Source organism: Oncorhynchus tshawytscha, linkage group LG31 (assembly GCF_018296145.1).
Source record: "Oncorhynchus tshawytscha isolate Ot180627B linkage group LG31, Otsh_v2.0, whole genome shotgun sequence".
Classification (NCBI taxonomy): Eukaryota; Metazoa; Chordata; class Actinopteri; order Salmoniformes; family Salmonidae; genus Oncorhynchus; species Oncorhynchus tshawytscha.
In genome coordinates, this window is record NC_056459.1 from 14,187,740 (window position 1) to 14,300,962 (window position 113,223).

The 113,223-nt window shown below is 42.2% G+C and overlaps 3 protein-coding genes across 5 annotated transcripts; 1 reads left to right on the plus strand and 2 right to left on the minus strand.

The window, feature by feature from the left end:
- Nucleotides 1–4,330: 4,330 nt before the first annotated feature.
- On the plus strand, nucleotides 4,331–31,921 carry LOC121841453 (collagen alpha-1(IX) chain-like). The gene is made up of 37 exons (XM_042309827.1): nucleotides 4,331–4,385; nucleotides 5,174–5,248; nucleotides 8,807–8,936; nucleotides 11,089–11,335; nucleotides 11,608–11,757; nucleotides 11,990–12,070; nucleotides 15,267–15,284; nucleotides 15,490–15,582; nucleotides 15,777–15,812; nucleotides 17,249–17,320; nucleotides 17,558–17,602; nucleotides 17,710–17,745; nucleotides 17,904–17,927; nucleotides 18,072–18,125; nucleotides 18,795–18,866; nucleotides 19,256–19,297; nucleotides 22,059–22,115; nucleotides 23,990–24,043; nucleotides 24,197–24,250; nucleotides 26,566–26,619; nucleotides 26,718–26,771; nucleotides 26,938–26,991; nucleotides 27,081–27,134; nucleotides 27,333–27,386; nucleotides 27,512–27,565; nucleotides 27,968–28,012; nucleotides 28,226–28,279; nucleotides 28,400–28,453; nucleotides 28,701–28,826; nucleotides 28,950–28,985; nucleotides 29,091–29,135; nucleotides 29,237–29,269; nucleotides 29,396–29,542; nucleotides 29,684–29,738; nucleotides 29,846–30,040; nucleotides 30,646–30,732; nucleotides 30,937–31,921. The coding sequence occupies exons 1-37, from the start codon at nucleotides 4,331–4,333 to the stop codon at nucleotides 31,143–31,145; spliced, it is 2,805 nt and encodes a 934-aa protein (XP_042165761.1). The 3' UTR covers nucleotides 31,146–31,921.
- A 920-nt stretch (nucleotides 31,922–32,841) lies between these two features.
- Nucleotides 32,842–87,799, minus strand: LOC112229324 (collagen alpha-1(XXII) chain). 3 transcript variants are annotated; one of them, XM_042309944.1, is made up of 63 exons: nucleotides 86,783–87,799; nucleotides 84,326–84,472; nucleotides 83,496–84,062; nucleotides 74,606–74,686; nucleotides 70,197–70,308; nucleotides 67,271–67,394; nucleotides 66,642–66,917; nucleotides 66,080–66,160; nucleotides 65,667–65,786; nucleotides 64,915–64,959; nucleotides 64,729–64,791; nucleotides 63,874–63,912; nucleotides 61,728–61,781; nucleotides 61,449–61,502; nucleotides 61,299–61,352; nucleotides 60,206–60,259; nucleotides 60,041–60,085; nucleotides 58,479–58,532; nucleotides 58,299–58,352; nucleotides 57,614–57,649; nucleotides 57,464–57,493; nucleotides 57,100–57,153; nucleotides 56,881–56,934; nucleotides 54,031–54,084; nucleotides 53,396–53,449; nucleotides 53,209–53,262; nucleotides 53,025–53,078; nucleotides 52,665–52,718; nucleotides 50,784–50,828; nucleotides 50,616–50,678; nucleotides 50,433–50,486; nucleotides 50,023–50,064; nucleotides 49,704–49,736; nucleotides 49,173–49,226; nucleotides 48,772–48,825; nucleotides 47,928–47,981; nucleotides 47,790–47,843; nucleotides 47,590–47,643; nucleotides 44,207–44,311; nucleotides 43,346–43,390; nucleotides 42,758–42,835; nucleotides 42,639–42,674; nucleotides 42,418–42,516; nucleotides 42,165–42,200; nucleotides 41,945–42,058; nucleotides 41,369–41,422; nucleotides 41,089–41,196; nucleotides 40,900–40,953; nucleotides 40,640–40,693; nucleotides 40,369–40,422; nucleotides 40,163–40,216; nucleotides 39,862–39,906; nucleotides 39,255–39,308; nucleotides 39,105–39,158; nucleotides 38,834–38,887; nucleotides 38,370–38,441; nucleotides 37,568–37,603; nucleotides 37,298–37,342; nucleotides 37,027–37,206; nucleotides 36,836–36,902; nucleotides 36,528–36,710; nucleotides 36,187–36,264; nucleotides 32,842–35,966 (listed from the first exon to the last, which is right to left on the minus strand). In XM_042309944.1, exons 2-63 carry the CDS (start codon nucleotides 84,417–84,419, stop codon nucleotides 35,773–35,775), a joined length of 4,875 nt encoding a protein of 1,624 aa, XP_042165878.1. In that variant the 5' UTR covers nucleotides 84,420–84,472; nucleotides 86,783–87,799; the 3' UTR covers nucleotides 32,842–35,772. The 3 variants fall into 3 exon arrangements, with proteins under 3 accessions (XP_042165878.1, XP_042165879.1, XP_042165880.1); XM_042309945.1 differs by lacking the exon at nucleotides 60,041–60,085 and having other exon boundaries at nucleotides 86,783–87,792; XM_042309946.1 differs by lacking the exons at nucleotides 63,874–63,912; nucleotides 64,729–64,791; nucleotides 64,915–64,959 and having other exon boundaries at nucleotides 86,783–87,791.
- Nucleotides 87,800–90,132: 2,333 nt separating this feature from the next.
- LOC112229266 lies at nucleotides 90,133–94,620 on the minus strand. The gene is made up of 3 exons (XM_024395099.1): nucleotides 94,507–94,620; nucleotides 92,184–92,440; nucleotides 90,133–92,012 (listed from the first exon to the last, which is right to left on the minus strand). Exons 1-3 carry the CDS (start codon nucleotides 94,567–94,569, stop codon nucleotides 91,277–91,279), a joined length of 1,056 nt encoding a protein of 351 aa, XP_024250867.1. The 5' UTR covers nucleotides 94,570–94,620; the 3' UTR covers nucleotides 90,133–91,276.
- Nucleotides 94,621–113,223: the final 18,603 nt, after the last annotated feature.

Here is a 113,223-nt window from a genome sequence, read left to right on the forward strand (position 1 = left end):
ATAGTCCAGTGGTTTGTGTTGGTTGGTGTACTGTACTGTGGTCCAGGGTTCCTGATAGATTAATGGGCATGGGGAGACGCAGGGCTGCCAGCTTGTAGTGATTTGGGCAGTGTCCTCCATGGTGAAGGACATATGTTAGTGGCCAACTCCCTCTTCCCTCCCTCCTCTGTAGGGACCTTGCTGAGTAAGCCATTATTAATTTATTAATTTCTCTGATAGCATCCGCCTCTCTCCACCCTGTCTTCCCTATCTCCTTAAAGTTGGAATCTGTAGCGGTGAAACTGCCACGTTCGTTTGCGATATTACAACAACGAAGACGTTACTTCAAACAGCAAACACTTTTTTTCCATCGGACACCATTGCACTCTTGATAGAACAGCAGAGTATGTACTGCGGTTGTGTTTTTCTTGATAGAACAGAAGAGTATGTACTGTGGTTGTTTTATTATTGACAGAACAGCAGAGTATGTACTGCGGTTGTGTTTTTCTTGATAGAACAGCAGAGTATGTACTGTGGTTGTTTTATTATTGATAGAACAGCAGAGTATGTACTGCGGTTGCTTTATTCTTGATAGAACAGCATAGTATGTACTGCAGTTGTTTTATTCTTGATAGAACAGCAGAGTATGTACTGCGGTTGTGTTTTTCTCGATAGAACGGCAGAGTATGTACTGCGGTTGCTTTATTCTTGATAGAACAGCATAGTATGTACTGTGGTTGTTTTATTATTGATAGAACAGCAGAGTATGTACTGCGGTTGCTTTATTCTTGATAGAACAGCATAGTATGTACTGCGGTTGTTTTATTCTTGATAGAACAGCAGAGTATGTACTGCGGTTGTTTTATTCTTGATGCTGGAGATCCTCACTGCTGTTTAATAAACAAAACAACAGCAATAGCAAATGTTCCAGGGGGCAGCCAGTGGCGCTGTGTCTCCTAATGCGGATCAAAGCTTTAACAGGTCATCTCTCTTCCGGAAAAAAGACCTCCATATACACCCTCGGCCATCACTCCATACCACCCTGCCTGTCAGCCTTCTGGTAGGGCTGAGGAAGGGGCTGAGGAAGGTTGAGTAAAACAAGGCCAGTGGTGCGGTCTTATTTCTTAGTCTGTGGAGCGGTCTGAGAACACACAACACACCGTTTTGGTTTTATGTAGTACACATTCATGTGTAAGCCACATGAGGCTGGTGGCACCTTATTTGGGGAAGACGAACTCGTGGTAACGGCTGGAGAGGAATAAGTGGAATGGTATCAAACACATCAAACACATCGTGTCCATTTGTTTGGTGACATTCCATTCTCTCCGTTCCAGCCATTATTATGTGGCGTAGGCCTATGCATGACAACAATGGCAGTCCCGAGCAAGTCATTTTCATTGTTGCTGCTTTCTACGACACAATGTCTGTCTTTACTGTGTGTAGTTTTTACTTCACTATTTCTTTAAGCTTACTTAGTATGGACAGACATTCGTACTCTGGAGTTGAGCTAATGTACACTCATGTCTGGCATCAGTAAAACAACACTCGACTGCTTATGAACATCATCCTGACACAGTTTCCTCCATTACCTGCAAAAGGAGAAATGTATGGGTTCCTGTATTTCCGCGATAACGTGTGCTTGTGTTAACTGATCGTACTGATCAGTATGACACGTATGTCACTCCTTTCAGAAAATATTGATGTGTCTACATGAGTTGTGATGTCTTTTAATGTGTCGCTACTCTAAAGCTTTATCAAATCAGGCCAGAGATGGTAGACATGATGACTAAAGAAATCAGATCACTGACCCAGCTGTCCTTTCTCTCGCTCTCCCTCTCTCTCGCCCTCTCCCTCTCTCGCTCTCTCTCTCTCTCCCTCTCTCCTCTCTCTCTCTCTCTCTCTCTCCCTCTCTCTCTCTCTCTCTCTCTCTCTCTCTCCCTCTCTCTCTCTCTCTCTCCTCTCTCTCTCTCTCTCTCTCTCTCTCTCTCTCTCTCTCTCTCTCTCTCTCTCTCTCTCTCTCTCTCTCTCTCTCTCTCTCTCTCTCACCCTCTCAGGAAGCGACCATGGAACCCAGCGATGTTGCTGTACTCCTCTACCTGCATGGCCCTCCTCTCTCTGCTACTCTCTCCTGCCCTCGGCCGTAAGTTACCCAAATGCCTTCAGGCTCATGATAGACACATAACAGTGTACTACTGGTATATGGTATTTGTTTGCATGACTACTTTTGATTTTGGTATCAAAACACACACGTTGTTTCAGGAATACTATCCCAAGTCATTCCATTTAATACAAATGCCATTCTAAGATTAAGACAAAAACAGCAGATGTAGTGTAGCCTACTGTACTAGTCTGTAAGATTAATTCAGATAATCTCTAGTTTCTTAATTCTTACAGATACCGTATCTTAATTTGATCCTGTTTTTGTCCTGCACAGCAGGAAATGCAAACTTGTAGTGTATTTGAGGTTTAAAAAGGATTCTAACGTTTGTATTTTCCACTTAAAAATGTCAGACTTGATTTGTCCTGACGAAAAATGTTTCAACCCCTACAAAAAAAGTATATTAATTATAATCCACATAATAATTCACATTATTTTCCTAATGTAGAAAACTGGCTCAAATGAAGATCCTACATCTGTTTAAGCCTCTCTCGCAAGCTGTCAGAGAGATGCAATAACACATCTATCCACATTATGGGATGTTTTTCACCATCAACATAAATACAATACAGACTTGGGGCATACTTACAGCAGTAAAAAAAACAAAATGTTTATTCTTATCACATGTAAAGTGAATACCATCTTATAGCATGGTTTACTGTTGCAGTACAAGCACATGATGTGTGGTCTAATACGTAGCTAGATGACTTTCCTGTTGGAAATGGTCTGCTTATATCCACTAGTCATCCTCATAGCACTCAGTCACACGTGACGGCGGTGTCGTAAAAGCTGAGCTGAGGTCCATCTCCATCTACTGCTCGTTTAGCGTAATGAATAGGCTGCTAAAACACATGGGCTTCATCCCAAATGGCACCCTATTCCCACTATAGTGCACTAATTTTGATCAGGGCCCGTAAGGATCTGGTAAAAAAATAAAAAAATAATTGTGCACTATATAGGGTGCCATTTGGGACGCAGCCCATGGTATTGGGGAGGGAGTGGTTAACTACTTACAGCTCCCACTGCACAGCGAGAGAAGTGTTTATGGCTAGTAAACACACAGGATAAATACCATCTCACCAAAGTATCTCCTCTACTCAGCAGTTATGGTGGAACCGATAGGGTCTTCCAGATGTGTTGCCTCCACACTCTGCACCTCCGAATGAGCTGAATCAGGTTATTGACTCTGGGAGTAGAGGCTAGAAGCCCTCCGGCTCCCAGCGTTGTTTCATTACTTCCAGATCTTTGTTTCCTAGTTTCCCCTGCACTGCGTTTTCATCCTCATATCAAACAGGGGGAGGAAAGGAGGAGATGTGTTCTCTGAATACTTTAGAAGTTTCACCTTGAGATGATACTACTACAGTAGAGCAAGGCTCTTTAATGAAACATTATCAAATGTTTTCGCTCTCATTGTTTCAAGATTCACTTAAAGCTTTAGCTGAGAAGGACATTTTAAAAAATCACCTCAGGTTTTAGTTACATTACAGTAGCTCTCTTTTTCAATTAATCCCATCCAATGACAGTTAGTCCCAGCCAGATATGTAGGTTATAGTACATTCACAAATACTAAAGACACAAGACTAATATTATAGGTTACTCAATCACCCGAGAAAGACATTGAGAAGGAAAGCAGAAATTATAGCACAACAGTGTGATTGATTATTGATGGCCTTTTAAGTTAGTTCTTCAGAGAGATTTCCATCTCAATAAATCACAGGTACAGATGTAGCATCTAAATTTGAGCCCATTTGCTGCAGCAGGAAAATAATCCTGCAGAAAAAGAAAATGTGAATTATGTTTTTGTAGGGGGACTACATTTTTCATAAGGGACAATCAAGTCTGATATTTCAGTGGAATTTCAAGTGGAAATTACAAACTTCAGAAGCCTTTTTGAACCTCAAATACAATACATGTTTTCAACAGGGTGAACAAATTTAGATGCTACATCTGTAGATTAATAAACTGAGAATACCTGTCAGTTTCTCAACAACAGAGGCAGCTGGTGGCACCTTAATTGGGGAGGACCGGCTCATAATAATAGCTGGTATGGAATGATATATACATGAAATGGTATCGAACACATCAAACACATGGTTTCCATGTGTTTGATGTCATTCCATTTACTCCATTCCAGCCATTACTATGAGCCATCCTCCCCTCATCAGCATCCTGTTATCGACAAGCATGAGCGATATGGCCTTACCCCGATCCACATTCACGCTACAACAGCTACACACATACGTCAACAGTATCTTCAATCTGGGCTCAGGGGTAGACTTAACATAGTAAATGTAAATCTTGTATGTCATATGTTCAATATGTTACGAATTTGCAAAGCATACAGTATAATAGCATATAATATGTTATGAATTCCAATTTATTGTGACTGACATTAGCTAGGGGTTAGATTGCAAAGTAGTCCATGATGAGATTTCAACACGCAACCTTTGAGTTGCTAGACGTTCAGATTATACACCCACCCATCCACCCTTACCAACCACCCTACCTTCGTTTTTGCCTTGAGTAACCTTCTGTCTTATGTCATTTGTACTAATTTGAGTGTCCCTTATTTACATTTGTAATTTGTTATGTCTAGTCTATGAGACCGGGCTATTATCTTTTGCATCTGATACTTTACTACATAGCTGTGTGTGTGCTTGTGGTATCAAATATAGGATGCCACAGCTTTAAGAATAACCAACATTTAAAAAATGAATCCAGAGTATAAGGTGAATTACATTCTTACCATGTTTTCTCACCGTTGCCTGATCTCCCTGTGGCTTTCCCATGGAGTTGGCACTGTGAATTCTGATTCAGTGTTTGGTTGGTGGCTGAGTTGGTAGAGCATGGTGCATGCAATGCCAGAGTTGTGTGTTTGATTCCCACGGGGGACCAGTACAGGAAAAAGTACAAAAATGCATCCCCTCCCTGCTGTAAGTCGCTCCGGATAAGAGTGTCTGCTAAATGACTCAAATGTAAATGCTGTGAACGGAAACATCCTAACCAAGCTTCTGTGTCTGTGTGTTTTCCATCAAGAGTTAGATCTCAACAGGTTAGATGGGGACACAGCTGTCTGCCCTCCCATGAGAAATGGACAAGATGACCTTCCAGGTAATGTATAGATACTATGACTCTGTGAATATGCGTACTAACTTAGTCCTCTTCATCCCTGGTGGGACATACTGTAAAACAGCAACAATTTGCTTCCGGTATGTCTTTGGCCACATCTTGCTTGCGCCCTGTCCCATGAGATGTGGATATAGTTTATGGTGTAATCAAAAGGAGACCTGCATGGGAAGACATATTACATCAAACAGTACAACACATCTCACGAGGTCTGAGCTAGTAGTTTTGAGATGTCTTTCTGTAACCAAGTCTTACCTCACATCAACAGACCAGGTCAGAAGGAGCTCTGTCTGGAGCAATAGTTTAACACTATAGTCCCTGTGGTTTTTCTCTTTGCTAGACAGCATAGGCTTACATTTTAAATGCCCAGGACCACCAAACCACCAGCCTTGGTTTACAGAAATCCCTGAGGAAGCAAAATACAGAACATCACAACTAAGCTAGCTGCTGTGATTGCTTAGTGAACTAGGCTGGGCTGTCTAAATGCTTAATGGCTTGAGCCACGTTTAGATTTCAAATGAGCCACATAAAATATTCCGCTGAAGCCTGATAGATTTTAGTAGGAACAATTCTAGCTCAGCAAGATGTTAATTGTGTACCAGCGCCCTGGTAGGAACAGATGCATTAGCTACCTTCAAATCACATGGTGTAAAATGTGTTGCGAGCCCAGGCAGGGAAGGTACAGTCCTACGTATAAGAGAACAACTAATTAGAATCATATGTTAGTCATATCACCGCACCCTGTTTTGCATACAGATTATGAAACCAGATTAAACCGTTAAACATAGTAAAGTGGGGAAACGCTGACATTCCAAAATGTCCACTTCGTGAATATGCACCGGTCTATAAAAAAAGTGGTCAGATGAAGCAGACGCTAAACTACAGGACTTTTTTACGAGCACAGACTGGAATATGTTCTGGGATTCTTCCGATGGCATTGAGGAGAACACCACATCAGTCACTGGCTTTATCAATAAGTGCATCGAGGACATCGTCCCCACAGTGACTGTGCGTACATACCCCAACCAGAAGCCATGGATTACAGGCAACATTCTCACTGAGCTCAAGTCTAGAGCTACCGCTTTCAAGGAGCAGGACTCTAACTCGGAAGCTTATAAGAAATCCTGCTATGCCCTCCGACGAACCATCAAACAGGCAAAGCATCAATACAGGACTAAGATCGAATCCGTTACAGGACTACACCGCCTCCGTTAATAGTCGGATGTTGCAGGGCTTGAAAACTATTACAGACTACAAAGGGAAGCACAGCCAAGAGCTGCCCAGTGACACGGGCCTACCAGACGAGCTGAACAACTTCTATGCTCGCTTCGAGGCAAGTAACACTGAAACATGCATGAGACATCAGCTGTTCTGGACGACTGTGTGATCACGCACTCCGCAGCCGATGTGAGTAAGACCTTTAAACAGGTCAACATTCACAAGGCCTCAGGGCCAGACGGATTACCAGGACGTGTACTCTGAGCATGCGCTGACCAACTGGCAAGTGTCTTCACTGACATTTTCAACCTCTCCCTGTCTGAGTCTGTAATACCAACATGTTTCAAGCAGACCACCATAGTCCCTTAGCCCAAGAACACTAAGGTAACCTGCCTAAATGACTACAGAACCGTAGCACTCATATCTGTAGCCATGAAGTGCTTTGAAAAGCTGGTCATGGCTCACATCAACATCATTATCCCAGAAACCCTAGACCCACTCCAATTTGCATACCATACCAACAGATCCACAGATGATGCAATCTCTATTGCACTCCACACTGCCCGTTCACACCTGGACAAAAGGAACACCTATGTGAGAATGCTATTCAATGACTACAGCTCAGCGTTCAACACCATAGTGCCCTCAAAGCTCATCACTAAGCTAAGGACTCTGAGACTAAACACAATCCCTCTGCAACTGGATCCTGGACTTCCTGATGGGCGGTGCCCAGGTAGTAAGGGTAGGTAACAACACATCTGCCACGCTGATCCTCAACACGGGGATCCCTCAGTGGTGCGTGCTCAGTCCCCTCCTGTACTCCCTGTTCACTCATGACTGCAGAGCCAGGCACAACTCCAACACCATCATTACATTTGCCGATGACACAACAGTGTTAGGTCAGAAACCTGACTGTGTGGTGCAAGGACAACAACCTCTCCCTCAACGTGATCAAGACAAAGGAGATGATTGTGGACTCCAGGAAAAGGAGGACCGAGCACACCCCCATTCTCATGGACGGGGCTGTAGTGGAGCAGCTCAACTTGCTCCACTACAGCCCCGTTCAAGTTCCTTGGCGTCCACATCACCAACAAACTATCATGGTCCAAGCACACCAAGACAGTTGTGAAGAGGGCACAAAAAAAAACTATTCCCCCTCAGGAGACTGAAAAGATTTGGCATGGGTCCTCAGATCCTCAAAAGATTTTACATCTGCACCATCGAGAACATCCTGACAGGTTGCATCACTGCCTGGTATGGCAACTGCTCGGCCTCCAACCGCAAGACACTACCCCCCAGGTCTACACCTGTTGTATTCGGTTCATGTGACAAATACGATTTGATGTGACTTTACAAAACTGATCCAGAAATATGCCCTTCCACTTTCATAACACTGTGTGTCAAATACAAAAAAGACCAGTACCTGTCAATCAGATGTGCATAGTTTTTATTTTCCTACTGCTGGAATACAGTATATAACATACAGTATAATTCACCAGAACCATTCAAGGGATACGTACAATTAAGTGATAATGCCCGAGAAGCCGGTGTTTGGAGGATATATTGGCATGCCCTAGACGAAGTCGTGCCAATATATCCTCCAAACACCTGCTTCGAGGGTATTATCACGTTTTTACAACGGGTTACCAACATATTCAAATAATGATTTACATCTTTTAATTAAAAAAGTATTTTTTATGAATTTATTCATACTATTTCATCCTTCCACTAGATATAGTCCCGACACAAATTCAGCTGGTTGTTCGTTCTATTGGTTCGGTTGCCAGAGACACAACCCAGTCGTTCAGTTTTTTTGTTCTGTATCTATGGGCGTGACCCAGTCGTTCGTTCTAAATATTCCATTGCCATACTGGCTGGCGACGTTCTTATCCCTTGCTTGCTAGCTAGCAAAGTAGCTGCATTTGCTTTTGTTTAAGCTATTTTCCTAGTGACGTTAATTTGGATACATCCATCACAATGAGCTAATGATGCATGATTTCACCTGGCATAGAAAATGTACTTTCTCGTCATCCACTGTTATAAACTAAATGTTAGTCTAAAAGAAATGCGAGATAATGTCTAGATGTTTTTTTATAGTTTATAAATTGAATGGCTGGGCTAATGAGACAGTGGATTGCACAGTCAGATGGAACAGAGTAAATAGGCATTTTAACATCATACATTGTAACTTGTGGAATAGACATCGGCTGGAATGCGCTTTTAATCAATCAGCATTCAGAGTTAGACCCACCAGTTGAATAATACTGTAACATGTAGTTCAGAACGAACAGGAGATATCTGAAAATCCGTTTACCTCTCTTTTAGGGTTTGATCTGATCACCCAGTTCCAGCTGGATGTTATTCCTCTGAAGGGGGTGAGGAAGGTGGAGGGCTCCACTCCTCTCCAGGTGGCATATCGCCTTGATAGGGAGGCCAACTTCCAGATCCCTACCAGGTAAGGAAAGATAGAAAAAGAAACATGATATTGGAGCTTGTCCAGGCTTGCTGCAGGTGTTGTATTATTATGGCTCAATACGGAGGACAGCTTTCAAATACCTACCAGGTGAAGAAAGAATGAAGAAACCAGAAACAGAAACACACACATAATCGCTACACTCACACACACACGCACACATAATAAATACTTTCCCCTGGGTCGATGCAGGTGTTGTATTATTGCAGGTCTCAGACAGGTGTTATCACTCTGTCAAATAGAGAACAGCATGTCTGAACTGATTTGGCATCTCTTAGCAACGAGGGGGGAAAGCAGTGGACCCCACCCGCCCAGATCTCGTGTAACCATTAAATATCTCGTACCAGAAACATAGAGACATATTTCATCATGCAGCATTATAAGTTGTAGTTGTATTCACTTGTTTCTGTCTGTGCTCATGAAGGATTCTGAAAATCAAGAGACAGGTGGTGACAGCCCGAGCAGCTTCCTGTGTGAAGAGAGACTGTGTGTGTTGTGTGTGTGTGTGTGTGTGTGTGTGTGTGTGTGTGTGTGTGTGTGTGTGTGTGTGTGTGTGTGTGTGTGTGTGTGTGTGTGTGTGTGTGTGTGTGTGTGTGTGTGTGTGTCTGTGTGTGTGTCTTGCCTAGATCAGCTAGATCGTTTACGTGTGGGGATCCTCTAGCCTGGTATTCTACCCTGTAAAAAAAAATATTTGAAAACCAGTGCACAATCTTCCATTTTCAACTTAGACTGTTTTCATATTGCTTAGTAGGCTAGAGGTTGTTGTTACGTGGTTACCTTCTTACATAACTAAACCTGTCTTCTGGTGTTTCACTGCTGGTCTGGCCAATGACCTGTATTGGTCCTGTTTTCACATAAACTGTTATGTAACATACTGACATCTTCCAGTCTGCCTCCTGCCACTCAGGACACTAATCACAAAAACATTTATCTCTCGGGGTCCAGTGGCCAGTCTGTCTGGGCTTTGAAGTCTGTCGTCAGAAAGGTTCATTTCCGATACCTGTGTCCTTATCACTGCAGGGGATAGAGGCCTGCAACACAACACGCATCAAACTCTGGCCTAGGCTGTGAGATACTTTCTCCCAAGGTGCATTCAACACACACAAACACACACATAGGCACACTGCAGGAACGTTAGAGAGAGAGGTCTTCATTTGTTTTATTGGGTTACAGGAAACTCCTTTTTTATTGCCTTGATCCATTTACAAGCCCGGCTGCAGCTCTGCAGCTCCCGTCCATAAAGGCACCACCTATGGAGCCCTTGGCCTGGCTAGTTAAAACCCCAGGGCTCGTATTCATAAAGTGACAAGTAGGAGTGCTGCTCTAGGATCAGTTTAACCTTTTAGATGATAATGAATGGACTGAAGGGGCCTTAATCTGAGATCAGCACCTGAGACTCTTTATGAATACCAGCCTAGAGGTTTAGGACTGGGGAGACTGGAGAGCAGTCTCCCCAGAGAGAGATGGAGATGGGACGACTACTTAATTGATCTGTTGATCAGAGCCACCGGGGCGCCGCTTCTGTTTATAACAAAAGGGTTTGATGGAAAAAATAAAGGGCCTCGTTGTTCCTTTGGAGTATTTGTAACCGTTGCGTTATGCATGCATCATGCATTAGAGACAGGGAGAGATGGAGGGATAGAGAGAGAAAGAGAATGGAAGTGCTTTGAACATAAAAGTGTTAGGGTTTGATTGATGTCTCCATTCATGATGTTATCGTGGGCGTGAGGACCGGGAAGGGAACTGAGCCGCTGTGCGTGATGCTTTTTAAACGTGGCCTGCAGCAGCTCTACCTCTGCTTTGTGATCATGGAGTGTCTTTGACATTAGCCGCCATCAGAGATCTGAAATCCTCGAACCACCCAATGTGTGCTGTGTGTATGTGGTGGAAAGCTGCTTTTTTTACCCACTGCGAAGTGTCGCCCCCAGAGCCCTCTTCTCTATGACTCTAACTGAACTACATTCTTTATGATTTTGTAAAGAGAAGTTTGAACCATTTCTTCTGTCCATCCATCCCTCTCCCACTGAGGATGACCTCCCACAGGGGCTTCACTGGACTCATGCATGTATGAACCCTTTTCTCTCCTCCCTCTCCCACCCATCTGTATCTTCATCTTCTGTTCTTCTTCACCCAGGCTCAATTTCCCCCGGGGTTTCCCTGACGAGTACTCCGTCATGGTCACGTTCCGTATGATCAAGAACACGGTGAACAAGGTGTGGAACGTGTGGCAGGTGGTGGATGAAGACGGCCGGAAGCAGGCAGGGCTCAGGCTGAATGGAGACCAGCAGGCCTTGGAGTACTTCCTGATGGGCCAGGATGGCAACCTGCAGACCGTCACCTTCCCAGGGCTCTCTGTGTTGTTCAACACCAAGTGGCACAAGGTGATGGAATGAGTAATGGCACTCCTGGTTAGTGTTGCAAAATACAGTAACTATCCCAAAACTCCCCGGCTTTCCAGAAATCTCGGATGGAAGATCCCAGAATCAAGAGGGAATAAGCTGGAAATCCTGGAAAGCCTAGGAATTTTGATAAAGTTACTGGAAATGTGCAACTCTACTCCTGGTACAATGTAATTAGTGATAACTGATCACTCATTAACATTACGGTGGCCCCTGAGGATCAACAACAGTAACCCTATAGCATATCCTTACAGGTGATGATTGGGGTGGAGAGAGACCAGGTCACCCTGTATGTGGACTGTCAGGCCGTGGACAAGAAGCCCATCAAGGGGAAAGGCCCCGTCAATACAGAGGGAGATACGCTTATTGGGAGGCTGGATACTGACGCTGATGCTTCTGTTGTGGTGAGCGGGGCAAGGATAGCCTGGCCCCAGATCTGGTTGTGCTGTATTGCCAACTCTTATGGTCGTTGTTTGGCATGACAATAAGAGTTGGAGTTGGTAAGACAGCACATACGATCTGGGATCAGGCTAAGGCTGAGAAGGTGTTGGTTCCCCAGTGGTGCATTGTTATACAGTAAGCGTTATCATATGAGTCATGTCATATGATCAATATCATGCCACTGTGTCTTTCTAGTTTGAACTTCAGTGGATGTTGATCCATTGCGACCCGAAGAGAGCCAATAGAGAGAACTGCCAGGAGTTGCCTATCACAGAGGTAACAACAACAAACTTGTCTCCACCTGGTCTTTACTTGCTTTGGGTTTGGATTCATATCGACCAGTAACATAGATTCCACTAACTGGCGTCTGTGAATCTGCACTTGCCAAAATGTGAGGAGATAGGACGTCCTGTTATACTAATGCAGGAGTGCCATGATTACAATACATACAGTACAAGTCAAAGTTTAGACACACCTACTCATTCCAGGGTTTTTCTTAATTTTTTACTATTTTCTACATTGTAGAATAATAGTGAAGACAAAGAAAATAGTAAAGACATCAAAACTATGAAATAACACATATGGAATCATGTAGTAACCAAAAAAGTGAGATTCTTCAAAATAGCCACCCATTGCCTTGATGACAGCTTTGCACACTCTTGGCATTCTCTCAACCAGCTTCATGAGGTAGTCACCTGGAATGCATTTCAATTAACAGGTGGGCCTTGTTAAAAGTTAATTTGTGGAATTGTTTTCCTTCTGAATGCGTTTGAGCCAATCAAATCAAATCCAATTGTATCCGTCACATGTGCCGAATACAACAGGTGTAGACCTTACAGTGAAATGCTTACTTACGAGCCCCTAACCAACAATGCAGTTGTTGTCAAAAAATACAAAGAATAATAAGAGATAAAAGTAACAAGTAATTAAAGAGCAGCAGTAAAATAGCAATAGCGAGACTATATACAGGGGGGTAACGATGCAGAGTCAATTTGCGGGGGCACCGGTTAGTTGAGGTAATAGTACATGTAGGTAGAGTTACTAAAAGTGACTATGCATAGATGACAACATAGAGTAGCAATGGTGTAAAGGGGGGGGGGTGGGAGGGCACTACAAATAGTCTGGGTAGCCATTTGGCTAGATGTTCAGGAGTCTTATGGCTTGGGGGTAGAAGCTGCCACCGCTTGCCGTGCGGTCACTGTGGGGACGACGTCGTCGATGCACTTAGTGAAGCCAATGACCGATGTGGTGTTCTCCTCAATACCATCGGAGGAATCCCGGAACATATTCCAGTCTGTGCTAGCAAAACAGTCATGTAGCTTAGCATCTGCTTCCTTTGACCATTTTTTGTTGATCTAGTCACTGGTGCTTCCTGCTTTAATTTTTGCTTGTAAGCAGGAATCATGAGGTTAGAATTATGGTCAGATTTGCCAAATGGAGGGCGAGGGAGAGCTTTGTTTGCATCGCTGTATGTGAAGTATAGGTGGTTCAGAGTTATTTTTCCTATGGTTGCACATTTAACATGCTAATATAAATTTGGTGAAACGGATTTAAGATTTCCTGCATTAAAGTACCCGGGCTACTAGGAGTGCAGCCTCTAGGTGAGTGTTTTCTTGATGGCTCATGGCGGAATGCAGCTCATTCAATGCTGTCTTAGTGCCAGCCTCTGACTGTGGTGGTATGTAAACAGCTACAAAGAATACAGATGAAAACTCTCTCGGTAGGTAGTGTGGTCTACAGCTTGTCATGAGGTACTCTACTTCAGTCGAGCAATATCTCTAGACTTCCTTAGATATTGTGCACCGGCTGTTGTTTACAAAAATGCATGTACCGCCACCACTTGTCTTACCTGACGCCTCTGTTCTATCCTGCCCGTACATCGTATTTTCGGTCATAATGTAACATTTTGTACAAAATCATTTAAAAAAATAAGTTACATTCGCCGGGGGCACATAAAACGTCTTCCTTATTCTCCGGCGGCATCTTGTGACAAGGTAGGGTTGGTTTACAGAAAATAGCCCTATTTCGTAAAAGACCAAGTCCACATTATGGCAAGAAAGCTCAAATAAGCAAAGAGAAATGGCAGTCCATCATTACTTTAAGACAGGAAGGTCAGTCAATCCAGAAAATGTCTAGAATTTTGTACGTTTCTTCAAGTGCAGTCACAAATACCATCAAGGGCTATGACGAAACTGGCTGTCTTCAGACCACCACAGGAAAGGAAGACCCAGAGTTACCTCTGCTGCATCTTGCAAGTTCATTAGAGTCACTAGCCTCAGAGTTCAAGTAACATACACATCTCAACATCAACTGCGTCAATCAGGTCTTCATGGTCTAATTGCTGCAAAGAAACCACTACTAAAGGACACCAATAAGAAGAAGAGACTTGCTTGGGCCAGGTAACATGAGCAATGGACATTAGACCGGTGGAAATCTGTCCAAATTTCAGATTTCTGGTTCCAACCGCCATGTCTTTGTGAGACGCAGAGTAGGTGAACGGAGGATCTCCGTATGTGTGGTTCCCACCGTGAAGCATGGAGGAGGAGGTGTGATGGTGTGGGGGGCTTTGCTGGTGACACTGTCTGTGATTTCTTTAGAATTCAAGCATTCTGCAGTGATACACCATCCCATCTGGTTTGCACTTTGTGGGACTATAATTTGTTTTTTTAACAGGACAATGACCCAAAATACACATCCAGGCTGTGTAAGGGCTATTTGACTAAGAAGGAGAGTGATGTTGTTTCATCAGATGACCTGACCTCCACAAACAGCCGACCTCAACCCAATTGAGATGGTTTGTGATGAGTTGGACCGCAGAGTGAAGGAAAAGCAGCCAACAAGTGATCAGCATGTGCTGGAACTCCTTCAAGACTGTTGGAAAAGTATTCCAGGTAAAGCTGGTTGAGAGAATGCCAAGAGTGTGCAAAGCTGTCATCAAGGCAAAGGGTGGCTAAGAGAGAATCTAAAATATATTTTCATATGTTTAACACTTTTTTGGTTACTACATGATTCCAAATGTTTTATTTCATCGTTTTTTATTTCTTTACAATTTTTCTACAATGTAGAAAATAGTAAAAATGAAGAAAAACTCTTGAATGAGTAGGTGTTTCCAAACTTTTAACTGGTACTGTATGTCAAATAAGCACTTACCTCCATACAGAGAGAATACTGCTGGCTCTCACTCTCAATTTAGCCCCATTTTGTCAGCATATTAAAGTCTGACTCCTCAGGTCAGAATTGTATATTAGAATACATGCTGTTATGAGTGGGCAGAGTCCTATTGTCCTCGTAGACTGCAGAAAAAAGTCCTGTCTTTCTTTATGATTCAAATATCAATTTGGCAATGGTCTATTCCCTCTAGCTTTGAGGGTTTCTTTTGGACAGGTGCTTTAGCTTCTTCTGACACTCTGGGTGAAGGTGGTGTGACTACTTCACTAACTCTACATGTTTCTTATTTCTCTTGCTTCTTCAGATGTATGCCAATGCTGAGGTATTTATCTTTCTTCCTTTTTTTCTTGGTGTTTTTTGGGGCAAATAATCTACTTCAATGCTCTGTTGCCTGATAGCCTTGATGCTTTGTTACTTTAGTGGCACAATCAAACTCTGGCTGGAGTAAGAAGCTTCTCCACTCCCCTCAGAGTGGCCTTCACTCCTTCTCATGTACTCATCGACTGTGATGTCTCTTCTCCCTCCAGCCTGACCCCAAGCCTATTCCTGGCCCTCCCGGTCCCACCGGCCCTGAGGGGCCCCGGGGGCCACATGGAGAGGACGGCAGGGATGGTAGAGATGTAAGTCTATCCACCCCATCCAAACTACATGTAGAAGGAAGAATTAACCATAGCTTTATGTAAGTAACCATGCTGGATATTGCCTCAAACTGCGTGAATTGGTAAGATATCTTAGACAGGCAGTACGCACTTTTCTTATTTCTCTATTCTCAATGACTAGAATGGATAACAACGGTCTTCCTTTTTTCTTGCAGGGCCTTCCAGGTTCACCTGGCAGTGCTGGCACTTCTGTAAGTACGAGATGTCATATTATTAAATGTGTTTAATTCTCTAAGTATTTATTTGACTCTTTGTTGCCATCCTGTAGCTCAACCTCATTACTTACAATCAATTTAGCTGCAAAAATAGATCAGTGTTCTCTCCTCCACCTCGCCTGCCTCTTATATCTCTCTCTCTCTGTCCTGATGAGAATTGCACATCTTTCATTGATTAAACACTGACGGGCACTGCCACAGTGTATCTTAGCAACAGCGGTGAGCGATGCAGACAGATGATAAAGCTGTTTGTCAGATTTTTTTGTGTACAGAGCCATACTTAGCTGTGGTTGTGTCTGCTCTATATGGCTGTGGTTATGTCTGTAACTAGGCTGTCTGTTGTATCTGTAACTCAGCTGTCTATTGTGTCTGTTACTAGGCTGTCAGTTAAATCTGTTACTCAACTGTCTGTTGTGTCTGTTACTAGGCTGTGTGCTGTATCTGTTACTAAGCTGTCTGTTGTGTCTGTTACTAGGCTGCGTGTTGTATCTGTTACTAGGCTGTGTGTTGTATCTGTTACTAGGCTGTCAGTTAAATCTGTTGCTCAGCTGTCTGTTGTGTCTGTTACTAGGCTGTGTGCTGTATCTGTTACTAAGCTGTCTGTTGTGTCTGTTACTAGGCTGTCTGTTGACAAAATAGCCCGTTTACTCTGGGAATGTTATTTTTCCAAAAATTAAAATACTGCCCCCTAGTTACAAGAAGTTACTAAGCTGTCTGTTGTTTTCTGTTACTAGGCTGTCTGTCGTGTCTGTAACTCAGTTGGCTGTTGTGTCTGTTACTAGGCTGTGTGTTGTATCTGTTACTAGGCTGTGTGTTGTATTTGTTACTAGGCTGTTTGTTGTATCTGTTACTAGGCTGTGTGTTGTATTTGTTACTAGGCTGTTTGTTGTATCTGTTACTAGGCTGTGTGTTGTATCTGTTACTAGGCTGACAATTGTATCTGTAACTCAGCTGTCTGTTGTATCTGTTACTAGGCTGTTTGTTGTATCTGTTACTAGGCTGTTTGTTGTATCTGTTACTAGGCTGTCAGTTGTATCTGTAACTCAGCTGTCTGTTGTATCTGTTACTAGGCTGTGTGTTGTATCTGTTACTAGGCTGTCAGTTGTATCTGTAACTCAGCTGTCTGTTGTGTCTGTTACTAGGCTGTTTGTTTGTTGTATCTGTTCCTAGGCTGTTTGTTGTATTTGTTACTAGGCTGTTTGTTGTATCTGTTACTAGGCTGTGTGTTGTATCTGTTACTAGGCTGTGTGTTGTATTTGTTACTCGGCTGTCTGTTGTGTCTGTAACACAGCTGTCGTTGTGTCTGTAACTCATATGCCGGTTGTGTGTCTGTAACTCGGCTGTCTTTAGTGTCTGTAACTCAGCTGTCGGTTGTGTCTGTAACTCAGCTGCCGGTTGTGTCTGTTTCTCAGGGGGCCAAAGGGGAACAGGGGGAGATCGGTCTTCCTGGACACAGAGGCATGCCTGGCCTACCAGGAGCTCCTGTAAGCATCACTATCTCCTACTGTACCACACCCAACACACACCTCTTGTTACACACTCAACCTATATTTTGTCTTGTTGAGCAAGACAGGGTTGTTCTCTATCACCTTATTCATTGAACAGTTAACAGCAGCTATCCACCACTCAACTGATATTATTAGAATTCAAGCTGTTGGCGAGAGAATGTTTTAGTTTGTAGATTGTGTGTGAATCAAGGATTTCTTCTCTTTTTAATGAAGGGAATACCTGGTTCAATGGGCCCAAGAGGACCTGTGGGTGAGAGAGTGAGTTTTTTTTCTTACCAGAACCTACTAAAGAAACTGTCTTCCTAATAACTGTAACAGCAGGGACAATGTTAACTAATATCTGACTGCTCTGTGTCTAATAACAGGGACTTCAAGGTTTTCCTGGGCCAGCAGGCTCTCCCGTAAGTATCCACTATCTTTGTCATCTTTAGATCGTCAGATATTAATGGAAACATTTTGCTGACATGTATAGCCATGAAGCCATGGAACATGTCAGACCACTTCATTTCTATAGCTAAATAATATGATTTGTCTGATAGCGTTTTCTCTCATTTCCCAGGGACCTAAGACAGCTGGGCCTCCCGTATGTACTACAAACTCGTCAACATCTTTAGAGAAACTTCACCCCATGTTCTAAATGGCATTAAGACAGCATACAGTAGTTTAATCCAGCCCTACTTAGGGGCTATAGAATAATTGTATAACTTGTGTATGTCGCTCCCTACAGGGCCCGCCTGGGAAAGCAGGAACTCCAGGAGACGAGGGGAACATTGGGCCTGAGGTCAGTGTTCAAATAAGGATCACATCCTACATAACTACAGTATATGACTGGTTAACAAGAACACATCCAGCAATAAAAACATACGGGATATGTTTCAAGTTTTCTTAGTCATATGTACAGGATTTGACAATACAACAATACAATATGTACAGGATTTGATAATACAACAATACAATATGTACAGGATTTGACAATACAATATGTACAGGATTTGACAATACAACAATACAATATGTACAGGATTTGACAATACAACAATACAATATGTACAGGATTTGACAATACAACAATACAATATGTACAGGATTTGACAATACAACAATACAATATGTACAGGATTTGACAATACAACAATACAATATGTACAGGATTTGACAATACAACAATACAATATGTACAGGATTTGACAATACAACAATACAATATGTACAGGATTTTTGACAATAAGAAATAATAAAATATAAGAATATGAACATAAAGTAAATGGCTCGGTAGAATAGAATAAACATTTTAGCATAATGTGCTGCCTTCTGTACTGATTCATTAGTCCTTTATATATCCTGTGGACAATTTTGTTACTAATATATATGAGACTTTTCAGAAGTCTGAAATGTCTAGAAGGACATTTCAGGTGTTTGAGCTCTAAATGCAATGATCTATTGTTATCAGGGTGCCCCTGGGCCTAGAGGGGGTCTGGGTCTCCCTGGTCCCCCTGGTCTACCAGGACCACCTGGACCTGTGGTACGTACTGATGCTAACCTCTTACTTATGGATCTAACCTGAAATAAGTGAATTCAACATCTGTATCATCATGTGAATTGAGTCTGACCTATGTTTCTATCTGTTGAGGTTTCAGATGTAGCTTTGTCTCTTTGGTCTTTCCCATTAACCTAAGTCTTTTTATTAATCCATATTGTCATAAGAAATCTCTCCAAATATTATACTGACGTCTTAACCCTGATGTAGAGTGATAATCAGTATCACTCCTGCATTACTTGACACTGATTGCACAGCCTCGAACACTGGAGATCTTTGCTGTACTGTCTGTGGACATCTACACTCTGTTTGAGACGTCACTCCATAGAGATATGTGCTGTTTTACCTCTGTCACTCACTCTGCTGTGTTTTAGGGACCACCTGGGGCTGGCAAAGCTGAGGGGAGTGGGGAAGATGTGAGTCTCTTTTTACCATCTTTCACATGGTTAAAACATCTTGCACAGGGTTACTGTAAATCATCTTTCACATGGTTAAAACATCTTGCACAGGGTTACTGTAAATCATCTTTCACATGGTTAAAACATCTTGCACAGGGTTACTGTAAATCATCTTTCACATGGTTAAAACATCTTGCACAGGGTTACTGTAAATCATCTTTCACATGGTTAAAACATCTTGCACAGGGTTACTGTAAATCATCTTTCACATGGTTAAACCAACTTGCACAGGGTTACTGTAAATCATCTTTCACATGGTTAAACCAACTTGCACAGGGTTACTGTAAATCATCTTTCACATGGTTAAAACAACTTGCACAGGGTTACTGTAAATCATCTTTCACATGGTTAAACCAACTTGCACAGGGTTACTGTAAATCATCTTTCACATGGTTAAACCAACTTGCACAGGGTTACTGTAAATCATCTTTCACATGGTTAAACCAACTTGCACAGGGTTACTGTAAATCATCTTTCACATGGTTAAACCAACTTGCACAGGGTTACTGTAAATCGTCTTTCAGAGGGTTAAACTATCTTTCACTGAGATTCCTAAAGATTGGAAAGCGGCCCTCTTCAAAGGGGGAGACACTCTTGACCCAAACTGTTATAGACCTATATCCATCCTGCCCTGCCTTTCTAAAGTCTTTGAAAGCCAAGTGAACAAACAGATCACCGACCATTTTGAATCCCACCGTACCTTATCCACTATGCAGTCCGGTTTCCGAGCTGGTCATGGGTGCACCTCAGCCATGCTCAAGGTCCTAAACAATATCATAACCGCCATCGATAAAAAACAGTACTGTTCAGCCGTCTTCATCGACCTGGCCAAGGCTTTTGACTCTGTCAATCACTGTATTCTTATCGGCAGACTCAACAGCCTTGGTTTCTCTAATGACTGTCTCAGCCTGGTTCACCAACTACTTCGCAGATAGAGTTCAGTGTGTCAAATCGGAGGGCCTGTTGTCCGGACCTCTGACTGTCTCTATGGGAGTGCCACAAGGTTCAATTCACGGGCCGGCTCTTTTCTCTGTACATATCAATGATGTCGCTCTTTCTGTGTGTGATGCTTTGATCCACCTCTACGCAGACGACACCATTCTGTATACATTTGGCCCTTCTTTGGACACTGTGTTAACAAACCTCTAAACGAGCTTGAATGCCATACAACACTCTTTCCGTGGCCTCCAACTGCTCTTAAATGCGGGGTAGTAAAACCAAATGCATGCACTTCAACCGATCTCTGCCCGCACCTGCCCGCCTGACTAGCATCACTACTCTGGACGGTTCTGACTTAGAATATGTGGACAACTACAAATACCTAGGTGTCTGGCTAGACTGTAAACTCTCCTTCCAGACTCTTATTAAGCATCTCCAATCCAAAATTAAATCTAGATTCGGCTTCCTATTTCGCAAAACAAAGCCTCCTTCACTCATGCTGTCAAACATACCCTCGTAAAACTGACTATCCTACCGATCCTTGACTTCGGCGATGTCATTTACAAAATAGCCTCCAACACTCTACTCAGCAAATAGGATGCAGTCTTTCACAGTGCCATCCGCTTTGTCACCAAAGCCCCATATACCACCCACCACTGCGACCTGTATGCTCTCGTTGGCTGGTCCTCGCTACATATTCATCGCCAAACCCACTCGCTCCAGGTCATCTATAAGTCTTTGCTAGGTCTCCTTCCAGTTCTCTGCTGCCAATGACTGGAACGAATTGCAAAAATCACTGAAGTTGGAGACTTATATCTCCCTCACTAACTTTAAGCATCAGCTGTCAGAGCAGCTTACCGATCGCTGCAGCTGTACACAGCCCATCTGTAAATAGCCCATCCATCCAACTAACTACCTACCTCATCCCCATATTTGTTTTTGTTTTTCTGCTCTTTTGCACACCAGTATTTCTACTTGCACATCCTCATCTGCACGTCTATCACTCCAGTGTTAATTGCTAAATTGTAATAACTTCGCCACTATGGCCTATTTATTGCCTTTCCTCCTTACTTCATTTGCACACACTGTATACAGATTTTTCTATTGTGTCATTGACTGTACGTTTGTTTATCCCATGTGTAACTCTGTGCTGTTGTTTTTGTCACACTGCTTTGCTTTATCTTGGCCAGGTCGCAGTTGTAAATTAGAACTTGTTCTCAACTGGCCTACCTGGTTAAATAAAGGTGAAATAAAAGATACATTAAAAAATAAACCATTTTTCATAGGGTTAAACCATCTTTCACAGGGGTAAACCATCTTTCACAGGGTTAAACCATCTTTCACAGGGGAAACCATCTTTCACAGGGTCTGCTAGGTCAGGGGTCTCCAACCCTGTTCCTGGAGAGCTACCCTTCTGTAAGTTTATGCCCCAACCCCCATTTATAACTAACTTGGCTCAGTTTAATCAACCAGCTAATTATTATAATCAGGTGTGCTAGAGTAGAGTTGGAGTGGAAACCTACAAGACGGTAGCTCTCCGGGGACAGGGTTGGAGAGCCCTGGACTAAGTGCTTCAGAGCCTAATGTTGCTGCAATAACTACACTTCAGCTTAATTCACACGTCTTTTATAAACTGTTGTTGTTGCTGTCATTTAATTCTGACAAACCTGCATGTGGAAAATTGGTAGCTTAGGTGTTCTTCGGTTAGTAGCTATTGAATAGGAGGTGAGCCCCTTGCAGGTGTAGTGATAATGTAATGTCTGTGTCTGTCTGTTTGCAGTGCCCTGCTGCCTGTCCAGCTGGACCACAGGGAAGCCCGGGGCTACCAGGGATAAAGGTGAGGAATCTTAATGACAGACACTGAGTGAGTACATACAGTGGCTTGTGAAAGTATTCACCCCCTTGGCATTTTTCCTATTTTGTTGCCTTACAACCTGGAATATAAATAGATTTTTTGGGGGGTTGTAATCATTTGATTTACACAACAGGCCTAACACTTTAAAGATGCAAAATATTTTTAATTGTGAAACAAACAAGAAATAAGACCAAAAAAAGCTGAAAACTTGAGTATGCATAACTATTCCCCCCCCCAGTCATTTGTAGAGCCACCTTTTGGAGCAATTACAGCTGCAAGTCTCTTGGGGTATGTGTCCTTAAGCTTGCACATCTAGCCACTGGGGTTTTTGCCTATTCTTCAAGGCAAAACTGCTCCAGCTCCTTCAAGTTGGATGGGTTCCGCTGGTGTACAGCAATCTTTAAGTCATACCACCGATTCTCAATTGGATTGAGGTCTGGGCTTTGACTAGGCCATTTCAATACATTTAAATACTTCCCCTTAAACCACTCGAGAGTTTCTTTAGCAGTATGCTTAGGGTCATTGTCCTGCTGGAAGGTGAACATCCGTCCCAGTCTCAAATCTCTGGAAGACTGAAACAGGTTTCCCTCAAGAATGTCCCTGTATTTAGCACCATCCATCATTCCTTCAATTCTGACCAGTTTCCCAGTCCCTGCCAATGAAAACATCCCCACACCATGATGCTGCCACCCCCATGCTTCACTGTGGGGATGGTATTCTCGGGGTGATGAGAGGTGTTGGGTTTGCGCCAGACATAGCGTTTTCCTTGACGGCCAAAAAGCTCAATTTTAGTCTCATCTGACCAGAGTACCTTCTTTCATATGTTTGGGGAGTCTCCCACATGCCTTTTGGCGAAAACCGAATGTGATTGCTTATTTTTTTCTATAAGCAATGGGGTTTTTCTGGCCATTCTTCTGTAAAGCCCATATCTGTGGTGTGGACGACTTCAAGTGGTCCTATGGACAGATACTCCAATCTCTGCTGTCGAGCTTTGCAGCTCCTTCAGGGCTATCTTTGGTCTCTTTGTTGCCTCTTTGATTAATGCCCTCCTTGCTTGGTCTGGTGGCCCTCTCTTGGCAGGTTTGTTGTGGTGCCATATTCTTTCCATTTTTTTATCATGAATGACGTTCCGTGGGATGTTCAACGTTTCTGATATTTTTCATAACCCAACCCTGATCTGTACTTCTCCACAACTTTGTCTCTGACCTGTTGGTCTTCATGGTGACGCTTACTTGGCACTGCCCCTTGCTTAGTGGTGTTGCAGACTCTGGGGCCTTTCAGAACAGGTGTATATATACTGAGATCATGTGACACTTAGATTGCACACAGGTGGACTTTATTTAACTAATTATGTGACTTCTGGAGGTAATTGGTTGCACCATATCTTATTTAGGGGCTTCATAGCAAAGGGGGTGAATACATATGCATGCACCACTTTTCAGTTGTTCTTTGTTTTGTTTATTTGAAATAAGTTTTTTTTTTCATCTCACTTCACCAATTTGGACTATTTTGTGTTTGTCCATTACATGAAATCCAAATAAAAATCAGTTTAAATTACAGGTTGTAATGCAACAAAATAGGAAAAACGCCAAGGGAGATGAATACTTTTGCAAGGCACTGTACCTGGCTTTGAGCAACAGAGCCCTTATCATCATTTACACCATTGTGGTCACTGGTTTTCTCTCAGATACCAGTATCTAATAATTGAATCGATTGATGTACTGTAGGGCTTTTCCAGATGCTCAAAGCGCTTTACATTTTAGGAGGAAACTCAGCGTGTGAACTACCAATGGTAAGAGCGTCTGATAGTAGTTTGTTGACATTCAGTCTAAACTGGGTTGCTATGTCTTCTCTAGGGGCACAAGGGATTACCAGGTGATGATGGAGCTGCAGGGGAAGCTGGACAAAAGGTTTGACAAGCAATCAATTCTCATGTTTAGTGAAGAAGTTTGATGTTTGACAATGTGCTTAAGTACAGTACATTGGGTGGTTAGGATGATTATGCAAGCGTACAAATCGCTACATGTGAGTATTTGTGCTTTTCCTATGTTGCTAATCCACAGGGTGAGCCAGGACCATCTGGGGTGCAGGGCCTAACAGGCAAGATGGGAGATGATGTAAGAACCGTACTTGCTCTGGAAGATACAGTTGAAGTCGGAAGTTTACATACACTAAGTTTGGAGTCATTAAAACTAGTTTTTCAACCACTCCACAAATTTCTTGTCAACAAACTATAGTTTTGGCAAGTCGGTTAGGACATCTACTTTGTGCATGAAACAAGTAATTTTTCCAACAATTGTTTACAGGCAGATTATTTAACTTATAATTCATTGTATCACAATTCCAGTGGGTCAGAAGTTTACATAAACTATGTTGACTGTGCCTTTAAACACCTCGGAAAATTCCAGAAAATTATGTCATGGCTTTAGAAGCTTCTGATAGGCTAATTGACATCATTTGAGTCATTTGGGGGTGTTCTTGTGGATGTATTTCAAGGCCTATCTTCAAACTCAGTGCCTCTTTGCTTGACATCATGAGAAAATCAAAATAAATCAACCAAGACCTCAGAAAAAAAATTGTACACCTCCACAAGTCTGGTTAATCCTTGGAAGCAATTTCCAAATGCCTGAAGGTACCACGTTCATCTGAATAAACAATAGTATGCAAGTATAAACACCATGGGACCATGCAGCCGTCATACCGCTCAGGAAGGAGACGTGTTCTGTCTCCTAGAGATTAACGTACTTTGGTGCGAAAAGTGCAAATCAATCCCAGAACAACAGCAAAAGACCTTGTGAAGATGCTGGAGGAAACAGGTACAAAATGATCTATATCCACATAACCTGAAAGGCAGCTCAGCAAGGAAGAAGCCACTGCCCCCAAAACCTCCATAAAAAAAGCCAGACTACGATTTGCAACTGCACATGGGGACAAATATTGTACATTTTGGAGAAATGTCCTCTGGTCTGATGAAACAAAAATAGAACTGTTTGGCCATAATGACAATCGTTATGTTTGGAGGAAAAAGGGGGATGCTTGCAAGGCAAAGAACACCATCCCAACCGTGAAGCACGGGGGTGGCAGCATCATGTTATTGGTGTGCTTTGCTGCAGGAGGGTCTGGTGCACTTCACCAAATAGATGGCATCATGAGGTAGAAACATTATGGGGATATATTGAAGCAACATCTCAAGACATCAGTCAGGAAGTTAAAGCTTGGTCGCAAATGGGTCTTCTAAATGGACAATGACCCCAAGCATACTTCCAAAGTTGTGGCAAAATGGCTTAAGGACAACAAAATCAAGGTATTGGAGTGGCCATCACAAAGCCCTGACCTCAATCCAATAGAAAATTTGTGGGCAGAACTGAAAAAGTGTGTATGAGCAAGGAGGCCTACAAACCTGATTCAGTTACACCAGCTCTGTCAGGAGGAATGGGCCAAAATTCACCCAACTTACTGTGGGAAGCTTGTGGAAGGCTACCCGAAACATTTGACCCAAGATAAACCGTTTAAAGGCAATGCTACCAAATACTAATTGAGTGTATGTAAACTTCTGACCCACTGGGAATGTGATGAAATAAATAAATGCTGAAATAAATCATTCTCTACTATTATTCTAACATTTCACATTCTTAAAATAAAGTGGTGATCCTAACCAAGTTTTTTACTAGGATTTTGTCACACCCTGACCTTAGAGATCCTTATTTATTCTCTATGTTTGGTTAGGTCAGGGTGTGACTCGGGTGGGAGAATCTATTTCTATTTCTGTTGTTTTGCCTCGTGTGGTTCCCAATCAGAGGCAGCTGTCTATCGTTGTCTCTGATTGGGGATCATATATAAGTTTTGATTTTCCGTTTGGGTTTTGTGGGGAGTTATCTTCTGTTTAGCTGTTTAGTTGCCTGACAGAACTGTGCGCTTTCGTTTTTTCTACTTTGTTATTTTGTTGCGGTGTTCAGTTTATTAAAAATCATGAACGCCTACCACGCTGCACCTTGGTGTCCTCCTTCAAACCACGAGAGCCGTTACAGATTTAATGTCAGGAATTGTGAAAAACTGAGTTTATATGTATTTGGCTAAGGTGTATGTAAACTTTCAACTTCAACTGTACCAACACATATAGGATGATCTATTCTACCTCACTGTCTGATAATGATAATCCCAAAGTCTCTTGCTTTGTCACTTATATACTTCTGTTTTTCTGTTCCAAGCTGAACATAGATAATGAGCATACCGACATGTTACATGTTACATAGGATTTCTTCCTTCAGCGCAAAATGTGTATCTTGCGCATTCAAAGATGGTACATAGGATTTCTGCTTCAAGTGGAAATTGATCATACGACCAGCCATTTATAACTGATGAATGTGTTTGCTGCGCATCACTGTGAATCATATGAAATATAATTCCTTTAAACGTCTGTAATACATTCCAGGGACAAAGAGGTCCAATTGGTTTTCCTGGTACTCTTGGAGAGAAAGGAGACAGGGTAAGGGTTGAAAACCATATTTACTGCAAGTCTTATTTACGTTTTACTCAAAGGTTTAAAGTCTTAAACTCACCAGCTGTGTTGTCCGCTCCACTCAGGGTCCCCCTGGTTTCAACGGCATCCCAGGACCCACCGGACCACCAGGATCTCCTGTAAGCACTACTCATTTCATGAACTCAGTCAATTATAACTGCCATTTTCAATGTCCATAGGCGGACTGAAGGACAGACGGTGGTTGACATCACCTAGGGCTGAAGAGTGTTTTCCAAAATGTCTGCCGTTATGTACTGTAGTGACTGACCACTTGTCTTCTTTTAGGGTGTGGAGGGCAGTCGTGGACGTCAGGGTCTGGAGGGAGATAAAGGTGATGATGTGAGTGTTTCCTCTCTTCTACCTGTAGAGGTTTTTCTTTTTGTTTGCCTTAAATTGTTTCATGGTTCATTGCATGTGTGTTTTCTTAGGGAGCGATCGGTCCTCAAGGAGATCAGGGTCCTGTTGGAGCAAAAGGAGACACTGTGAGTAAACAAACAATACAACATAAACAATGACCTTTCCAATAAGTTATCAGATGCACGTGAGATCCTTTTGTATTGTTAGTTGTATAGTTAGATTGCCATGAATAATTAACATTTTGCAACATCTTATCTCTTATGAGTGTGATTATGATGCGGAGTGGTGTTGTTGTTGTGATCAATGATGAACTGTGATTACAGGGTACTCCTGGGGAAGACGGCATGGATGGACTCCCTGGAGTGGATGGAGCTAAAGTTAGTCTACACTTTATGACTAATATACATATATAGTTTAAATAAAGAGAATATATCCAGTCTTACAAGATCTGTCAAGAAATCAACCGTTTATCCTATAAACATCCCTGTCATCTTTCCAACAGGGAGAGGCTGGCGTTCCCGGGACTGTTGGAGTCAGGGGTATCGTCGGAATTCCAGTGAGTGTAATATTAATCTGGGACATTTGTCTTGGAATATTACTCATTTACAAACATCGTTGTAGATTAGATGACCTTACAAGGTTTTTCTGGTTTTTAAAAGAAAGCAAAAGCTGTGAAAATCAATAGAGTGGTTCTCTCCCAGTCAAACCATACCGCAGACCAGATGAATAAATCATTTAGAAGCAAACAGCCAAGCGGAAGGAAAATCCAATAAAACCACAACCTTCCCATCATAGCCTGTCTGGCTGCAAGGTTATACAGGTCAGAGGACATGGCAGGGAAAACAGAATCAACAGAAACAACACAACAAGGAAGTAGTCTATCCCTAATGTCGTAGTTCTTTCAAAAATAACAATATACTGTACGGTATTCTGAGGATATCCTGTGTTGTTTCTCTAGGGGTTACCAGGAAAACAGGGGCTAGTTGGAGCTGGAGGTGCCAAGGTGAAGTGTGTGTGTGTGTGTGTGTGTGTGTGTGTGTGTGTGTGTGTGTGTGTGTGTGTGTGTGTGTGTGTGACTGTGTGTGTGTGTGTGACTGTGTGTGTGTGACTGTGTGTGACTGTGTGTCTGCCTGTGAATGTGTGGGTGCAGGCCTGTCTTGGGTACAGTTTCATTCCTTGTGTTTGTCTATTGTAAAATAATATGTTTTTTGTACAGGGTGATACAGGAGATGACGGACCAGTAGGACCAATCGGAGTTCCTGGGAAGACAGTGAGTATCAAATTTCACACTTCAGGGTTTACTATCACTCAACACTGCTAGCCATGACTGTGGATCCATATTCTACTGACGCTGCTGAAGATGCTTAATAAGACTGTCGTGGTTGTTTAGGGGGCAACTGGACCAGCAGGAGAAGATGGACAACCAGGAGACAAGGGAGCTTCTGTAAGTTGACCATATGTAACATTTGATTATAGTTCAACTGCTTATAATAATTGGTTATTAAATATACATGCCAGTAGTCATTTCCTATTCATATATTAAACTAGGATTGTCAAGCATACTGCTCTTCAATAACAACCCCTATCTGACGGTAACAATGAGCTGATAGCTAACCTCACATAAACCCACCAGACAGATACACCAGAGTATGTTTAGTAACATTTAATTTATCCTGCATCACTCTCCTCAGGGTGAGACAGGAAAGCAGGGACCAGTGGGGGTCACAGGTGATACAGGCATCCAGGGTGACAAAGGGGACAAAGGTGACACTGGTGAAAAAGGACTGAAAGGTCACACTGGATATAAGGGAGACCAGGTAAGTTCTGATGTGTAGCTTACTGTTTTGGTAATAGTTGTCCGTTTGTAAATGAAGGGGTTTGAATGACTTCTAATTTCCTGTGCCTTCTAATTTCCTGTGCCTCTAATTTCTTGTTCCTAGGGTCCTATTGGTCCCGTTGGCCCAAAGGGAAGTGAAGTAAGTCTATGGATTCACGTCAATACCATATATCGTGTCAATGATGATACAGTATGCGTTTGCAAGATACAGTATCTGTATTGACAATCTTACTGCTGTCCACAGGGTGAACCAGGTCTTATAGGCGATTCTGGAGTCAAGGGAGACCAGGTATATGTTCTACTGAGAGATACATTTGATCTAGCTTTAGTATTCCCCAGTATTTGTAATAACTACAATGGTCCTTATTCAATCCATTGTTGCTTCTATAGGGTCCTCCTGGTGTTCCTGGAATCAAAGGAGAGGTACAGAACAATGTTACAAATCAATTGATTGACTGGTTGATTGATTGATTGATGGGTGGAATAATTGAATCCGTTATGGTATACAGTTAACATTGAAGTCATGTTGCATTGTCCACTCGCCTCTAGGTTGGAGAGAAGGGCATGAAGGGATATACCGGGGAAGATGGTAGACCAGGGCAGCCAGGTCATGAAGGTTTGACCGGTCCCCAGGGAACCAATGGACTGGAGGGAGAGAGAGGGTTAACTGGATCACCTGGGCCAAGGGGCCTACCTGTAAGTACCTTCTTCCATGAAGTGAACGAAGACTGTACAACACAAGTACTAAATAATCCTCTGGAATACTTTTTGGAATGGAGTGACATATAAATGTTCTAGTGTTAATTCATATACTTTTCCCACTTTCAAATCCAATAGGGTCCTAAAGTGAATGATATCAAACTTCGCGAACTATGCTCAGCAATTGTTGAAGGTACGTGAAGATTGTGTACACACTGGAACATCTGTAGCTCAAGGCAGTCTGCCATGTACAGTAGGGTGCTTTGTCAAATGGACATTTGAATCATTCTCTCCATCTAGAACACTTGGCAGAGTTTAAGAAGGAGGTACTGAAGAAACCAGCAGCGATCGGGGCCCCTGGAATGACAGGACTGCCGGGCCCTCCAGGTCCCCCGGGCCCAGCAGGGACTGTAGGAGATGCAGGCCCCAGAGGACTGATGGGAATGAAGGGACCACATGGATACTTTGGGTTACCAGGTACACCTGGAAAACAAGGTAATGGGGAATCATGGATCAATAACTTACTAGATAAAAGGTGAAATGTATAAAGAACTGATCATTCAAATGGAATACTTGGACCATCTTGCAAATGCCCATTTCATTGTGTACAGTGGAGAACATAGAAACTACAACTAGAAAAGTATAGACTCACGCTGGCACGCTGGTATAATGGCCTTCTATTTGTCCATTATAGTGTATTTCTATAGACAGTCTACAGCCGTACTAACGGATGCAATGTATTTCTATAGACAGTCTACAGCCGTACTAACGGATGCAATGTATTTCTTGAAACCTTTTAGAGAAATACAGTATTGTCTGGCCGACCAGCTCCATTGTGTCCACAGAACTGTAGCTTAGTGCTCTGAAAGAGCTTGCACATCCAGGACTGAATCAGACAACACAGCACTTAAAGCCCTCTCTGCCAAATCCCTTTAATTGCATCCCTGTTGTTCACACACACGCACGCACGCACCCGCACACACACACACACACACACACACGCAGGCACAGGCATACAGACACCTCCTGTGGGGATAATAGCCCATTTCAGACAGTCAATGTAAAACATGTGAAAGGAAATGTCTTCCTCTTCTCTGTAGGTGACACTGGTGTAAAGGGGGATACTGGACATAAGGGAGAAAAGGGAGTGGGAACCCCAGGAAGTCCAGGCGAACCAGGCCCACAAGGTAACACCACTCCTCACTCCATTATTTTCTTGTCTAAGACTTTAGCTCTTCAAGTTTATGCGAAGGCTTTATCTCAGCAGGCTAACACAGCCTGGTGTAGCTCAAGAGACCTGGATGCGAACCCAGTCGGTCACACATTGACATGAGTGGATGTTGTTCAGTACCTGTTTTCGTCATCTCCCTAATCCTTTGTCTCTCTCTCAGGTGTGGCTGGCAGCCCTGGCATTGGGAAGGACGGTAAAGATGGACCTCCCGGTAAAGACGGTGTTAATGGTAGCCCAGGTGCCTCTGGTCCCAGGGGAGCTACAGGAGCCCCAGGCTATTGTGACCCCTCAGACTGTATAGGCAGGCCCCCACCTCTCTACATGATGAATGGGGGGAAGAAATCCTCCAGCTACAGGAAGGGGCCGTGAGGAACACAAACAGGAGCTCAGAACACATTCCAGGAACACATTCCATCTCTAGCAGCAGCAAGAGAGACATGAGGTACCCAGTTCAGGAGGGGTAATACATGGGAGTCTTTACGTCTCCATCATCGCACCACAGAACCAAAGAAAAACACAACGGGAAACAGAGACAAGGCAAATGTAATTTGGAATACTGTATAGATACTTTTCAAGCTTCATCTTTTAGACTGATGCTTCGCTTTTTTTGTAGAGAGAGCTTATCTGATGTTGTGCTTTCTAAGACAGCTGCTATTGATTTTAAGCTAGCCTTTCAGCTGACGAGTGGCCCATCATGGCCCAAGAGCTGCCCCAAAGACCAATACAAAACTAGACAAACTTATAAAATGACCATATTGTTCAATTCATGCTGTTCAATGTATATCCACAGCTTCAAGCTTTACTCTCTCACTCAACAGACATACTGTATGTTGGGCAGACAAACAGGGCACTATGTTGGTTTTCAAGTAATACAAAGGTAAATACTGTGCCTTTTTTTTTCTATGCATGTACTGTTTAATTCCTTGTCATCAAAAACGTCCTCTCCAGCACAATGTACAGTACGAAGCTCAGCCTTTCACAAATAACAAAACTGCAAACTTTGCTTTGGAATCATTCATTTTCAATGTTGATCAATAAACAATGACAGAAGTCTACTACCGTCACGAGCCATAAACCGATATTGGTAGTTCATGTTTTCATTCAGTCATTTGATCATAGGATAATCTATGTTATACAGTATATGTTTTTCCCTGTTTTGTTTTCTAACAATGTAATAAACTGATTAGTCTGGGAAATATTTCATGTTAGACCGGTGAGTTGTTTTTATGAATGTAAATACAGCTAGCTTTACCTTTAGTGAAGCATTTTAGAACAAACCATTAGTCCATGTTTTATGTTGGTCCTTCGATCCGGGTATAACAGGCATTCACAGAATACCAACATACTATACAGCTTCAAGACTTTACCATTTGAGAGCTGTTTTGTGGCATCACGGTTACCATAGAGAGTTCTGTCTGTTTAAGCTGTTGCAGCCAGGGGACGGACCAAGACCACCAAGAGACCAGTTTGGTCAGTCTTTGTTACAGACATCGCGGGGTCGTCTGGTCCACTGTTGCCTAGTTACTGAGAGAGGAGAGTCAACATCCCATTCTATACACCAGAGATTAATTTATTGAGTCAATATGACCTTTATAAGGCTGGCTGTTGGCTGTAACCAGGAGATTGGGCTGCTGCAGGCTGGAACTAGCCCCCCCCACCCCCTCCTCTTTAACCCCCTTCCTCAACAGCATCTATTTGTCTTCATAGGTCTAATCATGGATCTACTGGCATCCCATAGAATAGTAGATTGTCCATAAAATACTAACATGCAAAAGTTCCACAATGGATCATTTCAGCAAAATTGAAATTCTAATAAGCAATACAAACTGGTTAGATATTTAGCGCCAATCGTGCTTGCTATGCAAATGATACTGGGAGAAAATGTAAAACTGAGCGATTTCTGTTCATTTTAATGGGTCTGTAGAAGTTGCTATTGACATTCAATAGAAGGCATGGTCTTGTCAAGTGCCTGCAGAGTTTACTGGTAAAGTAGGAAGCCTAACAATTGAGAATGAAATGCATACCTGCACACAGGAAGATGGCAGTACTCACAAAGGAAAGGAAATGCCTTTTCTATAAAAAGGGATCTGTTCCGGTATTTATTACAACATGATACAGTACATAATATACCTTTCCAATACTTACAAATATACCAGCCAGTAATGAAGGATGTTTTAGCACCAGTTTGTTAGGATAAACAGGTAAGGGTCACCACTGTGAAACCATTTTTAACATTCCACATATGGTAGGCTACAGGTGCTTCAAACTGTAAATCATTTAACAGTATAATGAACAAAAAACCTCAATCAATTGCATACAGTTGGTTGTTTTGAATAATCACAAATGTATATGAAATTAAGAAACAAGCCAAGCAAATAATTATAAAACTAGAACCTTCTGCAATATTTGCTATGCGGAGGAGCACTGGAATCAAACAGACGACATTCTGAGGTTCATATCAATGGGCTAAAAAACATTTTCCAATTACAAAACCATTATGTTACTGTAGTATAGCTCCTGTGTCATTCTGACACCTAATTCAAAACCAAGTCCACACATCTCCACTGTGATGTGGTGGTAAAGTGTATGCAAGTCATTGAAGAGTGCATCAGTCTCTTTGACTGTTATGGATCATGAGGCATAGTTTGATAGGCTGCAGTACAATACGCAACATATGTTTAGCTATAAATATTCAGGAGAGCTCTTTGGATGTCTTTCAATGAAATGACCTGAGGTGCAGTTGGCCAAGCAGTGTTTTTACTGTGGGTGTAGGCCAAGCAGTGCTTTCACTGTGGGTGTTGGCCTGCGTTCTGGAACACTGGGTGTTGGCCTGGGTTCTGGAACACTGTTGGTGTTGGCTTGTGTTCTGGAACACTGTGGGTGTTGGCTTGTGTTCTGGAACACTGTGGGTGTTGGCGTGTGTTCTGGAACACTGTGGGTGTTGGCTTGTGTTCAGGAACACTGTTGGTGTTGGCTTGTATTCTGGAACACTGTGGGTGTTGCCTTGTGTTCTGGAACACTTGGTGTTGGCTTGTGTTCTGGAACACTGTGGGTGTTGGCTTGTGTTCTGGAACACTTGGTGTTGGCTTGTGTTCTGGAACACTGTGGGTGTTGCCTTGTGTTCTGGAACACTTGGTGTTGGCTTGTGTTCTGGAACACTGTGGGTGTTGGCTTGTGTTCTGGAACACTTGGTGTTGGCTTGTGTTCTGGAACACTGTGGGTGTTCTAGAAATAAATGCTGGATCCAGGCTCACATCCATAAGTAAAGACTAAAAGACAATATATCTATTTGACTTCATTGGTGACCTGATTAACATTTCGGAACCTCAACGTTGATGCGTTACATTTCTTCGCCTTTTTCAAGCCAAAACAATTCCCCTAGAGTGAGCAGTGGGCTATCTATTGTATTGTTTTACTGACTCTCTCTCGCTCGATCAGTCTTGTGAGTTTTAGAGAAGGTATAATTGGTCCGATGGGGGTTGAGTGAGGAACATCCTTCAGACAGAATACTCACTGACCTTACCAATCAGAATATACAACACAGGGAAGAACGAACTCATTTTGTCAAGCACTTATTAGTTAAAACAATGTCTTTATTTGAGTCAGTGTCCCCGACAGACTAATAAGCAGGAGGAAGAGAACGTGGCGTGAAACCAGGAAACAAGTAACTTTTGAGGAACGACTGGAACAAAGGCTGTGATTTTAGTACCTTCTCTCTCCAGACTGTTTACAGCCTGACTGTGGAATCACCAGAGACACTTATTGAGAAACGAAAGGGGAAATGTAGTTTTCCTTTTAAAGTTTTACATTTCATTTTGAAAGAGTCTTATGGGTTTTGTCTACGTGACAGCCTTACATGCATTCATGAGGTTTGATTCCCTTTGGAGGAACAATGAACATCATACAAATAGACAATTAAAGCTGTCACAAATGTTTTTGTTATTGACACAGTATCTTAGTTTGTAATAAGGTGGACATTCTAGTAAGATACCCAGATAATCTAAGAGCTCAGTATTTACCCTGACCAGTACTGGTGGCCTGGCTGTCATTGTTCAAGACAATTGCACTATCATAAGCGTACAGGCAAGGCAAAACAAAACAAAGCATGACGTTTTTCACCTCCTTCCACATGCTCATTAAAGATCCTTCCATGAAACTCAGTATTGTTATTTTAGATTGTGCCTTAGTCACCCCCCCCAGGCTAATCTTCCTTCCCATCAATAAAAACAAAGTAGATAAAATCGTTGACTGGATAATTACCAGTTGACTCCAGAGGAGATGCCTATCTCTGGATCAATGTTGTGGACACTGACAAATGGGCTGACGTTAAATCTAATGCCAAACCCATTCCAGGCTGACGACTGTGTACGCTGGGAGACTGACAACACTATTAAGGCATCATTTGGAGTCAGTTAAATGGCCGTTCTGTAACTGGGGCTCCATCTTGTACCAGACCCGGGTACCGATAGTTTTCGTTTTCTTTGAAATAGTTGTGTGCGTTTGATTGAGCCTGCCTAAAGTGCTGATGTCGGGTTTGCACATTTGGGGACTATTCCATAGGTTCCATTGTGTGAGGCAAGTTCAAACAAGTGAAAACAAATACTATTTGGACCCAGGCCTGGTTCCGTGCTGCCACATCAAAGCCCAGTAAGCAGGACTGTAGTCGGTGGTCTTTTACATGGTCCTTCGAGCCGGATAAGAACAACGGCAGTCCGTCTAAATTGAACAAGTTGTGTAATTCTTGACGATGACATTACCAAATATTAGACGCCCCTCAACCCCCCCCAAAAGGCAGCACAGTTCTCTCGAGATCCCTCCGCACCGAGAAGAAACATCGTAATAGAAAGAAAAGTTCTTGGTTCATCCTGACACATCCCAGTTCATAAATATCTGGACTTGGGTAGGGTCCTGTAGCTCTCTGGCTGCGTCCGACGTGGCATCCTATTCCCTTTAGATGTTGCCATATCGGACGCACCTTCTGTGTGTTTCTGTCTCTTTAATTCCCCTTGATGTTCTTGGTGTGGGGTCGTGCTCCCAGGCTGGCATAGTAGGCACACTGGGAGGGGTCACACTGCCCTGGGGGTCCACTGGGGCCTGCCTGGCCATGGGGACCAGGGTTCCCTGGTTCTCCCTGAGCTCCAGCCGCCCCGGGCTGCCCGTCCTTACCATAGCCTGGCATACCTGCTGGTCCTGGGGGGTGGAATAGCAAGTGAATGGCAAAGAGTCACAATGAAGCAACTGCTGCTTTCTTAGGAAGTTCAAATGCCAGTCACTCACCCCACTCATGCTGGATAGCTCATAGTTTAGCAACAAAGGATCTCAAGATGGATACAAACAATCATCCATTTAGAATGATACTGTAGTAATAGAGACATTATATTGATATATTGCTGTAATAGATTTACTGTACCTATAGGACCTGATGGTCCAGTCTCTCCTCTCTGTCCAACTCCGTTTTCTCCCTTGTCTCCTCTGGATCCTCTCTCACCTGGATGTCACAGAGACGACAGACACAACACTCACAATGATGTTCTTAAAGACAGTGTCTGAATCAAGAAAACATCAATAAAGACCACCAAAGGTGACTAATATCAATGGGTAGCAATCATGTTTTCTGAGTTGGAAACCTGAAACCTCTCATGTAGTGTTTTGACAATATTACACTCTAATATTATGCTCTCACAGTGTGTTAATCTGAACCAATAAATACAGGAAGCATGACCAAAAACAATGGGACTTGGGATCAGTTACCTTTAGGACCCATGGGTCCCCTCATGCCGTCTCCTCCGTTCTGCCCAGGCATGCCAGGCTCCCCTGGTGGTCCGGGGCGACCGTCGCTCCCTTCTTTCCCCGAGGGGCCTGGAGGTCCTGGCCGACCTGCCGTGCTCTTCACATGGGCCGGCTGGATCTGGGCCATCAGGTACGCCATTTTGGCTGGAGGGGGAACACAAGGACACACACGATTATGACTTGCACAGCTCATTTGAGGTCAAACGAACTTTGCATACATTGCAGATTGCACTAATGTCCCATTGTTCCTAACAATACACCAGTCTCACCATCTAGCGCTTTCGCTAGTTCCTCCTGGATCAGCCTTCTCATTGTTTCCAGTGATGGTGACTCTCCCTGTGGAAGGAGAAATTAGCATGTTTAGGTCATCGAGTTGTAGTCTGTACTATTTTCTATAGCAATGTGACTGAGATTGAACCAGAGTATTCTGTAAAGTGCAAGTATTCAAATCACTACTCACCCGTGGTCCTGGTTGTCCGGGGTTTCCAGGTGTTCCCTGAGGCCCAGTAAGACCCACCTCTCCTGGGGGCCCGGACATACCCATCATCCCTGTGTGGCCCTTACGACCTGGGAGCCCCTGGTTACCAGGCATACCTGGATCTCCAACAGGTCCCTTATCTCCCTTCCCACCTGAGTCGCCCTACAAAGACATCCAACAAAACTCACTCAGAGACCATATCAACAATGTAGTTTAAGGTCATTGGTTGGGCAGGTGTCCTGTATGAACTCACCCTCTCTCCTTTGACTCCACGTTCTCCTGCTCTGCCAGACATACCCTGTGAAACAGATAAAGAGTTGATATAATGTGCTGTGAGCGAGACTTCGCCCAATCCACGTCCCACATTATATCCATTGTAAAGACACTAAAAGTAGCTGATGAAAATTGAAATATGTCTCCCAAAAAATCTAGCAACAAACCAATCAATCAAATCAAATCATATTTTATTTGTCACATGCGCTGTGAAATGCTTACTTACAAGCCCTTAACCAATGGTTCCTACCTGTTTCCCCTCTGGGCCGACCGGACCAGCAGGACCCTAGATAGACAGACAGATTGAAGGCTGAGACATTTCTATAGAAATACGTTTGATCAAATCAGAAACGCTTGCATCACAACTTCCAATCTTCTTATGGCAGAACATCAACTCAGACTGTTCCAACATGAGTGGTAGGACTAGGAGGTAAAGAGTTAAAGTAAAGATACTTTAATAGAAAATGACTCAAGTAAAAGTGAAAGTCACCCAGTAAAATACTACTTGAGTAAAGTATCTGGTTTTAAATGACCTTAAGTAGGGGTGGGAAAAGTATGCAAATTTCATACTTGAGTAAAAGTAAATGCTATACATCAAATTCCTTATAATATGGAAACCAGATGGCACAATTTGGTTTGTTTTTAATTAATTTATGGATAGCCAGGAGGACACTCCAACACTCAGACACCATTTACAAACTCACTGTTTGTGTTTCGTGAGTCCGCAAGATCAGTGGCAGTAGGGATGACAATGCGTTATATTGATAGATGCATGAATTTAACCATATTGCTGTCCTGCCTGAGCATTTGAAATGTAACGACAACTTTTGGGTGTCAGAGAAAATGTAAAAGTACATATTTTATTTAAGAATGTAGTGGAGTAAAAGTAAAAGTTGTCAAAAATATAAAATAGTAAAGTACAGATACCCCCCAAAACTACTTAAGTTGTACTTTAAAGTATTCTTACTTAGTTACTTTACACCGCTGGCAGCAGTAGCTTAGAACCCTAGTGATAATGTTTACATTAAAAAGGAGCAGGAATCCCTACTTACCGACGGTCCCTTGGGACCACTAAAGCCTGGTAATCCTGGGTTCCCAGGGTCTCCCTTGGCTCCAGCCTGACCCTGTAATATACACAGAAACATGGGGTCTTTCACAAGGCGTAGTCATACTGTAGTCGTACTGTAGTCGTACTGTAGTTGGAACACAAATGTAGCCCCACTCGTTATAAGGGATTTGGTGACATTAACATAATGTTTAGCTATCTGAAGTTCTTGTGGACGTTGCTACGCTTGGAGGTAAATCTCATAAAAGATCTTGCGGTGGGAGATGAAACATCTGCAAGCGATTAATATTCATATTTACAAGGGCTTGGTGGGGCTGGCTGTAGAGTACCAGATACAGGGTAGAGGAAGCTGCTGTCTTCGCTAAATACAAACAGCATTTCACCGCAACGACTACAATGTCTGCAATGTTGAGAGCATTTACTGCTGTATATAAATAAATGATCACTCACTGGAGTACCAGGGGCTCCTGGCTTTCCTGAAGGTCCTGGTTCACCAGGTTTACCCTTGAGAGAGAGACAGAGGTAGATGGAGGGAGGGTTGGAGAGAGAGAGGAAAATAGGGAGAGAGAGAGAGAAAGTGGGGGAGAGAGAGAGAGAGAAAAAAAGTGGGAGGGAGAGAGAGAGAGAGAGAGACATTAGTGTCCCTTTCTATTATCTAGGTTGTCATCGTGATGAATCTGGTGTCAGCAGATAAAGGCAGTATAACATAAAGGTGACTTACATTCTCCCCTCTCCGGCCAGCCAGGCCTTCTGGCCCAGGAGGTCCAGTATTACCCTTCAACAAACAAACACAACGCATATATTATTAAGACATCCCCTGTGTGTTGATAATTGCAGAGTTATGATTTGTTATATTAGTGTTCTCACTCACGTCTTGGCCAGGTTTACCCTCCGGTCCGTTACGTCCTTCCTTTCCATCTTCACCCTGATTGGTCGAAGACAGAAACATATTAATCAACGCAACCAATCCATTCACAGTTGCCCTCTCTTTCGAGTCTGGGGTCAAGGCGAAACACTTTTATACATCCAATGTGGTCTATAAAATCCATAGGTTAACGTGGAGGTAGACAGCAGTCTATGTAACAAAAGCCTCTGTCTTAAGAGACGTGTTATTGGCGATGGCATAAGGAAGTTGCAATCATGAGCGGTCCATCTCACATCCCCTCTAGCCTGTTCTCCGCCAGAGAACAGGCTAGAGGGGATGTGAGTAATGTCTCAGTAATGAGGCATGCTATTGGTCACGCAATAATAGGTCACACTATATTGAGACACGCTATTGACCACTGCTGTGGCAGATATTGTATCCTCGAGCTGAGAGAGATTTAATGAGAGTAGGCATGTGTCACAATTTTGAGAGCGAGATGATTTGATCTTGACAGACCAGGGAAGACATATGCCTAACGTTCATATTCACCACATTACGGCCTCCTAGTGATCTAATGTGTTGAGAATTGTGACATGGGAGTCAATGGGCTGACCTTTGAACCTGGTTGTCCAGGCTCTCCTCTGTGACCCTTGAAGCCCTGTGTGGAAAGAATGACCAACATGAATACACCACCAATGTTTTCATACGAGTGAAATGATATCTCCATTTTCCACAGTCTTAAATAATCATTCCCACAGACTTAGTTACATTCACATTTTTAAAAACATTTTAGCAGACGCTCTAATTCAGAGTGATTTTGTTCGTACTGGTCCCCCATGGGAATCGAACCCACAACCTTGGTGTTGCAAGTGCCATGCTCTACCAACTGAGCCACACGGGACCTAGTTACTTACAGGCATTCCCCTGAGACCTGGTTGTCCTGGTGGTCCTGTCTCTCCTTGTTTACCCTGAAATTACAACAGAGTTAGATTACACGCCAAGGGAATGATGTGCAGGTCAATATGAAGGGGACACATAGTGTGCCATGTATAAAAAACAGAATATACAGAACATACACAATATCCTGGGAATATAGTCAGGCCTTATCATGTGTACTCACAGGTTCTCCTTGTTCTCCTTGTCGGCCATCTTTGCCAATTTTACCCATTTGACCCTGTGGAAGAAGTTTATTCAGCATTTAGTCTTTTTGTTGTCAGCCTTGGGTTTCAAACTGTTTATTCACATTCCACTCCATAAATGACACGTGTGTTTTCATGGACAGATTGAAAGCGAGTTTATAGTGGAATTGTTACTATCACACCAATACTATTTGAAGTTTTTAGCAGGTCATTTCGAGTCCTTCACAAAAGTTGATCAACATGGTTTCTCACCATTAAGCCTGGTAGACCTGGTGGCCCCTGGATTCCCTTCATCCCCTCCTTTCCCTGCAGAGACAAAACAAACACAAGACAGTTCCACAGTTTCAACCATGATAAATCAACAACGGCACTATGACGATTAATGTCCTCTGCCACAACACTCATCCCAGTTGACCTATATGGCCAGCCAGTGGGACGAGGCCGGTAGAAAACTGATGACATGTAGTGTAATATGCTGTCTGGAAATAAAAACATATGGACAACATCCTGACTTTTTCTCCAGGGGCTCCTGTGGGGCCGATGGGGCCGGGTTGACCGTCGTTACCCTACAGAGAGACGAAGAGGGAGGAGTCAGAAAGAACATTCATTCTACTGGCGATACTAAACAGTAAAAAGAGCAGGCTGACAGATGGGTTAATGGTAGGTTCTGTTAGCACCACCAGGCAGGTACAGGTACTCACAGGATTCCCCATGATGCCAGCAGCACCGGGGTGGCCAGGGGGTCCGGTGAGACCCGTTTCACCTTTGTCTCCAGGTCCTCCTTGGGGTCCTCTATCACCTTTCACACCCTGTGGAACGAAGAACAAATAATACATATCACCTCTGGCCACTGTGTTGTACAGCAGGTCACATAACACACACAAACCACAGGATGTTTTCAGGTCTTCAACTCGATAATTCATATTCTATGGAAGATGAATGTGTGTGGTTGATAAGCGGGTGTGGTTGAGGAGGACTTGCCTTCTCTCCGTTGGCTCCAGGGGGTCCAGTGGGTCCGGTCGGGCCTGCTTGGCCCTGTAATGATAATGACAGAGACACCATCAGTCTCTGGCCAACTAAAGGCTCTCTCTCTACATCTCTCTTTCTGGTCTGTTTGTCTTTCGTCCCCCCCCATCTCTGGCTCTCTAAAAAGACCATCTGCAGCCCTGTCTCCAGGTCCTGATCATTCACTGCACCCCCCCCCCGGAGGACAGGAAGCCTAACGATGCTGAGAGCCAGGCTGTTAGCTTCCCGCCACTCCAGTCAAACACAGTGTGATGGATACAGGAGACTCCTCACTATTCTCCTAGGCTGCTGTCTGAGGCATATCACTTCTATGAAGTTATAAAGTCCCCTTTGCAGTGTTTCGAGCATGAAGCGAGCATGAAGCGAGCATGAAGCGAGCATGAAGCGAGCATGAAGCGAGCATGCTCGAAACACTGCAAGCATGAAGCGGCATGGAAAGGATCAGAATGATTCAGGATGTGCATCTCCCAGTAAGGGATACCTTTATCAGACAACAGATGGAATAGCATGGTGCTATGACTTTGTCCTTACTTGGTACCCGTCCTGTCCGTTCTTCCCTGGAGGTCCGGCGGGTCCCTTGTCTCCTGGTGTCCCTGGGAGACCAGGCTGTCCCGGGGGTCCGGCCGGGCAGTCTGAACACACATCCTGAAGGACAAGGAGAAACACTTAGCGATGAAAGAATATGTCCGTGTCCGGATGATTTAAGAAGATAGAGGCAACAGTACTATGGTAATGGGGCTCTCCTCCTTACCTTCAGATTCAAATCTGACAAGTCTGCTGCTGCTCCCTGAAAGAGATTGCGTCCATTATTATGCAACGGTTGATTGGACTGATACACTTCACACTGATAATCACATCATGCATTTGAATACATCCCCATTGGTGAGCCATCACATCAGTGCCGTGACAAAGAAGGTACGGTATAGTGAAGGTACAATATTTGGTCTCAGTTTGCTGTGTTGTTGGGACGTTTCCGACCCCATTTACTGTACTGGTCAACTCACTGGCTCTCCTGGGGATCCCTTCTCTCCTGGTCGTCCTGGTAAACCATGGTGTCCTGCAGGTCCCTGTGTACCTGCGACGCCTGGCAGACCTCTCATGCCCTGAACCAGGAAACAAACAGCAGTCAGTTGAACTTTTATTTCAACATTACTCAGTTTACGTTTTCACTTTGTCACACTAAGGCTGAACATAATTATGACAAAATGTCAAAAATGGTTTTTACCGGTGATCCAACTGCACCATTGGGCCCTGAAGGTCCCTGTAAAAGATACATATGTTCTCAGACATGTTCAAAATAATGTGCCTATGTGAGTGTGAGTGTGTGTGTGTGTCTCTCTCTACCGGGGGTCCGACTTTGCCTTCTCCTGGTGGACCCCTGTCCCCTGGAACCCCCTGAAGTCCCTGGGATCCGGGTTGGCCCTGGAACAGACAGAACCTTGGTTACCATCCAGTAAGACACAAACAGAACCTTGTTCACCTTCCATCTAGGGTACACTGTGTCCTGTTAATGCAATAGCCAATACTTTCTAATGACATTACTGTAATATCGTAACGCTTGGCTCAGAGAGTTCTGCTGTGCTGAGCAGAGTGGTGGTTGATCTCTGCAGGTCTTCGCTGCTCAGGCAAGATACATCAACGTGTGTTTATTTCTAACAGAGAATCCAATTAGAAGTTTCAGTATTCAGTGTGGCAATCATAAAGGTGACCAGGGCGGATGATTTAACAACAGAATTCTCTCTCCTGCTACTCAAAAAGTTGTTGTTAAATCATTGTGTCACAGAAAATTGCTTTAGGGCAACCAAAATTAATCATTTTCTTCCTATGCTAGAGAGTAATCATTTTTTGCTTTGTCACCAGATAGAATCTGGCTTCAAAGCACTGTGTTTCTCCCTCCTCCTCCTCCCCCAACCCAACTTAAAAATGAGTTACCTTCTGTCCGGGAGGTCCTTCAATTCCCCGCTGCCCAGGGTCACCCTGTAATATAATATCACACATAACACTATTATGAGCCCGCCGGCTGGTCAAATCAAACACTAAGCATTTAAAGTCTTATCGCAGGACATGTGGTCCTCCACCTCCCTGGACTACGGTAACAGAAACCACTTTAACAGTGGAGAATAGTCAACTAGTGTAACGTACTGCTGTAGGCAGGACTGTTATGTGCCCCTATATTCCCTGTACAATACTTTTGAGGCTAGGGTTATGTGTTATGGGCCAGCAGCTGACAGTAGTAAAATGGAACTGTTAAAAACCACACACACCCAGCACCTGTACACCGTCCTGCTGGGTTCCTTCATTAGTTTCATGTGATAAAAGCACAAACTGGGTATGTGCTGTTTGTTTGCTTTCTCAGCACTATCACCATATGGCCTGTGGTTTAGAAAATGAGTAAACAGGTTCCAGGTCAAATCACTGGCATAACTGTATAATGTGGGTTGTACGGTACTAACATAACCAGTCATATTTTAATATGGTTGTATTTAAATTCATGTTGATTTATGTACATGTGCAGCCAATACCCGTACAGGATGTGAAGGGCTTTTCATTTGAAACTCCAGAGCCTGAGGTTTTAATTGCCTGATTGCATAAGTGCCAACAAACTCTGGTTCATATTTCTTAGAGTCAAGATAGATGTGTGTTAACTCTGCAGTCAGGAGATTTCCCTCACTACGGCACCAGACCAGGCTAAACTCTTGACCTTGGTTATAGTGGTGACACGGACAGGAGAAACTGCTAGCCGTAACAACGAGGTTTGAAAGTCTTAAGAAGAGTGATGTTTCTGTGTCTTACGTTCTGTCCGTCTTTGCCCTTCCCTGGTAGGCCAGGGGGTCCTTGTATGCCTGCATCTCCAGGGGGACCTGGGGGGCCAGCATGACCCTCCTTCCCCAAATCTCCCTGGAACACATAGCATAGTCATTCATACAGCGCATGTTACAATATGATGTCCCTAGAACACATGAGTTACAATATGATGTTCCTAGAACACATGAGTTACAAGTTACAATATAATATTCCTAGAACACATGAGTTACAATATGATGTCCCTAGAACACATGAGTTACAAGTTACAATATGATGTCCCTAGAACACATGAGATATGAGTTACAATATGATATTCCTAGAACACATGAGTTACGAGTTACAATATGATGTTGCTAGAAGACAAGAGTTACAATATGATGTCCCTAGAACACTTGAGTTATAATATGATGTCCCTAGAACACATGAGTTACAATATGATGTCCCTAGAACACATGAGTTATAATATGATGTCCCTAGAACACATGAGTTATAATATGATGTCCCTAGAACACATGAGTTATAATATGATGTCCCTAGAACACATGAGTTACAATATGATGTCCCTAGAACACATGAGTTACAATATGATGTCCACATGAGTTACGAGAACACATGAGCTACAATATGATGTCCCTAGAACACATGAGTTACAATATGATGTCCCTAGAACACATGAGTTATAATATGATGTCCCTAGAACACATGAGCTACAAAATGATGTCCCTAGAACACATGAGTTACAATAATATGATGTCCCTAGAACACATGAGTTATAATATGATGTCCCTAGAACACATGAGTTATAATATGATGTCCCTAGAACACATGAGTTACAATATGATGTCCCTAGAACACATGAGTTACAATATGATGTCCCTAGAACACATGAGCTACAATATGATGTCCCTAGAACACATGAGTTACAATATGATGTCCCTAGAACACATGAGTTATAATATGATGTCCCTAGAACACATGAGCTACAAAATGATGTCCCTAGAACACATGAGTTACAATATGATGTCCCTAGAACACATGAGTTACAATATGATGTCCCTAGAACACATGAGTTACAATATGATGTCCCTAGAACACATGAGTTACAATATGATGTCCCTAGAACACATGAGTTATAATATGATGTCCCTAGAGCAGATGAGTTACAATATGATGTCGCTAGAACACATGAGTTACAATATGATGTCCCTAGAACACATGAAGTTACAATATGATGTCCCGAGAACACATGAGTTAAAATATGATGTCCACAGAACACATGAGTTACGAGTTACAATATGATATCCCTAGAACACATGAGTTACAATATGATATCCCTAGAACACATGAGTTACAATATGATATTCCTAGAACACATGAGATACGAGTTACAATATGAAGTCTCTAGAACCCATGAGTTACAATATGATGTCCCTAGAACACATGAGTTACAATATGATGTCCCTAGAACACATGAGTTATAATATGATGTCCCTAGAACACATGAGTTACAATATGATATTCCTAGAACACATGAGATATGAGTTACAATATGATGTCTCTAGAACACGTGAGTTACAATATTATGTCCCTAGAACACGTGAGTTACAATATGATGTCCCTAGAACACGTGAGTTACAATATGATGTCCCTAGAACACATGAGTTACAATATGATGTCCCTAGAACACATGAGTTATAATATGATGTCCCTAGAACACATGAGTTACAATATGATGTCCCTAGAACACATGAGTTATAATATGATGTCCCTAGAACACATGAGTTATAATATGATGTCCCTAGAACACATGAGTTACAATATGATGTCCCTAGAACACATGAGTTACAATATGATGTCCCTAGAACACATGAGTTACAATATGATGTCCCTAGAACACATGAGTTACAATATGATGTCCCTAGAACACATGAGCTACAATATGATGTCCCTAGAACACATGAGTTACAATATGATGTCCCTAGAACACATGAGTTATAATATGATGTCCCTAGAACACATGAGCTACAAAATGATGTCCCTAGAACACATGAGTTACAATATGATGTCCCTAGAACACATGAGTTACAATATGATGTCCCTAGAACACGTGAGTTACAATATGATGTCCCTAGAACACGTGAATTACAATATGATGTCCCTAGAACACATGAGTTACAATATGATGTCCCTAGAACACATGAGTTATAATATGATGTCCCTAGAACACATGAGTTACAATATGATGTCCCTAGAACACATGAGTTATAATATGATGTCCCTAGAACACATGAGTTATAATATGATGTCCCTAGAACACATGAGTTACAATATGATGTCCCTAGAACACATGAGTTACAATATGATGTCCCTAGAACACATGAGCTACAATATGATGTCCCTAGAACACATGAGTTACAATATGATGTCCCTAGAACACATGAGTTATAATATGATGTCCCTAGAACACATGAGCTACAAAATGATGTCCCTAGAACACATGAGTTACAATATGATGTCCCTAGAACACATGAGTTATAATATGATGTCCCTAGAACACATGAGTTATAATATGATGTCCCTAGAACACATGAGTTACAATATGATGTCCCTAGAACACATGAGTTACAATATGATGTCCCTAGAACACATGAGCTACAATATGATGTCCCTAGAACACATGAGTTACAATATGATGTCCCTAGAACACATGAGTTATAATATGATGTCCCTAGAACACATGAGCTACAAAATGATGTCCCTAGAACACATGAGTTACAATATGATGTCCCTAGAACACATGAGTTACAATATGATGTCCCTAGAAGACAAGAGTTACAATATGATGTCCCTAGAACACGTGAGTTACAATATGATGTCCCTAGAACACGAGTTACAATATGATGTCCCTAGAACACATGAGTTATAATATGATGTCCCTAGAACACATGAGTTATGTCCCTAGAACACATGAGTTACAATATGATGTCCCTAGAACACATGAGTTATAATATGATGTCCCTAGAACACATGAGTTATAATATGATGTCCCTAGAACACATGAGTTACAATATGATGTCCCTAGAACACATGAGTTACAATGATGTCCCTAGAACACATGAGTGATGTCCCTAGAACACATGAGTTACAATATGATGTCCCTAGAACACATGAGTTACAATATGATGTCCCTAGAACACATGAGTTACAATATGATGTCCCTAGAACACATGAGTTACAATATGATGTCCCTAGAACACATGAGCTACAATATGATGTCCCTAGAACACATGAGTTACAATATGATGTCCCTATTGCAACACATTTGAGATCACATGTGTTTTGATGCATATAGCAGTGATAAGATTACTGACCCTCTCTCCTCTCTGTCCAGCTATTCCAGGTGGTCCAAGGGTTCCAGGGATGCCCTGTGTCATAGACAGAGAGAGCAGTTCAAGGCACACGTTAGGTTAAAGGTTAGTTTAAAGCATTAGGGATGTCCTCGGACACCAACAAAACAAATTCCATATGTTTAAAATGTTTTTGGATTGTCATCTCCACAAAATGAACCTACCACATTGCCAGGCAATCCACGGGTGCCCTGCGTACCCTGCAATCCTGGAGGACCCTGGAAGAGAAACAAGGCTTCATTCACAACTGTCTATATGTAGAAGTATTATCAAATACACAGTCTTAAGGACCCAAAACTTACAGGGTCTCCTTGTCTCCCAGTCTCTCCTTTAGGGCCGATGTCTCCTTTAGGGCCCTGAATTGAAGGGGATAACAAACAAACTTGCCAGTCATTTAAGGATATGAAGGACGCTGAAATCATTCACTATAGTATGTCAAATTATGTCGATGTTTGATTTTCTATTTTCCAATGGATGACACCTTATGTAGAGTCCTATACAATATATGGTGCAGAGAACATCGACGGAACCACGGAATCCAGACATTAAAACAGAATTCAACACTATATTTTTTATTATTGAGCTTAGCAGGGAATGAACTAAATGTATTGCAAAGTATTTCATTTGTCCAAGTTTATCATAAGACATGAATAGAATGCATCAGTGATTCGTATTTCCTGCAACTTTGTGAAGACGCTCTAGCCGTTACCGAGGAGGCTAAGGAAAACCGTCTTCTCAATGAAATGTTAACTACAAAGTATCCTATGCTTACCTGGCAGAAAGATATCATGATTATTTCATCAATTCAGGTTATTTGTTTTGAAAAGTCTACCATCACTTGTGCAAAACCACCGCTAAACAAGAGCCTCTTGCTAGGTACCCACTTGAAATAAAGGGTCACTAGGCTACAATGTTTCCCAGAACTAACAAATTGTCTCCTGGTGTGGTTTAAGCATTGTAGTGGACTTAGAACATCCATTTTTGTTGTTTTTCTAACAAAACAGAATTAGGCAAAAAATTAAATGGATTTTATAGTGCCCAACTTATGTTATTGTTACTACATGGGTTGTGAATAGGTGAGTGTCCGAGTGTCCAATTATAAATAACATTTGATTGACTGACTGACTGATTGATTAAACTCCTTACCTGTGGTCCAGCCAGTCCTTTAAAGCCTGGTTCACCAGGCAGTCCTCGTTGACCCTTCAGACAACAAACGGGTTAGTAACATCCCCAGAATTATGTTTAACATCAAACAAATTATACCGTATTTTGCTCTTTCGCAATGCCAGATGATTCCTTTAAAAACCAAACACACAGTGCCCACCCTAGTGGTGGAGTGCTGTCACTATGTTAGTACACATAGAGAGAGCACTGTAAGTGCAGCATGGTTGATGTCCATTTGACTCTACCAAATAAAAGGGGGCACTTGAATCGATTCACATCTCTTCTACCATCTAGTGGAGAGTTTGGAGCATTGCTGATTTTCCCAAAATGCAGCCTTATGTTACTCCTTTGGTAAAAGGCTAATTTTATTCTGAATAACTCACAATCTCTCCTGGATTCCCCTGCTCTCCCTTTTCTCCTCTCGCTCCAGGATTTCCCTATGGAGAAAGAAAAAGGATGAACGCATGCCCAAGTTGGGAAATCTATCTGTATAGTAATACATGTTGTGTACAGTTTCTAGGACTGGCCACACACTGTTATTTTGTATCAACTAAACACCACATAAAAAATGCCTATAGGTGCATTAGACCTGAAGAACATTTCTCACACAGAGCAGTTTCTACCAGCCAGGTCACACCAGATCGACTTCAGTATTCAACGTTTTTCCAGGTCCCCAGGATGTCAGGAAATGCCTTCAATACAGTCCACTGGGGGCTACGGGAGAGCCTATTCCATCTAGTAGGCTAGCGGCCTTAAATCGCGCGCTCCAGCACCTAACGATCGAGGATCCAATCCCAGTGCTAGACACTGGTTTAAATGTTTTATTTTCTGGTTTAACCGTCCCTGGACAAAAGTTGAATACTGAGTAAGTTGAAGTAAGACAGTGAGATCTTGTTGGTTTCTACAGTACTTACAGGCTCACCAGGCTCAGGGATAACATTGGCCACCTGAGAGAAAAACACAACAGAGAGAGAGAGACAAGTTATCCAACAGGCATCCTCAGATTGCAATGCACTTTTCCAATACGTTTTTTGTTTGCTTAGTTGTACATGGATCATTAAAAAATATATATATATATATATATATATGCGTGACACAAATATTATTTGGATAACAGACATGTCAATTTTCACAGTTTGAATTTACTCCAATACGTCCTGTCCTTCAATGAGGTTTATTACAGTGTCTTAATATGGTCTTTTGCTCCATTCAACATCCCTTGACTTTACTCACATTTCCTGGTATTCCTGGAGTTCCCTTGGGTCCTGTGTCACCCTGAGGCAACACACACACAGTGTGGGAATGTTAATTAGCTCATTACAACACACTAGTCCCCTGGTGGTAGTTAGTGAGACAAAGTGGAGAGGAAGTCTCTGTGACTAATACACCCTCTGGTACAAGCAGGAATTATCTTTCATGCAGCTAACATAGCTTTTATGCTAATAAGCATGCTTATCCAATCCCTCCTCAAACAAAACACAGTGTAACAAGAATCTTGTTCACTGTTACTGACTGTCAATAACACGTTCTAGTAACAGTAAAGGTAAGAGATCGTACGGCATTTAAAGGATGTTGTGACACACAGTAGCTAGCTGTTTACATGAGAGTCTTTGCAGATCTATCGTCTCATATCTCGGTCTTACCTTGTCACCTTTGTCACCCTTTGGCCCGAAAGAGCCATCTTGTCCCCTGTCACCCTAAAAAAAGAAAACACAAGACATAAACAAGACTGTAGTACACAAGGAGATTTAGATGCGAGCTGCCGTTGGGCTGAAGTACACATTTCAGGAATGTGGCTTTAATGATGGCTATGAGATCAATCTCACCTGTCCTCCTTTCTCTCCTCTTGGTCCAACGACCCCTGGTTGTCCAGTTAAACCAACTGGTCCCTGTAACACACACACACACACACACACAGATTAAGAGCATGTGGGATGGGGCACTTTGAGTTGAGTATAATGATTTAAGGTGATAGCCATGTATTATAGACTTACACTCTCTCCTCCAGGTCCTCTTGGCCCAGGTGTTCCTTCTTCACCCTATAGGAGTGACACATTCTGTCATCAAGCCATATGCAATAAGAAAGTGTTAAGTCTATAAATGCACAGCAATGGCAGTCAGTGCCGATGAGGTTGGACGATTTTTTAAATGAGCATGGCCTTATTTCCGTTACAGCATATTGGATGGCTGTCATTCATATTCCGTTCACCCAGTTCAATGTAACATCGATAGGTTTAGGCTTCTACGTGATACTCGAATTTTCCCTATACCCATCATGAGGTTGCTGCAACCTAGCCTATGAATGAAAGTTTACGACATATGTGAACATATGAGGTGACACAGTGACACTTGCACACTCTTGCCTGCATCTAGCTGATATATCTAGCTATCCAACAGTTGCAAACGATAGTTTCTATTGGACAAATGCAAGTATGTTTATCCCCGTTTTGTTCCGTTAGCTTCCGTTTAAGAAACGTTTTTCAACAGAATCGGCAGAATGAATACACCCCTGATCAAGCGTAAACACACAGTCCCGTTGTAGTCCTCGCATCCATGCGCTCTCCTCTCACCTCTTCTCTTTGCTTGTGGACTTCAATGGACAACACATCAGATGTATGCGACCAGATGAAAAAAAACGTTCCAAGCCAAACCTCTACACACAGCCTACATCGTTGTCACCATAGCTAAAGTAACTTCATAGTCAGCATAGCTAATAGAACTAACGCGCAGGTAAACCCGCTACAATCGTGCAGTAACGTTACAGTGTAGTCAGTAGGCAGTTACACAGGTGGCAATACACTTGTAAAACCAAAAGCTTAGCTTGACTTGGAATAGTTCCAGTGTTCTGTTGGATAGTCATAGCCAGCTAGCTAATATAGCATCCCTCTATTTGAGCAGGTTGTTTTTTTGAGCAGGGATGGCGCAAGCTCCATTTGCTAGCTAAGTGGAACTGAGAGTAAAAAAAAGACTCTCACTATAGTATATATATTTCTCTCTTGCTTCTCCTTCATTTTAGAAGAAATGAATTTGTTCAAAACTGTTCAACTGTTGTCTTTCTCTATCTTTGAGTCAACTACTCACCACATGTTTTGCACTACCGTGCTAGCTAGCTGTAGTTTATGATTTCAATACTTGATTCATTCTCTGATCATTTGACTGGGTGAACAACATGTCAGTTCATGCTGCAAGAGCTCTGATAGGTTGGAAGACATCCTCTGGATGTTGTCATAATTATTGTGTAAGTCTATGGAAGGGGATGAGAAACATGAGCCTCTGAGGTTTTGCATTGAAGTCAATGTACACAGGAGGAGGGAAGCTAGCTGTCCTCTGGCTACACCATGGTGCTACCCTACAGAGTGCTGTTGAGGCTACTGTAGACATTCATTGAAAAACAGTGTGTTTTTATCAATTATGTGGAGACGTGGTTATATTTAGTATAGTTTTACCTAAAAATGATAACTTTTTAATGTTTTACCATTTTTGTTTTTATAATTCACTGAGGAAGATGGTCCTCCTCTGAGGAACCTCCACTGATGCACAGGTATATCTCAGAAGGTTTCTATCCAACTCCCTGAGTTGAAACACAATGCCATTCATTTAGTTTTGCTACTCCTTTTCCTATTTAACAATCCATCCAGCTCAAGTGAAATGGATACTTTAAAAGTCACCTTTATAGACTCCATATAAACTTTATCCTGCTGCATGCATCACTTTTATGACGAGCCATTGATATGGCCAGGGTGTCCAGATATAGGTTGTATCTAAAATGGCACCCTATTGTAATTCCTATGCAGTTCACTAATTTTGACCAGAAGTGCACTATTTAGGAAAAAGGTTACCATTTTGGACAAAGACAAAGAGTAGTATCACTGTACCTTAGGACCAGGTTTACCAGGGAAGCCATCCAATCCAGACTCTCCTCTAGGCCCCTATGGAGATGAATGAAAAACACAGCTTTATACATGTATGGTATTGTATCAGATATTATCCCAACTAACATATTACGTTGTCACAACGTTGCAAATAGGTTGTGAAAGAAGGTTGGTCATGGCATTACCGTGTGACAACAATCTGAGAACATAAACGTGTCAGTAGGGATAACACGCTGGCACACTGTCCTCCATGCCTTTGGAATGCTACATATTATTAGATGTTTCCTTACTGTTAGTAAGGAATAAAAACCTGAAACATTCAGTTGGTTAGGAAACATGAATCACTATTACTACTACACTGACCTTGTCTCCGTCATTTCCTGGAACTCCGTCCAGCCCATCGTTTCCAGGTAAACCCTTTCAACAATAAATATTATATAGGGATACGTCTGGGACATGAGTACTTTGACAACTCAATGGTACATCAGTGAATCATATAACATGTCAACATAAAATGTAAATGTGAAAAAAAATACAGTAAACTTACAGCTTTGCCAGGCTCTCCTAGTTTCCCTGAAAATCCAATCTCACCAGGTAGACCCTGAGCAAAGAATATATATACATTTTAGCTTTCTATTATTTCATTTACTCTATGAGCTTTTGGAATGACAGCTGACAGTACATCTGCGCTGTACAGCCTTCAATGTAAAGGATTGTTGGTGCACAGAACTCACAGGAGGTCCAGTTTGTCCAGGGTTTCCTTGCCCTCCAGGAGGCCCCTGGGGACCCTGTAACGAGAGATGGCATCATCATTAAAGACTGTCATCAACCTCAGTCCAACAGGGAAGACATTCTAGGTTGGCCTGATATTCAGTCATAGCTCCAAGCTGTGGAAATATCAAGAGTTATTCCTGGTTGGCTAGTCACACAGTCAGGAAAAAGTCCAGGCCCTCAGGCGCTAATTATTGCTTTTAAGAGCGATATGTAATCTAAATGAATTGATGTCATGTGGATGAGTTCCCAAAGTGGCAGAGCATATTTTCCCTCTAGTGGAAGTGTTTAGTGAAGCTAGTGTTGAGAGATCAGTAATGTCAGGTATGTGGTCCCTGGTGAGTAGTTAACATCAAGAAGAAAATGTTTTTCAATGAGCCAGAGCCTGATATAACAGATGTGCTGATAACTGACACATACTCCATTCATAATATCAAAAAGAGATCTTATGAAGCAGCGAGTCATACTATTACACATAGCCTTCACGTTCCAACAGATTGTTTTGTCATGGAATATATCTGTAAATGGTCTGATACTGTAGGACACAATAAAGAGCACCTGCAATATATAGCACATAGACATGAAATAGGTTTCTTACAGGAGGTCCGGGTAGCCCATCAACACCAGGTAATCCACTTTCACCTTTCTTGCCCTGAAAAAGATAGACGCAAAATCAACCCTCATACATCAAAACATGTCAAAATGGGAGAAAATAAACCTGTGCAGGAAAACATGTTTATTCACTTAGTACAATCAACCCTTTAAACCTGTGTTGCTCTAGCAACTCCTGTATTCAACTCTCTCTCATTCTCTGGACTGTGATATCCTGCCCTCTGCAGGACTGTTTAAGCTACAGTGTCATGGTTAACCTGAGACGGCCTTAGTGCTGTGACTGATATATGTAAAGGATGGGGGGTTGACAGTTATTTGAGGCTTGTCAGGCAAACAGTTGACTAATGATGGCTGTGGTGTGGACTGCGGTCTGTGTGAGGAACCAGGAGAGCACGGCCCTGTATACCCTGACAGCCCCATTATCACAGCAGACATCCCCTCAGTGACTTCACATCCTCAATACACCTACACACACACACTCAGACCATCCCACATCACACCACAGAAGAGTTCACAGCAGCAGTAACAACAATACTGAGGTACAGTTAAGTGCTACAAGCCACAGCAGAACAGCCAAAAAGGTTCAAGCTGTAACTAACTGTAGTGTTGAACAGAACAGAGAGGACTAGGCCATGGGTATCCACAGTAAACAGGCTAGAATAAGAGCTCCAGTAGAGATAGCAGATACAAGGAGGAAACAGCAGGTAGGTAGGCTAGCAGTTAAGAGCGTTGGGCCAGTAACTGAAAGGCCGCCGGTAGCACTCCCCGAGCCGACTAGTGAAAAATCGGACAATGTGCCCTTGAGCAAGGCACTTAACCCTAATTGCTCCTGTAAGTCGCTCTGGATAAGAGTGTCTGCTAAATGACAAAACATGTCAATACTGCAGAGATAGGGTGATGCCTTCTCCATACTGTACCAAATACAGTGACATCCCCACATCCATATGAGAAACATATCATTTTCTAAATGTATTGCCATCAGAGCCCTATGACAAAGGTACTCCTCAACACAATACAGTGACAGATCTTTTGTTATAGTTAGAAAACATCTCATTCCATCAACTGTGTGCTATCTAAACTCCAGCTGATGTTACATCCTACCGCTCGCTCCAGGAGGTCTGGCTCAGTCAGATTACCCAGCAAACCAAAATTGATTCTATAAACGTTCCCAAAACGTTCTAATAACACAAAAACTGTCCATTCCCAGGACCCATTTTGTTATTATATTACCTAAAAACCTAATAAGAACCTTGGGGGGGGTTCTACTAAGCTATATGGAATTGTTTTAAGAAGGTCATACCAAGGATCATTTAGCTATTGGATTTTGAATTTTAAAACCACTTGAAGTATCCCCCCAGAATTTATTTTTACATTTATTTAACCGTTTATTTTTGGTTCAGTGTCCATATATACTTTATAAATTATATACTACAATTTTTTTCAACTGGTACCGGGGACCTTCAGACAATTCTTGTGAGGCCTGTGAGCATCCTAGTGCAAAAAAACAACAACAGACGGGACATATTAGTGTGTACCCCAAACTGTTCGGTCGCTACGGACAGAAGTTGGCAGATCGGCTGTACCGACTTCAGGCGAGACCCAAGACGCTTGTGGGGCTCGTAGAGCAAAGCGGAGAGTCTCATCTTTCCACAGAGGGGTCATGCTATTTTGTAGGCCATTCAGACGCTACAGGCAATTTTGAGAGAAGACCAATTTTCGGAATGTCTCATGGTCTGACAAACACGTCTCTATCTCTGTCACCTATCACTGCAGATGCAGATGTGCAACATAGACGTATGCATTGGATTGAGACGCATATACCATGCAAAAAAACTGATATCTCTAGCTTATACTGACAGATTTGAATGGGTTTGGACATTGACCTTCATGGGTTAAAACGTTTTCTGGAGGATTTTCTTTTTTAAATCAAAAACATTATTTTTATGTTTTTGGGACGTTATTGTTATGTCATGCCTATGAAACAAATTGAATTATTAGATAAAACCCTAAATACAATTTAATGGAGATGTTAGCTAATGTCTTGGGAATCTTCCCGGCTTGCTGGGTAGTCACTACTGTCAGAGCAAGGCTTCCTGTCTCTGTTACAGCCTTCTGTAGTGTTTTGTGGTGTTCCTGGTCTGAAGCGGTGGATCTACTACTCATTGTAAGTCGCTCTGAATAAGTCTGCTAAATGACTAGAATGTACATACAGTGTACAGTATAGGGGAATGTGACTGTTGAAAGGTTCGACATATTGAAGGTACAGGAGTATATAGGTGGTTCCCACAACAACAGGAGGCAAGAGAGTAGCCAGCCGTTAAGCTGCTCATGAACCCATTAAATGGATCCAGAGATATGTGCAAAAAAGACCACACCGACAATGGCAATACAGAAAATGACGGTGTAAAGTTATCATAGGCATTTTCTTGCCTAGAATAGAATATCCGTGTATTTATTGTTAGGATATCGACACGGATGTTAAGGTTCATAAACCTTTTACACCATCCCTGTTTCTACGAGACAGTTGACTTGTAGAAAAACAAAGGGACGAATCCGACAGCAGTCCAACAGCTGTGTACTGCTGTAATACAGATTACTGTGTGCTGTCAACATGCAGTCACTATGACTACAGGGCTTTGATACCGAGAGGCACATGTTTCACTTTTGAGTACCATGTTGAGAAAGTTAGCTATGTGGTTTTGAGAATATGGGGGGAAACCTGTTTGTGCCACGCCTAAACCTCTTATGACTAAAGTACCAGTGAGGTCAGATGTAGGCCTACAGTATAACTGTAATCAAAAGCATGTAAATCCTATAACAAAGGTTAAACTCTTACCCTTTGGCCAAACTCTCCAGGTTCGCCAGGTAAACCAAGTTGACCAGGTGCACCCTAGGGGAAAAAAGCACTTGTCATTTTTCTACCTCAGCTTTGACTGGTAAAGCTATAGAGCCAGTGGGCCTTTTTTGTGTTCGTCTGTTATCTATACAGATAACATAATAGGGATAAAGATGAAGGTGGGGTCTACAGAGGAAGTAATAAATTGTGGTTCCTTACAGGGGGTCCTGGGGGGCCGTCAGGCCCTGGAGGGCCACGAGGTCCTGGAGGTCCCTGGAACACAGAACAGACAGAAAGACATAACAGAGTCAGAGTCCATGAGAGACAGACATCACTTAATAACAATACACTGTATGTCACAGGAGCATTATACTGTCCATATTACTGCAAACATTACTGTGAAGTAACTCAACCTCTGTGCAATCTAGTGTACTTTCCTTCATGACCTTACATGACACACGGTTATTCTATGGCAACAGATGGAGACTTAGTAATGCAGTTGATGGTTTTAAAGATACAGACCCATGCACAAAATACTGAACAGAAAAATATGAAGATAAAATTACTATGTCCATGTACTCACATCCACTCCTTTCAAGCCCTCGCTTTGAACCTGTGTGGTGGTTTAAATAACATTTTCAGTATGTGTTTTTACAATCACTCTACGTTGTATCAGGTTGGCATTGGCATCCATGCTAGTGGAGTATACAGTACATGACGTTATAAGACTTACCATATCCCCAGGCATTCCAGCAGGGCCCATCTCTCCCTGCAAGACAGTGAAACCAGACAGGAATTTTTAAAAAGTTGTCTCTTTAAATCATTTGTGTGGTTTATGGGGTAATATTTCAGATGGCAAATATACATTAATGTCAATGACAAGAGCAATAGTAGTTTCTGGTATGTAGTGTTATGCGAAGTTGAACTTTTCATACAGTGTGTGTGTGTGTGTGTGTGTGTGTGTGTGTTCGCGCGTGTGTGTGTGTGTGCGCGTGTGTAATTATAGACAGACAAGATTAATGTGTTATCATATCAGACAGATTAATGGGCCACCTTTGATGGTAAAAGAGGGGCATGAAAAGAGGTTGGAAAACAGAGGTTCATCTGGAAAACACTGTAAAAAACTGTAGTTCAGTCTGACAGGAGTTCAGTCTGGCGAAAGATTTTGTAGATTTTTTAAAGGTTTACCTGCACTGATCATAATATTATGTGAATGTTTTACCGGCTAGTGCACTGATTGCGAGTCTCTCTGGATGAGACATTCAGCCTATCAATCCTAAAATGATGCATAGCATATCAACTCTTGTTTCATGTGTTTTTTTGAGTGTTCTTTTGACGAAAGTTTTGTCCCGATTCACATATTGTATTGTTCATGATCATGTGTTGTATTACAGTGTTTGATAGAGAGAGGACCATACCTTTTCCCCTTTCACTCCAGCGGCTCCAGGTGCACCAGTCAGTCCTCCCAAACCCTAGACAGTAAATCAAAACAAAACAGCATTCTGAAATGAGCAGTTATTACCAGTGAAAGAAATATTCAGGTCTTTCTCTTCTGTAAACATCGTTATGCACCTGCAAAACAGAAAATGACAACTCACATCTTTTCCAGGAACACCAGGTTTTCCAGGGAATCCGTCAATACCTTTGGCACCCTGTGAGGAAGAAGGGACAGTGTTCAATGTTGAATAGAAATGGTACAAGGTACATAAGAGATGAGATTCTAAAGTAACCTGCTAAGACTAACAATAACCTTGCCACATCTTCCCAGCTGTACTGCGTTCTATCTAAGACCTTGTTGTTTCATCACTTTTTCCAGCCGGTAGCTAGTGCTGAATACATCACACACATGTCTCGTATGCTTTGTGACTGTTCTATCTGTCAACAACAAGGGTACCCCTGACCCCTATCTGACCCCGAGATGACTCTCCTAACCTCCACTTCCTGATCTGAACCACCACTTAATGTTCTGAACCACCACTTCCTGTTCTGAACCACCATTTCCTCTGTCACCTCCAGAGAAATAAATGCTTCTCCAGACTGTTCTGTTCTCAAACCTACTACATGGCTTTCTGTCGGGGGTCAGTGGAGGTTGGTGGAGAAGACCCATGTGGTATGTGCAGTGCTGTACAGGGTTAATGATTCCTCACTTTATGTGTTGACAGCCTGGACAATGAAGGACATGCAAAGATGTTCTGTTTCGCATCCTCAGAGACGTATGTCAACGACCAATGGATGCGGTCTACATGGGTTATGAGTGTGTTATAAAGTCTCTATCTAGGTGTTGCCGTTTTCTCCTCGGCTGTCAGTTCGTTTCACCCAACTCACCATGTAAATAATCTTCTACTCTGCTGTGAGCGTACACCTAAAAACCCTTCTCCTTGAACCCCAGTCTATCTCTATGACACTTACCAGCACATCTAAGTCCTATCATTTCACATCATCACCCAACTTAGAGGACAATCTGTATCTCAAAGCCTAATAACAACCATAGTCCTCAACGACCCACTTGGCATACTGTGTGAAGCCCAGTAGGGCAGGAATCATATAGGCTACACAATGTTGGGTGCTACTTCAGTATAATCATTTCAATCATAGGCCACCATCACTCTGACTGATTGACTAGTGTGTTCTGTCTAGACGATGGCCATCAGCAGCAGTGAAAGTCTATATTTCATGAAGTCCTTAAAGTTTAGAGGAAACCGAGGCACTGACACACAGTACTGGAGGTAGCTAGCCCCTAGCTAGTATTATTAGGATCCGCACCATCGGGCCCAGGACAGGAAATGTGGAGAGTACATCAAGGAAGCCAGTCCACATCTGTCTGTACCATTACTCCCCTCTGAGATTGAGGTCTATATTCCTTCTCATAAACTACGGACTTAACCCTTAAATAGGAAAAATCTGTCAATTGTTAAAAATTCTATTACCTTTACTTCAATTTGTTTACCCGCAGGGAATTGGTATAACCACACCTGCACACGTGTGTCAGCTAAGTGTGTCAGTCTCTGCTATTTTTAGAGTTAACCAAGCCTGGTGGAGCTTTCTATTCTCAACTCTGTACATGCAGTTATATTTGATTTCTTTAACCAGTCATGCTCGCGATGACCTATGATACTTGACGATCATTTGAATCAAATATAGGACATGTAACAATACTTACCCTTAATCCTCCTGATCCTTTATCTCCTTTCAAACCTTTTTCACCCTAACATAGTACAACACAGACATACAGTAACATCCAAAGATACTTTTAGAAAACATAGGTTGGTCTGAAACTATTTACTTGGCTTATGTATGACATATTTTCATTGTTGCTTCTACTCACACCGACACCTTTGGGTCCAGATGAACCAGGAAGTCCCGAGTCTCCTTCAATTCCCTGTAGGAACAAAACGACCAGACATTATATTGACGGATAACAGATGCTGAGTAAAGACCAGTAACCTACACATACAGTACTACTGATGCAATGTTATTTCCCAATCATTTCAAGTTGAGCAGTAGTATTACATATTAGGTCACATATATTAAAAGGGGTAGATGGGAAAAAGCCCATTTTGCTGTGTCTAACTTGACAAGTTAACTTGGGAGGTACAGTATATGGATTCTGTAGAGGCAAATAAGCAACCAGAACAGCAACAACACCTGTTAGCATTGTGACCCTCTAGTGGGACCCTGACCCCTGGCCTTTGTTCTGACTGTGCCAAGTGTGGGAGTGTCAGAGTGCAATGGAAAGCCCCCGATGGCCTACGCTAGGCTCCCTGAGGAGTAATGGTCACCACAATACGAAGGTATCCGTATGAACATGGAATTCACAGTTACTAGGACATGCTATGTTCAGGCTTTTGACTCCTTTCCCTGGTGTATAGTCTAAAAAACATGAACTTACACAATTGAAACTTCCATAGTTCTGTCAACAGGGAGACGTTCTCTTTAGCTGGGAGTCTGGGACTGAATGGTCACACAGCACATTGGCAAAACTGCTCTCTCCCCTTTCCCTTCTCTCTCTTTCCTCTCTCTCTTCCCCACTTTCCTTCTCCCCCCCTCCCTCTTACCCCTCCCTCCCTCTCCAGCTTCTCACACAAGAGAAGTCAGCAGAAGACGGCCAGCCAGGTCACAGGAAATCAATAGCAAGCAGAGAGGTAATTGTCCATCAAATGTCTAAACGCCCACCAAGACACAGAACACAAAGAACAAGGCTGTCTTTGATATCAGAGTGGAAAAAAACGAATATAAACTCTGCTGCCTACATTCTTTAAGCTTTCACTTAACCTGCCATAAATCCTCCAACACAGTGTCAACCACAAAAGGGTTTGCACAGAGCATATTGCAGCATGTAGTTATGAAAGTGCATTGGCTATTGTATACTCTCCAAGGCCAACATGGAATCAACAAGGAGAAATAGAATGTTCACCCACCTTTGGTCCCAGAGGTCCAGGTAATCCCTGATCGCCTGCCAGCCCAGATTCACCCTGTCACAATAAAGCAGAAAGATCCAGAAGTTAATCAGAAAGGTTTACATTATAATCACAGTAAGAGAATATTAGTGTAAGATGGTTGTCTCATACTCTTTCTCCTTTAGATCCATCTTTCCCAGCAAGACCTGCCGCTCCACTGGTTCCCTGGAAGTGGTTTTAAGGCACAATCATCTACAAAGTATATCATTCCTGTCTATTGTACATGTCCTAACGTAGAATCAACTTTCAGACAAGCAGCGGCAACAGATGCAGTAGGTCGAGCCTCACCATTTAATGAGTCACCTCTGTGACAGACATGTCCTGAGAGGTACAGAACAGTGGGAAAGCATTATTATAAAAGCAAAGCAAGACTCTTAAGGATCAACTCACCTTCTCCCCTTTGGATCCTTCATCGCCGGATGTCCCCCGTCTCCCGAGATCACCCTGTAGAGAGAGGAGAGGAGGTTAGGGTGGCTGGACACCGCTGATGCCTAGGCGTAATGGCGTAACAGATGCTGACAGCGGCGACGTGTTGTGAGACAATATGGTGAGGTTCACTTCCTGAACAGGGATTAGTAGATTACTGTTAGAACATGTAGTACACACACACACAAAAACATAAAAACTGATTTTGGCACAAAACAGAATACACACACTGTGCATAACCAAGCAATGACGAACAGTTAGTACACAACGTTTGAACAATGGTGTTGGGGGCCAAACTATAACAGCGGTCTGGTCCGCTTCTCGAAGACCCACAGTGTTCTAAACGCAGAGGTCAGTTCATACACACAGCCAAACTCAACCCTAACTCCTCAAGGAACAATGGCTTCGAACATTTTTGTAGCCTTTTAACATTGTAGTTTTGGTTTGTGCTCTGATGTCATTCTTTGTGCCAAGGAATCCCTCCAAAGCATTTAGAGTCTTAGAAGAGAAAAGTGGGAGTGTTTAATTACATAGTGCCACTAAGCCTTCGACCAGCAGAAAGACTTCGCTGTGGCTTCACTTCATAAATCACTTCCTTTAGAAGTCAAAATGTTACCCTTTCATTACTCTCAGAGCTCGTATCACTTTGACGCAGGTCCCGTCTTCATCAAAAGAGAGCAGCATTGCAACAAAAATCTTCATACAACCAATCGCAGCCTATAATGAAAGGACATTGTACACAAAACACTTTTGTACGATCGTCTAGTCTAGACTGTTGAGGATGTATTTACTACAGTAGCAAGCAGAGCATGATGAATTCACTTTTACCACTTACAAGTCAATGTGCCAGCATGTCCATTCTGACCACACCTGTGGGTGTACTAATTAACGTCAAGTTTTACATTCAGTTTGTAAAGTTGACACAAACAGAATTGTAAAAACCCTATAGTAGAAACATGGATTTTCCAGAAATAGAATGAAATAGAAGAGTCATTCTATTTCTAAGGGTTTTGCAGAGAGCGACAGATAAATAAATAGTATAGAAGCAGAAATTCCCTTCAAACAGTAAACTCCTCAGACATTAGGTGTGTGTTGCACTTCTCCAACTAGCTCTGGAAATTCCACCACCACATCATGTCCACAAATAAATAAATAGCCAGGATTCAGGCATGCATCTTTTTTTTAGCTAAGGGTGTCTGCTTGTGTTGTGAGTCAACATGGCTGGAGTGAGTCCATGACGTTGAGACTGTTGATGTGGAGTCCTAACACTGTGGATATCAAGGCGGGAAGTTACCCTGCCTACATGTCGCGTGCATTTTGAAATGATAGCACACTCGCTACAGGTGCAGCTGTCAGCACTAGACCTGGGTTCAGAAAGTATTTAACGCTTTTCAAATACTTGGAGTGCTTGATTGAGCCTCTCTGATTCAGAGGGGTTGGGTAAAATGCGGAAGACACATTTTGGTTGAATGCCTTCAGTTGTGCAACTGATTAGGTACCCCTTTCACTTCCCTGGCTGGAGTGCCAGATTGGTGTGGTTTTGGAACTATCTACCAGGCAAGCTCATTCCAGCAAACAACTAAAAAACCTAAAACTTACTAAAAAAGTCAAATTCCTAAATCTGGTTCCTATTTGAACCCAGATTTAGTGTAGTCTGAACTGGGCGACGCCAGTGTGTGTGTGTGTGTGTTTAACAGAACTAAATGGTGTGTTTCTAACGGAGCAGGTGGGCGTCTGCATGGGAAAGGGAAAGGGGGATACCTAGTCAGTTGTACAATTTAATGCATTCAACTGAAATGTTTCTGTGCTTGTCCTCTGTGCTACACTTTCTCTGTGGCCAACAGTCTTGTAATTCTCACTATGACATGTACGGCCATTTTACTAATCCCAAAAAATGGTGTGGTATTCCGGAAGAAAAAAAGAATACTGTTTTTCTACAGTGCCACTGTACTTTAGGAGATGCAATTCTGTCTTTGTTAAATGCGTGTGATAAATCCAATGAGACAGGCATCTTTGGTTGAAGAGGGTTAGGATATGATGATGCCCATGCACTGTTATTGTTATTATTATCATGACGAGAGGAGTTTCACTGTCAAAACCATGGCCTTACCTTCTCACCTCTGTCTCCCTTGACAGATATTACTTTGCCCTGCAAATAATCAATCGACATGGATCAATTATTATCGAGGCTGGAGAAAGACAGCAGACAAGATAAAGGAAAGCTAACGGAACCTTGGAAGTCTAATATCTACGTAGAGTAACACATCATCTAGCAGGAACTTTAAACATGATTGATTTGTATCATATACCTCACACACTACAACAAAACACTCCAATATGAGGTCAACAAGCTATGTTCTAATATGACTGTTTAGTATGCTTACTATCAACTGTTTATCTTTCAAATGCCAGGCCCGTACAGATCTGCTATTTTAATTTGATATTCTGTTGTCGCTGAGAATTTTCAATGCAAATTGAATACTTAAATTAAATACTTATTTTTCACCATAATTTGCAAATAAATTCATAAAAAATCCTACAATGTGATTTTTTGGATTTTTTTTTCTCATTTTGTCTGTCATAGTTGAAGTGTACCTATGATGAAAATTACAGGCCTCTCTCATCTTTTTAAGTGGGAGAACTTGCACAATTGGTGGCTGACTAAATACTTTTTTGCCCCACTGTATATATATATTTTGTGGGGGGTGGGGGGCAGGCTTCCCTTGGCATCCAGAAATACATGCCATTGTGCTCAAGTTTGTAATTTCCTCTGTCCTCTGTCAGACTTGATTTGCCCTAACAAATCAACGCCTACAAAAATGTCCATTAACTAAATCCCCATAATAATTCACATTTCCTGTTGCTGCAGGATCATTTCCCTACTGTGAGAAACAGGGTCAAATTAAGATAGCAGATAAGTAAATGGGACAGTATGTTTGACATTGTCACAGTAATGTTTTCATACAGTTTCTCCTTTGGCTCCCTTGAGGCCAGAAGGTCCAGCCGCTCCCAGAGCACCATTATCACCCTGTAAGAGTAGGCATGTGACATTATGACAGAGCACAAGAACGAGCCCAGAGAAATAGATCTACAAAATAGGAATATTGTTGTATCACACATGAGATATAGCTTAGGAGGAGCGTTAGATGACCTTTTCACCCTTGGGCCCGGCAACGCCAGGTACACCGATCTCTCCCTGTGAGGAAGGAACATTTATTGATCCATTATTACATCAGGTAGTCACATTGAAAATAAGATCTCTTTTGCAAGTGAGTGAAACATTAAAGGGATATTTCTGAATTTCGTCAGTGAGGCCCTATGTCTACTTTCCTTGGGTCAGATGAATACAATTTTTATGTCTCTGTGTCCAGTACGAAGGAAGTTAGCGGTAGTTTTGCGAGCCATGCTAACTAGGGTTAGTGCAATGACTGAAAGTCTATGGGTATCTGCTAGCATGCTAGCATGCTAGCAGATACCATAGACTTCCAGTCCTTATGCTAGTTAGCAATAGGCACTAGCGCTGGTTAACAACTTCCTTCAAACTGCACACAGAGACATAAAATGGTATCCACGAGTTCATCTGACTCTGGAGAAGTAGATACAGGGCCACATTGCCAAAATCACTAACTATCCCTTTAAATAAACAGATCTTTGGAAACTGTAAAACACATGACCATTGATATAGAGGAGCTGGAGGGGGTGTGGTATATAGCCAATATACCATGGCTAAGGGCTGTTGTTAGGCAAAAGGTGCCTTATTGCTATTGAAAAACTGGTTACCAATATAATTAGAACAGTAAAAATACATGTTTTGTCATATCCGTGATATATGGTCTCATATACCACGGCTTTCAGCCAATCAGCATTCAGGTCTTTAATCCCCCATTTTATTATAGATCTTACCCTCTCTCCAGCGGGACATGAGCAGTTTACCGCCTGGGGTCCTCTCTGCTGCTCCTCCCTTGCAGGGGTGGGGGTGGGAATCTCTATGGGAGGGGCCTCCGTCACCACCTTCTTGGGGCACTGGAATTAAAAAACAGTGTTACCGTTTGAAGGTGAGCCAGGTAACTGTACAGAACAGTGAAAAGGAGAAAAAGAAAAGATGTCTTTCAGGAAGCAGTGAGGTATGATAGGCAATCTGTCCAGCAGAGTGGTCCAGGCCCACCACAGTGACAGATGATTGGTTGACTCACTGGAGTGGCCTACCACTGTAAGGTGAGTATGAGAAACATGGCAGACATGCTCCTGGAGTGGACTACCACAGAGACAGGTGCCCTGTCTGTCTGTCTGTCTGTCTGTCTGACTGTCTGACTCACCGGCCCGGTGGGCAGATCACAGCAGGTCTCCAGCTCAGCGTGTTTGGAGTCACAGTAGATGATCATTCTCTGAAGGTCAAACTGCAGGGACAGAAAGTCACAAAGTTATCTAAACGTATGCTACAGTACAGTAAATGAACACAGAATCACAAGATGCACACTACAGATGTAGGATCTTAATTTGAGCCAGTTTTCTAAAGTAGGAAAATAGTCCTGCAACAATTATTATCTGGATTATAATTTTTGGCCATTTTTGTAGGGGTTGATACATTTTTCGTTAGGGCAAATCAAATCAAGTCCGACATTTGAAAGTGGAAATTACAAACTTTAGGACCCTTTTTAAACCTTGAATACACTGCAAGTGTACATTTCCTGCTGTGCAAGAATTCTCAGCAACAAGAGTGATGAAATTAAAATCCCACATCTGTAGTCTAGAAATACAATATAAAGAGTATTTCCTTAATCCACCATGTTGTTCCACCACATACGGTAGCATACTTCCATTCCCCTGATCTTCCCACTGCTCTTAAGCTCAACCCTTATAAAAACACCCAGCCCTCACATCAATGGGCACGCTGTCGTACAGCCTCTTCCCGATCACAGTCTTCCCGTGGATATCGATGTCCTCCCTGTCCCCGATGGGCAGGGTCTGGATGAGTTTACAGTCCAGGTAGAGAGACACAGCCTTGGCCTCGACGCTCAGGGCGATCTTGTGCCAGTTCCTGTCGAACAGGTTGTCCACCTCCTCGTTCTTGAAAACAGCTCTCACTGCGTCTTTGGTCAGCCCCACTGCATTGTATTCCACTGCCTTGTTCTCACCGTCCAGACGGATAGACACCTGGGTAGGAGCGACGGAGGAAGGATCAAGTGAATAAAGTTGAATGTGTTAATAATGAAAGGTTTCTCAAATGCATGTGAAAGGCAAATACAGGGATGCAACTTGTCCCCCCCCACTCTGGTAGGCTGTTCGGAGTGTTTATCTGACTGCATAAAAAATAATTATAATAATATGTCCCCCCAATTCGAAAACCAAAGTTGCACCCCTGGGCAAATATAACATGTTCTCTGATATTCAATGATAGGAAAATAATAATAATGCCTCTGTCTGCATGCCAGCCCAGCAACTGGCAATCAAATAGACTCAGCATGGAATATGCTGATGCACACACACACAGCACTATGATAACCCACCTGTGGAATTCCATACTTGTCAAAGATCTGCCAGAGGTACCAGTCCTCTCGTCTCGAGGTCTTCCTGAACTTGAAAGTCGTCACAAAAGCATATTCATCTGGCAGACCTTGAGGGAACACATCTCTGGAAAACATCAACAGCACAGAGGGTTGCCAATCAATCACCTCATCCACACTACATGAATGCATTATCACAGGATTGTACAGTAGGTCACTGAAGTATATCTACTGTTGTAGGCCTACATATCATTCTTACTACATCTGTTTAGTGTATATATGTAGGCCTACATGTCATTTTTACTACAGTATATCTGTTTGGTGTATATATGTAGACCTACATGGCATTCTTACTACATCTGTTTGGTGTATATATGTAGACCTACATGTCATTCTTACTACATCTGTTTGGTGTATATATGTAGACCTACATGTCATTCTCACTACATCTGTTTGGTGTATATATGTAGACCTACATGTCATTCTCACTACATCTGTTTGGTGTATATATGTAGACCTACATGTCATTATTAATACATCTGTTTGGTGTATATATGTAGACCTACATGTCATTCTTACTACATCTGTTTGGTGTATATATGTAGACCTACATGTCATTCTTACTACATCTGTTTGGTGTATATATGTAGACCTACATGTCATTCTTACTACAGTATATCTGTTTGGTGTATATATGTAGACCTACATGTCATTCTTACTACATCTGTTTGGTGTATATATGTAGATCTACATGTCATTCTCACTACATCTGTTTGGTGTATATATGTAGACCTACATGTCATTCTTAATACACTATATCTGTTTGGTGTATATATGTAGACCTACATGGCATTCTTAATACAGTATATCTGTTTGGTGTATATACTGTATGTAGACCTACATGTCATTCTTACTACAGTATATCTGTTTGGTGTATATATGTAGGCCTACATGTCATTCTTACTACAGTACATCTGTTTGGTGTATATATGTAGACCTACATGGCATTCTTACTACATCTGTTTGGTGTATATATGTAGACCTACATGGCATTCTTACTACATCTGTTTGGTGTATATACAGTTGAAGTCGGAAGTTTGCATACACCTTTAAATGTATTTGGCATACGCCAAATACATTTAAACTCAGTTTTTCACAATTCCTGGCATTTAATCCTATCCTGCACGATGTCGCAGGATTCGTGCCATTTCCGTCAACTTTCACAATGAATGGTTAAAAAGTAGGCAGAGGCTGCCTGTCACCTCAATATTCAGCAACTGTTGGTGATACAATGGGCAACCAACTTCACCAATCACCACCATTTATTGTGAAAAGCAACAAATGACGGTGAATGCCCACCTCGGGTCCTAGGAGGAGACAAAATGGGCATTTGCATCCTAAATCCCTCACAAGTAAACTTAGAAAAACGTGTTGCTTTGATAGCTACTCGAAAGCATAACAAATCCAACTGTTTAATCTGCAGTGTGTGCAGCATTTATCCTTTCTGTTAGGATAAAGCGAATTGGGAACACTGCCACTACCTGGTGCGCATGAATTGAGTAGTGATGGGCATTCCGAGTTCTTTTCGGTGAGCGGCATCATCTGGCTCTGTTCACATAAAATAATAGTATCATTTGGCTCCCACATGGCTCAAAATGCTTAATGCAAATATGCAAATCAGTATGCAAATCAAGTAGTCAAATGAACGGCTCTTTCACCGATGCGATTCGGTTCCTAACATTCACCATAAAGAGCCATTCAAAAAGAGTTAGTGCTAGCCGGATCCTTTGGATGTCCCTACACTAAACCCTAACCTTAAACCCTACCCTTACCCTAACCATAATCTAACACTAGCCCTTACCCTAACCATAATCTAACACTTGCCCTTACCCTAACCATAATCTAACACTAGCCCTTACCTTAACCATTTTTTAATGTCAACTTCAAAGGGGTAGGGATGGTAGCAAGGACCGCTCAAAAACACCCATCACGAAAACTGAGGAGTGAACTGAAGTGAAGATGAAATTGGGCAACTCTTGGAAAGCAGTGGAAGTTGATGAAAACTATTATTACAGGTGTGATGATACTGATGGTGTGTCGAGACTGATGATTTGTTGACAACTGTAGCTAAGCGTACCCAGCTACGGACAGAAGTGACTTTACGTAGCAGGTTAAGGTTAGGAAAAGGGTTAGGGTTAAGCTTAGCTAAAATGCTATAGGGGTCAACAACAGTTATTCGGATAGCCACACTAGCTATAATCTCATGTGGATGCTAGCAAGCTAGGTAGTGCTAGGTATCAACAGCCAATCCAGTAGGGTCTGGAAGCTATTGTGAGATTAGATGGTCAGTAGCGTTGCAATATTGCAGAGTATTGCATAAAGTTCAGCTTTCCCCAACGGTCCCCCACCCACTTCACTTCCCTCCAATGAAAATGAATGGGGCTCTGTTGTTTCATCACCCCCAATGTGTTATGTTGAAATGCAATGTTATACCCGAAGCGGTGTGCTGGTAGCCACAGCCATAAAAACCATCAGTATCATAACCCCTGAACCCATTGGAGGCCATTTTAAAATGTAGCCTGTAAAAGCGTTTACACAGGCAGCCCAATTCTGAATTTTGTCCAATCATCGTCAAAGAGCTGATCTGATTGGTAAAAAGACCAATTAGTAGAAAAAAAGTAAGGAATTTGGCTCCCTGTGTAAACCTAAAGGTAGAAACGTGTTGGTGTTATCAATAAAGATGCTTTTTTTCTAGACTTCCACTGCCCTCAAACAGTTGAACTGTGTCTTCACTTTGTATTAGGATAGGAAGATTGTGATGGAAGACCTGTCAGCAACTCAACTCAACTCAACTCAGTCAATGTACGCTGCAGCCTGGGAATTAAATGTAGCCCTACTTGTCACAGCAAATAAAGAATTGTTCACTCACTCTGTCTGTTGTACAATAGGCATGGTCCCTAGTCGAACATAGGAGCTTTGGCCCTCATCAAACCTTGGTCCCAGTATGTTTTCCACTTTGAAGTATTCCATCAGGTCGAACCCTGCAACAGACGGGACAGAAAATAACATGATTAGCCTGGAGTTGTAGCTGAGTAAATCAAATCATTGAAGTGGTTTGTAGAACTTTCTTCTGCTCACCAACAGAGGGAGCACTGATCATGACAAGGCCAGAGCAACACACTAGATCCCATCAAAAAGAGCTATAGGTTGAAAATGACTGACAGACAGATACCCAAGTAGATCGATGAGATTTACTGTATACTGTTTCTCACAATATATATATATATATATATATATATATATATATTATATATATATATTATTAATTACATGTGTGTGTGTGTGTATCCTTACTAGCTAGTCAGCTAGTGATACAGTTTTTTTTTTTTAAAAAATAGGGGGGTTGAGAGAGAGAGAGCCACAAGGAGTCGCTAAAACACAATGGGACAAGGACATCTCAACCCTCCCCTAACCCGGATGATGCTGGGCCAATTGTGGGCCACCTCATTGGTCTCCAGGTCGCGGCTGGCTGCGACACAGCCCGGGATCAAACCCAGATCTGTAGGAACACCTCTAGCACTGAAATGCAGTGCCTTAGACCGTTGCGCCACTCGGGAGGCCCCTGAGAAAAGAAAAGTTACAGACAGAAGGAAATCCTCTCTGTAGTTTGTGGTTACCCACTAATTGATTGATAGAGTAGCCATTTGACTTCCCAGACTGGTTTAGACGTAGGGTCTCCTACCATTCAGCAATCCTATTGAACAAATGGCGAGATTGACTGGTGCTATCACCAATCAGAGTGAGAGGAACCCTTTTAGTCACTCAGTATGCCTAACCCATTTACATCTGAGTGTTGAGAGATAGACATTGGTTGTCTGGTCTGACCCAACTTGGTGAATAAATATTGAGAAGAGTCAGCAGAGAACCATAGAACCATTGATTGGCGACCATGATATCCCCACTGTGTATAATTATAAAGCGACCATCACGGCAGCCTAGCCCAGCGCTCAGATGTTACCATCTGTCCGGATCAAAAGCATGCATTGTGTCTTTCTCTTCCCCAGTCACTGCACTCATTTGGCGTTCCCCACAGAGCCAGGTCGACCAATTGGCCGTCTCTGGCTGTTCAGAATAACTTTTTGGAGGATGATGATTATACAGCATCCTCTGCCAATCTAAATTACAGGTCTGTGCTACAGCCCGGCTTGTCCTTAAAGCCACGGGACTCAACGAGTGCACAGAGCACGGAGAATATTTGCACAGTGCAGCACGATGACAGAAGAGAAAACAGAGCTATTAAAAACCTCACAGCTAGATTATGGGTAGTTGGGTACCTCCTTGACCAGGACCCACCCAGATTACATCTGATCTCAAAGTGTTTCCCCTACCATAATTGTCTAGGCGGGGTGGGGCGGGGCAGCTAACCCCACAGACCAGTAGACCTGTCTGTCTGACTGTCTGAGTAATTCACACTTTCTTGCTATGAGATGAAGTAGATAAATGCAGCAGGTCAGAGGAATGTTTATGGTCTCAGACAGTTGATGGGTTATGGGGTCCCTTCGACAGTTATCCAACAGCATGCTATGACAGGGCTCTTGGGGCACCTGTATGTTTTAAGGTCACTTGTTTGTTTGCTGCTAATGGTGTATCTGCCGCCTGTGTGCTTTGCCACCTGCCTGTACTCTTCAGTAGCACTCTTACATTACCGCCTTCATAATGGAACTTAACTGCCCCCTGAACAATGTGAAGTATCACATATTGACATTCGCAAGGCATATTTCTTCTGAATCATGTCCATATGGGAAATGTGATTCAAATCTAGCTGAGAAAACGTGTACTGTAGCCTGATTAAAACTCTCTCAAGAGTGATTCTCTCGAGCACTCATAGCAAATTGCAGTCTAGACTATAACTTATGAATGATGTCTGCATTCATAGGATGAAACAGCAGGTTATTCAAGCTGGTCAAAGTCAAACAAACAGTGCAAATGCAATTTGACCCACTTTTATTGTGAATTATGCCAGACTGTATTTACAAGACAACAGGACTATGGGCTGCAGTACTGAGATCAGATGGATAGCAGGCAGCATTAGTAAACTCCCTGCTCCTGGTTCTTGGGCCCTGCTAGCATTGCCATTGTGACTTGATTGTTGTTTAAAAGGGTGTGTCCTCTACAAACCACATTAATATGGTGGGTGGCTAACTCTGGAAACCCTTACACACAAACACACTCGCACACACACACACGCAGCTGTTCCATTGGAGCACCAATGACATAATTGCAAATAGGAGTGTATTTTAGACCTCTGCCATTTAAACAAGTGGAGTTTAATGTCCTCTGGCAGTACATCTATTTAACAGACAAACCTAGTGGGCCTGATATCTAGCGAGGCCAGAATAAGGGTGTGGCTCCACTTAGTTTAAGCTCCCGCAGAAATGCCACAAATACAGTGGTGTGTGTGTGTGTGAAATGCCACAAATACAGTGGTGTGTGTGCGTGTGTGTGTGTGTGTGTGTGTGTGTGTGTGTGTGTGTGTGTGTGTGTGTGTGTGTGTGTGTGTGTGTGTGTGTGTGTGTGTGTGTGTGTGTGTGTGTGTGTGTGTGTGTGTGGATTAACCCATATCTGCCAATCAATCAAACCCACACTGAGATCTGCCTGAACAATTCAGCTAAATGTAATATACTGTATATGAAATAAAACATACTTGCCATTTAAGAGACTTTATAACAACACATTTATTGTAGTTGTGAATGTGAAGCATCTTCAAACAACTTTGGCTGCATAGTTCTAGTGATTTATCCAGATTTCTTCCTCTTTATATTGCAGTTTATAGTAAAGGCCCAGCCACATAATTAGAACTGGTGAATATACTAGAGGATGTGATGTATCCAGTCTAGTCAGTGGGAACCCCCGGAGGAACTGTCGTTTCAAACACCGGAAACAAACGCAGCTCTGCCAGAAGGCCTCAGCTTCTCAGACAGGTTTACGACCCACGTTGTTAAACCTCTGTTCTTCCCCAGATAGGGTTTTCCTGAACTTGGCTGAAAAGCTGTTTCAGTGTGTAGCTCCACATAACTGAGTTAGGACTCGGTCCCCGAATGCCCTAGACTACTCCCCCAGGGGTCTTATCCGCTAAGGGCTTGTAGGTGTGCAGGCTTTTGTTCCAGCCATGCAGTAACACCTCATTTAGCTAATCAGTCTTATTTGAAAAGGATTATTTTGGCTAGATGAAATTGGCCTCCTCTGCCTTTTGCACTAGATGGTGGTATCAAAACCTTGACTTTTGAGTGAAATTATTTAGGTTGTGGCAGTTGACCCTAAATCACTCAGGATAAGTAAAGGAAAAATAATTAAGCAGTAAAACTCTGAAGTATGTTATTGCAATTATTCACACTGCTTTGACACGCTAGGTTACGAAGCAAATTACCATTTTGAACAGCCTGTAAATCTGACATTTCTCACTGCTTGATGTTCTCTAAGATCAAATATCTCAGTGCCATTACTCCAATACTTGTATTCTGATCTGCTTTCATGATATTGTACGCGTTTCACACTAGATTTGACCGTTTCCTCTCCCCAGGTAAAGAGGCTGTAGCAGGAGTCAGACATCCCTCCTGGTCCGGGTCTGTTTTTCCGCTTAGCATGATGAATGTGAGTGGGAGGCATACAGTAGACAGGAACTCTGATCCCTTAAGACTGTAAGACAACATCCTACCTATCTGGTTAAGCAATACTGCTCCACATTTCTCAGAAACTATTTTTTATATAAATACCCACTGAAAATAGAGACCACAAGAACAACTTGAACCTGCTACGGTGCTTTGATATAATGAGTAAATACAGAACTAGACCATAATAATCAATTTGAAGTTGTCATAGTTGTCATTCAGTAAAACGTCCCACCTTCTCTTGTAGTTGGATGGAAAGTCTGTGGTTCAACACAAGGGAAGTAGGCTGCTTCATGGACAAGCTTTGATACTTTTTGTAACATTATGACAACAGGAAACTAGTCCCAGCAAACGGATAAATGAATAGGTATGTTTTGGCTAGGTTCAAATACTTTTCCCTTCGTGTTCTCGAAGGAAGGTCTGAAGTGATAGAGGAGAGGGTAGAGAAAGTAATTTAGCAATTCATTTACCATCTGGTCTTAGTACAAATGTTCATGAAAAACAGGTATTTGTGTAGTGGGCCTATTTTCAGACGTTGTTATTCATCATGATTGCATAGATCCAATGATACTTGCAGTCAGATGAAAGATACATGGCACTTTAGCTTTTAACCATTCTTTTAGATGAAAAGTTTATCAGTGAAAGGGGGAGAAAAAAAATCTGTTTTTACCTGGAACTTCCTCCAATCCATAACTGGTACTGTTGGGTTTGAAGCGGTCTGGTTGGACCTTCATATTGGGGCACAGCACATCTGAGGAGAGAGCAGAAGAGCTTGGATTGGAGTAACAGAGAATCTTATTTTGATCAGTTTATTCCTTCCATATACAGTAATTCAAGTAAACACTTTGTCATTTGTCCTAAGCTGCACACTTGGATTTACGTAGTCAATAAATCAATGTTCACAGTGTGGAGAAAAAAAATCTTATACAGAATGCAATCTTTGACCTATCCTAGAAACCTAGATACATTGTTTTCATTCAATAGAATCATTAGTTTTAACTAGATGATCGGCGTTATGAAGGGCGTGTCCCATTGAAACGGGATTCTTCATTGAAACTATCGGTAGATACTCCAGTAGGAGTACAGTGCCTTGCAAAAGTATTCATCTCCCTTGGCTTTTTTCCTATTTTGTTGCATTACAACCTGTAATTTAAACTGATTTGTATTTGTATTTCATGTAATGGACATACACAAAATAGTCCAAATTGGTGAAGTGAAATTTTAAAAAGTTGTTTTATTTTTTATATGGTACATGTATAGCTACTCACCCCCTCAGCTATGTTGCCCCTAAATAAGATCTGGTGCAACCAATTACCTTCAGAAGTCACATAATTAGTTAAATAAAGTCCACCTGTGTGCAATCTAAGTGTCCCATGACCTTTCATATGATCTCAGTAATCATCATCTCATTAATCAGAGAGGCAACAAAGAGACCAAAGATAACCCTGAAGGAGCTGCAAAACTCCACAGCGGAGATTGGAGTATCTGTCCATAGGACCACTTTAAGCCGTATACTCTACAGAGCTGGGCTTTACAGAAAAGTGGCCAGAAAAAAAGCCATTGCTTGAAGAAAAAAATAAGCATAAAGGTATGTGGGAGACTCCCCAAACATATGGAAGAGGGTACTCAGATCAGATGAGACTAAAACGTAGCTTTTTGGCCATCAAGGAAAACGTTATGTCTGGCGCAAACCCAACACCTCACATCACCCTGAGAATACCATCCCCATAGTGAAGCATGATGGTGGCTGCATCATGCTGTGGGGATGTTTTTCATTGGCCAGGACTGGGAAACTGGTCAGAATTGAAGGAATGATGGATGGCGCTAAATACAGGGAAATTCTTGAGGGAAACCTGTTTCAGTCTTCCAGAGATTTGAGACTGGGACTGAGGTTCACCTTCCAGCAGGACAATGACCCTAAGCATACTGCTAAAGCAACACTTGAGTGGTTTAAGCGCAAACCTTTAAATGTCTTGAAATGGCCTAGTCAATGCCCAGACCTCAATCCAATTGAGAATCTGTGGTATGACTTAAATATTGCTGTACACCAGCAGAACCCATCCACCTTGAAGGAGCTGGAGCAGTTTTGCCTTGAAAAATGGGCAACAATCCCAGTGGCCAGATGTGCCAAGCTTGTAGAGACATACCCCAGGAGACTTGCAGCTGTAATTGCTGAAAAAGGTGACTCTACAAACTATTCACTTTGGGAGGAGAGGGGGGGGTGAATAGTTATGCACGTTTTCAGTTTTTTTGTCTTACTTCTGGTTTGCATGTTGTGTAAATCAAATGTTTAAAAAAAAATCTAAATCAATTTTAATTCCAGGTTGTAAGGCAACAAAATAGGAAAAATGCCAAGGGCGTGAATCGTAAGCCACTGGAGTGATGCATGCACCATTCCCAGCGGTGACAGTTTTAGACTCACACACACATACATACCTCACAGGCCTGGGATGGCCGAGTGGTGCCAGTGGTGACAGATAGGAAAGGCAACAGCCCCACTCAGGGTTAGTTTACATTGGCAGAGAAGTATTTTTTATTTGTAGGAGGGAAGATGCCATCCTGACTTGTCTATGTGTTGTTGCTGGGGTAACAGGTATCAATGCTGCTGACACAATGGGATGGGTCCTTTGTATGATGTTCAAACTGGGATGGAAGCTAGTGGCTCAGTTGGAGACAGTGGAGGCTGGTGGGAGGAGCTATAGGAGGATGGGCTTATTGTAATGTCTTGAACGGAATACATGTAACCATATCAAACATATGAACCCATATGTTTGACTCCATTCCATGTATTCCATTCCAGTCATTACAATGAGCCCAGCCTCCTATAGCTCTTCCCACCAGCCTCCTCTGTATACTGTAAATGTACTGTACATTTCTTTGCCCATCTCACTCTACTTTTGTGGAATGCTGCACAGTTTGTTGTAGGATGTTCATGTGCAGAAACAGGCATATTAGAAACACCAATTCTCATTCCATTGATCTCTATTAGTAAAATCTCTGAAATAGTTGTCAGCTATGACGACTGAGAGGAGAGCAGACACACTGACACTAAAAGTTGCTGAAGGTGAAATTATTGAAATTCTTAAGACCAGAGGAATTCAGTTTTAACTCACATTATTGCATTTGAACTGTGATGCTATGATAAGTTGGCATGAGAAGAATTAACGGCACTTAACCAAATGTATTGTTAATCTCAAGTGTGTGTGTGCATGTGTGTGCATGTGTGCATGCGTGTGAACTTGTGCATGTGTAAAGCAGGCAGAAACCCAAACCACAGAGCAGATTGTGTCTCTGATGATCATGCACTATCAGACCCTGTAATTTTCTTTAATTGCAGCTATAAAAAGGACTTTGTTGAGTTAAGGAGGCATTAACTTTACTATGGACGGAATGGCTCCGTCTCTTGACATGCCTTGTTCTTTCTAACTGCAGAGTCAAGTGCATAATGTCCTGCGAAAATTCAGGTAGACAGTTTATCCCTGGTAGACTGTTACAGTGTGTCACAGTGTTTGTGCCTGGCTGCCATAATATTTTTTTTTACTGTGGCAGAAAAGGAAATTTGCAACCAATCATTTCTACATTTGATTTGGTGTCTAATCTCTGTGATGTGTTTTATGCTGTTTGATTGTTTGTTTTTGTATCCTTACTTGTTTGTTTTTTTACATTTGACTTTTAAACTTTTATTTTAAAGGAAAATTCCACCCCGAAACTATCTTTTGGTATTCGTTTCATTAGTCCATTGCTGATATAGTTCCAAAATGTTTTAGATGTCAGCAATCAAATGTTCTATATATATATATATATATATATATAATATATATATATATATATATATATATATATATATACATTTGAATGCGGATATTTACATATACTACGGTTGGAGTCATTAAAACTCGTTTTTCAACCACTCCACAAATTTCTTGTCAACAAACTATAGTTTTGGCAAGTTGGTTAGGACATCTACTTAGTGCATGACTCAAGTTATTTTTCCAACAATTGTTTACATACAGATTATTTCACTTGTAATTCACTGTATCACAATTCCAGTGGGTCAGAAGTTTACATACAATATGTTGACAGTGCCTTTAAACAGCTTGGAAAATTCCAGAAAACTATGTCATGGCTTTAGAAGCGTCTGATAGGCTAATTGACATCATTTGAGTCAATTGGAGGTGTACCTGTGGATGTATTTCAAGGCCTTCCCGAAGAATACCATCCCAACCGTGAAGCACTGGGGTGGCAGCATCATGTTGTGAGAGTGCTTTGCTGCAGGAGGGACTGGTGCACTTCACAAAATAGATGGCATCATGAGGTAGAAACATTATGGGGATATATTGAAGCAACATCTCAAGACATCAGTCAGGAAGTTAAAGCTTGGTCACAAATGGGTCTTCCAAATGAACAATGACCCCAAGCATACTTCCATAGTTGTGGCAAAATGGCTTAAGGACAACAAAGTCAAGTTATTGGAGTGGCCAACACAAAGCCCTGACCTCAATCCCATTGAACATTTGTGGGCAGAACTGAAAAAGCGTGTGCAAGCAAGGAGGCCTACAAACCTGACTCAGTTACACCAGCTCTGTCAGGAGGAATGGGCCAAAATTCATCCAACTTATTGTGGGAAGCTTGTGGAAGGCTACCCGAAATGTTTGACCCAAGTTAAAGAATTTAAAGGCAATGCTACCAAATATGAATTGATTGTATGTAAACTTCTGACCCACTGGGAATGTGATGAAAGAAATAAAAGCTGAAATAAATCATTCTCTCTACTATTATTCTGACATTTCACATTCTTAAAATAAAGCGGTGATCCTAACTGACCTAAGACAGGGAATTTTGACTAGGATTAAATGTCAGGAATTGTGAGAAACTGATTTATTGATTTATTTAGAATTCAAGGCACACTTAACCAGCATGTCTACCACCGCATTCTGCTTTGCATATTATTGGGACTACCATTTGTTTTTCAACAGGACAATGACCCAAAACACACCTCCAGGCTGTGTAAGGGCTATTTGACCAAGGAGACTGATGGAGTGCTGCATCAGATGACCTGGTCTCCACAATCACCCGAACTCAACCCGATTGAGATGGTTTGGGATGAGTTGGACCACAGAGTAAAGGAAGCAACCAACAAGTGCACAGCATATGTGGGAACTCCTTCAAGACTGTTGGAAAAGTATTCCAAGTGAAGCTGGTTGAGAGAATGCCAAGAGTGTACAAAGCTGTCATCAAGGCAAAGGGTGGCTACTTTGAAGAATCTAAAATCTAAAATATTTTTTGATTTGTTTAACACTTTTTTGGTTACTAGATGATTCCATATGTGTTATTTCATAGTTTTGATGTCATCACTACAGTACCAGTCAAAAGTTTGGACACACCTACTCATTTCAGAGTTTTTCTTCATTTTGACTATTTTCTACCTTGTTGAATAATAAAGAAAAAATTAAGAAAAACCCTGGAATGAGTAGGTGTGTCCAAACTTTTGACGGGTACTGTGTATATGTATTTATATATATATAAAATACAGAAATATAGACAGTATGATGCAGTTTGCATCATAAGACGCTGTATTGTGAAAGTTACATGTCTTGAAAACTTGATTGCTGATGTGAAAAACATTTTGAGACTGTATTAACAACTGACTAACGAAACAAATACCAAAATATAGTTTTGGTGTGGATTTTTCCTTTATTTAAGCATTTCCAAACATGTAAACCAAATAGGCTTTGCTGGTGGTTATAGGATGTCTTTAATGCAGTTTGTAAAGAGATGGTTGGAGTAATACTACATACCTATTTTGGCCAACAGTTACAATGCTAGCTTTGATAGGACAGCCGTGCGTCACTGTGTTTTAAGATTCCGCCATAACTGAAGGTCTGAGACTGTGCTCACTGCAGAGCTAGCCACTCCCTCTCCTTGTGGCCCAACAGCTATAATTTAAAGATCCACCTCAGAGTTAAAATGGAAGCAATGCAGGGCAGAGCCCTTAACATTTTTGGGTCCAGTGGTATCTCATAGGTCTCATACACCAGCAGTAACATACAATGCAAAAGCAGCATGTCCTAATCAGGTTGAGCTGAATCTGCATTTTGGGGTTTACCATACTGTATGTCTGTTGTTGAGGGACAAGACAGAGCCATGAGAAAACCAGTTTTCATCAGTCATGGAAGTCAAAGTGCTGAAAACAAATTGGCTCAACATTTCAAAAGAAGACGGAGAACAAGCTATGAAGGGAAAATACTGAAGTTTTGGTGCAGGTACAGCCGAATAGCACGTAAATAATATTACGATACTAACCAGGTTTCCATCCAACCTTTTTATGAGAGTGAAGTACAGTACATGTCGGATAAAACATTTAAAGACAGGCCTGATGGAAACAGAAAATTGGTCGGTAAACTTTCCAAATGTTGACAAAACAAAGTAGGCTAGACAAGGTGGGATATTTTTATGTTGATAAAATTAATTATGCAAAAAAATGTCTGTGGAAACATCTTTAAGCGCAAATATTGATATAATAACTATCATATCGAAGTAAAATTAGAGTCACGCGATTATGTTGTGTGTGGTCCTCCCGCTACGACTCCGGAAAGCATGCAGTTTATTAGACTACAGATGAAATCCGTTTTGTTGAACTTCACAGGGTGGTGAAAGTGCAAAGTGATGAGCTTGATGCTCCAGGGTCTTATTCTGGTGACATGATGATTGAGGCTTGGCTGCCATTCAGAACAATTGAAAAAGATTTCCCTCTTTTTGTCCATAATAATCTCATCATGTAGGCTATACCCACACTGTGTCTGTGAGCTGTTGGCTACAGTGCACTTGCCAAGACCAGAGAGAGCACATTCACTATATAACGCAACATTCTTTGTGACAAAACCATCAGTAGAGTTGGAAATGCGATTGAAACCCATTTAACTTGTATTTCGTATTTGGTAGATGGGAATTTAACTGCAAAAGTTCCTTTTATGTGAGCTACGTCATCATGCACAGCCTTTAAATCTGCAACAAGTCAATTGGATGGAAATACATTTCTGAGGGGGAAATGTGCATATAGTTTCCATGCAGCTTTTAGACTTTCGCATGAAAATCTATCGGCAATTGGATGGAAACCTAGCTATTGTCCAGCATAATGTTGCGATATATTGTCAAAAATAACATCCAAATATGTAACTGTATCGATTTGTTTTTGGCGCCATCACTAATTAACTCTGGGAAAGAGATATCTGCGGGAGAATGGATATGCCATGTCATGGGTGGATTGCGAGGTCATGCAAGGTCAAATGTGCCCATGCTCTTGTATCAACAGGAAACATAGTGGATCAGGTGATGGGGACTTATTTAGCCTGTTGTTTATTAAGTTGAACTAAAAAACATCTGTAAATGATATAGAAACATTTGGTTTAATTAAATACAAAACAATGCTAACTCCTACAGGCCTTGGTTTCCAGATTAGGTAGTCTACAGTGTTATTGCACTTTTCTCAAATCTAAAAGCATAATAGCCCTAATTTGTCTAGTGGACTTCTATGGTTCCCAAAAATATCATCAAAAACATTCAACTGAAAACAGGCTCTAACTAAGGAGTGTACCTAATTCAGTCTACTGTATTACCTCATAAGTACAATTATGGCTGTTGAATAGTCTTTGATTTGGCAAAGACGCCTTTCTCGTTCACTGAGGTTTAGTTCAAGTTAAAAGGTTTCTGTGTTTATATATATATTCTCCCAGCACTGTGTTTAACAGGGGTGGTAATGTTAGATGAAAAGGTGAAAACATACAACGTGGAATTCATAAACTGCTCTTTAGGACCTACTTGAAACTTTAGAACTGTAATTTTCAGGGCAAAAATAACTTTGGCTGCTCTGTGCGGTGCCCACTTATATTCTTAGATACACTAACATGGTGATCCTAGAGATTACAGAAGGAACAATTTTGGGTGGCGAATTAACTAGTTGTCCAAGGTAAAGAGGTTCTGTGTAGTGAGCCCTGAGTACCCTTATCCCCATCTCGTAATAGATCGAATGTCTGAAAGCATGTGCCATTACGACTAGAGAGGAATGTATAGACTGACTTCAAGGTGGGTATATTAACATTGGAATCTGTGGTCTCAGAGGGAAGGGTCAGGGTTAAGAGCTTCCCAAGGAATCTCCTGGCATCCTGCCAAACTCAAGTGGCTAAAGTATTACTACACAAGGACACCTGTCTGACTTAAATAAAGAATAGAGGCTCTGATTACAGTGTGATTCTGAGTTAACACTAAACACAGCTCTGAGTATTGTACTATCCTGTTGTGCTTTTTAGCAGTAAATGAGATTATGTGTATGCCTCCAAAATGGCATGAAATTCCCTACATAGTGCACTACTTTTGACCAATGGGGTGGCATTTCAGAGACAGGCTATGTTGAAATGGTGGTCCAACACGTATCTTGTGACGAGGCCCACATCGTCAGGTACAGCTGTGTGACAGTGTCATTTCATCTTCCTTATTTACTGTCAGGGTTTCAGGCAGGTTAGTGCTATCCGGTATCCATGGGACGTCCCTACCCTAAACCTTCACCAGAGTTTCTAAACCATACTGTGCTGTCTTTGCCCTAACCCTAACCTTAACCCATATCCTTACCCTAACCATAACTCTTCCCTAACCATTTTAAATGTCAACTTTAATACGGTGACGTCAGAGTTAAGAGGTCCCAAGGATTCCGTTGAGACGCTACAGTTTCAGGCACACGCTGCTTTCCTGTTCAGATCATTTTAGTGGGGAATGCAAACTCTGGAGTGTGAAGCATCCAACCAATCGTATTCCACCTCCTGTCCTGAACATGCAATACATACTCACTACTCCACTTTCCTCACCAGCCCAGAGCCGTCCCAGACCACACACCTCACTGTTTTAGCATTTGAATACAGTACAGTACATACGTGTTGTTATTTTAATGACATTTGTAACATTTGTACTGAACGTTTCCCTGTCGGGGGATGTGTAGTAGTGTAGCTGGGTCCTGATGAAGACATTGAGGTTAGTGTAATTCAGGCTATCCAGCGTTCCACACCTCTTACCCAAGTCACTGGGGCAAGTGGCCACAAAAATGTCATTTATGAGCCGATCTATGCTTAATGTCACACCCGTCTTAGTCGAGGGAAAAGGCCTAGTCGAGAGGAAAGCCAATTGAAATGGCTCATGTACTCTAATTGAATTAAGGTGTGTGGAGTCTTGGTTAGAGGTGTCAAAGGGTTAGTTTTGGAGTGTAAGTTCATAGTGATATAGATGGAGATATCTTTAAAGTTCAAAGTCACAGATTGTATAGTAAGAAGGTGGAGGCTTTTGATTGATAGAAATAACTGCATTTTCAACTGAATTTAAGACCCAATTCTGAAAATCTGATTGTGTATGTAATGTAAACATCTTGTTGGAATCTGTTTTCTCAAAACTGACAAACAAAGAGTAAAGGCAGTCACAGAAAAATCCTGCACCTGATAATCTACTCTCACAGAGCCTCCTTCTCAGCCTGTGATTGGTTACTTACTCTCACAGAGCCTATCGGATTGGTTACTTACTTTCACAGAGCCGTCTCCTCAGCCGCCCTCTGATCTTGTCGATGGCGTTAAAGTCTGTCACATGGAACACGTGAGCGTTCTTAGGTTCCGCAGCGATCTCTTCGAGTTCCACCTTCAGAGCCTCCCCGATGCCCACTGCGAACATCCTCACCCCGGCCTTCGCCGCCGCCTTGGAAGGCTCCAACACGTAATCCTGGCTCCTCCCGTCCGTCAGGAGGATAGCCACCTTCTGGATGCCCCTGGCGGCAGGCCTGGCCCCGGCCCGCTCTGTGAAGATGTTGGTGGTGGTGTAGCTTATGGCGTCCCCGGTCATGGTGTTCCCTCCCAGGTAGCGGATGTTCCTGGCGGCCCTCTTCACCTCGTCCATGGTGCTGTACCGTCCCAGGTTGAACTCTGTGGTGGGCCGGTCGCTGTAGCGTACCACGGCCACACGTGTCTTGTCCGGGCCCACGTCGAACGACTCCACCAGGTTGGAGACCCACTGGCGGATCTTCTCAAAGTTCTCCTTCCCCACACTGGACGACGTGTCCAGGATGAACACCAGGTCATAGTGCACGTTCTTACAGCCTGAGAGGAAGTGGATGTTAGAAGTCAGACCTGAGGAATTCCCAGTACTGTACAGAAAGATAGTAAGAAACAGGCTTTGGTTCAAATAGTATTTAATTTATTTCTAACTACTGAAGATTGAGCTAGCCACACTAGTGCCAGGTGGGCAGGGTTTCTACTTTCAGGACTACTCCATTGGTTCCAGACAAGCTCAGTGTGGCTCAAAGTCTATGGAGAAAAAAACAAATACTTTTGAACCAGCTATTAACAGCGGATGTCCTTACCTGCCCTGCTCTGAGCATCAACCCTCAGTCCTGAGAGTGTCAGGACCAGTATGACCAGGACCAGGGAAGCCCTGCATCCCAGTCGCAGCTCCATATCAGCCTCTGGTCTTTTGAGCTTAGGTTGTGATCACCATCAACGTCTCCAACCTGTAGACATCAACAGGTCACCATTACAAACTACCAAGAAGCAGACAGGTGTGAGAGACTACTGGGCATTTCTAGGGCCTAAGCCTCAATATTATCCTTGAGTATTGGAATGCAATATCATGTTAAATGTCTTCTGATTCCGATAAACAGCTTTTCTTTGGGGAATATTGATTTCACAAAAAGCTACAATTCCGTATTCAACTCTCATTTACTCATTTAGGTAGTAGTCAACTAATCGAAATGTACGCATCTCTTCTGGAAGTAGATTGAGGAACGTGTCAGTTGACGCTTTTAGAGAAGGCCAATTGATACTTGACCCAGTGACTAGAGTGACTGGGAGTGAAAGGCCCCTGAGTTTTGAATTGGACAGAAATCAGTGACAGTGCTCTAGTGTTATCATGATACTGTTAGAACACACACACCAACTCCGATAGAACTTCCTGTGTAGAGAGGTTACAAGAGGTTACAAGGTTATGTCTCTCATCTGTCATCAACCTCCTCTATATCTTTAAGTCATCCTTACGGGAAGAGTGTCTGTGTCATTTAGCAGCAGTGAACTAAGATCAGAGTACAATAAGTCTGTGGGCCCAATGCTACACTGTCATCAGAGGGCTAGACTAGTGGTGTGTGGCGAAAACGCTGTGTGGCTTTGGTGTATGGAAGTCTGGTGATGTGGCAATGGCTTACCGTTCTCCTTGAACCTTCACAATGCTTTATTGCTGCTTTATCCTTTAACACCAAGTGTTATGCAGATCTTACATAGCAATGACAGGATCATCAAATCCAGGAATACAGCTATGGGAATGTTTTAGTGAAATGGAGGGAAACAGTGGAACCCATTTTAAAAAATGTGTTTGTGAACGGGATTCCTACTAAGAACTTGGAACATGACCAAGTTGAGTTCTGTTCTAATACGATGTATCCTCTCCTGTCTTGTGTTCTACAGTCACATCATAGGGGAGTGCCCACAGCCACTTAACAATTGTGTGATGTCCTACACTTTGCTTGATTGTCCATTATCCTCCAGCAGCATGGTCAACATGTGAACACCCTATGCAATCACCATGACGCTGGGTTGAACCTGCAGTCGGGTTAGTTTGGCAGCAGATTACTTTATCTGATGTACCACAGAGCTATTTATGCCCTGGAGCTTTCTTAGGTTTTACTGACACTATTAATGAGCTCAATGCCTACTTAGTGAAATGCTGCAATTGCTGAAATTAGTGTGTATTTAAAGCTGACCAGAATGAAAATATGTCTCAAGCGCCCACCATATAGCCTACTGGAAAACTTTTCAGACTTGTAAAAACTATCCACCCATCTACCCGCAATACATATGATAGGCCTACATATTGAATAACTGTTCAACAGATGGCTCATCTGAGAGATCAAATTATGAAACTAAGGAAAGGCTACTATGCATTTAGCCTATTTTTGTCCCATCAGATAAGTATTTTGACAGTACCACAGTCCCCACATATACTCCCTATATCACGTAAGCTTTAAAAACGTTGCAACATGTTGACTTTGAAATACTTTGAAATGATAAAAAAATAAACAGATCAAAAACATTGGGATGTGACTTAGTAAGCAGCCCAAGCCCCAATCCTGAGCCCAGATCTCCCCCGTACAAGCTATGGTCTGTATCCTGTATGGGGCCTGTGCGTTTCCACCTCCTCTCTCAATGGCAGACCAGGGATTACAATCTAAATGTCTATTCCAGAAACCAGACTTCCATCATCCAGAAAATGATGTAAAAAACAGAAGGAGTTTTCCAGTCCAAAGGGAAATTAAGATAGACATGGATCCTGTAGCTCCTCCTGACGGAGCATCCAACACGTGGCTCTGCCAAGCTCCTCTCACAAACAATTTATCACAAACAAAAAAATCTAAATGCACAAAAACATCAAACTACCCTCAAAGGAAACAATATAAATAGCCAGAAATAAAACAATTTTAATGGGACAGATTGATTAAACTTCTTACTGCAGTGGGCTAAATCAGGGTCACACAGAGTGTTTCTTGGGAGTCTTAAACAAATCTATTTTGAAGTAAAAGTATACATCACACACATGGATATGGACTTAATAAAAGAAGACATGTCAGGTACAGAGTTTAAATGTATTACATTTTGAGTTTGCATCCCATTATTACACTTTATATCACAGAAGACAGAAATATAACAAACTGTTTGACATAGAAACACCGGATTTTCGGTGTTAAAAAAAACCTGTTTATTAAAAAAATCTTAATAACATTCCACCCATGAGGCCAATAGGTCATTTGACTGCAGGAAAGACCTACTCCTACCTGGATTGCAGATCACTTAGTTTCACTGGAGGTCTCTCTCTCGCTCTGTGTGGCTCCTATCCTCCAGTTCTCACTTGTTCCTTAGCTCAGCATTAAGGCACCATCCCCTATCCAACGGTGAATCCCCCAAATGACTTCCTTTACAGGTGTGAAGAAATGTAATCCTAAAATCCACCACGATGTCAATCCAAGTGTTGATAAAAAGTCCAAAGTGAGGTGAGCATCTGCTACAACCTCTTGGATGGGTAGATAAAGAGGGAGGAACTGACTGAAGTTGAAAGTGTAGGGTTTCACTAGTGGACGAGGTGGCTTGTACTGCTCTAGCTAGCTGTTCAGCTCACAGGCATAAAAACAACCCTGACAGGCCTGGCCAATTATAGACCAACTTTCTGGATATATTTTAGTCTCTTTTTTTTCTTCTTTATGGCTGCCGGAGCTGCGCCCATCTGAAGTGTTGCTGCCCTCAGAAACAGAATGCACACAGCTTCTCTCTCAGCCACCCCGCCTCCTCTGTCCATCCACTCCAACCCTTCAGCCATAACCCTGCCTCAGATATAGCCACAAAAGAGCTGCCCTAGGTGCAGCTGTGGTGACGGGCGCGTGGTGGCCGTGGTGGGATGGATCTACTCTAGCAGGGAACTTGCTGTATGGTGGTGAGGGTGTATTTGAGTCAGGAAAATGATTAGCATGTGCTTGAAGCTTTATGTGTCTTGTGCTCCTCCTTGTGCTTGTGCTAATCTGTCTCTTATGTAGTAGAATTGGACAGCAATTTTACATTCTGAAAAGTGCTAAATTATTTAAAACAACATAGGCAAATGTCTGTTAATCACATTGAGAAGTAATGTTTACTTGTCAGCCATGTTCCCTGCAGGAGGGGGAAAGAAAGGGGAAACAGTGGTCTTGTTCTCCAGTGTTTTGGTTTCTCTCTTTCCCTCTCTCTCTTAGTGAAGTTGCCAGATATCCTGTCAGAATGGCATGTCTCCCTTTCCCCAATAGCTCTCAGAACTCCTCTCCCTCCCCCAGTCCCCTCTGTGCTTTACACGTCTCTCAGGTTGAGGTGCCTTGTTTGAACTGGAAAGTGATTGATACTGGTAAGTGTATTCAAGTACACAACAGAGTCAACGTTAAAACAATGTTTTGTCCTGGTTGTGTGTTTGCTCAGGGGGAGTTGAGATATGTAAAAAAATATATAAAATAATAATGTTACGATTCACACATGGTTATAATAAAGGACAAATATAAGCATCCAACCAAAATGATTATTATTGTACGTCATTGACAAATACATACATTGGACATAATGGCTATACATTCTGAGATCCTATTTGTGATTAACTTTGCAGTCAGTCAATCAGGGAAAGTGAGTATAGGCCAGCCTAACTACGTGGTGTGAAACGGTCAGGAAGTCTGGTGGTCGGCTCATGGTCTGGGGCAGATGGACATTGCTGTGCTACTGGTGTCAGGCTGACTCATTGAGGGTTTTGGTCGTAGGTTCAATTTCCGCAGGGTTCACATATATATTCAAACAATTTATGAATTCACTGTCAGAATGCAGCAGTACTCAAGGCAGAAAGTAGTGTATTAGAAGCCTCTTGTGTTGCAAGTCTGTCAATGAGAGACTTGCCTAATACGACTCACTTGCTCGGATGTAGAATGGTTGTGATATGGTTTTGCATGTGTTATCTCACTGTCAGTTCATTTTGACATACCTGCGAAAACAATTGTACTTGAAATCTCACATATGTTTCAGGAGACTTCTTTTCTCTCTGATAAACATACAGTGCCTTGCGAAAGTATTCGGCCCCCTTGAACTTTGCAACCTTTTGCCACATTTCAGGCTTCAAACATAAAGATATAAAACTGTATTTTTTTGTGAAGAATCAACAACAAGTGGGACACAATCATGAAGTGGAACGACATTTATTGGATATTTCAAACTTTTTTAACAAATCAAAAACTGAAAAATTGGGCGTGCAAAATGATTCAGCCCCCTTAAGTTAATACTTTGTAGCGCCACCTTTTGCTGTAAGTCGCTTGGGGTATGTCTTTATCAGTTTTGCACATCGAGAGACTGAAATTTTTTCCCATTCCTCCTTGCAAAACAGCTCGAGCTCAGTGAGGTTGGATGGAGAGCATTTGTGAACAGCAGTTTTCAGTTCTTTCCACAAATTCTCGATTGGATTCAGGTCTGGACTTTGACTTGGCCATTCTAACACCTGGATATGTTTATTTTTGAACCATTCCATTGTAGATTTTGCTTTATGTTTTGGATCATTGTCTTGTTGGAAGACAAATCTCCGTCCCAGTCTCAGGTCTTTTGCAGACTCCATCAGGGTTTCTTCCAGAATGGTCCTGTATTTGGCTCCATCCATCTTCCCATCAATTTTAACCATCTTCCCTGTCCCTGCTGAAGAAAAGCAGGCCCAAATCATGATGCTGCCACCACCACGTTTGACAGTGGGGATGGTGTGTTCAGGGTGATGAGCTGTGTTGCTTTTACGCCAAACATAACGTTTTGCATTGTTGCCAAAAAGTTCAATTTTGGTTTCATCTGACCAGAGCACCTTCTTCCACATGTTTGGTGTGTCTCCCAGGTGGCTTGTGGCAAACTTTAAATTACACTTTTTATGGATATCTTTAAGAAATGGCTTTCTTCTTGCCACTCTTCCATAAAGGCCAGATTTGTGCAATATACGACTGATTGTTGTCCTATGGACAGAGTCTCCCACCTCAGCTGTAGATCTCTGCAGTTCATCCAGAGTGATCATGGGCCTCTTGGCTGCATCTCTGATCAGTCTTCTGCTTGTATGAGCTGAAAGTTTAGATGGACGGCCAGGTCTTGGTAGATTTGCAGTGGTCTGATACTCCTTCCATTTCAATATTATCGCTTGCACAGTGCTCCTTGGGATGTTTAAAGCTTGGGAAATCTTTTTGTATCCAAATCCGGCTTTAAACTTCTTCACAACAGTATCTCGGACCTGCCTGGTGTGTTCCTTGTTCTTCATGATGCTCTCTGCGCATGTAACGGACCTCTGAGACTATCACAGTGCAGGTGCATTTATACAGAGACTTGATTACACACAGGTGGATTGTATTTATCATCATTAGTCATTTAGGTCAACATTGGATCATTCAGAGATCCTCACTGAACTTCTGGAGAGAGTTTGCTGCACTGAAAGTAAAGGGGCTGAATAATTTTGCACGCCCAATTTTTCAGTTTTTGATTTGTTAAAAAAGTTTGAAATATCCAATAAATGTCGTTCCACTTCATGATTGTGTCCCACTTGTTGTTGATTCTTCACAAAAAATACAGTTTTATATCTTTATGTTTGAAGCCTGAAATGTGGCAAAAGGTCGCAAAGTTCAAGGGGGCCGAATACTTTCGCAAGGCACTGTATATTACATTAACTAAATCCCATTCCCATAACTACTGTCTGGAATGTCTACATCCACATTTAGGGAATAAATTGAAAACAAATGGTTCACCTCAAAACGTGGATGTCTAGACTAGAGTAACATCGTCTCTGTGAGTGTTTCACTTGTTACAGTGAGGGATGGCCGTTGTTCTGTTACCAAACACACATAGAGCTGTAATGCATGCTGATTGGAGGAAAAACATTGATTAAAGACATTCTTCTGAGATTGCATGTACTACAGGAATCTACTGCACGCCTGACGAAGTAGCTAAGGTGCAGAAAGATGACAGAATGAACTGAAGACCTAAATACACAGTACCCAAAGTGAGGGGTGGCTGTTTCAGAAAAGAAGGCATATTTCAAATCTCTTTATTTGCTGTTGCCAATCTTAACATACGATTACTGCTGCGGCTCTGTTTGTGAGCTCTGTTGCTACTCGATGCCATTGTTTGAACTAGATGGAGCTGTTAACAGTGGTCATAGATGAAGCCAATGTATCCATCTGATGAGACCTTGATAATAATCGCTGAATGCAGGTCAGTTTCACATAGCTTTACCAAGCTACTGGGACGCTCAAATATGATAATGTCATCCAAAATATGACATTGAATAGCCTATGTTAGGATATCTACAATGGTTAAATGTAATGTATTACGAGCATCATCTTTTTATAAAATAATAAATAAATATGTTTTTGGTCCATAATATACTTCTATATTTATCCTCTGTACAGTATACTGTACATACTGCCTGCCAGGGTACTTGGCATTGTAACTGGCTTGTTGCTTTGAATAGCAGATGCTGTGTGAAGTAAGATGCAGGGTCTTTTCTATCCTAATCTCCAGGTGATAAGCACATGTAAACACATGACTGAACACTGTCAAGTCTGTTTTCGCTACTTCCTGGTCTGGTCAAAAGGAGTCAGGGGTTAATAAGTCAAAGATCAGGGGTCAGAGGTCAAAGGACAGCATCCTGGCGATTTCTCTCTGCCATTCTTCGGACACTTTTAGCGGATTCTCCGGTGATTCCGGCCTGACGTTCTTCCTGGAAGCCTTCTCCAGTATGTGACTGGCCTGCTTCAGGGCTTTCTCAGAGCCTCCTCTGTATTCTCTGCCCTCAGGGCTTTTCCTTGCTGGACACCTTGGGCCAGGTTGGCCTCTTCCCCAGGTAATCCTACTGTTGACATGTTAGATTTGCTCTGATCCTCTTCGAGGTGCTCTGCCCTCCTGAGACGCAGCCTCCTCCCACCGGTATCCTGCTGGAATGTGCCGGCCACTTGGCATGAGCTCTCCTCGCCATGTGGTGCTACCACCTGCTGGACCTGAGCTTTGGCACTGGTGGGGAGAGAGGAAGAGGGAGAGGCTGGTTTGCTGATAGGGGGAGGAGGAGGGCCGTTAACGTTAATACCAGCATCTTCCGAGAGCCTGTCTCCTGTCTGTCTCTGGATTTGGTTGGCACGGGCTAGCTGCGCTCTCCTAACCTTCTGATGTCGCTGGACCCTGGGTACTGTTTCATTCAGAGGTAAGGGATGTGGGGCTGGGGTGGAGACACACTCTGCCGTACCTTTAACCAGTCCTAGTCCCTCTCCTCTCACCCCACAATCCTTCACCTTCCTGGAGCAGGGTTGGTCGCCCACCGTCGTGTCCAGCTTATGGGCAGCAGCCTTGGCCTCCAGCCCAATCCCCTTAATCTTCTGTCTCTGTGCCTTCTGTACCTCACTGGGCAGCTCCAGAGGTGCCAGCTTCAGAGGCCGCCGCGGGGGCAGGTTCTTCCCCTCCTTCTCCTGGGACGAGCCAGGCAGGGGAGACCTGGACCTGAAGGAAGGAAGGAAGGAAGGAAGGAAGGAAGGAAGGAAGGAAGGAAGGAAGGAAGGAAGGAAGGAAGGAAGGAAGGAAGGAAGGAACAAACAAACAAACAAACAAACAAACAAACAAACAAATTAACGATTGCATGAATGAATTAACAAATGTTTACATAATACATACCTGACCAGGAGCAAGGAGTCCCTTTGGGTGGCAGGGCCCTCCTGGCCTGGCGTGGGCAGCATGGCAGACTCTGGCATAAGCCGACCCACCATCACCACCACTTCCTCCTCTTCCCCTCCCTGTGTGGCTGACAGATGGAGGACAGGTGTTTTGGAATCACAGACGTTTTTAGGCGCCAGCAGGTGCTTCTGGCCGATGAGATGCATAATGCTATTTTTAGCCTGAGAGGTCAGCAGGTCTTCTGGTCGGGGCAAGCCCTGCAACAAAACACACATCACTCACAAATTAGAATGACTTACTCAATTACATTACATGACTATCTAACACAGCCTATCAACACTGAAAATCCTTCAGATTAAATTATAGCAAAGTATTGAATACTTATAAAGTAGACCTGTCAATACTAAATACTGTATGCTCAAGAAGGTATTGACGAACGGTTTCCTTTGTAATCTCGTTGAATATGTCTTGTTGAGTCTGACATTCCACTGCAGATTTCAAAAACATTGGCATAGTAATGGATCATTTATAATTCAATGATTTTTCTATAGAAAACCTTGAAATCAATAATGAAACATCTTCCTTGAGATTGTTTTCCACAGATCTCAATATTCTCGTCGGTTTTATGAGGAGCATTTTCTTTTCTTTGTGACTTCTAAGTTCATAAAGACTGTTAAAGTATAGCACACAAATACTTTAACAGTCTGTACTCAGTGGTCTATTATGTCGAACGTTAAACAGATTCATCAGAAAACTAATCAGAATAGCAATTTCCTGAAGAGGACAGTAGTTCACCAAACCTAGTTCACAGCTCTCCTGTGTAGCCAATCATTTTTTTCTCTTCTACATATTCTTGTGAAAAGGTTATAGACTGCATATAACCAGCAATGTCAGAAACATTCACTGCATGCTCACACTAATAGGCATCATACAGTGTCCTACTGCCAATGCACTGCTCTTTCCATGACATAGACTGACCAGGTGAATCCAGGTGAAAGCTATGATCCCTTATTGATGGCACTTGTTAAATCCACCTCAATCAGTGTAGATGAAGGGGAGGAGATACGTTAAAGAATCATTTTTAAGCCTTGATACAATTGAGACATGGATTGTGTATGTGTGCCATTCAGAGGGTGAATGGGCAAGACAAAATATTTAAGTGCCTTTGAACGGGGTATGGTAGTAGTTGCCGGGTGCATCGGTTTGTGCGCAGCTGGGTTTTTCACACTCAACTGTTTCCTGTGTATATCAAGAATGGTCCCCCTCCCAAAGGACACCCAACCAACGTGACACAACTGTGGGAAACATTGGTGTCAACATGGGCCAGAATCCCTGTGTAATGCCTTCAACACCTTGTAGAGTCCATGTCCCGATTAATTGTGCTAAGTTGCTGGATATTGGTGGGAACTGGAAAACGCTGTCACACATGTCGATTCAGAGCATCCCAAACATGCTCGATAGGTGACATATTTGGTGAGTATGCAGGGCATGGAAGAACTGGGACATTTTCAGCTTATAGGTACAGATCCTTGAGACATGGGGCCGTGCATTATCATGCTGGAACATGAGGTGATGGCGGCGGATCAATGGCACGACAATGGGCCTCAGGATCTCGTCACGGTATCTCTGTGGATTCAAATTGCCATTGATAAAATGCAATTGTGTTCATTGTTCGCAGCTCATGGCTGTCCATACCATAACCTCACCACCACCATGGGGCACTCTGTTCACAACGTTGACATCAGCAAACCGCTTGCTAACATGATGCCATATACGTGGTCTGCGGTTGTGAGGCCCATTGGACTTACTGCCAAATTCTCTAAAACAACATTGGAGGTGGCTTATGGTAGAGAAATTAACATTAAATTATATGGCAACGGCTCTGGTTAACATTCCTGCAGTCATCATGCCAATTGCATTCTCCCTCAAAACTTGAGGCATCTATGGCATTGTGTTGTGTGACAAAACTGCACATTTTAGAGTGGTCTTTTATTATCCCCAGCACAAGGTGCAACTGTGTAAATATCATGCTGTTTAATCGGCTTCTTGATACGCCACACCTGTCAATTGGATGGATTATCTTGGCAAATGAGAAATGCTCACTAACAGGGATGTAAACAAAGTAGTGCACACAATTTGAGAGAAATACGCTTTTTGTATGCATGGAACATTTCTGGGATCTTTTTCAGCTCATGAAACATGAGACCATCACTTTACATGTTGCGATTCTTTTTTTGTTCAGTGTATACATACACCCAATAAGATACAACACAACTAAGGGGATAGGTAGGTGATGATGATGATATAGAGCTATAATACTCACAGGTTTGGCAAATTCCTCTTGCTTGAGTTGTTGCCGAATCATTTCTTCTCTGAGAGAGCCCATGAATAAAGGCTGTTGTTGTGCTGTGTATAGCACTGGGTTGAAGGCAGGGGATGGGAGGACACTACAGTAAAAGGCAAGGAAGGTAGGTTTTAGTTGCCTGCTGACTGGCTTTGAGGTCATTAGGAGGATTAGGGTCAGCAGGCAGCAGGGCCATCTGTAATGATCCCAAATCAAGCTCAGGGACACCTGGAGAGAACCATGACTCCAAATGGTAGTGTTTTCATACAGGGTCAGGGTGATGGTACTGGACAGCAGCTTGCCAGACAGCCTGGGGACTGGTACTGGTTTCATCCTCGAAAACCATGACTCCACATATAGCAGACCAGGGTAGTGTGCACAAATGCAGGGTAGTTATCAGGTACTGTTTTCATTCTTTATTAATGACTGTAGCCTATTGACTAGAAAACGTCATGAGAACAATGGTATTTTGTTAAAATCTCATTTAGGAGTGAATCATAATGAATGGGGACTGGTGGTTTTGTATTGTGACCACTAGATGCCGCCACAGGACACTGAACTCTGTATCAACTGTGGACGTTTTAGTGTGTGGTCATCTCACAGCGTCACTGGATAGAAGTCAAGTAGTAATTCTAGAGATATGGAATTTGGAGGACTCCTGAGGAAGCTAGGGATGTGTACCTGATCTTGTCTGTCGAAATATCAAAATAGCTTAGGGCTTGATTCAATCTATATCGCTGAAGTTCAGCGTTATAGCGCTTGAAATGTAATGGTAATTTTCCGATTGAGCCGACATATGCAGAGTTTACCAAGAATGCAGTGTCTGCGAATGCGGGAACGTTGCCTTTACATTTCAATCACGCTGTAACACGGAACTTCAGTGCTACCGATTGAATCGAGCCCTTACTTAATTTCTACATAGACTGATAGAGAATGACCCGTTTGCTAGCTGGCAGCAGGGTATGGTATATTGTATGTGCCACTATGCATGGGAGTAATATAGGCTCGAATAACAAAAGTGACTGTGATCTTGGTGTGATCGGTAGCCTATTGCATATGCCATGCCCTACTCACATTCCACTCGTGTAAATCTATTTGAACAGGTTAGATTAGACGTGAGACTCTAGTGTGCTGCCCGCAGGAGTTCCTGTATCTCTACATCAGTCTCAAACAGCAGCAAGTTTGTACACTATTTACCTCCAGTTTACCCAACTGCTTCTTTTATTCATTGTCAACAAGGTGGTGTAGATTTTTGCTGGGGCTTAGGCACCGGTGGGCGCAGGCCCTCCCACTGGGGAGCCAGGCCCACCCTATCAGAATGTGCATTATTTGTCTTTTTACCTAAGCACAGTACATGAAATGAGGAGGAGCTCAGCGGAACTGAGTACCAGCACTAAATATTTTCTTCTGCTTGAGTTCCTTCACTTCCTTTAGAATATCAGCTCAAAAGTATTGAGGAGTTCCTGCACCTGAATATCAACAGTACCCACAATGAGTACTGACATCTATTTTAGTCCAAGTCAAGCACTGGCCTGAACATGCATACACCATCAGATTGAATGCATAGTGGGCGGGACAACAAAGGGGAAATGTGCCAAACGTGAAGGATACCATCCCACAGTTGTGTCAAGTTGGCTGGATGTGCTTTGGTTGGTGGACCATTCTTGATATACACAGGAAACTGTTGAGCATGAAAAACCCAGCAGCGTTGCAGTTCTTGACACAAACAGGTGCGCTGGCACCTACTACCATATCCCGTTCAAAGGCACCTAAATATTTTGTCTTGCCCATTCACACTCTGAATGCCACTCATTCACAATCCATGTCGCAATTTTCAAAAGGCTTAAAAAGCCTTCTTTAACCTGACTCCTCCCCTTCATCTACACTGATTGACGTGGATTTAACAAGTGACATCAATAAGGGATCATAACTTACACCTGGATTCACCTGGTCAGTCTATGTCACGCCTGGGCAATTATTTTCCATGGAGGGCCACATGAGAATATATTTTTGCCATCGCGGGCCAGAATCATATTACAGGATTATACATCATGTGTATGACCGTGTTGACAGATATATCTACTGTAAATCACATCCAGATGTGCTACTTTTTTTATGCACAGAAATAAACCACATCCATGTTCTCCTTTTGGTAAGTATTTTCCTTGTTTAACATGTAATAAACTACACAGAGGGAAAAGTACACTGTACATAGACTCCATGTCCTGGAAAGAGCAGGTGTACAATCAATAGTAATAATAATAATCATACATTTTATTTGGCAGATGCCTTTCAGGACACAAGGACATTGAACATAACATCTAGCGCTGTACATTACATCTATTTCATTTAAGCCTACGTAATGAATTTGAATTACACTTGATTATTTACCAGGAAAAAAACAATATACTGTTAACAAATTGCTTAGCAATTTAAAGTAATAAGGGGGTTCTGGTACGTGTCACTTCGCACTGATACCATGTGTAGTAAACCGTAGCTATCGCTGTGTAGGCTAGGTTACACTGTGTAGGCTACTCACCGTTATCTACTGTAGCTAGCTAAGGCTCACTAGTCAACTTGGCTAGCTAAAACAAGCCAAATGGCCAAACAAAGCTCACTGTTACATTTTTTTCAAGAGACCGTGAATGGAAGAGGGTGTTGGGAGTATTTGCCAAGATTTTCGATATCAGTGAGAGATCTTGTGATCTTCCAAAAATGACAAAAAATTAATCCATGCTTTTGTCAAGGGCTTCTAAATACGGCTGTATTGATCTAATCCAGGACCTTTAAAGGGGTTTCCCAAAGCATTACTGTTCAAAGACAATTCCTGCACTACAACAATGTTTTTATTCAACACAACGAAGGGCCTCCAGTCCCCCTCTATATTAATTAGTGATTGTATTGATCTAATCCAGGACCTTTTAAAGGGGTTTCAATATGTTCAAAGACAATGATCTGCACTACAACAATGTTTTTATTCAACACTTAGAGATCATGAAACTGCTTCTCCACTTCGACCATCAATCCAGGGAAAGTTATTTCAATTCATGCTTCGACGTGCCTTGCAGGTAATAGGGAACAACAACCTGGCCTATTACCAGTGTTATCATGTAGCCTATCTTGAGCCTTATATATAACTTTGCCATGTGCTTCTCCACCCATTCACTATAGGCCCAATACGTATACGTTTCTGATCATTTAATTGATATCACACAATACATTGTAGGCACATTTTTAAAAATGTTTTTTTTACCTGTATTTAACTAGGCAAGTCAGTTAAGAACATTAAGAACAAATTCTTACTTTCAATGACGGCCTAGTAACAGTGGGTTAACTGCCTTGTTCAGGGGCAGAGCGACAGATTTGAACCTTGTCAGCTCTGGGATTCAATCTTGCAACCTTTCAGTTACTAGTCAAACGCTCTAACCACTAGGCAGAGAATTCACTCAGTTTGCATTTTGACTCATAAAGTGATCTCGATTAAGAAAAGGTGGGCGACCACTGTTTTTGTCTGTGTAGGCTATGGGTGCCTACTGGGATTATTACTGTTATATCAGGGCATTATGTTCTAGTCTCATAATCTATTCATTATAGGCCTACTGTTTATTTTGTGTAGGTCTTTGTGAGTCACGTGTTAAATGCATGAGTCATGGATTTATGTAGGCCAACGAGACCATTTGGTCTGTAATGTGAAATCCCATGTTAGTTGTGTGCGATCGATTACAGTAGGGCATAGGGTAGGCTATGCTTTTATCATCATTTAATGATGATTTGTTGGCTCTTCCATCAACTGATTTCCACAGGATTTAGGTTTTCATGAATTCTCACATCATGGTGGTTTTCAGACAGCTGGTTTTCTTTCAGGCAGTTTTGTTCCCAAACCTTCTCATTCATGTGCCATACACATCTTCCATCTTCCCAGTTAGTCATTCATGTATTCACTAACTTCCCAAACAATCCTACATAAAATAACAATAGTTTCTGTCGCACCATCAGCACCTGCTTGCTGATATATAAAAGCCCTCCTCCGTCCACCCAGAGGAAACATGGCTCTGCTTAGATGATTATTTGAGCTGTGGTGAAATTACAGGCTTAATGTTGAACGGAGAGCACCAACACGAACGCCACCACCCCTCTAGGCTTTGAACAGAGGGCCACGACGCAATGACACTCCAACGCCCTTCCTTCCAGGCTGTTCTTATTGTCCTCCTCCATCCCTGACGTCTGTGGCTCTGGCAGTGTAATTAGCATGGTGTGGGATGAGGAGGAAGACACAATAAGAACAGGGGTTGGATAAATAGGACTGCAGTGATCACCACGCTCTGCTCTGCAGAGATCCCACCTACTGAAAAAGGGCAGGGGAGCATCCAGCGGCAGAACACACAAGCCTTCATGAGGCGTGTCATTTTTCTGTCTGTCAGCGTCCTCTTTCCGGCACCCCTCTCCTGCATGTCTATACCCAGACTTTGGCTTAGTGGGCTAATGTGCCCTTCTAGTGTGCAGGAGACCTGGGCTTGAACACCTTGTGTAAAACCACACACACACACAGTACAGTAGACATCCATACGCATCTTCCCCAGGCATTGACAGCTATTTCCAGATATAGACTTTGAGTGAAATGTACAGCCTATATCTGCCTGTCTCTATTATTACACACATACCTTCACTTAGTCAATATGGCTTCTCAGTGGATCACTGTGGTTCTTTCGCATTTCACACCAAGCTTGTGGAACTTCGTTGCTGATTTCTTTATTTGTAATAAGGTGACTTTCTCAGTACTTTTCTCAATCTCCTCTACACCCATACATTGTATTAGACATGTATCGGCCTCCTGTGGTATTTCAGCACAGCAGTCCATCTCTGTAGGTTTCGGAGTGAATTAAAGTACATTCGATATGTGTCTTGTCTGGTGCTTTAATTACAAGCACACACAGGTTTATTCCAGTTAGTCTTTATGATCACAGAAAGAGTGATAGAGACTTAACTAAGTCAGTGAGTAAGAGCCTCGCTGCTACGTTGTATAATGATTGGAGACAGACGCAGGAATACGTAATAGGGTTTTTTATAAACAACTGTACAATAGCACCTAGCATGGAAGCCAATACAACAGCATTGGTACTCACAAGACCAACGGACATGGTAACAATAGCCGACAAGGACAATAGGGAACAGAAGGCACAGATATACACATACAAATCAGAGGAAATGGGAACCAGGTGTGCGTAATGAGACAAGACAGTCTGGGGTTGGTGGTAATGAATCCAGTTCAGTGACACCTAGAATGCCGGTGACGTTTATCTCCGGAGCTGGTGAACGGAGTAGGCAGCAGTACCAGGGGAATCCGTGACACTCACTTACATTAAGATCTTGCATCTTACCTGGGTTGGAGCAGGATAATTCCCTGGCTTGTCACCGTCGCCTATTTGTGGATAGAGGGCAGGTCGGAGAGAAATGACCCCTTTCTCCACAATAGGAGCAGAGGCCCAGATTCCTCCTTCTCCTACGCTCTGCCTCGGGCAAATGTGCAGAGCCCACCTCCATCGGCTCTGGCACAGAGAAGGTGTAGCCACGGGCTCCAGATTCCGTGCAGGTCTTCATCTGGACCACAGGAGGTTGTCCAAATGAATCGCCATGCTGATGAGCTGGTCGAGTGACAGGTTGTCATCACGGCAGGCTAACTCCATCTCTACCTCCTTCCGCAGTCCGCTGTGGAACACGGTGACCAGAACCGACTCGTTCCCTCCGGTGGAGGCCGCGATGGTCCAGAATTCCAGGGTGAACTCCGAGGCGGTCCTAGATCCCTGGCGTAGTCGGAGTACGCGCTCACACCCCTCTCGGCCCTCCACAGGATGATCAAACACAGAGAGGAAGAGGAGGATGTAGCGCTCGAAGGACTCGCCCTCTGGTCCACCTGTATCCCAGACCTCGGCACCCCAGTCCAGGGCCCGTCCGGTCAGTGCCTAGATGTCGGTGGCAACCCTGTCTCTCCCGGAGACAGCCTCGGCGTAGCGAGCGAGGTACAGGTCGCATTTCAGAAGGAATCCCTTGCATCTCGCTGGCACGCCGTCAAAGCGCTCCGGGAGGGACAGGGGTATTCCGCGGACCGGCTCAGATGGGACAGAGGCATGTAGTGGTGTGGGGGCTGGTACCGGAACTGGTGCTGGAGACTGGAGGGACTGCACATTTCTCTCCAAATGCTGGATGTTTGCCAATACGCTGTCCATGGCGCTGCCGAGTCGGGAGACACAGTCCTTGTAATGCTGGACTGTCTCTACGATGGTCCACAGCTCTGTCTTTCCTGCTGTCTCCATTTAGGGGTCGGTTATTGTATAATGAATGGAGACAGGCGCAGGAATACGTAATAGGGGGTTTTATTTTCTCCAACGAAAGTGCAAAGTGTAAACCTCTAAATAATACACAGGACGAGACCCGTAAAACAAGCTCACAATAACACGTAGCATGGAAGCCGATACAACAGCACTGGGACTCACAAGACCAACGGACATGGTAACAATAATCTACAAGGACAATGGGGAACAGAGGGCACATATACACACATACTAATCAGGGGGAATAGGAACCAGGTGTGCGTAATGAGACGAGACTGTCCAGGGTTGGTGGTAATGAATCCAGTTCAGTGACACCTGGAACGTAGACCACCAGAGCTGGTGAATGGGATGAGCAGCAGGACCAGGGGGATCCGGCACACTCCCTCACATTTTTATCCTCTCTGGGACGGTTGCCTCTAGATCATTCTGAATCGGAATGTAGAATTAGATCTGATTTGTCTTGAAGTGTCTTGTGTTTTGATCAGTTTAGACGTCGGTGGTCACTCTCTCCGGGCTAGATATGTTCTCTCTCTTCACATGTTCTTAAGCCAACACTAAAATGACTTTTTAAGCCCCATCGTGTATCTGGAAGCCTTGAGCAAATATGAGCTTCAGTTTGGGTTTGAGCGTCAAATTAGATGCCAGTCATATCCCTTCTGGAGGGTGATTCTTAATAAATGCACTATAGTCATGAATTCATAACTTCTTCTTGGAGTAAAAACTTAATTTCCCCAACAGGTAAGGTTTTGAACTCAATCTTTTAACTGCAATAGTGAATATCTTGGTAAGGAATGAATTTGAAAATGTATGTGTTTATATACTGCTTCTTGTTTTATCTTAGCAGCGTAGTCTTCATACAATGTAGTCTGTCATGGGGTGAATAGTGAATACTGTACTTGGCTACTGTTTGTCAGTGGGATGTGGCGACTGTGTTGGGAGCTGACCAATACAGCAGTGTTACAGTCGTGTTATAGTGGGGTTACATTAGTGTGACCAATACAGTCGTGTTATAGTGGGGTTATATTAGTGTGACCAATACAGTCGTGTTACAGTCGTGTTATAGTGGGGTTACATTAGTGTGACCAATACAGTAGTGTTATAGTGGGGTTATATTAGTGTGACCAATACAGCAGTGTTACAGTCGTGTTATAGTGGGGTTACATTAGTGTGACCAATACAGTAGTGTTACAGTGGGGTTACATTAGTGTGACCAATACAGTAGTGTTATAGTGGGGTTACATTAGTGTGACCAATACAGTAGTGTTATAGTGGGGTTACATTAGTGTGACCAATACAGTAGTGTTATAGTGGGGTTACATTAGTGTGACCAATACAGTCGTGTTATAGTGGGGTTACATTAGTGTGACCAATACAGTAGTGTTACAGTCGTGTTATAGTGGGGTTACATTAGTGTGACCAATACAGTCGTGTTATAGTGGGGTTACATTAGTGTGACCAATACAGCAGTGTTACAGTCGTGTTATAGTGGGGTTACATTAGTGTGACCAATACAGTAGTGTTACAGTCGTGTTATAGTGGGGTTACATTAGTGTGACCAATACAGTCGTGTTATAGTGGGGTTACATTAGTGTGACCAATACAGTAGTGTTACAGTCGTGTTATAGTGGGGTTACATTAGTGTGACCAATACAGTAGTGTTACAGTCGTGTTATAGTGGGGTTACATTAGTGTGACCAATACAGTAGTGTTACAGTCGTGTTATAGTGGGGTTACATTAGTGTGACCAATACAGTCGTGTTATAGTCGTGTTATAGTGGGGTTACATTAGTGTGACCAATACAGTAGTGTTACAGTCGTGTTATAGTGGGGTTACATTAGTGTGACCAATACAGTAGTGTTACAGTCGTGTTATAGTGGGGTTACATTAGTGTGACCAATACAGTCGTGTTATAGTGGGGTTACATTAGTGTGACCAATACAGTAGTGTTACAGTCGTGTTATAGTGGGGTTACATTAGTGTGACCAATACAGTAGTGTTACAGTCGTGTTATAGTGGGGTTACATTAGTGTGACCAATACAGTCGTGTTACAGTGGGGTTACATTAGTGTGACCAATATAGTAGTGTTACAGTTGTGTTATAGTGGGGTTACATTAGTGTGACCAATACAGTAGTGTTATAGTGGGGTTACATTAGTGTGACCAATATAGTAGTGTTACAGTCGTGTTATAGTGGGGTTACATTAGTGTGACCAATACAGTAGTGTTATAGTGGGGTTACATTAGTGTGACCAATACAGTCGTGTTATAGTGGGGTTACATTAGTGTGACCAATATAGTAGTGTTACAGTTGTGTTATAGTGGGGTTACATTAGTGTGACCAATACAGTAGTGTTATAGTGGGGTTACATTATTGTGACCAATACAGTAGTGTTACAGTCGTGTTATAGTGGGGTTACATTAGTGTGACCAATACAGTAGTGTTACAGTCGTGTTATAGTGGGGTTACATTAGTGTGACCAATACAGTAGTGTTACAGTCGTGTTATAGTGGGGTTACATTAGTGTGACCAATACAGTCGTGTTATAGTGGGGTTACATTAGTGTGACCAATATAGTAGTGTTACAGTTGTGTTATAGTGGGGTTACATTAGTGTGACCAATACAGTCGTGTTATAGTGGGGTTACATTAGTGTGACCAATATAGTAGTGTTACAGTTGTGTTATAGTGGGGTTACATTAGTGTGACCAATACAGTAGTGTTATAGTGGGGTTACATTAGTGTGACCAATACAGTGGTGTTATAGTGGGGTTACATTAGTGTGACCATTACAGTAGTGTTATATTCGTGTTATAGTGGGGTTACATTAGTGTGACCAATACAGTAGTGTTACAGTCGTGTTATAGTGGGGTTACATTAGTGTGACCAATATAGTAGTGTTACAGTCGTGTTATAGTGGGGTTACATTAGTGTGACCAATACAGTAGTGTTATAGTGGGGTTACATTAGTGTGACCAATACAGTAGTGTTACAGTCGTGTTATAGTGGGGTTACATTAGTGTGACCAATACAGTCGTGTTATAGTGGGGTTACATTAGTGTGACCAATACAGTAGTGTTACAGTATAGTGGGGTTACATTAGTGTGACCAATACAGTAGTGTTATAGTGGGGTTACATTAGTGTGACCAATACAGTAGTGTTATAGTGGGGTTACATTAGTGTGACCAATACAGTAGTGTTATAGTGGGGTTACATTAGTGTGACCAATACAGTAGTGTTATAGTGGGGTTACATTAGTGTGACCAATACAGTCGTGTTATAGTGGGGTTACATTAGTGTGACCAATACAGTAGTGTTATAGTGGGGTTACATTAGTGTGACCAATACAGTCGTGTTATAGTGGGGTTATATTAGTGTGACCAATACAGTAGTGTTACAGTCGTGTTATAGTGGGGTTACATTAGTGTGACCAATACAGTAGTGTTATAGTGGGGTTACATTAGTGTGACCAATACAGCAGTGTTACAGTCGTGTTATAGTGGGGTTACATTAGTGTGACCAATACAGTAGTGTTGTAGTGGGGTTATATTAGTGTGACCAATACAGTAGTGTTATAGTGGGGTTACATTAGTGTGACCAATACAGTAGTGTTGTAGTGTTATAGGGGGGTTACATTAGTGTGACCAATACAGTAGTGTTATAGTGGGGTTACATTAGTGTGACCAATACAGTCGTGTTATAGTGGGGTTACATTAGTGTGACCAATACAGTCGTGTTATAGTGGGGTTACATTAGTGTGACCAATACAGTCGTGTTATAGTGGGGTTACATTAGTGTGACCAATACAGTAGTGTTACAGTCGTGTTATAGTGGGGTTACATTAGTGTGACCAATACAGTAGTGTTATAGTGGGGTTACATTAGTGTGACCAATACAGTCGTGTTATAGTGGGGTTACATTAGTGTGACCAATACAGTAGTGTTATAGTGGGGTTACATTAGTGTGACCAATACAGTAGTGTTATAGTGGGGTTACATTAGTGTGACCAATACAGTCGTGTTATAGTGGGGTTACATTAGTGTGACCAATACAGTAGTGTTACAGTCGTGTTATAGTGGGGTTACATTAGTGTGACCAATACAGTAGTGTTATAGTGGGGTTACATTAGTGTGACCAATACAGTCGTGTTATAGTGGGGTTACATTAGTGTGACCAATACAGTCGTGTTATAGTGGGGTTACATTAGTGTGACCAATACAGTGTTATAGTGTTTACATAGTGGGGTTACATTAGTGTGACCAATACAGTAGTGTTATAGTGGGGTTACATTAGTGTGACCAATACAGTAGTGTTACAGTCGTGTTATAGTGGGGTTACATTAGTGTGACCAATACAGTAGTGTTATAGTGGGGTTACATTAGTGTGACCAATACAGTCGTGTTATAGTGGGGTTACATTAGTGTGACCAATACAGTAGTGTTATAGTGGGTGTTACATTAGTGTGACCAATACAGTAGTGTCATAGTGGGGTTACATTAGTGTGACCAATACTGTAGTGTTACAGTCGTGTTATAGTGGGGTTACATTAGTGTGACCAATACAGTAGTTTTACAGTCGTGTTATAGTGGGGTTACATTAGTGTGACCAATACAGTAGTGTTATAGTGGGGTTACATTAGTGTGACCAATACAGTAGTGTTATAGTGGGGTTACATTAGTGTGACATTAGTGTGTTATAGTGGGGTTACATTAGTGTGACCAATACAGTCGTGTTATAGTGGGGTTACATTAGTGTGACCAATACAGTCGTGTTATAGTGGGGTTACATTAGTGTGACCAATAGTGTGTTATAGTGGGGTTACATTAGTGTGACCAATACAGTAGTGTTATAGTGGGGTTACATTAGTGTGACCAATACAGTAGTGTTACAGTCGTGTTATAGTGGGGTTACATTAGTGTGACCAATACAGTAGTGTTACAGTCGTGTTATAGTGGGGTTACATTAGTGTGACCAATACAGTAGTGTTATAGTGGGGTTACATTAGTGTGACCAATACAGTAGTGTTTTGTGGGGTTACATTAGTGTGACCAATACAGTCGTGTTATAGTGGGGTTACATTAGTGTGACCAATACAGTGGGGTTACATTAGTTATAGTGGGGTTACAGTAGGTTACATTAGTGACCAATACAGTAGTGTTATAGTGGGGTTACATTAGTGTGACCAATACAGTAGTGTTACAGTCGTGTTATAGTGGGGTTACATTAGTGTGACCAATACAGTAGTGTTACAGTCGTGTTATAGTGGGGTTACATTAGTGTGACCAATACAGTAGTGTTATAGTGGGGTTACATTAGTGTGACCAATACAGTAGTGTTATAGTGGGGTTACATTAGTGTGACCAATACAGTCGTGTTATAGTGGGGTTACATTAGTGTGACCAATACAGTCGTGTTATAGTGGGGTTACATTAGTGTGACCAATACAGTAGTGTTATAGTGGGGTTACATTAGTGTGACCAATACAGTAGTGTTATAGTGGGGTTACATTAGTGTGACCAATACAGTCGTGTTATAGTGGGGTTACATTAGTGTGACCAATACAGTAGTGTTATAGTGGGGTTACATTAGTGTGACCAATACAGTAGTGTTATAGTGGGGTTACATTAGTGTGACCAATACAGTCGTGTTATAGTGGGGTTACATTAGTGTGACCAATACAGTAGTGTTACAGTCGTGTTATAGTGGGGTTACATTAGTGTGACCAATACAGTAGTGTTATAGTGGGGTTACATTAGTGTGACCAATACAGTAGTGTTACATAGTGGGGTTACATTAGTGTGACCAATACAGTGTGTTATAGTGGGGTTACATTAGTGTGACCAATACAGTAGTGTTATAGTGGGGTTACATTAGTGTGACCAATACAGTAGTGTTATAGTGGGGTTACATTAGTGTGACCAATACAGTAGTGTTACAGTATAGTGGGGTTACATTAGTGTGACCAATACAGTAGTGTTACAGTGGGGTTACATTAGTGTTACATTAGTGTGACCAATACAGTAGTGTTATAGTGGGGTTACATTAGTGTGACCAATACAGTCGTGTTATAGTGGGGTTACATTAGTGTGACCAATACAGTAGTGTTATAGTGGGGTTACATTAGTGTGACCAATACAGTAGTGTCATAGTGGGGTTACATTAGTGTGACCAATACTGTAGTGTTACAGTCGTGTTATAGTGGGGTTACATTAGTGTGACCAATACAGTAGTTTTACAGTCGTGTGACCAATATAGTGGGGTTACATTAGTGTGACCAATACAGTAGTGTTATAGTGGGGTTACATTAGTGTGACCAATACAGTAGTGTTATAGTGGGGTTACATTAGTGTGACCAATACAGTAGTGTTATAGTGGGGTTACATTAGTGTGACCAATACAGTAGTGTTATAGTGGGGTTACATTAGTGTGACCAATACAGTCGTGTTATAGTGGGGTTACATTAGTGTGACCAATACAGTAGTGTTATAGTGGGGTTACATTAGTGTGACCAATACAGTAGTGTTACAGTCGTGTTATAGTGGGGTTACATTAGTGTGACCAATACAGCAGTGTTACAGTCGTGTTATAGTGGGTTACATTAGTGTGACCAATACAGTAGTGTTATAGTGGGGTTACATTAGTGTGACCAATACAGTAGTGTTACCAATACAGTATAGTGGGGTTACATTAGTGTGACCAATACAGTCGTGTTATAGTGGGGTTACATTAGTGTTACAGTCGTGTTATAGTGGGGTTACATTAGTGTGACCAATACAGTCAGTGTTATAGTGGGGTTACATTAGTGTGACCAATACAGTAGTGTTACAGTATAGTGGGGTTACATTAGTGTGACCAATACAGTAGTGTTACAGTGTGTTATAGTGGGGTTACATTAGTGTGACCAATACAGTAGTGTTATAGTGGGGGGTTACATTAGTGTGACCAATACAGTAGTGTTATAGTGGGGTTACATTAGTGTGACCAATACAGTCGTGTTATAGTGGGGTTACATTAGTGTGACCAATACAGTCGTGTTATAGTGGGGTTACATTAGTGTGACCAATACAGTAGTGTTATAGTGGGGTTACATTAGTGTGACCAATACAGTAGTGTTATAGTGGGGTTACATTAGTGTGACCAATACAGTAGTGTTACAGTCGTGTTATAGTGGGGTTACATTAGTGTGACCAATACAGTAGTGTTATAGTGGGGTTACATTAGTGTGACCAATACAGTAGTGTTATAGTGGGGTTACATTAGTGTGACCAATACAGTAGTGTTATAGTGGGGTTACATTAGTGTGACCAATACAGTAGTGTTATAGTGGGGTTACATTAGTGTGACCAATACAGTAGTGTTACAGTCGTGTTATAGTGGGGTTACATTAGTGTGACCAATACAGTAGTTTTACAGTCGTGCTATAGTGGGGTTACATTAGTGTGACCAATACAGTAGTGTTATAGTGGGGTTACATTAGTGTGACCAATACAGTCGTGTTATAGTGGGGTTATATTAGTGTGACCAATACAGTAGTGTTACAGTCGTGTTATAGTGGGGTTACATTAGTGTGACCAATACAGTAGTGTTACAGTCGTGTTATAGTGGGGTTACATTAGTGTGACCAATACAGTAGTGTTATAGTGGGGTTACATTAGTGTGACCAATACAGTAGTGTTATAGTGGGGTTACATTAGTGTGACCAATACAGTCGTGTTGTAGTGGGGTTACATTAGTGTGACCAATACAGTGGTGTTACAGTAGTGTTATAGTGGGGTTACATTAGTGTGACCAATACAGTAGTGTTATAGTGGGGTTACATTAGTGTGACCAATACAGTCGTGTTATAGTGGGGTTACATTAGTGTGACCAATACAGTAGTGTTATAGTGGGGTTACATTAGTGTGACCAATACAGTAGTGTTATAGTGGGGTTACATTAGTGTGACCAATACAGTAGTGTTACAGTCGTGTTATAGTGGGGTTACATTAGTGTGACCAATATAGTAGTGTTACAGTCGTGTTATAGTGGGGTTACATTAGTGTGACCAATACTGTAGTGTTACAGTCGTGTTATAGTGGGGTTACATTAGTGTGACCAATACAGTAGTGTTACAGTCGTGTTATAGTGGGGTTACATTAGTGTGACCAATACAGTAGTGTTATAGTGGGGTTACATTAGTGTGACCAATACAGTCGTGTTGTAGTGGGGTTACATTAGTGTGACCAATACAGCAGTGTTACAGTCGTGTTATAGTGGGGTTACATTAGTGTGACCAATACAGTGTGTTATAGTGGGGTTACATTAGTGTGACCAATACAGTAGTGTTACAGTCGTGTTATAGTGGGGTTACATTAGTGTGACCAATACAGTAGTGTTACAGTCGTGTTATAGTGGGGTTACATTAGTGTGACCAATACAGTAGTGTTACAGTCGTGTTATAATGGGGTTACATTAGTGTGACCAATACAGTCGTGTTATAGTGGGGTTACATTAGTGTGACCAATACAGTCAGTGTTATAATGGGGTTACATTAGTGTGACCAATACAGTCGTGTTATAGTGGGGTTACATTAGTGTGACCAATACAGTAGTGTTACAGTCGTGTTATAATGGGGTTACATTAGTGTGACCAATACAGTCGTGTTATAGTGGGGTTACATTAGTGTGACACCAAACACAGACCACAGTCAGAAGAAACAGTTTGAGGTGTTATAGTCAGTGTAGCTGACATTTACAGTAGTGTTACAGTAGTAGATTTACAGTAGTGTAAGACCAGAGACCAGAGTCAGAAGTCAGAGGGTTTGGGCCGTGTGAGAAGGAGGCTCATAGTTTTTATTCAAGTGGTGTCATGGCTTCACCCAGGTCACCTGACCAGGAAGTCACCACACCAAATCATGCACACACAAAAATGAAAACATAAACATAAATGGTTGTTTACTCAACAAGTTGCTCTTTCCATTTATTGAAAAGAGAAAGCCCATACCGCTGCATGTATTGACATCAGGAGTTTTCCAAAACTGTGAAACAAAAATGTCCATTGGGTCAATTTGGTCATTTGTTTAACCAAATTGATAAAACGTGTCATGTGGAGATGGTATGCATTTAGCATTTTTGTAATGTTAAAATTAACATGGTACATGGTATTTGTTCATTAGACCTAAAAAAAAAAATATTCTATTGCAAAGGATTCTTTTTTTAACTCATGAATTTAGAGAAATTAATAAACAGTAACATGGAATTATACAAGTAACCCAACAGCCTTCTTGAGTTCATCACGACACATATAGTTGTGCAATATGTGTCTTTTTGTCCCTGTAATAGGAGAACTTGGCACTTTGGACTTCTGGGCAGATAGAACGCTGGCCGGCACATGGCGATATCTGCCACATTAAGCCTCAGGCATTAGGAGGACATGCAGAATGCAGAAAGATCGGCCAATAACCATTTGAATCCAGAGTACTTTTTGTTTCTGGCTGCACAGCGTGGAGGTAAAAAGCCAAATGTATCATTTCGAAAGAGCAGGGATAATGCAACAACTAATATAAATACCACAAGTCAATATCAATGTCTTTCATACAATGTGTTTTATATATGTGTTAACAAACATCTGTTATCTGTTGACTCACTCAGCATTTAATCCATGCATGGTAATATGGTACATTTCCTGGCAAGCAAACCCCAGTAACAATTATTGTTTTACTCTCTTGTAAATCATTGTAAAGCATTATCATGTTGGCATCACCTCACTATGGTATGATCAGTCATTAAAATGCTGGTATGCACTTTAAAATAAAATTGAATAAATAGAGATGTATTGGATATTGCCAATATTGACTCATAATCAATCAAAATGACTTTAACATTGACTCTCGACCCTTAATATCCATGTGCATGTCCACCATCTACGCCAATAAATTACACATGTACAGTGCCTTGCGAAAGTATTCGGCCCCCTTGAACTTTGCGACCTTTTGCCACATTTCAGGCTTCAAACATAAAGATATAAAACTGTATTTTTTTGTGAAGAATCAACAACAAGTGGGACACAATCATGAAGTGGAACGACATTTATTGGATATTTCAAACTTTTTTAACAAATCAAAAACTGAAAAATTGGGCGTGCAAAATTATTCAGCCCCTTTACTTTCAGTGCAGCAAACTCTCTCCAGAAGTTCAGTGAGGATCTCTGAATGATCCAATGTTGACCTAAATGACTAATGATGATAAATACAATCCACCTGTGTGTAATCAAGTCTCCGTATAAATGCACCTGCACTGTGATAGTCTCAGAGGTCCGTTAAAAGCGCAGAGAGCATCATGAAGAACAAGGAACATACCAGGCAGGTCCGAGATACTGTTGTGAAGAAGTTTAAAGCCGGATTTGGATACAAAAAGATTTCCCAAGCTTTAAACATCCCAAGGAGCACTGTGCAAGCGATAATATTGAAATGGAAGGAGTATCAGACCACTGCAAATCTACCAAGACCTGGCCGTCCATCTAAACTTTCAGCTCATACAAGCAGAAGACTGATCAGAGATGCAGCCAAGAGGCCCATGATCACTCTGGATGAACTGCAGAGATCTACAGCTGAGGTGGGAGACTCTGTCCATAGGACAACAATCAGTCGTATATTGCACAAATCTGGCCTTTATGGAAGAGTGGCAAGAAGAAAGCCATTTCTTAAAGATATCCATAAAAAGTGTTGTTTAAAGTTTGCCACAAGCCACCTGGGAGACACACCAAACATGTGGAAGAAGGTGCTCTGGTCAGATGAAACCAAAATTGAACTTTTTGGCAACAATGCAAAACGTTATGTTTGGCGTAAAAGCAACACAGCTCATCACCCTGAACACACCATCCCCACTGTCAAACATGGTGGTGGCAGCATCGTGGTTTGGGCCTGCTTTTCTTCAGCAGGGACAGGGAAGATGGTTAAAATTGATGGGAAGATGGATGGAGCCAAATACAGGACCATTCTGGAAGAAAACCTGATGGAGTCTGCAAAAGACCTGAGACTGGGACGGAGATTTGTCTTCCATCAAGACAATGATCCAAAACATAAAGCAAAATCTACAATGGAATGGTTCAAAAATAAACATATCCAGGTGTTAGAATGGCCAAGTCAAAGTCCAGACCTGAATCCAATCGAGAATCTGTGGAAAGAACTGAAAACTGCTGTTCACAAATGCTCTCCATCCAACCTCACTGAGCTCGAGCTGTTTTGCAAGGAGGAATGGGAAAAAATTTCAGTCTCTCGATGTGCAAAACTGATAGAGACATACCCCAAGCGACTTACAGCTGTAATCGCAGCAATAGGTGGCGCTACAAAGTATTAACTTAAGGGGGCTGAATAATTTTGCACGCCCAATTTTTCAGTTTTTGATTTGTTAAAAAAGTTTGAAATATCCAATAAATGTCGTTCCACTTCATGATTGTGTCCCACTTGTTGTTGATTCTTCACAAAAAAATACAGTTTTATATCTTTATGTTTGAAGCCTGAAATGTGGCAAAAGGTCGCAAAGTTCAAGGGGGCCGAATACTTTCGCAAGGCACTGTAGTAGTTTAGCTAAATGTAAGAGTGATTTCTCCACCTACACCCAATCATTCACCTCAATAATTCGACAAGCGTAGAACCTGTGGCAGTTCTGCCTAAATAAGTACTTTTTAAGTTGTAAATCAGCTGGCTTGTGTCTGTGTGGTTTGCCGAAAATAAGTCAATTTCTGCTTTGGTTTGCATTTGTATGAAGTGTACATGAATCCTTAGAGATGGATACATATTTTATAAGGACAAGTGTTTGATTTATTTCACAGACATAAAATGTGCCTACAGGTATAGAAACATTGAAATATAGTTTTTTAAAGGCACATATGCTAAAATTTGTAAAAATGCTAACGCATCTGAGCTGTGGAAAGGCCGTTTTATTCCAAAGGATGAATAATTACAATATATGTACTGTACAGTAGATATAAAGTAGTCTGTATATTTACATATGCATTTCTGGGGTCATCTGAACATTCTAGAACCTTGGATGTTCATGTTTTGTTATTTCCATTTAAGACAGACACTAGGTATGTTTCCATTAACTTATCCAGGGATTTTTTTTGTCGACAAAGAAATGAGATGCGATTGATATGTATTGTTTTGTCTGCTAGGGTGCGTTTCCATTTAACTATCTTGTGTCGCTAAAAACAGCTGGACGTAATGACGTCACAGCTAAACCCCAAAACGTTTTTGCAAAAACCTAACTTAAACTCATACATCACCTTGGTCCGTACAATTGCCCTTATTTTAGCTCACTAAAAACGTAATACTTCCATACTTCCTTTCAACTGTAATGTCAATACCATTGTAAAGCACAATTTCTCCC

Bases quoted from the DNA above. Each gene is read 5' to 3' on its own strand.
- LOC112229266 (XM_024395099.1), bottom strand. From the start codon at position 94,569: ATGGGCTCTCTCAGAGAAGAAATGATTCGGCAACAACTCAAGCAAGAG. The intron at 92,441-94,506 runs GTGAGTATTATA...GTTTTGTTGCAG, and splicing joins AAGAGGAATTTGCCAAACCT to GGCTTGCCCCGACCAGAAGA. The intron at 92,013-92,183 runs GTATGTATTATG...TCCTTCCTTCAG, and splicing joins GACTCCTTGCTCCTGGTCAG to GTCCAGGTCTCCCCTGCCTG.
- LOC121841453 (XM_042309827.1), top strand. From the start codon at position 4,331: ATGGCCTTACCCCGATCCACATTCACGCTACAACAGCTACACACATAC. The intron at 17,321-17,557 runs GTAAGCATCACT...TTTTTAATGAAG, and splicing joins CTGGCCTACCAGGAGCTCCT to GGAATACCTGGTTCAATGGG. The intron at 26,772-26,937 runs GTAAGCACTACT...GTCTTCTTTTAG, and splicing joins CCGGACCACCAGGATCTCCT to GGTGTGGAGGGCAGTCGTGG.
- LOC112229324 (XM_042309944.1), bottom strand. From the start codon at position 84,419: ATGGAGCTGCGACTGGGATGCAGGGCTTCCCTGGTCCTGGTCATACTG. The intron at 65,787-66,079 runs GTGAGTCAGACA...TTTTAATTCCAG, and splicing joins GTGATCTGCCCACCGGGCCG to TGCCCCAAGAAGGTGGTGAC. The intron at 38,442-38,833 runs GTGAGTGATCAT...TGTATATTACAG, and splicing joins CAGGAGCCCCTGGTACTCCA to GGTCAGGCTGGAGCCAAGGG.